The 144,179-nt window shown below is 40.8% G+C and overlaps 2 protein-coding genes across 7 annotated transcripts; one reads left to right on the top strand and one right to left on the bottom strand.

Moving 5' to 3' along the window:
• Positions 1-37,392: 37,392 nt before the first annotated feature.
• On the top strand, positions 37,393-43,469 carry LOC128019184 (mRNA-decapping enzyme 1A-like). 4 transcript variants are annotated; one of them, XM_052605276.1, is made up of 10 exons: positions 37,395-37,719; positions 38,025-38,065; positions 38,147-38,274; positions 39,167-39,233; positions 39,379-39,508; positions 40,309-40,395; positions 40,831-41,226; positions 41,774-41,828; positions 41,929-42,113; positions 42,194-43,469. In XM_052605276.1, exons 1-10 carry the CDS (start codon positions 37,585-37,587, stop codon positions 42,269-42,271), a joined length of 1,302 nt encoding a protein of 433 aa, XP_052461236.1. In that variant the 5' UTR covers positions 37,395-37,584; the 3' UTR covers positions 42,272-43,469. The 4 variants fall into 4 exon arrangements, with proteins under 4 accessions (XP_052461238.1, XP_052461236.1, XP_052461237.1 ...); XM_052605279.1 differs by lacking the exon at positions 37,395-37,719 and adding an exon at positions 37,800-37,925; XM_052605278.1 differs by lacking the exon at positions 40,309-40,395 and having other exon boundaries at positions 37,393-37,719.
• Positions 43,470-55,846: 12,377 nt separating this feature from the next.
• On the bottom strand, positions 55,847-86,575 carry LOC128019189 (guanine nucleotide-binding protein G(I)/G(S)/G(T) subunit beta-1). 3 transcript variants are annotated; one of them, XM_052605283.1, is made up of 11 exons: positions 86,204-86,575; positions 62,400-62,512; positions 61,775-61,813; positions 61,547-61,653; positions 59,781-59,844; positions 59,288-59,450; positions 59,131-59,197; positions 58,728-58,929; positions 58,429-58,645; positions 57,974-58,089; positions 55,847-57,618 (listed from the first exon to the last, which is right to left on the bottom strand). In XM_052605283.1, exons 2-10 carry the CDS (start codon positions 62,454-62,456, stop codon positions 57,983-57,985), a joined length of 1,023 nt encoding a protein of 340 aa, XP_052461243.1. In that variant the 5' UTR covers positions 62,457-62,512; positions 86,204-86,575; the 3' UTR covers positions 55,847-57,618; positions 57,974-57,982. The 3 variants fall into 3 exon arrangements, with proteins under 3 accessions (XP_052461243.1, XP_052461244.1, XP_052461245.1); XM_052605284.1 differs by lacking the exon at positions 86,204-86,575 and adding an exon at positions 64,616-64,737; XM_052605285.1 differs by lacking the exon at positions 86,204-86,575 and adding an exon at positions 64,136-64,287.
• Between the last annotated feature and the right edge of the window lie 57,604 nt (positions 86,576-144,179).

Here is a 144,179-nt window from a genome sequence, read left to right as displayed (position 1 = left end):
AGTTCTTGACCTCTTCTCTTCTCTGTCTACATGGCATCATTAGGTTCTGTCATTCAGAAACATGGCTTTTCATACCACTGCTGATGACACTCAAATCTACCTCTCATTCCATCCTGATGATCCGACGGTAGCTATTTGCATCTCAGCTTGTCTAACAGACATTTCTTGCTGGATGATGGACCATCACCTTCAACTCAACCTTGCCAAGACAGAACTGCTTGTGATTCCAGCAAACCCATCGTTTCATCACAATTTCACCATCAAGTTAGGCACATCAACCATAACTCCTTCAAAAACAGCTAGAAGCCTTGGAGTTATGATTGATGATCAGCTGACTTTCTCAGACCACATTGCTAAAACTGTCCGATCCTGCAGATTTGTTTTATTCAACATCAAGAAGATCAAGCCCTTTCTTTCGGAACATGCTGCACAACTCCTTGTTCAAGCTCTTGTTCTGTCCTGGCTGGACTATTGCAATGCCCTCTTGGCAGGTCTTCCAGCCAGTTCTATCAAACATTTACAATTAATCCAGAACGCAGCAGGAAGATTCATTTTTAATTAGCCAAAAAAAATACACGTCACACCTCTGTTTATCAATTTGCACTGGCTTCCAATAGCTGCTCGCATAAAATTCAAGGCATTGATGTTTGCCTACAATACTACCACTGGCTCTGCACACATTTACCTAAATTTGTTATTTCAGACTTATGTGCCCTCTAGAAGCTTGCATTTTGCAAGTGAACGTCGCTTGATTGTGCCATCCCAAAGATTCACAAAGTCACTTTTAAGGACTTTTAAATTAAATGTTCTCTCCTGGTGGAATGACTTCCCCAACTCAATCCGAGCAGCTGAGTCCTTAGCCATGTTCAGAAATTGGCTTAAAACCCGTCTCTTCCATCTTTTTTTGATCCCCTTACTTTAACACTCATTATTCTCATTCTATTCTTAAAAATAATAATAATAATAAAAATCGAACTACCTTTCTAATCTTTATGGAGTTAAGTGAGGTTAACTAAAGTTCGGGAGCAGGGCCACGCCTCAGACAAACACCTGACGTCCAAACCTCAATTTATACCGGGCCACCTCATACCGCTCTGCTAGTCTCGTTCTCTCGAAGTACTTGCCTGGTCTGAACGGCACGCTGTTTGATTCATCGTCACTGACGACACTCGACGATCACCTCTCATCATTCTGATCACAGTCTCTTTCAGAGCGTTCGCGTTCGATCATCCACATTCTGGGCCTCGAGCGCCCACTCACACACTCATCTCAGGCGGATCCTGAGCCCAACCTCCTTGCTCTCCATCAGCAAGATCCGCGGGCCGAATTCGCCATCTTCATTAGCGCGGTGAACGCCGAAACTGAATTCCCGCTCCCTTCGCGGCCGCTCTCTCACGCTTCCTCAGCGCTCTCATTGCACGTCTTCTAGAATCCAGAGCCGAGGACAACTGAACCACGGGTCGCCTTCAACACGCTCTTAAATCCAAGGTATCCAGTTCAATCGTGCAGATAACAGTTATTTCAACTATATTTAGTTCAATTAAACTTCTGTCATGACAAAACTTTGAGCCCCCCAGCACTTCCGGCAACTCTACTCTCCGTCACACGTGACGTCACGGGAATTCTCCTCCACAGCATCAAACTACATCGCCACCTAGCTGCAGGCAAGACGTAATTCCACCTACTCTCTTCTCTATGGTCACATTTCGTTCATAACTCATCTCACAAACATCCTTTCATCCCAACATCCATTCCTATATCATTTCTTTCAGCTGATTACAGCAATACGGCTCACAGCCCAAAGACATGCAGGCTGGTCAAATTGAACAGTCTAAATTGTTCCCCCCTTGACTCGTATGTATTAAAGCCTCATATGCTGGTATGGCTTAATAAGTAAATAGAATCTATCAGAAATACGGCTCCATGTTTTCTAATAATTTTCTACAGCTACTTCTAAATTCCAGATGCCCATTCACCGTCCCTCACGCCACCCAAAACTGAAGAAGTGACACGTCTTCTGTATTCTTTAGTCTTCGCTCATGCAGACCAGCTGGTCTCCCTTCAACTTCCAATTCTATTTAAATCTTCTTTTCATTCTCTACCTCCCAACCTCCCTCCCTCCCTGCATCTTGCAACATGCCCCACTCACAAACATCCTTTCATCCCAACATCATTTTTTCCACCTTAACTTCAGCTGTTTACAGGAATATGGCCCTGTGTTTCTAATTATCTAACTAATCTGACAAGCACTGTGTCATAATGTTGTTACTTCTGCCCAAATAGCATTATTAAATCTGCAGCTATCAACACCACCACCACCACAGCGGTACCTCAGGTGGATGACCTCACAACTAACAACAGCACCACCTCTACAGTGCCCAGCGGTTGAGCCTACAGCTATCTACGATCATACAGCTACAACAGCACTGCCATCAGTGCCTCAGGTGGAACGATCATACAGCTACAACAGCACCTCCACCAGCGCCTCAGGCGATATGATCATACAGCTAAAACAGCACCGCCATCAGTGCCTCAGGTGGAATGATCAATCAATCAATCACCTTTATTTATATAGTGCTTTAAACAAAATACATTGCGTCAAAGCACTGAACAACATTCATTTGGAAAACAGTGTCTCAATAATGCAAAATGATAGTTAAAGGCAGTTCATCATTGAATTCAGTGATGTCATCTCTGTTCAGTGGAAATAGTGTCTGTTTTTACTTGCAATCAAGTCAATGATATCGCTGTAGATGAAGTGACCCCAACTAAGCAAGCCAGAGGCGACAGCGGCAAGGAACCGAAACTCCATCGGTGACAGAATGGAGAAAAAAAACCTTGGGAGAAACCAGGCTCAGTTGGGGGGTCAGTTCTCCTCTGACCAGACGAAAACCAGTAGTTCAATTCCAGGCTGCAGCAAAGTCAGATTGTGCAGAAGAATCATCTGTTTCCTGTGGTCTTGTCCCGGTGGTCGTCTGAGACAAGGTCTTCACAGGGGATCTGTATCTGGGGCTCTAGTTGTCCTGGTCTCCGCTGTCTTTCAGGGCAGTAGAGGTCCTTTCTAGGTGCTGATCCACCATCTGGTCTGGATACGTACTGGATCCGGGTGACTGAAGTGACCCTCTGATCTGGACACAGACTGGATCTCGTGGCCACGGTGACCTCGGAACAAGAGAGAAACAGACAAATATTAGCGTAGATGCCATTCTTCTAATGATGTAGAAAGTACGGTGTTATGTGAAGTGTTTCCGGTTCCGGTTTACCTAATTAATGCAGCCTAAAAATCCTTTAACGGATTTGGATATTAAAAGCATATTAGTATGTTATGTGTATGCCAGGTTAAAGAGATGGGTCTTTAATCTAGATTTAAACTGCAAGAGTGTGTCTGCCTCCCGAACAATGTTAGGTAGGTTATTCCAGAGTTTAGGCGCCAAATAGGAAAAGGATCTGCCGCCCGCAGTTGATTTTGATATTCTAGGTATTATCAAATTGCTGAGTTTTGAGAACGTAGCGGACGTAGAGGAGTATAATGTAAAAGGAGCTCATTCAAATACTGAGGTGCTAAACCATTCAGGGCTTTATAAGTAATAAGCAATATTTTAAAATCTATACGATGTTTGATAGGGAGCCAGTGCAGTGTGGACAGGACCGGGCTAATATGGTCATACTTCCTGGTTCTAGTAAGAACTCTTGCTGCTGCATTTTGGACTAGCTGTAGTTTGTTTACCAAGCGTGCAGAACAACCACCCAATAAAGCATTACAATAGTCTAACCTTGAAGTCATAAATGCATGGATTAACATTTCTGCATTTGACATTGAGAGCATAGGCCGTAATTTAGATATATTTTTGAGATGGAAAAATGCAGTTTTACAAATGCTAGAAACGTGGCTTTCTAAGGAAAGATTGCGATCAAGTAGCACACCTAGGTTCCTAACTGATGACGAAGAATTGACAGAGCAACCATCAAGTCTTAGACAGTGTTCTAGGTTATTACAAGCAGAGTTTTTAGGCCCTATGATTAACACCTCTGTTTTTTCTGAATTTAGCAGTAAGAAATTACTCGTCATCCAATTTTTTATATCGACTATGCATTCCATTAGTTTTTCAAATTGGCGTGTTTCACCAGGCTGCGAGGAAATATAGAGCTGCGTATCATCAGCATAACAGTGAAAGCTAACACCATGTTTCCTGATGATATCTCCCAAGGGTAACATATAAAGCGTGAAGAGTAGCGGCCCTAGTACTGAGCCTTGAGGTACTCCATACTGCACTTGTGATCGATATGATACATCTTCATTCATTGCTACGAACTGATGGCGGTCGTATAAGTACGATTTAAACCATGCTAATGCACTTCCACTGATGCCAACAAAGTGTTCAAGCCTATGCAAAAGAATGTTGTGGTCAATTGTGTCAAACGCAGCACTAAGATCCAATAAAACTAATAGAGAGATACACCCACGATCAGATGATAAGAGCAGATCATTTGTAACTCTAAGGAGAACAGTCTCAGTACTATGATACGGTCTAAATCCTGACTGGAAATCCTCACATATACCATTATTCTCTAAGAAGGAATATAATTGTGAGGATACCACCTTTTCTAGTATCTTGGACAGAAAAGGGAGATTCGAGATTGGTCTATAATTAACAAGTTCTCTGGGGTCAAGTTGTGGCTTTTTTATGAGACGCTTAATAACAGCCAGTTTGAAGGTTTTGGGGACATATCCTAATGACAATGAGGAATTAATAATAGTCAGAAGAGGACCTATGACTTCTGGAAGCACCTCTTTTAAGAGCGTAGATGGTATAGGGTCTAACATACATGTTGTTGGTTTAGATGATTTAACAAGTTTATACAATTCTTCCTCTCCTATAGTAGAGAATGAGTGGAACTGTTCCCCAGGGGGTCTATTGTGCACTGTCTGATATGATACGGTAGCTGACGGCTGAATGGTTGAAATTTTATCTCTAATAGTATCGATTTTAGAAGTAAAGTAGCTCATAAAGTCATTACTGTTGTGGTGTTGGGAAATGTCAACACTTGTTGAGGCTTTATTTTTCGTTAATTTAGCCACTGTATTGAATAAATACCTGGGGTTATGTTTGTTTTCTTCTAAAAGAGAAGAAAAGTAATCAGATCTAGCAGTTTTTAATGCTTTTCTATAGGATATGCTACTTTCCCGCCAAGCAATACGAAATACCTCTAGTTTTGTTTTCCTCCAGCTGCGCTCCATTTTTCGGGCTGCTCTCTTTAGGGTGCGAGTATGCTCATTATACCATGGTGTCAAACTGTTTTCCTTAACCTTCCTTAAGCGTAAAGGAGCAACTGTATTTAAAGTGCTAGAAAAGAGAGAGTCCATAGTTTCTGTTACATCATCAAGTTGTTCTGAGGTTTTGGATATGCTAAGGAATTCGGATACATCAGGAAGATAACTTAAAAAGCAGTCTTTTGTTGTTGAAGTGATGGTTCTTCGATACTTGTAACAAGAAGTAGAATTTACAATTTTGGCTATATGAAGTTTACACAGAACTAAATAATGATCTGAGATATCATCACTTGGCTGAATAATTTCAACACTATCAACATCAATTCCATGTGACAGTATTAAATCTAGAGTATGATCATAGAGCTACAACAGCACCGCCACCAGTGCCTCAGGCGAAATGATCATACAGCTACAACAGCACCGCCATCAGTGCCTCAGGTGGAACTATCATACAGCTACAACAGCAGCGCCATCAGCGCCTAAGGTGGAACGATTATACAGCTACAACAGCACGACCAGCAGTGCCTCAGCGAAACGATCATACAGCTACAATAGCACCGCCATCAATGCCTCAGGTGGAACGATCATACAGCTACAACAGCACCGCCAGCAGCGCCTCAGGTGAAATGATCATTCAGCTACAACAGCACCGCCAGCAGCGCCTAAGGTGCAACAATTATACAGCTACAACAGCACCACCAGCAGCCCCTCAGGCGAAAGATCATACAGCTACAACAGCACCGCCATCAATGCCTCAGGTGGAACGCTCATACCGCTACAACAGCACCGCCAGCAGCGCCTCAGGTGAAACAATCATTCAGCTACAACAGCACCGCCAGCAGCGCCTCAGGTGGAATGATCATTCAGCTACAACAGCACCGCCAGCAGCGCCTCAGGTGAAACGATCATACAGCTACAACAGCACCGCAATCAGCGCCTCAGGTTGAACAATCATACAGCTATAACAGCACCGCCACCAGCGCCTCAGGTGGAATGATCATACAGCTACAACAGCACCACCAGCAGCGCCTCAGGTGAAACAATCATTCAGCTACGACAGCACCACCAGCAGCGCCTCAGGTGAAACGATCACTCAGCTATAACAGCACCGCCAGCAGCACCCTAGGAGGAACGATAATTCGGCTACAACAGCACCACCAGCAGTGCCTCAGGTGAAAGGATCATACAGCAACTACAGCTCTGCCAGCAGTGCCTTGGGTGAAACGATCATTCAGCTATAACAGCACTGCCACCAGCGCTTCAGGCGAAATGATCATACAGCTAAAACAGCACCGCCATCAGCACCTCAGGTGAAAAGATCATTCAGCTACAACAGCACCGCCAGCAGCACCTCAGGTGAAACGATCCTACAGCTACATCAGCACCGCCACCAGCGCCTCAGGCGAAACGATCGTTAAGCTACAACAGCACCGCCAGCAGTGCCTTAGGTGAAACAATCATACAGCTTCAACAGCAGCGCCTCACATAAAACGATCATTCCGCTACAGCAGCAACACCACCACAGCAGAGCCTCAGTTAACAACCGCTCCACATAGACCTCAGAGGAAGGGCCCGCAGCCAACTGCACCACCTCAGCAGCGCCTCAAGTGGACGAACATGCTCCTAACAACAGCATTGTTACCTTATTCAGCCTAAGATTAGTCAGTGAGAGCGCACAGTCCTAAGTGCATGTGTAAGACTGCTGACTGTTTCTATAGCAACCAGGAAGCTTCTAATAGCAACTCCAGTGGCGTGCAGTGTTTGGCTCTTTCATTCAGAAGGTGGGGCTTCCTGTGATTAAGCAACCTATTGAGCATTGCATGTTCTATACTGTTACTCACACAGACCAGCTGGTCTCCTTCAACCTCCAATTCTATTTCCAAACCTCTTTCCATTTCAACCACTCCCTGCATCTTGCAACACACCCCACTCACAAACATCCTTTCATCCCAACATCCCTTCTTCCACCCTTCCACTCTCCCTACCTTCCCTACCTCCTCCCCCCTCCTATCCTCTCATCCCAAAATCCTTTCTTCCACCCTTCCTCTCTCCCTAACTTCCCTATCTCCTTCCCCCTCCTATCCTCTCATCCCAACATCCCTTCTTCCACCCTTCCTCTCTCCCTACCTTCCCTCCCCCTCCCCCTCCCATACCCTCTCATCCTCAACCCCTCCCCCACTCAAGACATCCTTTCATCCCATCATCCACTGTCATGGCCGCCTCTCTTCTACAGGCGCCTCCACACCTGTGCATTTCGTGATGGAGCCACGTGAGAAACTCCTGCTCTCATAACCCTACGATACCAGCAGACTGACTTGCAAAGCACCTCCACACTCCTATCAAGAATCTGACATAGTCGACAGGCCACTAGCTAGAAGAGCTGTAAACGGATGCAATACCCGAAGTATACTTCAGCAGTTATTATGGTGGTTGCCTGGTTGATTCTGAACAGCCTCCATAATTCAGTCCTACAATTCATAGTCAAGAGCAGTCTAAACAGCATTATGAAATGTGTCCCATAGTCATAATATAATATCTTTGGGGGTTTGAATAGTCCGATTCTACTCATCTGCTCAGACGAAGCAGTAGAAATTGGAAACATAAACAAGGGACGATTATGTTTGGCAGTTATGCAATTTATGCATATGCCAACTTAATCTACTCAACAACAACTCCTCCTCTGAGCAACTCCTATACCACGACTCCTTAATCTTGTAAACCGACTCTCGTCTCGTTTCCAATTCCAGAAGTTAGACTTGGCTCCGGTATAAACATGCATCTCTCGCCGGTCATACCACTGACCAAACACCAAATAAGCTTCCCAAGAAGCCATTCTTAATCGCCTTGCTCCAAGCATGATCTTCACGATACCTCTCCGGTCGGAACTGTCTCAAAGCTTCCTTCCATCTTCAACTTAACATCTCACTCTCATTCCTTCCTCAGATCTCCACGTGCATTTAAACCTACTTGAGGGATCAACTATTCCTACGAATAACCACTGGCTGCGATTGCCCAGCTTCTCTCTTTCCAACACATTCATATTTAAAGGCTTTCGAAAAACAGAAACCCACGTTAACCATCTAACGCCTGAACTAATCAGCCTCTGCATCCTCTCCCTACGAACAGGCATACTGAGCTCACGTATCTCAAATCTTCCCAACTTTGGGGGTCCTCATTGTCTGGCCTAAATATACGTCTCCCTGAGCCATCAATTCAAGATGCCCTGATCAACCTGACCATCATCCCATTCCCTCGACCCCTTCATCCTCTTTCTACTCTTCCCCAGTTGCATAGCTGGTTTGTGGCATGGTCCTAGCTAGTGAAGATTATTATATTTTCTTTTCATTTATTATGCAATTGTGCGTGTGTGTGTGTGCAAGCTAGACCTAACACTAGCTTGCTCTATTCTTTTTTTTATTCTATCAGTTTTCTTTTTATTTATTATATTATTTAAAAGCCCATGCTACGTGTACTGTTAACCTAACTGAGACTTGTTATTGCTATTTTTGTTGTTTTTGATTGCTTCCACTGTCCTCATTTGTAAGTCGCTTTGGAAAAAAGCGTCAGATAAATGAATAAATGTAAATGTAACTCCGTAGATGAGGTATCTATGAGAAGTCCTTTTGGATGAGCTTAAAACCACAGTTTCTCAACCCAGACCCTATACATAAGGTTAGCAGAAGGAGGCCATGTTTCTGTCCAACCAAACAATACTCCTACTCTACTTCTTCCTGCCTTTTATCCAGAAAAAGGGTAGTCTGGAGAGCCCCCTAGAGCATGGTAGTGGTACTACTGCTCAAAAACCAAAGTAACTGCTCTAAAGTCCGCTACAAGGTTGAGGGCTGGTCAGAGAAAATATCCCCTTGTGTGGGCCAAATTATCTTTTGTTGAACTCTAGTTTGCTCACAGTTACCATTAATATTAACCATACAAACTACAATATAATTTACAAAATATATAGTATAGTAAATATAATATAGGAAAACTTTTTTATAAAGATGATGCTAGGTTATTTTAGGGGTGTGCAATATTGACACAAAATGTATTCTATACAAACCCATTTAAAAAAAAGTTGGAACACTGTGCAAATTGTGAATAAAAAAGTGGAAGTTTCAAATTTCATTTTTTTTTATTCAGAATACAACATAGATTACATATCAAATGTTTCAACTGAGAAAATGCATAATTTTAAGGGAAAAACTAGTTGATTTTAAATTTCATGGCATCAACACATCTCAAAAGAGTTGGGACAAGGCTTTACCACTGTGTGTCATCCCCTCTTCTTTTTATAACAGTCTGCAAACGTCTGGGGACTGAGGAGACAAGTTGCTCAAGTTTAGGAATAAGAATGTTGTCCTATTCTTGTCTAATACAGGCTTCTAGTTGCTCAACTGTCTTTCAACTGGTGTTTTTTGTTGCATCTTCCTCTTTATGGTGCACCAAATGTTTTCTATGGGTGAAAGATCTGGATTGCAGTCTGGCCATTTCAGTACCTGGATCCTTCTTCTACGCAGCCATGATGTTGTAATTGATGTGGTCTGGCATTGTCATGTTGGAAAATGCAAGGTCTTCCCTGAAAGAGACGACATCTGTATGGGAGCATATGTTGTTCTAGAACTATATACCTTTTTAGCATTGATGGTGCCTTTCCAAATGTGTAAGCTTCCCATGCCACACAAACTCATGCAACCCCATACCATCAGAGATGCAGGCTTCTGAACTGAGCGCTGATAACAACTTGGACAACGTCCTTTTTAGTCCGGATGGGATCCCAGTTTTCCAAAAAGAACTTCAAAATTAAATTCGTCTGACCACAAAACAGTTTTCCACTTTGCCACAGTCCATTTTAAATGAGCCTTGGCCCAGAGAAAACGTCTGCGCTTCTGGATCATGTTTAGATATGGCTTCTTTTTGACCTATAGAGTTTTAGCCAGCAACGGCGAATGGCACGGTGGATTGTGTTCACCGACAATGTTTTCTGGAAGTATTCCTGAGCCCATGTTGTGATTTCCATGACAGTATCATTCCTGTATTTGATGCAGTACCGTCTAAGAGCCGAAGATCCAGGCATCCAGTATGGAGATTGTTCCAGAGTCTCTGAATCTTTGGATGATATTATGCACTGTAGATGATGAACTTCAAACTCTGCAATTCTTCTCTGAGAAATTCCTTTCTGATACTGTGCCACTAATTTTTGCCGCAGCATTGGGGGAATTTGAGATCCTCTGCCCATCTTGACTTCTGATAGACACTACCACTCTGAGAGGTTCTTTTTATACCCAATCATGTTCCCAATTGACCTAATAAGTTGCAAATTGGTCCTCCAGCTATTCCTTATACTGTATGTACATGTTACTTTTCCGGGCCTCTTATTGCAACCTGTCCCAACTGTTTTGGAATGTGTAGCTCTCATGAAATCCAAAATGAGCCAATATTTGGCATGACATTTAAAAATGTCATGAATGGGGTACTGAATCATTGACTCAAATGATTTGTTCAAAAACAAAGATTCATTCAGTAACAAATTACTCTGTGCCGCTCGGAGACGCACAATTGGTCTTACTTTGGCTTTGTTAAAAACGTTTTCTTGCCAAAACAGAGAAAGACAGCATTGTGACTAATATAACACACTTAATACTAGCATAATCAATTATTATAATAATTATTATAGATAGACATCACTTAACTATCATGACAAAATAATAAAAAAGACATTTGTCATTTAAGTGTCATTTAAGTGTCATTTAATATTAGCCACGAGTTGTAATTAAATATACCTGTCAGCGTTGAGATTACAAAACCTTGTTAAATGTATTGCACCCTTAAACATTGTATTATGATAATAACTACCTGTATAATTTTATTTGGAGGTATATGGTTTTGTACATGATGATGTTACGTTTTACGTCACATTCTTCTAAGTTGAGAGAACAGTGAACTGATGTCATGTTAAAGTGAAGCTTGCTGAATAAAGCTGCTGAAGAGATAAGCACTGAACAACGTGTCATTTGTTTTTCCCTGCACGCGAGTGAAGGTGAATGAAGCACTAGGATGCTCAACAGGTTATGGGCCCATTCACAGAAACAAACGAGCGTGAGTAAATCAGATGCGACGTATTACGTGTTCTATAAAGCTAGTGATAAAGCTTAAACTGAAGAGACACATAAGAACAGTCGGTGAAAGTGGTGAACAGAGTGGTAGGAGTCATGGCAACTGTGGCAGGAGGAGCAAACAACAGACACAGTGGGAGTGGCGTCAGGCCTCGGAGAGGCTTTAATTAACAGAAAATAAAACAAAAAGAGGGAATAAAAGTGGCCAAAACAAACAGGGGATCTGGTGTCCTTGTCGTGCTATTGGGTTCGTGTGGGTCGGGCAGTGTTCATGGAGGAAGGGAGCAGGTAAGGGGTGGAGTCCGGGGGCCATACACGCAGCCCTCTTTGGTCCGGGGCACGAGGGGCGATGGCTTCATACTCCTGGCTGTGGCGCTTGCAGGGGATAAAAGGTCTGGCATCCTGGCTAGACAGCCGCATAAACGGCCGTGGTTTACGTCCGGACCGCGGGTCTAGCACCTCACGTCTATGGTGTTGTGAGAGTCACAAAGACACCAGTGTGCATGCATGGGGAAAAGACCAGTCTCCTGAGGAGAGGCGTGTTGGGCTTTTAAATAGCGGCGGTAAAGAGGCTACGTTTCCATCAGGTGTGCCCCAACACATGCCACCAGCCCTGGCTCCTCCAGCAACCCTCTTCTCTCACACACCCACTCCTGTCGGGAGCCTGGTGAAGGACGGCGATTTAGGACGGGGTGTCGATGATAATCAGGGAGGAGGCAGCTGACTCGTCACACAACACAATCTTTGTTTGATGGATCCAAAGATAAATATGATCTTTGGGAAACAAGACTGTTAAGCTATTTACACACTCTAAAGTTACAAGAGACTATTTTGACTTCCAGTTTGTGGGATGCCGGAGTAAGTCACAAACTGAGAGAACTCTGTTGAAATCCTATCCATATTCGATTATTACACATTTAATCATCACAACTGACCTGAGCAAGCCTGTGTGGAAGTGTACTACTATACATGGAGAAACCGACCAAAAAGCATAACCTACTTTCTGAGGGCCCATCTGAGGATAGCCAAGATTTTGGTACACAGGCTAACCAAATTAACAGCATGCTGCTAGCAATGCACCGCTAACCTTGGCAGATATGGAGAAACTTCTCAACTTGATGGAGGACCTCATTATTGTCAAACTATCTGCCCAACTCTATGCTGACCAAGCAAGACAAGGAGTGCATCCTGAAATTGGCCAGAGAGGCTGGGTGCCTCTCTTTTCGCGGTTCTGAGATACACATCTACCCCGACTACAGCGCAGAGGTTTCCAAGAAAAGAGCAGCGAACTACACAGTGAAGTCTCAGTTAAGAAACGCCAGATTCGCATATCAGATTTTTTTTCCAGCTAAACTTCAAGTCATGGACAAAAATGGGCAGAAACTGCTTTTTTCCTCCACTGAAGAAGTTTCAGCCTTTCTTCAAAACAACCATCCAGGTATTCCTCTCACTCCCTCTACTTCATGAGACAATTGATTTCAATGGCGTTAAAAATACTTTGAGAAGGAGGTAGCCATCCTGTTGCTGGTGAGCTTTTGTTACCGGCTCCAGAACTAGGGGAATCTGCGCCGGCACAAGCCAAATCACGCACTAAGCTGTGAATGATAAGGAGACGAACACGTTATTGCCATGCTCAAGTGCAGTTTTAATATAACTCAAAGATGATCACAGTTGAAAGATGGACATATCATACTTTGTCTACAAGCATCCCAAAATTCTCAATAAAATAGCATTCAACTGTCACTTTAACAATACTCATATGAATAAATTCAAGGCACTGCAATTAGTTCTCACATATTAATATTGGCGTAACTTCATGAACAAAATAACCCAATAAAGATGAAAATACCTCTGTATAATGTAGTATTGGTAATACTTTGAGATATTGAATACAGCATTTAATCAAAGAAAAACAACAACAATGATACCAATCACTCTGGTTGAAACAGTGTCACTTTCCCATATATTTATGAATAATTACATATATGCAATTAACTCAATTTCACTGTAACACCTTTAATAATCTTTATGGGAATAATCCATTAATATACAAATTATTACAGTTTTGAACCATAAAACTAGTGTTAACACATTAAACAATCCCCATCACATTTTGTTATTCAAATGAAATATCCCTCGTAATCAATATTATGCCTTCACATGCATTAACTAATAGAATAGCTGCAAAAATACATACTATTTTAATTAACATACACCGTAGATGAAAATGCATATAATCAGAATGATTGATAGACAAGTGTTTAGGAAACAATCCAATGTCTTACAGATTTCCACATACCTGAATCAAGACATTCTGTTTATGTCCCTTTGGTTAATCTTTGCTAATTTTGCTAACCACGAGTTAGCAGATAACATTTAACATTTTATCCAACCTAAATCTTGTCCTATTATCCTACTAACACATTCCCACATCATTTCCAAACATTTCTTCTTAGTTACAACGATGGATGATTAATACAAATCACTTTAAAAGAGTTATTACCCATACCTGTGAATGATAAGGAGACGAACACGTTATTGCCATGCTCAAGTGCAGTTTTAATATGACCCGGAACTCGAGCTGTCGGTCTCCTAATAACCCACTAAAGTGCCACACTGCCCTATACAGGTTTAGTGGTGAAATACATGAAATTTTAACTCTTAGTCCAATTCTTCTAAAAACAAAATAATAATAATAAAAAAATAAGTGGTGGGGTAACTTTTTTCTTTTTTTTTTTTTTTATCCATACAGCAGAATTATTTCCTCTACCCGTCACACTCTCCCCTACTTTAAAGAGATGTCTCCTGACATCCAGAATGACATTAACTATCTGACGGTAGAGCAAGAAGAATAGAAATCTGTCTGTATTCCATTCTGTTTTTTTAAGGTCAGTAGCTTACTATTCATGGTTATCGTCAAAACAGTCATTAGTCAAAATATCAAGTCAGTTTACGATGTCAAGGTCTTGTTCATTCTCATGCACAAGAGTTCTTCAATAAACCCAGGCCACTGGTTGAGAGTAATAACTCACTTCAGGAGTCACTGGTAAGATAGGCATTGGATAAATGGCACCACACATAGGGTTTGCTCCTAATCTCCAAGGCTGGTAAGAAGGTACTCCTGGCTGGTCATACATAAGAAGATTTCTGGGCTTGACTTGTCTTGTGGATCTCCTCACTTGTTGTTCTATATCCCTTGTTGGTGGTAGGCCAATTGTGGCTTCCGTTTCAGGCTGATCGAAGATTCCATCCTCCACAATGTCATCCTTGTGCAACTCCTGTCTTTCCACAACTGGTGATGGTCTAGCATGTGGAGTTACCGGTATTGTCTCCGATGTTGCCAGAGAGTCCACCTGTTCTGTTCGTCTGACATCCTCATACTCCGGAGTTCGACTTCGCGGATGATACTCAGGAGCTACCACTCTCAATCCACAATGAGACTCTGGTTCCGGTACGTGGTGTTTGACAGTCTTTCTCTCATACACAAACAAAGGTCTAAGATGGTAGGAACAGTCTTGCTCATCATCAGAAGTACTCAAATCTGATTCAGCTGTCTCTTGACGTTGCACGTGGCATTTTTTTCTAGGTGACTTCTTTCTAACACCTCCATCACTTTCCTCAGAACTGATTGGTAGGTCACTGATCGGGAGGAGAAGGTTGCGGTGCAACACCCGAAAGTTTCGGTCACCGGTTTCGGCTTAAATGCGATATACTGGACTATCCTTTATCCTCTCAATGACTCGATGGATCTGTTGTTCCCAGTACGGCTGGAGTTTGCCTGGACCCCCTCTCTCGGTCAAGTTTTTGACTAGCACACGATCACCTGGTTGTAACACAGCTCCTCTGACATGTTGGTCATAGTACCTTTTACCTTTCTCAGAGGATCTCTTACTGTTCTCTGCAGCTATACGATATGCTTCCTGCATCCGTGAAGCCCACATCTGTGCATACTGTTGCTGTGTCCGTACCTGCTGATCCAAATTAAGGTTGAAGATTAAGTCAACAGGCAACCGAGGATGTCTCCCAAAAACGAGGAAAAATGGCGAGTACCCCGTTGCCTCGTGTCTAGTGCAATTGTAGGCATGAACAAGATTAGGGAGGTGATCTTTCCACTCTGCCTTTTTCTCTTCTTGTAGTGTCCTTAACATCTGAAGAAGTGTCCTGATTAGACGTTCAACAGGGTTTCCCTGTGGGTGGTATGGAGTGGTACGAGAGTGAGATATCCCTGCCAGCTGCTGTAATCTCTGGAACAAAGTGTTCTCGAACTCCCGGCCTTGATCATGATGGAGCTTTTCGGGGTATCCAAAGTGTGGAATGAAATCAGAGAAGATCTTCTCAGCCGCCGTCTTACTAGACTTATTACGGGTTGGATAAGCTTGTGCAAAACGAGTAAAGTGGTCTACGAGCACAAGTATGTACTCGTATCCCCCCTTACTAGGTTCGAGGTGTAATTAATCAACAGAGAGCAACTCAAAAGGGGCGGTAGTAACAATGGACACCATTGGTGCTTTATCATGGACAGCAGGTCGCTTTTGCTTAATGCAAGGGCACTGGCGAATAACATAGTCCTCGATGTCACGTTGCATATAAGGCCAGTAGAACCGTTGTCCTGCAAGATGGATTACTTTATCAGCTCCAATGTGTCCCATGTCATCGTGGAGATGTTTCATCACCATGGGCGTCAGTGCTTTTGGAAGAACCAGTTGTTGGTTGGGCCCAGACTCTCTGTACAAGATTCCATTTTTCAACTTTAATCTGTTCCACTCATGTATTAGCCTTCGGGTTCCCACTGGCACTGAGCTCCATTCTTTGTCCTTTGGGCTCCCTCCACTCTTTTTCAATTTAACCACTTCACAGATGGCCTCATCCCTGTTCTGAGCTTCTTCGATATCCTCAGTAGTAAAAACAGGCATGTTTGCAGCAGGAATATTATTAGCCTCTACATGAATCTGGAGAGCCGCAGTCCGCGGTACATCCTCTTCCCTTTTAGTCTGACTTCCCTGCCAGATGGTAGACACCACCTCAGGCGGCACTATCTCAGTGTACTCTCTCAGATGGTCAGTGAGTCTCACTGGAAATCGGGACAGAGTGTCTGCGTCCACATTAGTCTTGCCTGGTCTGTACTTGATGGTGAAATAAAAGTCGGCCAATTCACCCACCCAGCGATGCCCTACAGCACTCAGCTTGGCAGTACTCAGGACGTAAGTAAGGGGGTTATTATCTGTATATAAGGTGAAAGTAGGGGCATAGTACAGATAATCCCGAAACTTATCACACACGGCCCACTTCAAAGCAAGGAACTCCAGCTTGCTAGAATGGAGGTGGTAATTCTTTTCAGCAGGCGTGAGTGTCCTTGAACTGTATGCAATAACCCGTAGTTTACCACACTGTTCCTGGTACAACACAGCCCCCAAGCCTTCATTAGAGGCATCAGTGTGCAGGACAAAGGGTAAGTCAAAATCGGGGTAAGCCAGGATGGGAGGACTGGTCAACATGTCTACCAGGTGAGACACTATCGCACTATGCTCTGAAGACCAACAGATAGGTGTCTTAGATGGAAGGTGGTCACCACGCTTTCCTTTTTTGGTAGATTTTACATGAGTGGGATCTAGGCAAGACTCATTGGGATGTTCTTGGAGCTTGAACAAGGTCGTGCTATCCGGGAGAAATCCTGGATAAAGGAGCGATAGTACCCCAAGAACCCCAGTAAAGATCGGACCTCCCCGACATTCTTTGGTTTCCTCTCCTTTAACTTCAGCACTGCTTCCAGATCCTTAGGATCCACTTGGACACCTTCACTGGTAACCAACCGTCCCAAATACCGCACTCGCCGTTTAAAGAGCTCACACTTGGTCGGTCGCAGTTTCACACCGCATTCCCTCAGGCGAGACAACACTCTTCTCAGGTCCTCGACCTGTTCATGGAAGGTCTTAGAGAAACAGAGCACGTCATCCAAATAAGGGGAGCAGCATTCATCCCTCAGACCAGCTAGTACACCCTCCATGCAGCGTTGAAATGCTGCTGGTGCATTGGTAAGGCCAAATGGGAGACGTACCCACTCATAGAACCCCCAAGGTGTGCTGAAAGCTGTCATATGTCGGCAACCTTCTTCAACAAAACCCTGATGATAAGCACTACCTTGGTCGAGAATGGAGAACCAGGAGTTGCCCCCCAAATTATCCAAAAGGTCTTGAATACGTGGCAGTGGGTGACGGTCAGGGATTGTTTTGCTGTTCAACCCCCGGAAGTCGACACAGAGGCGTAAACTCATGTCCTTCTTCCTCACACATACAACTGGAGAGGAATAAGCTGACGTTGATGTTTGAATCCACCCACGGTCAAGTAAGTTCTGTACATAATTTTTGACCTCCCAATACAAGGGGTTTTGGAATAGCATAATATGACTTTTGTACTGGCGTGTCATCCCTGAGGTTGATTCTCAGTTGTAGTCCAGGGATACACCCAATATCCACATCATCTTTGGCAAAAGCAGTAGACTGTTCATATAGCATTTCCCTGACAACTCTCTGTTCCTCCTCTGATAGATGTGATACATCAACTGGAGGGTGCCACCTATCCTTGGCCTCGTGCAACCCTTGTCTATCTAGCTCTTTGTTCTGATAGATCGGCAAGTCTTTGCTTAACTGGGCTGCAAAAGTCTGGACAGACTCACATGGCATGTGCTTGGGGTTCAGGACAGGCTTCACATCAGTGATCTCTTCAAGAGTACCCAGCACTGTTCTTTGAGTCAAGTAAATGTTGTGCCGGGTTGAGTTCTGTATGGGAATCTTAATGCAATATGATGACCCCCAGGGAATGTCTACCAGGGACGGAAACAGGTCTAAACCAACTGGACAGGTATTCTCAGTAAGAGGCTGAAATAGCATGGTGCACTTCCCTGGTACCCCTTTTACTCAACACCGAACCTCATGGACTTTGCCTGCGGGGATGGTAACCCCTCTCTTGCTGATCCGTACCACATGTGGTGTTGGCTCATCCATGGCTTTTATCTAGAGCTGTAGTCAAGTCCGGCTTTGTCGAGTCCAAGTCAAGTCCAAGTCCAGGACTAGTCGAGACCGAGTCAAGACCGAGTCCAAAGAGGTTCGAGTCCAAGTCAAGTCCAAGTCCAAAAGTTTCGAGTCCAAGTCCAAGACCGAGTCCAAATGAGTGAAAAAAGGGTCCTATTCAAGACCACATACTTAACTACTGATAATGTTTGTGATGCGAGAGAAAGCATATCTCCTATTCTAAGAAAATCATTTTACATTATTATTTGTAATGATCAAAAAGCATGTGCAAAGTAACAACTCTGTAGGACAGGGGTCTCCAAACTACATCCTGGATGGCCAATGTCCTGAAAAGTTTAGCTCCAACTGGCCTTAAAACACCTGGAAGATTAGTGTGTCTAGTAAGAGCTTGATTAGGTTCAAGTGTGTATAATTAGGGTTAAAGCTAACAGGGGCGTTAAACAAGATCCTGGGCCCTATGCATAGGCAGTCCTGATGGGCCCCCATGCCCCCCACCCATGAAAATATCCAGGTAAAATAAAATATATTTCAGATTCATACTTTTCAAGGTCCCTCTCTTCCTTTGGGGCCTTGCTAATGAGTACTGGTTTTACCCCCAGTCCGACCCTGGGAGCTAAACTTGGATAAACAAACAAAGTTTGGAACTGTAAGGTCAAATAATTTTTATGTACTTTATTTTTTGTTGACATTATATCTGTGGTCAAAAATGTATATGACTATGCCTAATTGGCACAGTGCACAGACACACGCAAAGCTCGGGATATGGCAAATGCGCGCAGCAAGGCTAGAATGGATACGTTTGGCTCTACTGGGCATGCGCACATAAATACAGCAATTTTTGTCATATACTGTGCTAGTGTTTGCATAGACTAGTCGAGCACTGTCGGAAACAATCGACTACTCCAGCATGTATTAACCATAATGAATACAAAGTGTTTGCAAGTACGACGTGAATTTTAGAATTACAATATTGCGTGGAGCTGTTACTATATGACCTTATCTATGTTGCATGTAAAAATAAAATAGGCCTATGTAATGTAATAATTAGGGTTGTGCCTGAAGCCGAATACCTTATTCGGAATGGCACGGATAATGGCTTAAAAAACGAATAACGGACAAGGAATAATTCTGCCTGAATACTCGGCTGAAGCTGACACAGTCTGGTGTTTGCTAGATAACAGGTGAGCCAGGGCATCAGCGCCAGAAGTGAATGAATGTAAACTTTATGAGTGAAAAGCGCGCAAATCAAACACCGCATTGTTGTCGCCTCTCTGTGCATCTCTCAGAAATCAGAGCGTTGCAAGAGTAATTTTACCTATAATAATACATCATAGCTACACGTTATATTATTTGTATATATTTAAAAGGCAAATATTGAAAGCTTAGGCTACCATGATACGAATGAATGGAATAAGCACAGCGCGCTCACCAATCAAACAGCCGCGCTGCGCGTCTCAGTCTCTCAAAAACCAAATCAGTTCTCTCTCAAAAGTAGGCTAATAATCAACACAGATATGGATACATTGTCTACTTGTCCTACATGTTTGCATCTTTATGTTTTGCTGGTTTGCGCGGCACACACACATCTGTTTAGTGAAGTCGACTATACATTATAGACTCGCTCAAAGTGTTCTGCGTAATGAGAATGTGTGCATTGAATGGATTCAGTCGTGTTCAAATGATCACTATGACACGTTTGTCATGACATCTCTCTGCTTGCATGATAAATATTATTTTAGAAATTAATAATTAATTCAGTTTAACACGACATACTTGTTCAGTGATAACTACGAAAAAATATATAAAAAGTCATAACAGTCTTATCAAGTAACTGTAGGCTACGATGTTGTATCCGAATGCAGATAGGAAAAATTTTGTGATTGTTACAGATACAAATACTGGCTGTTACATGAAAATGTAAATATGTAATGTCATATATAAAGTTTTTAAAATTTACATATTTAATTGTTGCATAAGGCTATACATTAATACGCGTTTATTGATAAAAAAAAAAGGCTATCTAGGTGTAGACGTAAATAAAACACAATCTAACAGGTAGAAAATTAAATTAGAAACATCTAAACTTTTCAGGTCGCAGTAAGTGCACCACTGGTCATGCACATCCTTTCCCGGAACAATACTGAAAGCTAAGGCAAGATGGAGAAACATGATCATAGTTGTACAAGGATAGCCATTTTTTAAATGAATCTATTAGCAGAGCTACTGCAAGTGATTTTAAGTGCTGGAATTCCATTTATTCTTTGCTGAAACTTCTGCGTCATCATAGAGAGCGGGTCATGGTTGCCCAGCAACAGCAGACGCCACTGGAGCGCGAGCGCAGATTACAGAGTGCTTTGGAAATAAGGAGAGCGGCGCGCCTAGCGTTTTCCACACAGTTTCAGTCGCGACATTATGCAAATGTGGTTTTGTTTTGAAGGAGACATTTTTTATTTTATTTTTTTGCTGGACTCGGTCGAGACCAACTAGAAGACTTGGCGAGTCCAATGGCCAAGTCCGAGACAAGTCCGAGTGCAAATTCAACGAGTCCGAGACAAGTCCGAGACGACAGAAAAATGTCTCGAGTCCGGACTCGAGTCCAAGACCGGACTCGAGTACTACAGCCCTACTTTTATCTGAAGGAGAGAAACCAAAGCCTCCACTGTGTTCTCTGGAATACTTAAAGAATCCGTGAGGATAGCAATCACATCCACAGTGTCATCATGTTCTTTGATGATTTCTGATAAGACGTTGCTTCCTAGCAAGGGACAGTGACAGCTTTGACTGACTAAAAGGGGAACTCTGATTGTCACAGACCCATGGTGCTTGCTAGAAATCTGTAGATCAACCTCTGCCCATCCCTCGAGAGGTATTTCAGAACCATTGGCTGCAGAGGTTTCAAGGGACTGACTGTTAAGGAGTGACTGAAGTGACTGAATTTTGACATGAGGTGATACACTATCTATCCAGGTTTTGCTGACCATAGTCACCTGGGCTCCTGAATCTAATAGCATTTCTATTGGCATACCATTGATGTTACAGGAAACAGTACAGCGTTTTCCAATAAGCTGTGCCATACGTTTCTTTGGGTTCAATTGAGAGGATGTGGCTGACATTTTAAAGGTATCTGTGGGCTTAACACGGTTCACGGTCGCTGGCTGCCCTTCTCCAGCGACCTCTTCCAGTTTTCCGACGTTCGTCGCTGCAAGCATCCGATGGCTCGATGGCCTGCCTGACCACAGACAAAGCAATGGGGACAGTTCATTGTCTCTTTCTTTATGCAGTCGGGGCATCTACCCTTTTTCTCAACTGTCAGGGATTGTGGGTGCTCTCTAATAGCTTGATGATTAGCTTCCAACTCAGCATCAATTCTGGACTGTTTTGTCGTATCTGTCAGGGTATTAATGTCAGATTGGGCTACACTCACAGTCACTGACCTAGACTTGGCTACAGCACCCAGGCGCTTTAATCTTCCTTCTTCCTCCATTGTTGACTTTGTAAGCTGTTCTAACAACGAGTCATCACTAACCTGTGTGTTAGCCAGGAAAGGTTTGATGTCTTGCCTTACATGACTGTTCTTGTCATTTAACCCTTGATACAAGGTGTGCAGAAAAGTACCCTGAACCAATCGCTTATCATAGTTAAACTCTGCACCTGGTTGCTGTGACTCGAAAATAACTCTTTGTTTTAGCCCTATAAGTCTATAGAGAAACTGATGTGGACTCTCTTTGTCGTGTTGTTTAGCATTACTGAGCTCGTGGAAGAGCTCAGCTACACCTTTGTCTCTCACATGAGCTCGGAGAAGTCTCTTTAACCCATTAACTGTTAAACCATCGTGGTTAGTGAGCATTTATCTGAATGTACCTGGTTTAGTTATTTTGAACACTGCTCTAATGGTCTCAACCTCACTAAACCCTTCTTGTAGAGCAGTATCAATCTGCTTACAGAGACCACTGAAAGAAATGTCTGACCCGGTATCAGATATTTGACCCCCATGAAATTTACATTCCCGACGTGGAAACAAAGCCGTGACATCAGACAGTCTCATTACCTGATCAGCAACAGTTGAAGATAGGCTTGTCTGACCCTGGTGGGTGTCACAAGTACCAGCGACACTCAGGTGACCTGGTATCCCCGCCGCAGTGGGTGTGTAAATGTCTCTGTCCGTGTGTGATGTGGGACTGTGCAGTTCACCGAGTGACTGAGGGGCAAGAAAGTCTGTGGACGATAGTTGTGTGCGTGTGCCCCTGTCCAATGAATATGTAGTTGCGTCCTTTGCTGAAGCAGGGAGGTGTGTGTGTGTACAAGTAGGTGTACTGTCCATGTGAACAGTAGAAACATACGCCTCACCAGACCCGGAGTCGGCTGATGTCAGTTCTTGTAACAGATCCTGGAGGGAGAGATGTTGAGCCATACCTTCATCTTCCATTGTTTTCAGCCTTTCACTCCTAGTGTAGTCGATGATAAAGTCGTGGAGCTCTGGTTCACTGAAGCCTTCTGTACTCTAGCTGCCATCTTCAATCGCCTTGGCAACCGACTGTAGTTGACTGGTACTCAACACTAGAAGCTTTTTATGAATCTGGAAAATCAACATCCGTCTTGGGGTTACAGGAGCCATCCTGACGTTTCACCGTTGACGGTCGCTCTCTGGATGATGCTGGGCGCAGCAGCCTCCCTTGAAGCTTGACCACCAACCTCTACAGTGACAGCTCTCCCCACTAGACGATACTGGATCCCGGACGAGCCCCCAATTGTTACCGGCTCCAGAACTAGGGGAATCTGCGCCGGCACAAGCCAAATCACGCACTAAGCTGTGAATGATAAGGAGACGAACACGTTATTGCCATGCTCAAGTGCAGTTTTAATATAACTCAAAGATGATCACAGTTGAAAGATGGACATATACTTTGTCTACAAGCATCCCAAAATTCTCAATAAAATAGCATTCAACTGTCACTTTAACAATACTCATATGAATAAATTCAAGGCACTGCAATTAGTTCTCACATATTAATATTGGCATAACTTCATTAACAAAATAACCCAATAAAGATGAAAATACCTCTGTGTAATGTAGTATTGGTAATACTTTGAGATGTTGAATACAGCATTTAATCAAAGAAAAACAACAACAATGATACCAATCACTCTGGTTGAAACAGTGTCACTTTCCCATATATTTATGAATAATTACATATATGCAATTAACTCAATTTCACTGTAACAACTTTAATAATCTTAAATGCATTAATATACAAATTATTACAGTTTTGAACCATAAAACTAGTGTTAACACATTAAACAATCCCCATCACATTTTGTTATTCAAATGAAATATACCTCGTAATCAATATTATGCCTTCACATGCATTAACTAATAGAATAGCTGCAAAAATACATACTATTTTTAATTAACATACACCGTAGATGAAAATGCATATAATCAGAATGATTGATAGACAAGTGTTTAGGAAACAATCCAATGTCTTACAATGTCTTCCACATACCTGAATCAAGAAATTCTGTTTATGTCCCTTTGGTTAATCTTTGCTAATTTTGCTAGCCACGAGTTAGCAGATAACATTTAACATTTTATCCAACCTAAATCTTGTCCTATTATCCTACTAACACATTCCCACATCATTTCCAAACATTTCTTCTTAGTTACAACGATGGATGATTAATACAAATCACTTTAAAAGAGTTATTACCCATACCTGTGAATGATAAGGAGACGAACACGTTATTGCCATGCTCAAGTGCAGTTTTAATATGACCCGGAACTCGAGCTGTCGGTCTCCTAATAACCCACTAAAGCGCCACACTGCCCTCTACAGGTTTAGTGGTGAAATACATGAAATTTTAACTCTTAGTCCAATTCTTCTAAAAACAAAATATTAATAATAAAAAAATAAGTGGTGGGGTAACTTTTTTTTTTTTTTTTTTACCCATACAGCAGAATTATTTCCTCTACCCGTCACACTTTGCGTTTAATCGCTTGGCTGCGATGTTTAAGTCTGTTGACGTCCATATATTCTCCGGCTGGAAAGTGCTGCAAACTTTGTAAGACCTATTAGCTTTCTCTTGCTGTTTCTATGTTGTTGTTTTTTTCATGTAACACAGCGGTTGTCTTTATAGTGTACGATTTATTTAATTGTTATTTACTTTTAATAATTATTATTATTATCTGTATTTTATTTATTTATTTATTTATTTATTTATTTATTTATTTATTTATTTATTTATTTTTCTTCAAATGTAGACATCTGCTTTTTGCTTATATTAGTCGAATAAACGTCTAATTTGAAAAAAAAAAACAATTTACAATGCAGCTTTCAGTTCAATGTTTTACCATGGACCTCCGTTGGTCTTTTGTTTTTAATTTCACATTGTAACCCACTATCATAAAAGCGCTTCTTTCTACATACACTATAATTTACTTTCATACACTCTTGCATGCACACATACATACACAATCACAAGTACAAATGTACATTTTTACACACATTTTGACTACACACAGCATAACTATAGCGTACAATTGTTCAATTGGTTTTTACCTGACACACAGTACCTCTGTACAGCTACATGTTAAAAGCTTTAATAATCTAATCATATTGTTCCTTTGTAAAACAGAGTTCAAGTGTAAGTTTGATGTTCTCTAAGCCAGCAGCTCTGGGTTCTGTTAAAGATCCTTCGCCCCTTACAGATATCCTTTTTTCTCTCTCTCTCACTCTCTCATTTCAGTCCTCACCCACACCGCTACTCACTATACCCCATAACCCTCTAAAGCATGTCATCTTAAACTAGTTACAAAGTCGGCCCATTCATTTTGTCTCTTAACACCAAGGGTATGAATACGCAGAACCTGATTTTACCAAGTGAGACATGTTCCTGGGACAACATCGTTGTTGACCCTGGAACAACATTGTCATTAACCAATCAGATTTGAAGAACCAGTTTATAGATTTTGTGAAGTTTATGCTTAAAATCAGTGTTTGGTGCTTGTACATCAGTGTCATTCATCTATCATATCCTCTGATTTTAGGGATTACTCATGGTTAAGGTTAGGTTTAGGTGTAGGGATATGGTTAAGAATATATTTTTGGAGTAAAATGTTGTTCCAGGGTCAACAAAATATGTTGACCTAGGAACACATCGAACTTGGCAAAATCAGGACGTGCTATGAATACCTGGGTGAAAAGACAAAAAAACAATGTTATCTACAACAATTAAACCCAGACATAGCCTTTTTGCAGGAAACCCACCATGTCAATTATCTTTAAAAAGGCTGGGTTGGTGAGGTGTTTCACTCCCTACTCCCTACTACAGCAATTCTCGTACATAAGGACTTTCCCTTTGAAGCTGAGGAAGTGATTTCTGATAAAATAGGAGATTTGTCATTATAGCAGGCCAGTTATTCACTAATCTTGTCATTTTGATCAGTGTCTATGCTCCTAACTATGATGATCACAACTTTTTTAACAAACTATTCTCAGCCATTCCAGGTGATAACAATTATAAGTTAATAATAGGTGGTGACTTTAACTATGTACTCAGCACCGTGTAGACAGATCATCTAACAAGCCCCAACCCCTCTCCAAATCTGCAAAAGTTGTCAATGATTTTATAGCTCGTAATGTTTCGGACATTTGGCATTTAAAAAAAAAAAAAAAAATATATATATATATATATATATATATATATATATATATATATATATTCTTCTTGGATGTCCATCACACTAACACTCGCATTGACTATTTTCTTTTAGACAATAGACTGCTGGGTCATGTTAGTTCATGCACATATCACAGTATTACGATCTCATATCACGGTGCGGTCTCATTTTACAAAGCTCTACCCAACTGCCATAGACTCTCGCGCAATTGGAGGCTTAATCCCCCTCCTCCTTGCTGACGAACAATTTGTAAATTACATCTCTTCTCAAATATCTGGTGTTCGGATTGCAAAAACTTGTCACAAACCTGCTCTCCAGAGTTGGAGTCTCTCACTGTGATATGTAAGCCCTTCTACTTGCCTCGGGAGTTTTCTTCTGTTGTCCTGGTGGTTATTTATATTCCCCCGGACGCCTCTACTCCGGCTGCTGTGCAGCAACTAATAGATTATATCACGGAAGTTGAAAACAACAATCCCGACGCGGCCATGTTTGTGTTGGGTGATTTTAACCATGTCTCCTTGAGGAAAGCGCTCCCCAGATATAAACCCCAAATCCAGATCGCTACCAGAAAGGAAACACTGGATCAATGCTATTCTCCTATTTCTGAGGCATATCATGCTGTAGCCAGGGCCCCTTTGAGTGAGAGTCCGACCACAACACTATTTTTCTCATACCAAAATATCGCCAGAAACTTAAAGTGTCGAAACCAGGATATTATGGTCTTTACTGATACACACATCCTATATTCAGTTTTGTCAGAGTGTTTGTATTCCTACAAGAGCTGTTCATGTCTTTAATAACAGTAAGCCCTGGTTTAATAATGTAGTGAGAATGCTATGTAAGAAAAAAAACTGTCTGCTTTTAAGAGTGGTGATATGGTACAATACAAATTACTGAAATATGCTAAGCTAAGCTTGAAAATAAACTATATGCAAATGGCATCAAAGGTGTCTGGCGTGGGCTGCAGGACATTACTGACTATAAGATCAAACACCATGCTCCAGTCAGTGACCCCTCTCTTCCATGGAGGCTTAATGACTTCTACTGTCGTTTTGATAGCGGAAATCATCTGCCCAAAAAGTTTAGAGTAAGCCAAGTTGCCATGACCTAATTTTATAGGTCAACTATTGAAAGCGTGCTCACTTTTGTCCATGCTTGTCTGGTTCGGTCACACAACCGCTCAGGACAAAACTAGGATGGAAAGAGTAGTACGCAGAGCATAAAAAATTATAGGCTGTAGTCTCCCTTCACTTTCTTCACTTTTCTCCACCAGAATAATCAGAAAGGCTAAAAACATCATAGGGGACCACTCTCACCCTGCTCATCATCTCTTTAATCTCCGTCCATCAGGAAGAAGATATAGGAGTATCAAGACTTCTACATCACGTTTCAGAGACAGCACTTACCCTCTGGCTATCAGACATCTGAACCTGCACTGACTGCTAGCAGCACTTTATTAACGGTATGCACTGTGCACTTTCTCTGCTGAGGGGTATTGTCTTTTTCTCTGCAGGGTGTTGGTCTAATGTCTTACTGGTTGCTGGGTATTGTTGGTGAACATTGTCTGTTTTTTGTCTTGATGTTTGTCTTTTGGGTTATTTACGTCTGAGAGTTGTACCAATCAATCAATCAATCAATCAATCACCTTTATTTATATAGTGCTTTAAACAAAATACATTGCGCCAAAGCACTGAACAACATTCATTTGGAAAACAGTGTCTCAATAATGCAAAATGATAGTTAAAGGCAGTTCATCATTGAATTCATTGATGTCATCTCTGTTCAGTTGAAATAGTGTCTGTTTTAATTTGCAATCAAGTCAACGATATCGCTGTAGATGAAGTCTACCAAGACAAATTCCTATCAACTTGTTGACATGGCAATACATTTATTGAATTGAATTGAATTAAACATTTTCATTGAAACCATCACCTCCCCAGAAATCTCACAGTCAACCTTTTGGGAGACTCTCTAGGCCTATCTTCGAGGCCAAATAACTAAATACTCGTCTAGGACAAAAAGTGCAAGATTTAAGGACATCTTGCAAGCCATTGCAGAGATTGATAACCATTACTCCTCCTCTCTGTCTCCAACACTTTTCAAAGAGATACTGCGATTACAGACAGAGTACGACTTGCTCTCCACAGATAAGGCCATTTATTTACTCAAAGCACAGTCTAGAGTTTATGATTCAGGTGATAAGGCTGGCAGGTTACTTGCCCAACAAGCTCATCAAGCCCAATCATCTCACCTTATACCTAAGATTTATAGTCAATCAGGGGAGATTGTGACAGACTATTTGGAAATTAATGACACCTTCAAACAATACTATAGTAAGTGATATAGCTCTGAACATGATGGTAGCTTATCTCAGCTCAACCACTTCTTTGATAAACTTCACTTTCCTTCTGTTCCAGTTGGACACGATTCATTACTGGGAGGAGCAATATCTAAATCAGAGATTCTAAAAGCTTTCAATTTCTTGAAAGGCAACAAGACACCTGGTCCAGATGGGTATTCCTCCGAATTTAATAAAAATAAAAAAAAATTGCACCCACGCTATGCCCTCTGATCCAAGCCATGTTCAATGAATCCCTGTCATCCAGACAGCTCCCACAAACCTTACGACAAGCCGCAATCACGCTTCTACCAAAAGATGGAAGAAATCCATTTCAGTGCTCCTCCTATTGCCCAATCTCCCTGCTGAATGTGGATTATAAAATTGTATCCAAGGTCCTGGTAGCTAGATTGGAGACAGTTATCCAACAAATTATCACAGCAGACCAAACAGGGTTTATCCTAAATAGGCACTCTAGCTCAAATTTTAGTAGACTTTTTAATATGGCTTATTCCCCTCCATCCTGCTCCCTGGAAATGGTTATATCTCTCGACGCTGAAAAAGCATTCGACCGAGTTGAATGGCAATACTTGTTCACAACCTTAAACATTTTTTTCGGTTTTGGAGATACCTTAATCTCCTGGATAAAGCTCCTTTACTCTCATCCAACAGCCACAGTAATTACTAATGGACAGCAATCATAGTTTTCCTCTCTTGGCAGAGGCACACATCAAGGCTGCAGTCTGTCTCCACTGCTTTTTGCCATTGAACCTCTGGCCATTGCTCTTTGACAATCTGGGGATTTCCAGGGCACAGAGCATTGGGGCTCTACTGTACACACAAATTATCCCTATATGCAGACGACATTCTTTTGTATGTTTTAGACCCTCTAAATTCTGTTCCCTCCATTCTCAATATCCTAAATAATTTCGGAAACCTCTCTGGCCATAAAATCAATTTTGGAAAAAGCGAGATGTTCCCTCTCAATCAGGCAGCCACTTCAATCCCTGCATCACATTTTCCATTTAGAATTGTCAATAAGGGCTTTAAATATCTTGTGGTAGAGATTACTCCTTGCTTTTTAGATTTTGTTTGAAAAATGTAAAAAAAGTGTATTTTCACAAAAAAAGAGTCTTACATAGGGTGACCACTAGTCCCGCGTAGCGTGTGCGCGCACAGCGTTTGAAGCCCAATTCATGCGTCCCACGCATAATCAATGCTTGCTCAAAAAAAGTTGGTCACTCATCTATATCTGGAGTCATCAACCTGTCAATCGCGATCGAAAAGTCGATCTTGGAAGCATTTTAAGGCGATCGCAAAGATTTTTCAAAATCTTAGAAAAAAAGGTGCGAGCCTCCGTTGCGAGTTGGGAGGTTGCAAGCCTCCACTGACTGCACGCGCACCTCCCGAAACAGACGAGACATTTATACTTGACGCAACTGTTTTAGACTGAAAACCAGACCATACAACTGATTTAGACGCAGGTGCCGGTGTGATGAGATATACTAATATCCGTCTGCTCGGGCATGATTGTTTTAGGCCTGTAATTGATTGATTTTCGAGGTAATAGGGATGGCACGGTTCGCTGAAAAAAAACCCAAACTGTTTCTGTTGATGCATGCGCATTCTGTCTCCCAAACATTAAAAAAACATGAAAAAAAAAAAAAACCTGGACAAATCATTCACTCTTGTTCAACGCGAATGCTGTATATGAGCAGTAATTTATTCTTAAAGTGAATAAATTGTAATGGAAAATAAATAAAATTAAAGTAAATCGTAAGTGGAAGTGCATTTGTCGATTCTGTCATAAGCATACAGTAAATCAGCAGTTACACATGTTCAGGGGAATATGGCATTATTAAAGCTGCAGTAGGGAACTTTTGACACTCTAGCGGTTAATAAACAGAACTGCTTGCGTCTTGCGGAAGAACATTGTAGCCGGAGCTACTTCTCTCTGTTTATGTCTATGAAGAATCACAAAGGTACTGGGTTACTCCGCCGCGGTACCCCCGAAGCAATCTAAAATAGTCCGAATATAAACACTTATTATAGGTGCACCCTAGTGATTCAGGACAAGCTAAAAACACGGTTTGGAAAACGGATTCATGGTGTACTCGCTTATTATGTTCAATTTTCTACATTTTGAACACAAACAAAGTTACGGACCGCAGCTCTGATTGGTTGATTTCTTACCGGGAGCGATGTATTTCTGCAAATGGCAATAGGACACTGGGAGGAGCCAGAGGAGCTTGATTTTTACACAGATTATCTGTCTCATATTCTACTGTCAGGATATAATGACAGGTTTAATAAATATGTAAAAAATATTTTTTAACAAAAGTTCCCTACAGCACCTTTAATATACCATGTAAGGTGGTATGTGCTAGAAATGGGTAAACCACTACCAGTGAGTCTGCCCATGGGGTGGGGGCACCACCGCGCAAGGCAGTGTCCCACATTGTCCCTCAGAAACACACCCCTTGTCCCCCCTTGGGCTTATTAGCAGGTGGTCACCCTAGTCTTACAGTTCATACCCTAAAATGGTTCAACAGTGCAGCAATCCATGCGTAATAGTCCCAAGTGTCCACCTGAGTATGTACAATCCAGAAAATGTGTTATTCCAAAGTCCAAGTGGAAAATAGGCCGGGTTGGTAAGTAAATCCACAATATGTTCCTACATAACACAAGCAATAAACTAATAGCAACCTGCTTCCTGGGTGAGCTGCCAGGCTTTCTTCTAAGGCCAAACTGTTCCTTTATATGGAGAGGCTACTTCCTGCTACTGGTCATGTGATCGCTCACATGGCAGGAGAGTCTCAGTTTTTAAAGACACACACGTTTAAAAGGAGTTAAAATGTAGAAGGAAACATGTAATACCAATTAAAACTCTGATACACCAATATACTGCTTTATACAGAGTGGTAAAACTTGTCCCTAATGTGGCACTGTCACATAGACTCCTCCCACAGCCTACAGCGTGTGAGGGAAAGAAATTTGCCACACTTATGGCCCATTTTGTAGGTTACCCCTCCCGTATGCAAAAAAAGAAAAAAAGAAAATTGTCTTGGAAATAAATTATGTTGAACCAGGCCTTCCCACCAAGGCACACGGTAAATGGAGGAGGCATAGGAGACACTGAAGAGAGGATGGATGGTCACCAGGTGGCTTCCATAACCCTCAAGAGAGTCTTTACCCTCCCATAAGGTTTTTCGGAGGTTTGAGGATGGAAGCGATGTAATAGCAGAGGCACCAGTGCTCCAGGAATGACGGGTAGCATCTGTATCCAGATCAGAGGGTCACTGCAGTCACCCAGATCCAGTACGTATCCAGACCAGATGGTGGATCAACACCTAGAAAGGACCTCTACTGCCCTGAAAGACAGCGGAGACCAGGACAACTAGAGCCCCAGATACAGATCCCCTGTAAAGACCTTGTCTCAGAGGACCACCAGGACAAGACCACAGGAAACAGATGATTCTTCTGCACAATCTGACTTTGCTGCAGTCTGGAATTGAACTACTGGTTTCGTCTGGTCAGAGGAGAACTGACCCCAACTGAGCCTGGTTTCTCCCAAGGTTTTTTTCTCCATTCTGTCACCGATGAAGTTTCGGTTCCTTGCCGCTGTCGCCTCTGGCTTGCTTAGTTGGGGTCACTTCATCTACAGCGATATCATTGACTTGATTGCAAATAAATGCACAGACACTATTTAACTGAACAGAGATGACATCACTGAATTCAATGATGAACTGCCTTTAACTATCATTTTACATTAGTTGTCACATTGGTTGATATTTTTTTTATTATTAATGAGTGCAAATTGTTTGCCCCTCTTGTCTTCAGAAAGATAAGGAAATGGAATTCATGAACCATACTTAATATCCCGACACAATCATGCCTAACTCGCATGGTCCTTTATTAAAGCAGCAATTAACTTGCATTTTAACCAAATAAAAAGGTACTTATCTTTCATATTCCTTTAAATAATGTTTTCTTCAGTTAAAATAAATTAACAATTCACAGTTGATCAGTTAAATGCCCATTTTCGCCAATAAATCAAGTTATGCACGCTGTATGGAACACCGTTAACCCCTATCATCGTTTCTCAAAAACTATTGGTCCTAAGGACTTCCATCAAAGTGTAGACTGTATAATAGGTTTTCCCCCAGAGAATGAGCACACAAACATGCTTGTCTGTCTTTCAACAACGGAGAAGTGGTCTCTGACATGCGGTGAATAGTGAAAGTGTACGGAACATGGTTAGTCTTCGGTTGCATCCGAAAACTGGAAAATGCTGCTTTCGGAGGACGCATTACAAGGTAGGAAGGCATCAAGGAACATCCAAATTCAATGTTAGCTTCAGTTCCTGTCTGCTGAGATGCCTTTGTCTTGCCGGTTTTTGAAGGCAGCATAGATGTATGCTTCATTGCCTTCGATATCCAGTTGCAGTTGGTGGTCAGTTTGTGTGTAAATGTAAATTTTCTTTTCAACATTTTCCACTTTTGATGTAATTTCTAGCGAGTAATTAATATTGCAGTAATGAAATATCTACTTATCACCAAAGCTCTCTATATTTTGCTGTAAGGCAGAGTGGTGTAAAGTGAGGAAAATTGTACATTTGCTCCCCTCTAAGCAAGCTAAAATTATATATTAGTAAAATTTACACATTCACCATTAATTCAGAATATATCATGGTAATGGAAATTATCAGAATGTAGTCAGGATGAAAGGCAGGGAAAATATGATTGTTTTTTAAAAAGTGGTCTTGTGTCTCACTTTACCCCAGCTTAGGGGTAAACTGAAATAGAACAGAAAAATCAAGGGGGTAAAGTGAACCAGCTGGGGGTAAACTGATCAACTTTCTTTTTCCACTCTGACACACCATAACTCATTGTAATCCTAGAATCCTTGAAAACCACACATTCCTGAACTGATGTCGGACTAGTAACAGAATCAAGGGGATTGGTCAATTAAGCAGACTCTGAACAAAATCAAATAGAACATTTGCTTATATAATTCAAAAAATTCAAATGACAGATAGAACCAGTTAGATTAGAACACAGTCTGGGGTCAGAACACAGGACCCTTAGAGCCAGCTAGTGTCTGGGGGCCAGAGCAAAGGACAATCAGACCCAGCTAGAAAATCAGCCTACTGTCATACTTTACAATAAGGACAGTCCTGAAGGTTACAGGGAAAGATGAGGAGTTGCTCTCTCCGTGTGGTTCCTCCAGGCTTTTAAGATTCAATTCAAGTTAATTTGTATAACGCTTTTTATGATAAACCATTGCAAAGCAACTTTACAGAAAATTAAGTTTCTACAATATTTAGTTGTAGCTTATCAGTGGTAACTGTCATGTTGTTATGTGCATATGAAAGGAATTTTCAAAAAAAATTAATACAAGACGTAGTCAACCAGACGATGAACACTATTAACAGCAATTATAATGTGATTGCATAGTAAGTAGCAATATTTGTTAGTTCTGTTTGTTGATTCAGGGTTAGCATCATCTGAGGTTACTGGAACAATTTACTTTGACACAACAGTTAAGTTGACATAAAGAAAATTTAGTTTTACATGCTAAAAAAATATATTTTTGTGAAAAAAAAAAATAAAATAAAAAAAAAAAAAAAATATATATATATATGCTTACCACAGCAGCATGAGGTCCTCTCCTTCAGGACCGTTTGTTGGCTCGAAAATCCAAGGCCAGCCCATTTTCCACTGCAGCAGAGCTCCACAAAACCTGGTCACGTGAAGTCCCTGTGTCAACCAGAAAGGTTTGTCGGATTCTGTCTCGGAATGGCCTCCATGGTCGAATCAGTGCCCAGAAGCCAGCACTAAACAAAAGACAATTGAAAAACCATGTGGCATTTGCCAAGTCCCACAGCCTGCTAAAAGGATGGAAGCTGGAAAAGTGGCAGAAGGTGGATTTTTCAGATGAATCTTCTGTTGAATTACACCACAGTCGCCGCAAATATTGCACGAGATCTACACGAGACCGCATGGATCCTAGATTCACCCAGAAAACAGTGAAGTTTGGTGGCGGAAAAATCATGGTCTGGGGTTATATCCAGCATGGGGTTGTGCAAGAGATCTGCAGGGTGGAAGGCAACATCAACAGTCTAAAATACCAAGAAATCTTAGCTACCTCTTATATTCCCAACCATAAAAGAGGCCAAATTCTGCAGCAGGATGGTGCTCCATCGCATACTTCCATCTCCACATCAGTTCCTCAAGGTGAAGAAGATCAAGATGCTCCAGGATTGGCCAGCCCAGTCACCAGACATGAACTTCATTGAGCATATGTGGGGTAGGATGAAAGAGGAAGCATGGAAGACGAAACCAAAGAATATTGATGAACTTTGGGAGGCATGCAAGACTACATGGATGCAGTCCTTCAAGCTCATTGAAGTCCTACAAGATATTAAATTTGGATCTCACAGCAGCACTACTTCATTTGCTGACATAATTTTGTATTTGCAGTAAATTTGTTCAATTTCTCTATAGGCGACAAAACTTTTGTCTTGCCAAAATTTGACCTTTCTGTCTTGATTAAATGATAAATCTTTTTTCAGTGAAACTAATTTATTTCAGTGCATTAAACATAATTTTGGAGGCTTTTAGCTTATCATATGAGCTATTTCTAACACCAGTTGATTAATTAAAAGTCAGGTTAATAGCAGGTGTTTCTACAAAATAGATAAGTGACAAGACTTTTGTCAGGGACTGTGTTGAATGATTCTTAATTCTTAATGACACTTAATTTCCCACTTTAACTTTAAATGATCTTTTAGTAAAAAAAAAACTGTTGTATATAATTAAACACCCTTCCTTGTATCCTTATTTTTGTACTTGATTAATAATCCTTATTTCCACACTGTATCATAAGCTTTTTCACTGTCGAAGTATACTGTTATCACACTCTTTTAGGACAAATGCCTTTACTATATCATTACTAAATTTTATTAATGCATCCATTATTGACCTTCCCTTTCTAAAACCACACTGATATTGACTTATCATATTATGTTCTAGATGAAATGATAATCTATATACTATAATTTTTTCTCCACCAAGATTGGATGCTAAAGCTATTTACCATTTATTTGCTTGTATTGTCTTATTCTAACATCTATTCTGCAATATACTGGATAATGTTCACTTCCCATAGGGTTTTCTATTATATTCCATTCACATCTATTTTCCAGTGAGGCAGACACTAGTGTCAGATCTAGGTTTGACATCTTTCCAGTTTTTTATATCTATTCTTGTGCCATTTCCATCATTCAAACATATTAATGTGTGGTCTTCCAGAAATTCTTCTACTATTTCACCATTTGTGTCAGTGTTTTCACTACCCCATAATGTGTTGTGCAAGTTAAAATCTCCACACCATATTTCTGATCCATTAAATAAATTGATGTCCTCCAAAATATCCATCAATATAGATTTTACATATTGCAAATTGTTAGACTTCCTTCTTCCCTATATATTTCCACAGCAATACATTCCAGTTCTTTTGGCATACGTTTGTTCTCTATAAGCTAAATTCTGCTTAATAACACCACCTCCTCTACCATGTTCCCTATCTTATTTAAGAACATTATATCGTTTAATTAAAAAATCATATTTTGGTTGCAACCATGTTTCCTGTAGACATATTATATATGTTTATTAATTTCATCACTTACGTACTTCTTCAATTCTTGTCCATTAGCATAAATACTCCTGATGTTTCATTGTAAAATGCTTATTATAATTTATCCACTCAGAGATGCTTCTTCATTTCTTGACTGCATTAGTAGTTTATGAATGCTTTCCTCCGATACATCCTTAATGTTTATAAATTCTGCTGCTGACTCTACTATAGTCTTTAATCTGTCAGAACATTTCTTTTGGTTACTAGTAATATTGATTATCTTCACCATAAATGGCAGGAATTTTTCCTTTTCCACTAACATTATCTTGTCTGACATTAAACATTCATGTGAACATTTTGTTGATTCTTTGATGTTCTCTTTTACTGGATCTGTATATAGTTTTCTTGGTATTTCGTCTGCTATGTTACTTTGTTCTTTATCTCTCCTTTTTTTGCACTCTTTCACAGCGTCTGTGTACGTGGTTTTATTATCTATCTTATATCTCTGAATTTACTTTCACAGCCTCTGTAGTTACAGCATTTCCTAGTCATTGCATTACATTGTTTATATTCATGCTCTTCCTCGCATCTCTGTTTTCCTCTGCAGACTGCTGCTACATGTCCTATCTTTTGACATCTGTAGCATCTGACAGGAGGCGGATTATATTCTCTTACTTGACAACTCATCATGCCCAGTATAACCCGATTGGGAATTGTATAACGGAAATGTATCATTACACTGTAACTGTCCTGTTTTTTGTTGTCTCTATTTGATACTAGCCATTTGACATCTTGTACGATTCCACCTTTTAAGTTTGCTTTAATTTCTTGATTTGTTACTGACGTTGGAACCTCTGAGATTATGCCTCTGTTTCTGTGTTGAATTCTAGCATAGTGTAATAACTGATGCCAAAAACCAAGTGATTAACTATATCCATTTCCAAGCTAAGAAAAAAAAAAGGCACAGATTAGGTCGACACTTATAAAGAAGAAGAGACTTTATAAAGAGACTTAAAAAGAGTGTGACTTATAGTTCGGAAAATACGGTATATCTTCCTCGTCTTCTTCTGCCCACTCTTTTACCATCCGAACTATTATCCATGTTTGTTTGTTTGTTTGTTTGTTTGTTTGTTTAAAGTAATAGTTCCAATTTATATTTTATTTGAATCTTTCTTAATTATAGAAGTTCGACTTGCTGTTTTCGTAAATGCCGCCTTTCCACCTCCGACATGGGAGGGACTTGAAAAAATAATGGTCACATGACCGCAAGTGTGTCTCGTTGCCTAGATACAGGGGGTGTCTCACACATTACCCCGTTCTCCACTAGATCATTAAACCATTACTCTGCTTCAGAAGCATGTGTCCAAAATCAGTTTCATGAGGTGCCTAGGTTACTGGGCCTGAGTGAGAACGATTGCTCAACGGAACCATGAGCGAACACTGGCCGAGGCACGAGCATAAGAAAACGGCAACGGGAAGTGTTCGTCCTGGAATGTGTTCCGTGTAGGCACAGCCAAAAGATGGAGTGTGTGAATAAAGCGGGTCAGCTCATGAGTCTGGCGGCTCTACAGCAGCATGACCCCTACATAGTGAAGCTGCTGGACGTCGCCGGACAGGTCGCGCTCTACACCTTCAACTCCAAAGTGAACGAATGGGTGAGACTTCAGAACGCGACGCCACACGAGCGCGCGCACGTTAGCTCCGTTTCTCCTTTCTTGTGTTTACCATCATATCACTTCACCAGCAACATACGGGGAATTATGAGAGCGTGTGTATTAACAGTCGAGATCAGCATGATTAAAGGCGACCTCGTCATCCGATGATAAACTAATAAACTAATCTGAGATACCAGCTTTTATCTGTCAGTAAAATCACTATATAACTCAAAGTTATCATTTAGTGATCTGAACAGTTTTATATGAACTCTTGTTTGAAAACTAACACCTCCCTCTCACTTCAGGAGAAGACTGAGATTGAGGGCACATTATTTGTTTATGCCAGGTGAGTCATGACTGACTGAAACTGTCCTTATATTATTAATAACACACTGATCTGTGATGTGATGATGACTGTTTTCTGCAGGTCAGCATCTCCTCATCACGGCTTCACAATCATGAACCGTCTCAGTACAGAGAACCTAGTGGAGCCGATCAATAAAGAGCTGGACCTCCAGCTGCAGGACCCTTTCCTCCTCTACAGGAATAACAGCTGTGAGTAAAGACACTGATGGACTGCCTTCTGTTGTCATCACTGACTCTTATACAGTGTGCTGTATCATATTCCATACGCATATTAATCTGAACTATACCGAAAGATCTGTTAAGTGTTTTAGTATAATTGTAAAGGCATTGTAAAGGCTTTTTGTGGTCACATTTTTACATATTTTAATCAAATAAATACAAGAGTAGCTTTCACATCAGTGGTATTTTAAGATGAACACTTGCTGGACTGAAGCAACGTAGATTTATTCATTTTTTAGAAATATCATGAAGATTAAATCCTCTATCATCTGTTCATCTCTCTCATTGTATTGCACTGCCTCATATGTTTTAAAACTATAGAGTTTTGATCATAAAACTAAGCTTTTAATAAAATAAACTAAACATCATATTGCATGTTTATGCTCACTTTGACCCTCTGAATAAACTAACGAAAGCGCTCCGTTTCCTCAATATTTCATACTATTTGAGTCAGAAAAGCCTGATGTATCAAACATGACACTAAACAAAGAGCACACGTTGTACTCTTATTTTAGCTGTGTTTTATATTTTGTCTAAAGGTTCAGTAAACTGTTCGTCAAGCTTTATAGGGCTGAAATGTTTCTTAATAACTTACTATAAATGAAACCGTATTTCTGAATATGGTAACAGCATGTCACTGTCAGTCTGGTTGGATGTGAAATAATGGAGATATAGTAGATGCAACTTAATCTGCATAAGCACATAAAGCGATATATAGCGGATTCAAGCTGCTTGATTGTGTGTGTCTTTCCGGTTTCTGGTTGTTTATCCGTCTGATATCTTGCTGTACGTCTCTGTAACTGTGCACGTGTTGACAGCCGCTCTGTACCTGTGTGTGACGGTGTGTGTCTCTGTGTGTCAGTGGGCATCTACAGTATCTGGTTCTACGACCAGGCCGACTGCCAGAGGATCGCACAGCTCATGCTGCAGTGAGTACCTGACATTAACACTCCGCTGCCGTCTGGTGACTGCTTGAATGGAACAGTTGATTCTTCTGTGTGCGTGTGTGTGTGTGTGTGTGTGTGTGTGTGTGTGTGTGTGTGTGTGTGTGTGTGTGTGTGTGTGTGTGTGTAGGATAGTCAAGCAGGAGGCGTCGCGAGCGTCTCCCCACACAGGTCCGAGCGGCAGGACCAATGGCTGTGTTCAGAGCAGACCCACAGATATCCTGGAGCTGCTCAGCAAGGCTAAAGACGAGTATCAAAGAGTAAGACCCCCTCACGTCTCATTCCCTGCTGTTTCTGTTCTGCACCTGGACCTGGTTATCCACTTTAAGCTCCATCATCACGGGCTTCATCAACATGTTCCCACTACACACAAGTAGCTTCAACAACACATTCAATCACAATATCAGTATTGGTGATACAACGCTAACTTCAGAATGTTGCTATTGTTTTTCACAAATACATGCATTTGGTATTATTACATATTTAGTCTCATGGGAATGTGTATTTAATCACTGAGTTTAAGTTTGGATGCACATGTAAATTTACAAGCATCATTTTTATACAAAAATATGTAAATATTCTGACCATGCAACTGAGTTTAGAATACAACCCTTGATTATGTTTTATAAATATAACTCCTGTTATTATCAAATAAAAAAAACAGCATAAATATATCAAATAATTAAATCAAAGATGCTTGTTTGTGTGTTTAAACCGCACAGTAAATCTCTTATTTACACTGTGTTAAAATTTGAGTATAGACTACTCTAATAATATTTAATCCTAACAGGAATAATAAAGATAGAAGTATCAGTAAGTTTCATAAATTTTGGTAATCCTTCTGCAGGCTTATATTTCAAATCAGATGTTGAATTTTAACTTAGAAATGTTTGAGTAATAATAATTAACCAAAGAGTTCATGTTTAATGCTTTGTCCTTATTGTAATTTTTTATTTTTTTAAAGAGGTGCAAGTGGAAATTCAGTGTGATGAGATACTGTGTGTGTGTGTGTGTGTGTGTGTGTGTGTGTGTGTGTGTGTGTGTGTGTGTCTTGGGTCAGTCGGTTGAGAGAGATGTTCAGGTGAGCTCTGAATCTGCGCCGTCACACGAGAAGAGAGAGGACTTCACAGCAGCTCAACACGAGAAGGTGCCGCCAAACACACTTCTACAAGATGTGGAAAAACTGTTTTTGCTCTTCTATTATATAGATTTTGTGTTAATTTAAAAAGGACGAAATGCCAAGGTACAGTAATATTAAAATGTGATCTGGTTTAAAGCAGTGTGCATTGTCTCCCTAGCTGAGTTTACATCATTGATTCTGTTGATTTTGCTTCTCCTGCTGTGAAGCTGCTTTGACACCATCTGTGTTGTATGAATCGCTGTAGAAAGGTGACTTGTCTGCTCCAGTTAGTGTATCCTGAAGGACCCTATATGTTAGTCAGCCAATGAAAGAACTGTAAGGATATAAGGCTTAATCTTTGAAAATACACATTTAGTATCTTTCCTACCATCAGAAAGGGAGCTCTGTGATGTCACTGTGTGTATTATTTTTCATGCATCTGTTTGTGTTCCCTCTCTACAGTCAGGTCGCTCAGTAGTGAAGCAGATCACAGTGGAAGAGCTGTTTGGCAGCTCTTTACCCAAAGAAGCGTCCCAGTCCACAAGCTCCTCTGTGGGAGAGAGCATGTGTGCACCTGTGTCTCACTCGGTGGAGCCTCTCCTCGCCCCTCGGCTGTCCACTGACCCAGGCCCGGCGCTGGTCTCTCTGTTTCAGGGTGGCACCCGAGACCCAAGACCAGCTGCTTCAGATACGGAGGAGACTGGGATCGGTCGTGGTTCGGCTGGTCCTCTTCCTCCCACAGAGGGTCATGGGATGCCTGGGTTCATGCCCGGCCCGCTGGTCACCCCACAGAGCTTCAGAGAATCTGCCTGTAAAGTTTCAGGGCCTTTTATAGGAAAAGCTGAATTTTCGGCACAGGTGAATACACCAAGGAATATTTTCATGTTTTTTTTTTTTTTTAATGCATGTGCAGAAATGATTGTTAAAATGACACACTGTTTCCTGCAGTACATCTCTACTCTTTATGCAGCTCAAAATATGTTCTGATTCATACAGATGTACTTGACTACGTCAGACTTCGTACTTCTGCACAATTTCAGTTCGCTTCTGCACTCAGTCTGAGATTGAGAACTATCTCCCAGTTTTCCTCTGGCTCCAGCCGGCCAATCAACGAACAGGGGGCGGGCCGAGAGCCGAATGTAAGATCATAGTTTAGATTAGGGAAATCGAAATTGGACACGGAGACACGGGATGCTATTCGCTCTGTTGTGGAGAATATTCCCGCAAGCTGCCAACTGAAGCGCCCCCCCCCCCCACGAGAAAGAAAACGCTTGTCAATTATGCCCTTCCAGACTCCAGATAGTTTTTTTTTTACTATGTTTTGTTAATTTTGACATACGTTAGTGAAAAACACAGAAAACATTTAACACACAGCTCAGAAGTGTATCTTGTCTCTCTTTGCCAGAGTAAAGAGGCGCATGCGTTTACACAGTCCTCGACTCTGGTCAAACCCATTCCAGGAAGTGCACTTCTGAGAGCATCTCCAGCTTTGATGTATTGACTGCTGCACGTACACTGACATGGCCATTATGACTGATCTCTCTCTCTGTCATGTGAAGGCGGGGCCAGCTGTTCAGGGGGAGGAGTCTTCACTGTTACTGTCTCCTAGTGTGTTCCAGCATTCAGTGATCAACACAGCCGAGCCACTGAAGATCTCGGCCCCCCCGATGCCTCCCACAGCAGACCTGCCCTCTTCTCTGTACAGTCGCAGCCAGCTTAAAGATACACTCATACATCTCATAAAGGTACAGACTTGCACCTGCATTTTCACAAACCTACACTGAATCATTTTTGTCTTCAATTGTATGCCTATATTTTTTTGCAGAATGACGCCCATTTCCTCAGTGCAATCCATGAGGCTTACATACAGAGCCTCTCTAAAGGCCTCAACAATGTCAAGTAACAGTCACAAACTAAAAGCGTGATGCTACATCCACGTTCTTTGACACTACTGGACGACCCGCTGATGTCACTGCTCTCTTGCTGAGCTTTCCCTCTTGAATCCTAATTTATGTCCCTCTGCCAATCTAATTTTTTCAGTCATTTTCTCTCTATGACTCCCAGCACAATTATATACAATTATTTTAAGGGACTTGTGCAATATGAAGCATTGTCTCTTTGGAGAATTGCTTTTCATTTATGGTCCTGCCTTAGATGTATGGATAGTGGTATTTTACTGTTAAATCAGTATTGTGTGCTGCATTGGGATTCTTTGAGATCCCAGCAAAGATGGATTTTTTGAGTAGGATGTGCACTTTTTTTTTTTCCTCTTTGCTTACAAACTTGGTTGTTTAATTTGGCCATATTATTATGAAGGTTAGTAGAGTTAAAACAAAAGTTTTCTCTATACATGTGCAGGCAGTAGACTCTATGAGCATCAGCATACAGTTATGCTGCCATTTATTGCTTTTTAAAATTGCAGACAGATTAAATTATGAAAGTTTATTTAAAGTGAGACGCATCAAATACACCTTTCAGTGTTCCTGAATTAAAGTGTCTTGCATATCAGCTAGCTTGAGACGTCATTCTGATAGCTGACCTCTGTATCAACAGCAGATGTGTAGTCCGTAGACAAGAAGATCATTTAACTTAACCCACATTTAAATGCAATTAAGTTGCATTTAATTTCATCATTGAAAGTTTTTTTTTTTTTTTTGTGGTGTTTGTTTTACCAGAATCTTATTTTTTTTTAAAGTTTACACAGCTTTTATGTACTTAATGATTGTTTACACATATAGTTTTAATCTCATATAACTTTTTTTTGTAACAGTTTGCTTTTATCATGGAGAATTGTAAAACCTCCCCAGAATTAAAGTTGTCATTCAGCGCTGTGGCAGCTGCAAGGCTGCGTACTCCTATCACGCAAAACTAACTTCTCTCAAATGCATCAGGATTCTCTATTACAACGATTTGTCTTGAGTTCATGTGCAAATAGGTTGCCATGATTTTGATCGTTGTTTACATTGTATTATGGTGAAACTTCCACAACCAGATCTGCTTATACATTTTAGTGCTCTAAAAATCATGTAACATTTTTTTGTCGCCGGAATTCTGATTCTATAAAGTAATAAAATATTTGTGAAGACAGAATAAAAACCAAACAGAGTTTTGTCTTTGCTTTAATTTTCTGCAGAAAGGAAGCAAAGAGATGAACAAACAGGTTCACAGTAGTTTATAAAGACAACCGTTATATTTCAAGGTGACCGAAATCCCTTGGGGCCTCAGCCTTCGCCTTCATCACGCCATGTCATATCTGATACATATTGCTAACGTTCATAAAAACATATAAAGACACACCTGGTGAATTCACACTAGCTGAGTGACCGCTTAAGAGTTAGACCAGGGGTTCCAAAGGACCACAACAGTATAACAACAATAATATTATTTTATAGTAATTTACTTACATTTTAACATTAATATTAACTAATTAGTTGGGTAGGCAACATGCTGGAGTACAAAACCCTATGTTGGAGTTGCATTTTTAATTCCACTTTATAATTTTTTTCTTATTTATTGGTAAAATATGAATGAATCCTTAAAAAATTATTTGATTTCTGGAAATCATCTTGCCGCGACTCCTGGTGGTTTCGCGATCCCCTGGGGTTCCAGACACCGACTTTGGGAACCCCTGCTCTAGACTACACAATACCTTGATCATTGAATACTTATTGATTACTGTTTAATGATTACGTTCAAAAGATTTAAATGTCAAAAAGAGGTATTTGAGTGAGATCAATTTAATGCAAATTAAACCTTTCCATAAACGTTTCAATCCATTTTCCAGATTGCAACATTTTTCGAGTTTCTGTGATTTACTAATGTTGAGAGCTGTGTAGTGTTTGTGATATACTGATGTAATTAAAAGCATTCCGTTACCAGATAAAACAATAATATCATAGTTTCAGTGCTGTCACTTTGAGGGCTTATGGTAGTCACCCCTCAAATATACAGGTGCTTCTCAATAAATTAAAATATTGAGGAAAAGTTCATTTATTTCAGTAATTCAACTCAAATTGTGTATTAAATCCAATGAGCACAGAACGAAGTATTTAAAGTATTTGTTTCTTTTAAGATGATTTTGGCTCACATTTAACAAAATCCCCCAATTCGCTATCTCAACAAATATGGTGACATGCCAATCAGCTAATCAACTCAAAACACTTTTTTTTCAAGGTTTCCTGAGCCTTCAAAATGATTTCTCAGTTTGGTTCACTAGGCTACACAATCATGGGGCAGACTGCTGATCTGACAGTTGTCCAGAAGACAATCAGTAACATCCTTCACAATGAGGGTAAGACACAAACATTCATTGACAAAGAAGCTGGCTGTTCACAGAGTGCTGTATCCAAGCATGTTAACAGAAAGTTGAGTGGGAGGAAAAAGTGTGGAGAAAAAGATACACAACCAACCGAGAGAACCACAGCCTTATGAGGATTGTCAAGCAAAATCGATTCAAGAATTTGAGTGAACTTCACAAGGAATGGACTGAGGCTGGGGTCAAGGCATCAAGAGCACCACACACAGACGTGTCAAGAGATTTACTGAACCATAGACGACGTCAGAGGCATCTTACCTGGGCTAAGGAGAAGAACAGGACTGTTGCCCAGTGGTCCAAAATCCTCTTTTCAGAAGAGAACAAGTTTTGTATTTCATTTGGAAACCAAGGTCCTGGAGTCTGGAGGACTCATATGCCAAGTTCCTTGAAGTCCAGTGTTAAGTTTCCAGAGTCTGTGATGATTTGGGGTGCAATGTCATCTGCTGGTGTTGGTCCATTGTGTTTTTTGAAAACCAAAGCCACTACACCCGTTTACCAAGAAATCTTGGAGCACTACATGCTTCCTTCTGCTGACTAGCTTTTTGTAGATGCGGATTTTCCAGCAGGATTTGACACCTGCCCACACTGCCAAAAGCTGTTGGTTAAATGACCACCTCAGCAGTCCCACAAACTGATCACAAATTGAGGCAGTAATTAAAGCAAAAGGAGTCCCTACCAAGTATTGAGTACATGAACAGTAAATGAACATATTTTCCAGAAGGCCAAAAATTCACTAAAAAAGTTTTTATTGGTCTTATGTATTCTAATTTATTAAGGTTTTTGTTATGTGAGCACAAATCATCACAATTAAAGGTACAGTTTGTAAGATATTTGCAGTAAAATATCCAAAAACCACTAGGCTAGTGTTATATATTTTGTCTATGATTACTAACAATATCTGTAATGTTTTCAACTACTTGTAAATTATGAGAAAAAATTCCCATTCTAAACAGTGACACGGGGAAGTGCAGTCACCTGTCAATGACGTTAGTTACCCTTTGTGACCTCCTTTACTGATGTAGAAACCACATGACAACAGTCTCCTGGACAAATGCGGAAGTAGTGTCTAGCGTCCAGCAAACCACTAGCTTGCTTCAAGCAGTTCCATATTTACTTCTTGCACTTTATGGTGGACAAACCAAGAAGAGTTTGGGAAAAGAGGAGAGAAAGCGTGAGGATCAATATCGGTATTGCATTTTCTAGGTGGAGATAGCTTCGCGACAAACTTCAACTAGAATGAGATGCCGATCTCGCTTGTGTTTTAGTCGACAGGTGAGTTGTTTTGATTCGTATCTTTACAGAAATTGTATGCTATTATAAAGACCAACAAGATTAGTATTATGGGGTATACACGCCAAAGGTGGGGCAGCGCATCTGATCCATAGTCTGATCACGTCTTTGCATTTACTTTGTATGTAATCTACTCAAATCTTTGAACTCACGTTTGCTATGTATGTCCATTTATTGTGTTTGAATGTACACGAGTGTATGTATTTGTTGAATAAGTGGTAATCATTTTCATATCATCTGACTAAACAGTAATCAATTAATTAGATAATTTACTGTCAAACTATATTTGCTGTATTGTTGGGTAGAAGAAAACAAATCCCATCATTCCACGCTACTTCTTAGCGTCATCAAACCACGCTATTGTTATCGTTTTGGTAGTGTGCCCTCTATTGGCAGGTCCTACAACCTGTACATTTAAAAGAACAAAATACTTTTTTTGAGAGCACCTGTACTCACTGGCTCCAAAACCAATCTCTACCGGCCAGACTCTGGCTCCAAACCAATCTCTACCACCTAGACTCTGGCTACAAATGAATCTCTACCGCCAAGGCTCTGGCTCCAAATGAATCTCTACCGCCAAGACTCTGGCTCCAAACGAATCTCTACTGCCTAGACTCTGGCTCCAAACGAATCTCTACCACCCAGACTCTGGCTCCAAACCAATCTCTACTGCCCAGACTCTGGCTCCAAACCAACCTCTACCGCCCAGACTCTGGCTCCAAACGAATCTCTACTGCCCAGACTCTGGCTCCAAACCAACCTCTACCGCCCAGACTCTGGCTCCAAACCAACCTCTACCGCGCAAATCTCTACCGCCCAGACTCTGGCTCCAAATGAATCTCTACCGCCCAGACTCTGGCTCCAAACCAATCTCTACCGCTCAGACTCTGGCTCCAAACCAACATCTACCGCCCCGGACTCTGGCTCCAAACCAACATCCCAAACCAATTTCTACCGCCCAGACTCTGGCTCCAAACCAACATCTACCGCCCCGGACTCTGGCTCCAAACCAACCTCTACCGCCCAGACTCTGGCTCCAAACCAACCTCTACCGCCCAGACTCTGGCTCCAAACCAATCTCTACCGCCCAGACTCTGGCTCCAAACCAATCTCTACCGCTCAGACTCTGGCTCCAAACCAATCTCTACCGCCCAGACTCTGGCTCCAAACCAATCTCTACCGCTCAGACTCTGGCTCCAAACCAATCTCTACCGCCCAGACTCTGGCTCCAAACCAATCTCTACCGCTCAGACTCTGGCTCCAAACCAATCTCTACCGCCCAGACTCTGGCTCCAAACCAACCTCTACCGCCCAGACTCTGGCTCCAAACCAATCTCTACCGCTCAGACTCTGGCTCCAAACCAATCTCTACCACCCAGACTCTGGCTCCAAACCAATCTCTACCACGCAGAATCTGGCTCCAAACCAACCTCTACCGCCCAAACTCTGGCTCCAAACGAATCTCTACCGCCCAGACTCTGGCTCCAAACCAACCTCTACCGCCCAGACTCTGGCTCCAAACGAATCTCTACCACCCAGACTCTGACTCCAAACCAACCCCTACCGCCCAGACTCTGGCTCCAAACCAACCTCTACCACCCAGACTCTGACTCCAAACCAACCCCTACCGCCCAGACTCTGGCTCCAAACCAACCTCTACCGCCCAGACTCTGGCTCCAAACCAACCTCTACAGCGCAGATCTCTACCACCCAGACTCTGGCTCCAAACCAATCTCTACCACGCAGAATCTGGCTCCAAACCAATCTCTACCGCTCAGACTCTGGCTCCAAACCAATCTCTACCACCCAGACTCTGGCTCCAAACCAATCTCTACCACCCAGACTCTGGCTCCAAACCAATCTCTACCACGCAGAATCTGGCTCCAAACCAACCTCTACCGCCCAAACTCTGGCTCCAAACGAATCTCTACCGCCCAGACTCTGGCTCCAAACCAACCTCTACCGCCCAGACTCTGGCTCCAAACGAATCTCTACCACCCAGACTCTGACTCCAAACCAACCCCTACCGCCCAGACTCTGGCTCCAAACCAACCTCTACCACCCAGACTCTGACTCCAAACCAACCCCTACCGCCCAGACTGTGGCTCCAAACCAACCTCTACCGCCCAGACTCTGGCTCCAAACCAACCTCTACAGCGCAGATCTCTACCACCCAGACTCTGGCTCCAAACCAATCTCTACCACGCAGAATCTGGCTCCAAACCAACCTCTACCGCCCAAACTCTGGCTCCAAACGAATCTCTACCGCCCAGACTCTGGCTCCAAACCAACCTCTACCGCCCAGACTCTGGCTCCAAACGAATCTCTACCACCCAGACTCTGACTCCAAACCAACCCCTACCGCCCAGACTCTGGCTCCAAACCAACCTCTACCACCCAGACTCTGACTCCAAACCAACCCCTACCGCCCAGACTCTGGCTCCAAACCAACCTCTACCGCCCAGACTCTGGCTCCAAACCAACCTCTACAGTGCAGATCTCTACCACCCAGACTCTGGCTCCAAACCAATCTCTACCACGCAGAATCTGGCTCCAAACCAACCTCTACCGCCCAAACTCTGGCTCCAAACGAATCTCTACCGCCCAGACTCTGGCTCCAAACCAACCTCTACCGCCCAGACTCTGGCTCCAAACGAATCTCTACCACCCAGACTCTGACTCCAAACCAACCCCTACCGCCCAGACTCTGGCTCCAAACCAACCTCTACCACCCAGACTCTGACTCCAAACCAACCCCTACCGCCCAGACTCTGGCTCCAAACCAACCTCTACCGCCCAGACTCTGGCTCCAAACCAACCTCTACAGCGCAGATCTCTACCGCCCAAACTCTGGCTCCAAACCAACCTCTACCACCCAGACTCTGACTCCAAACCAACCCCTACCGCCCAGACTCTGGCTCCAAACCAATCTCTACCGCCCAGACTCTGGCTCCAAACCAATCTCTACCGCTCAGACTCTGGCTCCAAACCAATCTCTACCACGCAGAATCTGGCTCCAAACCAACCTCTACCGCCCAGACTCTGGCTCCAAACGAATCTCTACCACCCAGACTCTGACTCCAAACCAACCCCTACCGCCCAGACTCTGGCTCCAAACCAACCTCTACCACCCAGACTCTGACTCCAAACCAACCCCTACCACCCAGACTCTGGCTCCAAACCAACCTCTACCGCCCAGACTCTGGCTCCAAACCAACCTCTACAGCGCAGATCTCTACCACCCAGACTCTGGCTCCAAACGAATCTCTACCGCCCAGACTCTGGCTCCAAACCAACCTCTACCGCCCAGACTCTGGCTCCAAACGAATCTCTACCACCCAGACTCTGACTCCAAACCAACCCCTACCGCCCAGACTCCGGCTCCAAACCAACCTCTACCACCCAGACTCTGACTCCAAACCAACCCCTACCACCCAGACTCTGGCTCCAAACCAACCTCTACCGCCCAGACTCTGGCTCCAAACCAACCTCTACAGCGCAGATCTCTACCGCCCAGACTCTGACTCCAAACCAACCCCTACCACCCAGACTCTGGCTCCAAACCAACCTCTACCGCCCAGACTCTGGCTCCAAACCAACCTCTACAGCGCAGATCTCTACCGCCCAGACTCTGACTCCAAACCAACCCCTACCGCCCAGACTCTGGCTCCAAACCAATCTCTACCGCCCAGACTCTGGCTCCAAACCAATCTCTACCGCTCAGACTCTGGCTCCAAACCAATCTCTACCGCTCAGACTCTGGCTCCAAACCAATCTCTACCGCCCAGACTCTGGCTCCAAACCAATCTCTACTGCTCAGACTCTGGCTCCAAACCAATCTCTACCGCCCAGACTCTGGCTCCAAACCAATCTCTACCGCTCAGACTCTGGCTCCAAACCAATCTCTACCGCCCAGACTCTGGCTCCAAACCAACCTCTACCGCCCAGACTCTGGCTCCAAACCAATCTCTACCGCTCAGACTCTGGCTCCAAACCAATCTCTACCACCCAGACTCTGGCTCCAAACCAATCTCTACCACGCAGAATCTGGCTCCAAACCAACCTCTACCGCCCAAACTCTGGCTCCAAACGAATCTCTACCGCCCAGACTCTGGCTAGAAACCAACCTCTACCGCCCAGACTCTGGCTCCAAACGAATCTCTACCACCCAGACTCTGACTCCAAACCAACCCCTACCGCCCAGACTCTGGCTCCAAACCAACCTCTACCACCCAGACTCTGACTCCAAACCAACCCCTACCGCCCAGACTCTGGCTCCAAACCAACCTCTACCGCCCAGACTCTGGCTCCAAACCAACCTCTACAGCGCAGATCTCTACCGCCCAAACTCTGGCTCCAAACAAATCTCTACTGCCCAGACTCTGGCTCCAAACCAACCTCTACCGCCCAGACTCTGGCTCCAAACGAATCTCTACCGCCCAGACTCTGGCTCCAAACGAATCTCTACCGCCCAGACTCTGGCTCCAAACCAACATCTACCGCCCAGACTCTGGCTCCAAACGAATCTCTAAAGCCCAGACTCTGGCTCCAAACCAATCTCTACCACCCAGACTCTGGCTCCAAACGAATCTCTACCACGCAGAATCTGGCTCCAAACCAACCTCTACCGCCCAAACTCTGGCTCCAAACGAATCTCTACCGCCCAGACTCTGGCTAGAAACCAACCTCTACCGCCCAGACTCTGGCTCCAAACGAATCTCTACCACCCAGACTCTGACTCCAAACCAACCCCTACCGCCCAGACTCTGGCTCCAAACCAACCTCTACCACCCAGACTCTGACTCCAAACCAACCCCTACCGCCCAGACTCTGGCTCCAAACCAACCTCTACCGCCCAGACTCTGGCTCCAAACCAACCTCTACAGCGCAGATCTCTACCGCCCAAACTCTGGCTCCAAACAAATCTCTACTGCCCAGACTCTGGCTCCAAACCAACCTCTACCGCCCAGACTCTGGCTCCAAACGAATCTCTACCGCCCAGACTCTGGCTCCAAACGAATCTCTACCGCCCAGACTCTGGCTCCAAACCAACATCTACCGCCCAGACTCTGGCTCCAAACGAATCTCTAAAGCCCAGACTCTGGCTCCAAACCAATCTCTACCACCCAGACTCTGGCTCCAAACGAATCTCTACCACGCAGAATCTGGCTCCAAACCAACCTCTACCGCCCAAACTCTGGCTCCAAACGAATCTCTACCGCCCAGACTCTGGCTAGAAACCAACCTCTACCGCCCAGACTCTGGCTCCAAACGAATCTCTACCACCCAGACTCTGACTCCAAACCAACCCCTACCGCCCAGACTCTGGCTCCAAACCAACCTCTACCACCCAGACTCTGACTCCAAACCAACCCCTACCGCCCAGACTCTGGCTCCAAACCAACCTCTACCGCCCAGACTCTGGCTCCAAACCAACCTCTACAGCGCAGATCTCTACCACCCAAACTCTGGCTCCAAACGAATCTCTACTGCTCAGACTCTGGCTCCAAACCAACCTCTACCGCCCAGACTCTGGCTCCAAACGAATCTCTACCGCCCAGACTCTGGCTCCAAACGAATCTCTACTGCCCAGACTCTGGCTCCAAACCAACCTCTACCGCCCAGACTCTGGCTCCAAACGAATCTCTACCGCCCAGACTCTGGCTCCAAACCAACCTCTACCGCCCAGACTCTGGCTCCAAACCAATCTCTACAGCGCAGACTCTGGCTCCAAACCAATCTCTACAGTGCAGACTCTGGCTCCAAACCAATCTCTATCGCCCAGACTCTGACTCCAAACCAATTTCTATCACCCAGACTCTGGCTACAATGAATCTATACTGAAGACACGCCCTCTCTCAAGCGCTGACGCCAATGCCCTGTGAATCTAGTGTTATACCGGGTTGATTATTGTGATGGCGCTCCACGCACTAAACAGATGGTGGCGGAAATGTACCTAATCTGGTTTGCAGACGCCATATAAAAATTAGAAGGAGAATAAAAAAAGCATCTGTTGAAAGAGTTGTGACGATTGCAAAAAATGTTTTCGGCTGTTTACCCAACAAAACACTTTTCAGTATCCCACGGCTGCCCTGGATACGGTCCCGCTGGCTTCAGTTTTTGCATTTTGAAGAGGAAGGGTTAACGGTAAACTCACGGCTGTGTTCGAGGCACTTCACGCCCGACAGTTTCCAGAATTTAACCCAACACGAAATGGGGTTCACCAAAGTATTGTACCTGAAGAATACCGCTGTTCCGTCGGTGTACATGGTTGGTGCATCACAGAGTATGAAGGTGAGTATGGCTAGATGCTTATTTTAATAATGCATACCACACGTGTTTTAGCCTTTACTGATGGGACATCTGTGGCGTCTGTTCGACAGCCTCTGACACGGGACGTGGGCTGCCAGTATACCGCTCAGACTCCAAAAAAGAGCATCTCGGTTCAAGCCTCATTTCCAATCCCTAAACCAAAGCGACGCAGTAAAGGTGACATCTAGGTCGTTGATAGCTTAGGTTTAGCGCACATTACACATTTTGTTTTACATTTACTAGTGTGAGTAATATTATGATTGCCTAATCAGATGTTGTATATAATTTTTGTAAGCAACTTCCTTGATCAGAATCAACAATGTATTTTTGTTAGTAAGCAGTGAATCTCTATTCCTCTCCACATGGCAGACTGTTGTCTCGCTGCTGAAGCTGCTTCTGGAGAAGGCCTTCTTCAAGCCTGGACCGTTCCAGGAACATCTAAGTGAAGGTCCCAGGCCACCTGTGTGATGATAATTAGTAGTTGTGTTGCGGAGCTAATATCTGTATCTGTAACAATCACAGAATTACTTGTGTCTGTATTCTGATAAAACCGGAAGTATGTGGGACTTGAACCGGAGGTTTGTACAGTTACTTGTGAAGACCATTATGTCTATGGTTTTTCAGCCTTCTTCTTAGTTATTATTGAACAAATTCCCCATGTGTAATAATTATTTTTAATGCTTATAAAATTTACACTGAACCAAAATTATAAACGCAACATTTTTGTTTTTGCCTCATTTTTCATGAGCTGAACTCAAAGAGCTAAGATTTTTTCTATGTAGACAAATGGCCTATTTCTCAAATATTGTTCACAAATCTGTCTAAATCTGTGCAAGAAAACAACAAGATGCAAGAATTTCAGGAAAGACTCCAGCACTGCTTGTGATAAGGAGATTTTAATTATTTTAACAATACCGAGACTATATCCTCAGGGTATTTAAAAGGCACATCTCCATATTGGTTTGCGCATTCACAAATTAGAAACAGCTCACAACACACACACACACACACACACACACTAAAACCAATAAAGAAAAATATATGCCCAGAGCACCTCCCAGTGGCCACCGTGTAAAATGAATAAAAACAAGACCAAACAGACCATTTTGAAGGCTGAGGAAACATTTGCAGGTGTTTTGAGCTGATAAGATGATTGGCATTTCACCATATTCTAATTTGTTGAGATAAATGGTTGATAAATGGTTTGTTAAATATTAGACAAAATCATCACAATTATAAGAACCAAAGACTTAAACTACTTCAGTCTGTGTGCACTGAATTTATTTAATACACGAATTTCACAATTTGAGTTTAATTGAATTACTGAAATTAACTTTCCCACGACATTATAATTGACTGAGAAGCACCTTTGTATGTGTATGTTCTTCCAGGGAGTCCTGAGCAAGATGAATAAACAAAGTTTAACATAAATGTAAAAAAGTAAAACATTCAACACACGAGAAACTTATATACGAACAAGCAAAACCGTAATCATTAAAAACTAATTATTTAAAACAGCAACAAGGTTCATTCATTGCACACTTTAATATATATATATATATATATATATATATTTTTTTTGTGTGTGTGTGTGTGTGTGTGTATTCAAAGAAGGAATCGGGAGAAAAGCTCATTACCACTTAAACTGTTGGCCCAGTTTGACAGATTTATATTGGGGTATATACGGTATTATCACATCACTGAAATTTAGTTCGGTCATAATACAGTATAACAGGTTTAATAACTTCTGTCTTATAACAAAAATAAATAAGCGAGTTAAATGAATAAAACAATCTCCTTATTTCATGCATTTTCACTATTTTTCTGTAACTGACTACAAGCTGAAAAAAAAATCTAAATAAAAATTTGATTAAATCTTTTAATATTGATAAAGAAGGTAACATGGTAACATCGACAAAAATGGTAAATGTGGTCTTGTAATAATTGCACACAAAAAAAAAAAAAAGAAACATAATTAAGCGGTCAATTATATGTATTCATAAAGTCAAAAGGTAGTGGTCTAAGTTTAAATGTTAGAATAAATACATTTTAAGACATTTTGCCATACCAAAAGTGGACGTTTCTGCAGAATGACCCCTCTGCAAACCAAACTGTAACTTTAATGAAAGGGTTTTTTTTTTCTTTCTTCACTAATACAAATATTTTATCATTAGCTATAGCTCCACACTGGAGAGCGCTTTATGACAGAAAATATAGTTGTAATTCTAGCTGAAAGCAACGCTGGGTCATGTTTAATGCTGTAAAGCTGTAAATATTAACATAATCATCCAAACGCCGTTCACTCATGAGCTGCAACAATTAAACGTGTGTGAAATCATACTAGTGTGACAGAATAACAACTACACCTACATGATATGAGCTAGAATGAACACTGAACAGTCACACTACAGTAATAAAACACGTGACTGTGTACAGAGCTGAACAATTAATTCGCTTCAGTCCTAAACAAGCAAATATTAAATCACAACAAAGCGTAATACTAGAAGCCGAGTCAAATTTATGTATGTTATGAATTCCATCAGAAATTTAAATTTAAATTTAATTAAAAAAATTTAATTCTCGCCAATCATCATAAGTGACCGGTTTGTGAGGGCAATGCCCGGATGACGGAGGTCTCTCTCAGCTGCTCCAGCTCCTGACGGAAGCTCTCGTGCTCCGCCTCCAGCCACTGCTTCTGCTCCAGCACAAAAACTCGTATCCCATGATTCACTACGGTTAGACGGCGTGGATACAGGACGTCATATATGTATCATACGTCTCTATTGTTATTATTATTTTCTCAGTTCAGATGGGCTTCATTGACATTCATTTTTCGAAAACGTTTGTTCCCAAATCAAAATATTTTTCAAAATCTTTGAATCGTATAATGAACATGAACTGGTATTAAGATTGATATAATTATTTTTGTATCGTTTGTATAGATCATGTCCAACTATTTCGTTCACTTCTCTCTTTCTCGTAGGAGTCGGTGTCCATCAAACTCTTTCTATGAGGTTTTTGTTCAACTGTTGTAATATATTATTTTATCAAATATACACAATCTTAAATCTACCCCAGAGTCATCCTTGTGTCTTCCCCCTGTATTTAAAAATGTGGTTAATCTAGTAATTGAAAAGACTATACCATGATTCCTTGGCTTGTTTATTTTACTTGACGAGTTATTATATTATGATACTTAGACTCAATACTTACTCAACACTGCTAGGAACCAGGTTTAATTGCAATAAAGAAAGTAGTATTTGGGCGAAATAAACCTTTAAAACCTCTTAAGGCTAGGGTCCTGGAGATGCGTTCCTGGGACTGTGGTTCTCCGACACGGGAGGTGGCGCTGTCACAAAAAACTAGGGTCCCAGAAATGCGGTCCTACAAGTGCGGTCCTGCAAGTCTCCGGTAATGCAGACAGATAATATTGCTAAGAGTAGCCTACATTTAAAGTTTGGTTCTAGCACCACCTACAGACAAAGCTGTGCATGACTTTCTGAATCCATCTCTTTTCAGGCATGCATCATCACTCATTAAAAAGAGAGAGAAACAACAAAATCATCTCAAACTGCTTTTATTACATCTTAAATAACAGTACATTTTAATATAGTTTCTATCTTGCATCCAGCTTTCTGTTGTACACTGACTTTAAAATTAAATACAAAAGATGGAGAAGGGTGGAGTGGGAACGCAGAGCTGTAAGTTATTCAAGGAGAGAAGAAGAGAGGGAAGAAGAGAAGCTCATTTAGTTCATTTTTTCTTAGTTTTTTCTTGCCAGCTCCAGGCCTAACGCACAACGAACAGCACGTTTAGTCGTTTGTACAGAATGTTGCAGAGAAATAACAGAATGGAAGAAATGCCACTACAGCTAAAAGAGTGCTTTTCTTGATACATGTCAAGAGAACAGAAGAAGTTCTGCCATTCAGATGCTGCCTCGTTTTTTTATTTATTTTTTATTAAAGAACAAAAACCTGTTTATTACAAAATGTCTCTAGCACTGTCTTAATATCTGAAATTTTCCTTTTGCTACAGAAAGAGAGAGATTTCTTTGTTCTAGTTATTTGAGTGTGTGTGTTTGTACAGGGTCAGTGTGTGTGTGTGTGTGTGTGTGTGTGTGGGACAGAACAACTCACCATTCGTTGTTGTGGTCAACATGTTTGCTTCTCTTAAGTGCATAGCTTTGAAGGTTAAACTAAACTGTTTATGCACAGAGTAGCATAAGAAAAAATTAAAATAAATACTGTGATGATCTATTAAACAGGTTATTAAAAAGAAAAAAGAAAGGAAAGAAAGAAAAACATCATGGACTTGGGTCCATATGCACCTCTTTTAAGCATTTCTACAGCATGCGATTCTACGAGTTTCCCACTCGGGGCGACAACCAAAAGAAGATTTTCTGAATATATTTTTTTTAACTTAAAAAGTTTTCCATATCATTATTTTCAAACATTGATTTATACCACGTCATCCACAGAGTAGTAACTGTTTTCCGAGCACAGAACGGGCACCTCTGTTGAAACCCAAAAAACCCTCCTTCAACATCCTCCACATCACAGAGAAGAAACATATCAAATCAAATCTTTCAAATGATTGGTTAATCGTCACTCAATTACATTTCCCAAAAAAAAGCATGAGGAGAAGTATGGTTAAACTGAGATGTTTGGTCTCTGAAGATCAAGCATTCGTCATGAACAGCACGTGCTGGGTTAGTAATGTATTGGCAAAACTATAACTTGTGCAAACAAACATTTGCAACTAGACAGAAAAACAAACAAATATTAATAAATCAACTTTCCTGGGACTAAATATACAGGCCTGATAGCAGCTAGTGGAGCCCTGACCGAATCCTTTACGGTTTACTGAAGCGCTGGGACGAACGTCCTGCTTGTTTCTAATTCTTAACTATTAATTTGATCCCAAAATATTTCAAAACTAGGAGATAAAAGCAGGCCTGTGATCCTGGCTGGGGGAGAGGTCCAAGAAAGGCCCTAGTTTCTTTTAGAAAAACCTCCTGTTTTCACAGTAAAGTTAGCAGAATGACAGAAGCAGTGGAATGAGGGTCTCGTGTTCTCGGTACAGTATCAGGAAATGGTCCCAGAAGGATGCACAAATGTCAACCTCTATCCACTTACCAACTACAATCTAGCCGAGTGTAACAGTTGTGCTCTTATTTGTTTGTTTGTTGTTTCCAAAGAAGACGTGTTTGCTCTTTTGTCGTGTATAGATCTTGGGGTCAGTTCTGTTGTGTTTGAGAAGGAGAGAGGGGGATAAAATCAAACATTTTCATTTTGGAATGGTCTTCCTGTCAACCTCAAGAGTCCGGATGCGATCTGGGAAGAGAGAAAGGGGAAAAAGAAAAGGTGAAAACATGTCAGTGACCCCAGAGTGCCTTTCATGATCTGTTTTTAACAGCAGGTGGCAGCAGAGATCAGCCGGTCAGTCTTCTCAGTCTTCTTCTCTTGATCTGCATCCAGGAGGACTGACTACGCTACAGCGCCACTCTGGTCAAACCGCGTTACTGCAGGCTCTTACATTAGCTCCTACAGTAATGTCGTCTAATCGCTTCAGCTCTAATGTACAGTGCTTCATTTGGGACGCAGCTCGTCTCAGAAGCCCTGAATATCAGCCGATGTCAGGAATGGTGGAACAAATCAATGCACTGCTGTTAAATGAGTATCAGTTTACCTTACAGCTTTAATTCCAGATCTTCAGGAAACTATCCCAGGAGCCTGTAGCCACAGCCATCCCGTCGTCAGTCACACCCAAGCAGCTGACGCGGTTATCGTGACCCGCCAAGACCCCTGCAGACACACAAACACACACACAACAGCCTTAGCTACAGGTAAACACCTACAGGAACGAAGTTCAGTAAACACACAAATATCTGTGTGCTTATACATTTAACACCACACTGAAATAAACACATTAATTACAATCAGCACAACAAAATGTAGAGCTAAAATAACTGGAAGTGCATGACACCATGCCTCTGATGTTAAATATAAGGTGGATGGGACTAGTAACAACCCTGACCAAATCTAGACTGATTAGTTTGATCACACCAAAGCACTGGCTACATCTTGATCAGGTTTAAGATGAGGTCCCCATGCACCCACATCCCTGTCCTCTTTCTCACTGACCTGCGCGGTCGGCTTTCAGAGCGTCCCACACGTTGCAGTTGAAGTCGTCGTAGCCGGCGAGCAGCAGGCGTCCGCTCTTGGAGAAGGCCACGGAGGTGATGCCACAGATGATGTTATCGTGAGAGTAGACCATCAGCTCCTGATCGGCGCGCAGGTCAAACAGCCTGCAGGTGGCGTCGTCCGAGCCCGTGGCGAACGCGTTTCCATTGGGGAAGAACTGAGACCAGAGAGCGAGGTTACCAACTCATACAAGCACGTGTGTGTGTGTGTGTGTGTGTGTGTGTGCGGGAGCCGCTTACACCGATGGCGTTGATGTCGGACTCGTGGCCGGTGAAGGTTTGCCTGCACATGCCTTCTCTGACGTCCCACAGCTTGGCCGAGGCGTCACAGGCGCCCGACACGAACAGACGAGTGTCCGGGGCCAGAGACAGGGACATGACATCACCGGTGTGACCTGCGAACGTGGTGGTCTGCTGCCCGGTCTCGATATCCCACAGAGCACTGGAACAAACACAAACAGAGTAATGTCAACTGTGTGAACTTAGAGTGAAAGGAGCCACTGTATTATAACCACAGTACTGCTTCATTTAAAAACGACACACAAACTTTCACACAAAAAGAGTTTAAACCTAGCGGTTGTGTGTGTGTGTGTGTGTGTGTGTTATCAGCGAGTGGTCCGCTCCGAGGCTGTACTAAACTCACCAGCTGGTGTCTCCGGAGCTGGTGACGATCTGGTTATCGTCCAGGAAGCGGCAGCAGGACAGATAACCTGAGTGAAGACAGCAGGAAGAAGAGCGTAACTCACTCCAGGTTCACTTCTGTACAGACACAAACGCTGAAGTGTGGCGCAAGCGCTCACCTGTGTGTCCGGCCAGCTCACGGCTGACGCGCACGTTCCCCTCGCGGGTCTTCAGGTTGTAGATGGAGCAGATGTTATCCAGGCCTCCACAGGCCACATAGTTTCCAGACGGGGCATAGGCGCAGGTCATGACCCACGAGGAGCGCAGCGGGATAGCGTGCACCTACACATCAACATTCATCAATGACACATGTGCTACTGATGCTGAATCTGTATTAACCTGAAGCGTATACCGCTGACAGAGCAAAAGATTTCGAAGAGTATAAAAACAGGTTTGCTGGCTCTACTTGTATCATTGCACAATAGTCAGATAATGAGATCAGATTTCACGTGTTATACAGCTGTCATCAATGCAATGCAACACCTGCCCTTAACTACATACTAAATGTAAAACCTGATCGTACGGTGTTTCTGCTCTAAACTGAGTGATTGACAGCTGCAGTGATCATACAGGAGCTAGCAGTACCTAACTGTATGTGGCTTCCATGTTTACCTTGTTTGTAGTATAGCTGTCCCAGATAATTAGTTTTCCATCCTGGGAAGCACTAACAAGAAGCCTGAAGACACAGAGAGAGGGGGGAAATACAGAGACTGAGAACAATGAGAGCAAATTTCAACTCATTCTGACTACATATCTGAGATTAAAGGAGCAAATAAAACAGAAAACAGTTCACATGATATCCTTAAACGAAGAAACGCGTCTCACTCAAGGACAAGCGTGTGCAGTGAATGAACTGAACTGATCGTTGTGTAATTATAAACGCTCGTGGTAGTTACAGCTTCACACAAAGTTACGGGAGACAGAAATAGCAGCAGCCGCTCATCTATGGAGACAGAATGAAGATCACAGGCACTCAAACACACTTGGGTTTCATTAAACCACCTTTACATTTTGACAATGCCACGAATCTATCGCAGTCTGTATTTCATTAAAATTGATTTAAAGGGTTAGTTCACCCAAAAATTAAAATTAGGCTGCGTTATACTCACCCCAAGGCATCCTAGGTGTATATGACGGTCTTCTTTCAGACGAATCCAGTCGGAGTTATATTAAAAATTGTCTCGGTTTATTGTCACTCAGCAGGTGTTACAAGCATCAGTCCAAAAGAAGTGAAATAAAAAGCACCCATCCATTAAAAAAAAAGAAAACAAGTGTTTCACACGGCTCCGGTGGGTGAACATAGGCCTCCTGTAGCGAATCGATGCGTTTTTCTAAGAAAAATAACCATAATCCAAATGTTATAATCTTGTTTTTATGGAAGGGCACTTTTTATTTAACTTCTCTTGGACTGATGCATGTAACACCTGCTGAGTGACCGTAAACAGAGACTATTTTTAATATAACTTCGACTGCATTTGTCTGAATGAAGACCGTCATATACACCTAGGATGCCTTGGGGTGAGTAAAACTAACCCTAAACTAACCCTGAACTAACTCTTTAAACTGTTGTGATTCATTGGAGTAAAAATAACACTTGAGTGGTGCTCAACTACTTCTGTTCAGGACCCTGCCGCACCACGGCGCTCTCATAGACGTCCATGGCTTTAACTTCTTCCTGTAAACTAGGGGTCTGATTTACTGCTTCAGACACCTGTGACACATCGGAGAGACGACACGCCGCTATCGTTCGTCTTATTAAAGGATGTGAAGGAGGAGAGGCTACAGTGACTTCTGTGAGGAAACAGATGATGACTTGATGTGACCGCTTGTCCTGATGGATATCAATTAAAACCATTAAGAGCTTTTGCACACTTTGAAGACAATTAAGCAGGGATTTGTCCTGGCTGGGATTTCTAAATGTCCAGGTTTTGTCTTGGTTTCTTACTGTTTTTGAACTTGCTAAAGGTAAGGACTGTAAAGTAGTATCAGTCACAGTATATTGACCAATCGTGGCCAAAAGCCAGACAATTTAAGGTGATCTAGAAACCCCAGCCAGGGCATGTCCAACTCTCACTACTGTAGTACGATATCCAAAGAAAATACAGTTCTTCAAGTTCAGGGTAGCATATTTCCTATTGAAAACAGAAAACAGTTGGCACACCAAAAGTACTAAACTGAACGTAATTGTCTGTTTTTGGAGCCTAGGTGTGTCGACTTCATGGAAAACGTTTTCTTCAGATCTTGGTGTAAATGTTATCCAGGCATGTTTCTGTGTGATTGCAGACTCCGAGACAAGCCTGTAAAGTGATGTTTGCTGAGCACGTGGCTGAAGACCCTCTCTGAGCAGCGCTAATAACACAGCTGTACTGCTTTATCACCTGGAGTCAGTGCCCCAGTGCATGGCGTAGATCTTGGCCAAGTGTCCCCTCAGTGTCCGTCTGGTGCGCATCTGGATCCGCCCCACAGGCTCAATATTGGCTGTGATCTGCCACAAACACACCAGAACAGAATCTAGTTAAAACACACCAATCAAGACTCCATCTGAATACAACATGATGTGAGACCTCTTCATTTGTGACGGAGGTCTGATGTTCAGCGAGTCCTACCTGAGAGAGGGTGGCATCCGCACATGCTTTCCGTGCATCCTGGAGAAGAAAAACACAGATGAAGCCACAAATACAAAACCTCTGTCTCGGAGGACAGAAATGCACAAGAAGTGTCATAACCAGGCTCTGTAGTCTCTGTAGTCTCTGTAGCCAATGAGCTTTCCCTGTGGCTGAGGCTATGCAGCATCACATGACTGAAATAGTTCAGTGCTCTGTCACAGGATGAGAACTAGCGCAGGCTTGGTTATGACACTGCACATCAATGTTAGTGAGATCGAAGCAGTAATGACTGAATGTGCAGGACTGCGCTGATAACATCACATGTGGCCATTCTTTAGGTGGCTCTCAACTCATGTGTTGCGTGTCTGTTCTGACAGCAGAGAGAAACCTAATCACATCCAAATAACCATGTAATCGTGTGTGGTCTGGATACAAAGCAGAAAGCCTCAAACTTTTGTTAACCTCCTCAAACGGAGGCAAGGCTTCCTCAAACAGCAGAGTGTGGTAATAACAACACCAAGGCCATGGGTTCGATTCCCCATGAATGGCTTTACTGTGTGTGTCAGCATCTGGTATCAGTGAATGTGAGGGAAGTGTGTGTGATGTTGTGTGTGACATGACTGACTCGGATCTGGTTTTTCAGCTGCTCAGCCTCCTGGCGTAACTGGTCCAGCTCACTCATTTTCTTCTGCTAGGTGATGGGCTTCACTCGGTCCGCTCACTGGCGCTCGCACTGATCTGAAACACACAAATATCACTCTGTTGGATGCATGTTAACTAAACAAAACCACAAATGCACATGGTGTAGGATTTAAACAGACACATCCTCCTGGAGATCATTAAACACATTTCACTGCTTCTGCTGGACCGCTGGACAAACCAGAACACATCCATGACCGGAGTCCGGTGCACACCAATACAGTGCTTCCCACTGGTCACTAACACAACACACAGATCTCCCAGCACTGCTCTGTGTGTGTGTGTGTGTGTGTGTGTGTGTGTGTGTGTGTGTGTGTGTGTGTGACATCAGACTGTGCTATAGTTAGAGCGCCGTTATCACTGGACACAGCGAGAAAAGACATTTCCAACACTAATGAAGGGATGCGAGCACGTCTCTCTCGCCGCCGGTGTTCTTTTCATCCTGTGAAGTCGTTGCTTAGCAACAGTGTAGTGCAGCATCAGCATCACTGCACGCCTCCCGCAGCAGAAAACACTGGGAGGAATCCAACCCCCTTAAATAATGAACTCATGAGCACAGGTAAACTACTCCGACATGAGAAATGTGTTCAGACCTGGACACACCAGTGGAGACCAGGGAAAGAACAACAGTTTGACATGTGCTGAATTATCCTGCCTCAGTTTTACTTGAGGAGTTGGGTTCATACGTTACGTGCTGCCACATACAAGCAAGCTGAACACATCTGTATTAGTGCAGGAGGAGACACACAAGCTACTAGATTCACTTTTGCTTTAAAGTTGAGTATCCGTGACGTTTAAAATAAAAGTTGATAGTGAATGCCCCTATAATGTTTGTTTTATATTAACGGCTTAGCTTTAATCCTAATAATGCATGTGCTACGTGAGCCGAGTACTCGCGCTCTCTCGTACCATCGAGTGCCTTCAGTAAGTTTGGCTCAATGTCGTGTACAGTGATGAACGCAAGACAAACACATTACATGTTACAAAACCTATTTTAGCTACATTAAATCTGGGATTTACGGTTTAAATTCAAGACTGTCTCCTGGGGGTTTATTCGACTCTAATCTTTCATTTAAATGTTCATGAAATTCGTTGTTGCACACACCCCTAGTGTGAACAGTGCTCTGACAGAAACCCATCTCTCTCTTGATAAACCACTCTCTGTTAACGGCTAGTAAACGGTGTTCACTCGATGTGACGTTTCAGAAAGCTGCTCTCTGTAAAAACCCTGCAGTAAGCTGTATTCACATACAGACTCAGTGTGAATATCATAAATTGAATGTGATTTTTATCAACACATTACGGTCACTAAAGAAAGTTTAAGACTGGTTTTAGGATCTGTACTCAACTCTGACTTCTCTGTATGAGCATCAAGACAGAAATGATGTACTAGTGTCTCATTTAAACAAATGTTTATCTCTCCGATATGATCAGATATATATTTCAGTTATTCAAATATTTTAGTTAAAACTACAGGCCGGTAAATATTGCGGTTTACTTCTTATATACGTAGTCACACGGCTGCGTTTAAAAATACATTTAATTGGTAGAAAAATTCTTAATTGGATTACTTTTTTCTCTTCAAAATAAACATTAAACCTAATCAGCAACATTGCCTTGCCCTACCCATTTAAACCATTAAAAGCCATGATAGAAACATACCGTCCCCTTCCTGGACTTCACCGAAGCGTACGGGTCAAGAGTTGGTTGGGTGACCAGCGAGGGCTGAGGAAAGTGTGAGTGGACACAGACGTGGACCGCGTCCCGTTCTCAATGTCACTCCTGTAATCCAGGGACACAGTTGATTCAGCGCATCCCTACAAATCCGGTTAACACCAAATCTGCTGATCAACTCTCCTGCTGACCCAAATCCACTGCCCACACTTTCACTCGCATCGCAATGACCAAGAACAAGACATCTGACCAACTTTACTAACTAGTGTGAATCTCTGCACGGACACACTCCAACAGAGAGACTACAGCAGTAATATCTCATCTTATTCAGCACAGCCAGCTCAAATCACCACGTAATGTCCATCTGAGACGAAAAGCCATTACGAGTCCTAAAACTGTTCATGATTGAGGTCACAGTTCCTGTCCAGAGCTCAGGTGTGCGCTCTTCTTTCTAGAGGGAAGTCTTACCTGGATTCTGTGATGCCGGACACAGCTCCTGTGTCTCCAACAGCTGAGGTCCTTCTGAACGGGTCTACACCGGACGAACACCTCACCAGAAGCACAGCGGCTGATTGGCTGGCTCCACGCTTAAGCCGCACATAATCCAGCTGATAAAGTGTCATGTTAATATTGCTAATACAGGGTCAATACACGGCTTTACCTTCACCTCAACAACACGGCTCTCTCCAAAACCATCAAAATAAACTCCATGGCAAACCCAATCTGTCTGCGCTAAAACAAATCATTCTACAATCAATATGACATAACCAGCAAAGCGTGAGCACAACTCTGTGTGAATATTTGGATTAATATAAAAAGTTCAACAACTGAGACATAAATCAAACAATTTTTAGAGACATGAGCATTTCTGAAATCATCCATGTTTCTGAACAAAACATCGCAGTAAATGATTCAATCAACCACTCATAAAGACACTGAACGGCTTCATTACATTTGAACAAACATGTTGAATCAATGACTCCATGCCTCGCTCATTAAGACATCCAGTTAATGCCACAGTTTCATATTTAAAATATAATCTAAGTCACGTTATATTATTCAGAATTCTATGTTTTAAATCATTAATCTCTCTGTTATTATCAATGTAACTGCCGTTAATGAGCTGCATTAAACAGTCTGTGTAAACGCACCAAAAGCTTCGATTACTGAGTGAAAATATCAAGAAACATGTCACTTCAACAGCTGTATTCACAACATCTTCGACATTGTGCTGACCTCCACACCGATTTGTTTATTAATGTCGTTATGAGTGAGATGGAGACGTGTTAGATAAAGGTGCAGTATTTTGTGTGAGATCACAGAATAAAGTCTGCAGCGAATGCATTGAAATATTTAGTAGGGCCTCAAAAACAGCAGATCAGCCTGAAGACCACATGAAATGACCTGACAACTCTTCTCCTGTTGATACAGGACGTTTGTGCCGATTTTATGGAAGGATTTATATCGCTCACAATACACAGAATTTGAAAGCAGCAGATGAAATTCATACTGTTGATGTTCATAATGCAGGCATACACAGGCCTTGTCCACTTTTAGCAGTGTAAGAAACGAAAGAAGTCTCCTCAGAACTTGATAAAGCAGAGTGATCTGGAAGTGACTTGAGCGTGTGCAGGGAGCAGCTAAATCTGTGCTGTACAGAAGGTGAGCAGGGCATCTGCGCTTATTACATGCTGCCCTGTTTCTGCTGGGGTTTAATAATTTAGGACCCCCTCCCTCCAGACCAGCTGCCCCACAGACACAAGCACGAGCTGCAGGCTGTTAACTCCTTCCTGCCTGAACCGGAGCGCTCTACACTAGCAGATCAAATCTGGTCATGATCTCTGACACAGCTAGCAGTCATACATCGCATCAGAGCTGAACCTGATCACCGGATCTGTTGATGTTGTGTGTTTGAGTTCCCATCAGGCCTGAAAGTGTTTGTGATGGGAGTGACGGCATGATCTAGGGAAGGGGTTTTCCACAAGGAAGTTAAAAGCAGTGTGATCACACCCGACTCTTCATGCTTTCTGAATGGAAATGTTGATTTCCTCTCTGCTTCAGGTCACTTTAAACTTCGAACCGAACATGAGCTATGACTTCGAGGCTTCACAAATCACCAAGCAAATTCACATCACAAACTCTACCATAGATCCAGTCAAGGCTCTGTACTGGGACCGTTTCAGATGCTTCAGTGATCCAAAACAATTACACAAATAAGTGAACAGTGTGAGTGACCTGAGTGAAGCTCATGAACACTGCATTTTTATTTATTTAATAGTCAAAAACAGCAGTTTTGAACAAAATGTGTAATTGCAATATAAATGCCTTGATGTAATTTCTGAGCAGAGTATGATCTGAATGGCACTTCAGACGCAGTTTCTATGTCACCTGTGAAGTGCAAAGATGGATACTGATGTGTCTTATTACTCTACATTTTAGTATCATTTTAAATAAGTGTAACATTTATACATTTAAAATTAAGAATTTCACATTAAAGAAGAATAAATGAGAAAATTGCCCTCATCATAATAAATACATTTAAGAGGGCAAGTATTGCACATAATGGGAAAGTTAATGTCTGTGAAGTAGGGGTGTGCACAAATAGTCGAATATTCGATTTGTAATTATTATTTGAATAATAAAAACACTTTGAATTTCACTGTTTTGCTTTGCTGGCTGTAAATACAGAGAATCCAGTTATATTATTGTTTTTTCATCATTAACATGATGTAAGACAATATAAACATGACAAACATCGGCCGTCTCGAGTGGATTGTAGTAATGTAACTGACATGGGTCTCCTTTATTTTTCCATTTCTTCTGCTTGAGTTGAGCTTGAATGCTTTTCTTTATTTTGTTTTATATATTTTTATTTACACACAATTTCAACAAAAACAACACAAAAGCTTGATATAATGTAATTTTGCTGTAGAACATTGTTGTGTATAATGCATATTATATATATATTTGGGCTCAAATATTTGGGCTCATAAAAAAAAAAAATAAAAAAAAAAAAAAAAATATATATATATATATATATATATATATATATATATATATATATATATATATATATATATATATATATATATATATATATATATATATATATATAAATAAATGGCGACCCCTAATCCCCAACCTCTATTTTCCCTCCGGTGTTCCTCCGGAGTCTGAATGATTGAGCTGCTGTCAGAGCTGCTAGTGAACACATCCGATCACAGAGACTCTAGTGTGCACGGCAGGAGAAAGCACGTCGACTGTAACATGCATCTACTCAGAGCAAGCACCGTGACGCAATGCAACAAAAATAGATATGTGCTCCAATTATAAACAGAGCTGCCTACTCTCCAAGCGTTTCGCTCGCACAGCAGAACGGGTGGGCAACTTTCCCAAGTCTTTTCAGCAATTCAAAAGATTTATTTTCTTATAGAAGTCATACTGCCTTGACATTGAGAAGTAGACCACTTGCAGCAAATTCACTTCAAACGATGTACGCTCCATGTAGATCTGGGACAGTGTTAACATCAAATGTTCCTAAACCACTGCATACAAATAGCACAAGATTGAAAGACTGAAATGGTTGTAATAAGCTAGACATAATACAATTAGTCAAAGTCAAAGTCTGCTTTATTGTCAATTCTTCCACATGTACAGCACATAGATACAGAGAACTGAAATTGTGTTACTCTCAGACCCTTTGTGCATACAGATGAATACAGATTTTATATATATATATATAATACAACTACACAAATATACAAATAAAAACATGTAAAAAAAAAAAAAAAGAGATAAATAAAGTAGCATAAGGCACATGTCAGATAGTGTGCTAACCAGTGAAAAACAAGGTGCACATGATGGGGGCGGGGCTCTGGCTCTTCTCAGTTTGCAGAGGCAGTAGAGACGCTGTTGTGATTTCTTGGCCAGTGCCAGGCGGCTCATCTTTGTTGCTAATGAGACCCACCACAGTCGTGTCATCTGCAAACTTAATGAAGAGGTTGGGGTTGTGTGACGGTGTGCAGTCATGGGTCAGCAGAGTGAAGAGGAGGGGGCTCAACACACATCCTTGATGAAAATGTCTGTGAAGACATCAGTGAGTTCTGCTGCACAGTCTCTCAGTACACGCCCAGGGATGTTGTCTGCTGTGGAGTCTTCTGTGCAGTGGTGCTGTTGTGGTTCTCAAAGTGAGTGAAGAAGATGTTCAGCTCGTTCAGCAGAGAGATGTTGTTGTCACAGGTCCGTGGTGGGGGCTTGTAGTCCGTAATGGTCTGTATCCCCTGCCACAGGCTCCTAGTGTCTCTGCTGTCGCTGAATTGATGGGCTATCCTCCTGGAGTGCTGTCTCTTAGCCTCTCTGATGCCGCGGGACAGGTTGGCCCTGGCTGTTCTCAGGCCCACCTCATCTCCAGCTCTGAAGGCAGCGTACAGCGTCTTCAGGAGTCTGTAAACCTCCCTGTCACTCACGGCTTCTGGTTGGCCCGGACAGTGATGGTTTTTGTGACCGTTACATCATCAATACACTTGTTGATGTAGACAGTAACAGTCTCTGAGTACTCCTGGAGGTCAGTGGTGTTATTGAATGTGGCAGCCTGCTTAAACATGTCCCAGTCAGTTGTGTTGAAGCAGTCCTGAAGAACCTCTGATGATCCTTCTGGCCACACTTTAATCTGTTTGTGAACTGGTTTATGAATTATGTTCCTCCTACCAGTTAAAATGTAGGCTAGTTGTTTTGTTGTTGTTGCTTTAGAATATAATGTTAATATTTTAACCCATTTTTTCCACATAATGTATATCACAGCCTAAACAGATACACTCACTATGTTTTCATAGCTTTGAAATGACACTTTTTTTTATCCAATTAATGACAGAAAAGCACTGACTGAAGACGGCAGATGGATATTTGTAGGCCGGTGCATCGATTGCTCAGATATGGCACAGCAGTGGCGTCACATGACACTCAGCTGAGAGCGTGTTACAAACAGGAAATGGAGGGTGGGGTGAGCTGCAGAACAAGAACAAAGATACACACACATTCAGATGCCCAAACACACGGCAGATTACGGTTGTATGATCACCTCTCGGTTTTATTAATTTGAGTAAAACTGGGGAACACAACGCTGAAAACAGTCAAACTGTCCCAAAGGAATTTGTGCAATAATTAACTAACTTTATTTAAAGAATAATTAAATTTTCCCCACATCAGTCTACACTCCTTAAAGTCTCAATATTTTAAGTGTCTTTTCTACATAGTAACTATTGCTGCACGATTAACCGAAATTAAATCGCAAAGGCGATAAATGGGGATTAGGCAGAATCTGTGATTGTCATGCGTATCTTCCAGTGTATATGTATATATATATATATATATATATATATATATATATATATATATACTAGAAGTGGGCATAGATAAATTTTTTTAATCTAGATTAATCTCACTGCGATCTTGAAATTAATCTAGATTAAAATGGCTCATTCGAATTCTGCCGACGGCATTCAGAATATGTGTGTTACCCAAATAAAATTGACAAACAGTAAGTGTTTGAGAAAGGGTTTATCAAGCTAGGTGGTGCATTAGAAATGTACATCTCCTGTTTCCAAAATGCATCACAAACTGCTTGAAAAAGCTGTAAACTAATTCCACATTGCACAAGCGGGGACCCGGTGAAGGTGGTACCAGTGGGGCCTGTTTGAAATTGTCTAATTTGTATGTTCGTTTATTTTTATTTATTTGTGCTATTTACACAATGTTTAAGGTTTTTTCAAGTTTGTAAGTGTCAAGGTACAGAAACTAAATAATTAAATGTAAAAAAGCACTGCATAGTCTTCAATGTAAAAATGAAATATACAATCAAACCTACATTTATTCAGACACCTTCATTTCTCACATTATTACAGTTTTGCTATACATATCAAAAAATATATCTGGTGTCTAAATAATTTTTGGTTTGACTGTTAAAACTACAAAGTAGTCAAGAGCAGTGAGTGATTTTCATTTTCATTTTCTTGGATTAACATTACAGTAGCCAGTGGCTAAATTAGGCGCGGCCCCTTTAAGAGACGATGAACGCATCCAATATAATACACATCCCATTTATTTCCTAAACTGTTTACTTTCACTTTAGAAATAACTGACAGTCTTTTCGAGCATAATTTCCAAGGTGGATATTTTGACATATTTCGTATGTATTTGTCGGCACTAGAGAAAAAATGTTAAAATTCGATGTTAAAGTGTTTTGATCAAAACACTTGAAAACGCTTATTTTTATCGTCTCGAGACGCCTTTCTCTGAGTGAGCCCTGAACACCAGAACACTGCGAGCTCTTTCACATCTTGTTGTTTGTTTCAAACTGCGATTTGTATTTGTTCGCTCCGGTGCAGGAGGGACTTTGAGGAAAACTTCGCAGAAGAGAGCTCGGTTCAGTGTCGCTGTCCGTTAGGCTGGCCTCAGTCAGTCCGTTATATAAAATATCAAGGTGAAAGTCATCATAGCTCGCTTAGTATAGACCCAGCTCCCAACCCAACTTTGAGAATAGATTAACTGCGATATTTTTTTTAAACGCCCGATAAGAGTCTCGCGTTAAGGCAGCACGTTAACGGCGATAACGGCCCACCACTAATATATAAGATAAGATAATCCTACTTTCTAAAAAAAATCATCTCGTCTCAGTTATAAATTTGACAGGTAAATGATAAAGAATGATAGCCCCTTTTGTATTGCATTGCATATCAGGAATGACGGATTGATAAAAAGACATGCTACTTGTGAATATTTTCTAATGTTTGAAAAAGAAGTCACCTGCTCACTGTGGCTGCATTTATTGTTCAAAAATACAGTTAAACTGGAAAATATTATTACAATTTAAAATAACTCTTTTTCTCTTTGAATATCTGTTAAGATGTAATTTATTTCTCCGATCAAAGCTGATTCGCTGCTTAAAGTGTCCAGTTTTCTTTCTTTTTTTAGACAATCATATGCATAATTCAAGAGGGTTCTCAAAAATGGTCAAAAAATTATTTTATTTTATTTTATTAACAATTTTAAGTCAAATTGTGCTCTGTTGGTATAATGTATACTAGAATGTCAAAAATGTTCAACGTTAAAAATATTTTAAAATTGTAGTTTTGTAATTGATTTTTTTTTCTTTTTTTTAAGGCAAGATAAAACAGTAAAAAGCTAATTTTGGCTATAAAACTTACGCAATAGTTAAGAAATTTGCCAAAATACATGTTCGGTCTTTGGCCCTCTGCTAAGTGTTTAGTTTTGAACAAGTATATTCAGTTTGGTGCATCCATAGTTTGGGTCATTATTTATTGGTTAGCAGCCCTAAACACACCACCATTAAAAGTGTGCCTCACTAAAAAGGCTAAACTAAGCTGTGCTTGAACAAAGGTTCAGATAAGATGATTTGTGCTCTCCGAGTGCCGGCACTGAAGCCAAACACACACAGGTCTGTCTGTAGCCTGAAGAGATGAAGAGTATGAAGCGTCCGGCAATGAGTAGGCCTGAGTGCTTTGTGTGTGTGTGGGTGTGTGTTTGGGTTTATTGACAGCATACGCCTGCAGCCATTTGCTAAGCACAAAGCATGCAATATTTAACAGCACTCTACCCGGAGGACGGAAACGATGAAGATGCTCGAAGACTTGTCTTAAAAGCCTGATTCTTTGACTCCATTCTGCCCTTTCAAACAAACACAGGCATCATCACTTGTCCTCCATCCTCTGAACGCCGCTGCTCTACAATACATCTTACAAGCTAACGCTACACACAAGATACCAAATACACAATCACATCAAACATCAACAAACCGTCTTCACTACAAATCTCCAGTCAAAATTTGTTTTTGTTTTGTTTTTCCCATTCATTTTCTATGTGGATGCGCAAAAAAATACAAACATAAAAATCCAAAAAAATCAAATTAAATCCAATTAAAGCTATTTATAGAAAAGTTCTGTATTTATATGTATTTTATAGGGGAAGTCGTGGCCTAATGGGGTTGGACTCCCAATCGAAGGGTTGTGGGTTCTAGTCTCGGGCCGGCAGGAATTGTGGGTGGAGGGAGTGCATGTACAGTTCTCTCTCCACCTTCAATACCACGACTTAGGTGTCCTAGAGCAAGGCATCGAACCCCCAACTGCTCCCCGGGCGCCGCAGCATAAATGATGAACACTGCTCCGGGTGTGTGCTCACAGTGTGTGTGTGTGTGTTCACTGCTCTGTGTGTGTGCATTTCGGATGGGTTAAATGCAGAGCACAAATTCTGAGTATGGGTCACCATACTTGGCTGAATGTCACTTCACTTCACTTCATATATATATATATATATATATATATATATATATATATATATATATATATATATATATATATATATATTAAATCACAGAAAAATAAGATATTGCAATAGTAGTATTTTCCCTACAGTCTACAAAAGCATAGGGATGGTCATTTTTCAGAAATACTGTATTCAAGTATTTGGGCTCATTAAAAAACTAATATTTGAATATTTGTTAAATCGTTTAAATAAACAATTTCTGAAAAAGCGTATGATTAGGCATTATACACAAAATTGTTACTTTATATCTCGAGGTTTTCTTTTAGTTGAAATCATGTGTAAGAAGAGAGAGAGAGAGAGAGAGAGAGAGAGATCAAACTGAAAAAGAAAGCAGTCTGCAGTGTGTGTGTAGTCCATGTGTGATACAGAAGCAGGGCTGTTTACCACAAACACAACATTTATCCATTATTTTGATTTTAAATCCAAACATTGATACTTCACATGCTTTTTCAACGTTGTGATTCTTTTACACAAAACATTAATAAAATCTTTCATCAATTATTTACTGTTTTTTTACTTTTGCATTTACTTCTAGATGTATATATTATGTTGCTAAAGCAAAACATCTAAACTACTTTTCTTACATAATCACAAACATTCAGAATTAAAACTTACCATTGACAGAAACGTCACTCAGTACTGTCCTTTTTTTTTATTTAAATCTATTACAAGCAATCCTGCGTTTCATAAAAAAAAAAAAAAATGTAAAAAAAAAAACATTTAAATTATTGCCTTGTTTATCTTACAGTATATGCATTTATTAAATTAAATTAATGCATTTAGCAGACGCTTTAATCCAAAGCGACTTCCAGTGCATTCAGGCTATCAATTTTTACCTATCATGTGTTCCCGGGGAATCGAACCCACAACCTTGCGCTTGATAGCAATGTGAATTGATTTATGGTGTAATTACTAAACTTTTGTGTCGATGCATGTTCATATTTACCGCAAACAATGCGCAGTTACTGTAATTCAGTGTGTGCAGCACAGACTCTCTCCGCTCCTAAACATGTGTGCAGTGTGAACGCTTTAATCCTTTAACATGAGGATGGAAAAAATAGGCGCCGCAAACAGAGTAATGTGAACCTGGTATTATTATTAGGGCTGTCACTTTTCATTAGAAAATTGATCGCACAATCGATCAGACCAACCAAAAAAAAGTTTCAAAAACGAATATAGGGAATCGATTTTAACCAAATATGTACACCATTAATTTTAAAAGAATTAAATTATAGATGTAACAAAACTCACAAACAAGCAGAAGAAAATAGAGAATTCAAAAAGTGCAGTAGGCGTTGTGAAAGATAAACAGAAAATACCAGCAATTTTACGCGCCTATAGTTTCACGGTTTCAATCGCTGCATCTAGTGTTTTCAAATAAAATGGAGGACAACGGCATGATGAGTTATGATAAGGATCCACCATTGCCAGCTGACAGCGAGCTGCTTTTGTGGTGAAAGATTGGCAATGGAATTTTTGAAATGGATTGAATCATTATTTAAAATAAATGTGGAGATTTTTGAATGGCAGAAATCATAAATGCAGCCGGGTTGAAGCCTGCTGTGATGTTTTTCATTTATTTTGTGGCAGCAGTCCACTCTGCATATATTTTTTCGACAATGTTGCACTCCTGTTGCTGTTTGTTATTCTGCACGAAACTAGGCAATAAATGAGAAATATTGCTGACTTGTGCGTTTAAATGCTCACTTTTACGTCTGTCTGTTATTTGGCATTGAAAATGAAAACGTCATTTTTTTTGACAATGAACACTCATGTCTTAAATCGAAAAAGATTTTTTTCACAAAAGTGGCAGCCCTAATTATTATGTGTACGCTGCAAGTGTGCACGAGCGCAGGGTCTCCAGAAAAGCGTGCTGAATGGTTTAAATGCAAAAATTAAAAAAATGCAATTAGTAAACATTAGTGTTGATGCAACACTGCCTTGACAGTGCAAGAGAGGATTCCTGTATCAACTGTGCAGCACGCAGCTCACTTATAACACAGACGCGATGTGATTTGAAGCCATTTGCATTTTGAGAGAATTATGTCTCACAGAGAAACTTTATCAGTTATTTAATGAAGAAATATTAATTGTACCTCACCTAAAGTATTATAATTATTTCACCACGCCAGACAGAGCCAAACCTCTCACGGCAGGCGCTTCATCAGCTTGAGATCGGTTTATGAGATCAATCATCCCAAAGCGACTATCAGACGATTGTGATCGGTAGCCAATCGACCGGACGACACATGTCCAGTAGAGAGTTTCCTGCGCTGTCAATAGCACATCTATTTATACGCAGCTGTTGAAGAGACGTGCACCGACACACACAGACATGATCCCAGAGCAGAGCCACACTGAACCTGCTACATAAAACAATGCAATCCACCTAAATACTTATTTATAGCCAATACTGAGTGCACACTAAAAAAACTGACACAAACTTTGGTGTATGTGTAGTGTTTCACTGATTTGAGTGATGGGTAGGCTATATCAAATCTGTGTGACTACACACTTGTCCCTTTCTCGTTTAGTTTCGAGCAGAGGAGCATGTAGAGGCTAAGCTTTATTAAGTGCTTGGACGTTTGTGATGCATGTTCGAGCTGGACTTGAAGGGAAGTGCACTTGTATTAGTATGTAGGTCACATGACGTACTGAAAGAGATTCTGGTGAATTCACTTGTGGTTGAGCAGAATGATATGGGAAGAATCGTTCTGCCAGCATGTCCATTAACAGGCCATTAAAGACCACTAACACAAGTCTGGTCTATTTTAAGCCATCACAGTACCCACAATAGAGTTAGACAACACAAAATGCTATGCTGAAATGGCACTAAAGAGTAGTCACAGAGGCTACGTTCACACGGCAGGCGAATGTGGCCAAAGTTAGATTTGTTTTGCTCACGTGTGACTCAGATCAGTTTTTCTCATGACATTGTGAACAGCACAAACCACAGGGAATCTAATATTTTCATTTCCAATTTGTGCCACTTCCATGTGTGCTACCAACTACGAAACGGGTCAGACGTTCTGCAATGAAGTGTGAACGGTCATATCTGAATTCATGTGACTTTTCATCACTCCAGATCAACATCCGTCTCGATCCGTGCTCATGGGAGTCACTTCAGGATTTAACATACCTAGGGATGTAACGATTCACCCCAGTCACGATTCAATTTCCAGTTCAACGATTCGATTCACAATTTAAGATTTAAGACAGATTATAAATTAAATGTGTCCTTTTATTATTGTTTGGAGAAAATGCTGCACGTTTATTTGTGAAATTGAAATAACACTTTAATAATATCCTAATAGCACTTCTATATCATTGCTTTTTTGTTGTTTTTGATTGCTTCTATTGTCCTCATGTGTAAGTCTCTTTGGATAAAAGCATCTGCTAAATAACAAACTAAACTGATATTTTCGTCTCAGTACTTTAGTTCTGTACAGTTGGTTCTGGAACTAAAGCGTTGAGAGATGCTTTGGTAGCACAGCTGGTTATTTAAAGGGATAGTTCACCCAAAAATGAATATTTTATGTTTATCTGCTGACCCCCAGGGCATCCAAGATCTTGGTGACTTTGCATCTTCAGAAGAACACAAACAGATTTTTAGCTCAAACCGTTGCCGTCTATCAGTCTTATAATGTAAGTGAGTTTGCAATCACGGCTAAAACACAATAAAACAAAACCAAATTAAACCCTGTGGCTCGTGACGATACATTGATGTGTAGACACAAAATAATCGGTCTGTGGGAGAAACTGAACAGTATTTATATCATTGTTTATAACCTCGGAGCTAAAGGAGGTGTTCTTAATCTCAATGCTGTCCTGTCACAGAGGTTATGGGAAACAGCTGTAATTCTGCTTCTCCACAAGCGCCACCTGCTGCCAGAGAGTGGATTTACATTCAGCCGTGTGCAGCTTCTGTCCGACCCAACACAGACCCAATTTGCCAGCCCTGCTATAATTCTGACTGGTTGATGAAAAACAAGCTTATGTGAAACAATTCAAATACGTTATCTAGAATTATGGAGCACTTAAAATACATATAATCATTTATTAAGCAATTCTTATTTTGACATATCTTTATTTAAAGGCTGAAATGTGAGGTTTACCTCTTTATTAAACTTTTTTTTTTTTTACATTTACATTAAATATCTCAATCTTGAATGCTATTAAACTGTTGTCAGTCAAGTCATCATTTAAAATCAGTACATCATTGTTTAATTCTGAAGTTTAAGTTTAATTCTGAAACTTGGAGTGATTTGTGTGTCAGTACTTTATCATCTCCAGCACATTTTAACAAAACCGTGATAATACTGATAACCGTGATCATTTTGTTTAGGGGTGCTCCGATCACGATCGACCGATCGTTTTGCGCATCTCGTCAGTAAAGCCGGTTTTCTAATCAGCGGTTAATTCCATCAGGTGCTTGATTTCACATAGAGTAGCTGTTACTACACAGAGCCGTTGTTAACTGAGAAGATGCGCCAAAAAACGCTGAAAATTAACGTGATTTGCGCATCTTCTCTATTAACAACGGCTCTGTGTAGTAACAGCTGCTCTATGTGAAATCACGCACCTGATGGAATTAACGGCTCATTAGAAAACCGGCTTTACTGACGAGATGCGCAAAACGATCGGCCGATCGTGATCGGAGCACCCCTAATTTTGGTCACTATAATCGTGATAAGAAATGCGCCCACTCATACCAGTGTGTGTAAATATGAAGCTGCAAAATGACTTGAATATGAATCCTGCGTGTCTCTGTGTTAATGAATGGCAGAGATGTGTGGTTTTGTTTACTACTCGTACTGAAGCGCGTGTGGTGCTTGCCGTAATTTTAGTGTCTGCCATCTCACTAAATAAGGTGAACATAAAAACATGAACAACATCTCCAGAACTGCTCTGAGAGTCACTTCGTGAGCATTTGATCGTTTGATTTGAGTAAAATTAGCCTCATATCATAAACACACAGAAACATTAAAGTATTCATGGCAAACCGTCAAAACAAAAGTCTGGTTTAACTCGAAGGCATTGCGACAGAAAGAGATTACTATTGTTCAGTAGAATGTATGTAATAGACTGCTATCGGCTTCATGTGGTGTCAGAATAATCAGAGAAATACGCAAGTCGTAAAGCTCTGGCAATACAAATCTTTGTAGTAACGTTAGTGTCCATGTTGTTTTCACATTTCGACTTAAAAGCACAACTCGGGTAATGAGAGCATCTGATGAGCGCGTGAATGCAGCAATTTACTTGCTCTGAGGGCAGCAGGTAGTCTACCGTTTGCTAGCTACATTAGACGTGCATAAATTAAATTCCTAAAGCTAAACTCCATGGTAAATACTTGAAATGAGAAGTTTCTAAACCTGCTGTCCAACAAACGAGAACATTATGACATGTTTTACTCCACAACATCAGTCAAATAACATCCTTTTGTGATCTGATGTGGCTTCATGTCACAGAATGAGGCAGAACAGTTATTTTATACTGTAATAAAGGCTATGTAGATAAGCAATGGAATATAAATATACTTAATTGTGAAAATACCCGGATGTCTCGAAGAACACAGATAAACCCTATTGTGGCAGTCCAGTGTTTGTCTTAATCATTTAAACATTTCTTACAGCTGGATGTCTTTGTTTATATTAGGAGCGTACTGAGCTCTATTACTTCTCTGATGCACCGGTGGAGTTTCTGCTCGAGAGCGCCCTCTGGCTACCAGGAAGAATCAAACATATTACATGCATTTATAGTGCTCAATAACGGCCAATCCATCCTATTTTGGGTAAAAAATAAAATTAAAATAATACTTAATACATAAATTTGAAGTAGACATGATAATCCATGTTTTTATTTTCAGTTTTTTTTAATAAATAATAATAATAAAAAGTTATTTACAGTCATCCACCATTGTTTTGTAGCTCTTTTTTCCTCGAAGTAGGGGTCAGGCTCCGTCAAGGCATGGTACCATTTTAAAAGTATCGACTTGGCACCAGTATCGTAAAAATCGTAAATGACACCCAACCCTACTGCACATCAAACATCTTTATCAAGCTTCATTAAAAGGAACTCCTCCATACAGAAACTGTATAAACTCTGAAGACAGACCTCTCGTGAGCTCAGTGTGATTTCAAACGCATTGTTAAATAAGGTTTTATTGCTAAATTCCTAGTTAAGATCTAAGCAGTACCTGTTAAAGTTATCATCGTACCTTGAAAATTCAAACCAGAGTTAAAGATCTGACATAATTAAGACTTTCCGCACTATCAAACTACTTCAGTTTATTTGTATAGCTATCTGAATATTTGGAAATCTACATCAAAAATGATTTCATACTTAATGACTGAACTTCATGTCATATTGTACAGATTCATTAACACGGTGTGCAGTGTATACACATCAAACAGAGTTTAGCAGGACGAGCACGCACTCACTGACCTGCAGTCCACTGTCTTATAAGAGAATGCCTTTTGCTTTAAATTAAAGTTTGTAATGTTGTGAATTATCTGAAGCGGGTTTAGATTGGTTCAGTCATCAAGACTTTCCAATGGAAACAACGAATGGAGGAAAAACCGTCAAGAACCAAAGCGTGTTCACCGATGCTCTCTACAGTGAACAATCACATGAGACAATGGCAAATCATGACAGCTGCTCAGCTTTGCATCAGGTTCGGGCACATTTCTCCTACCGTTCTGTTAACACCAGCAATGTCCACAGAAAGCAAAGCTTTATTCCCAATGCAAATAATGCATTTTCACATGCAAAAGTGTATTAGCATAGTACTGGCGGTACTGTCCTTCTGTGGTCCACTTTGCTTATTCAAAACAGCAGCTGAATGTCAGATAACAGACCTGTATTCAAACGAGCTGCGAGGAAATGAGCATGATGGCACGGACCAGCGCTGGGCTGCGTGAGCACCGCTCCTCACCAGACATTGCACCACTGCTACTGAGCAAAGACAACTTCCAGTAAATCAGGAGAGGAGGTTGGTTCAGGAAGCGCTCGGATTCAGCAAGTTCAGACTGAACTCTCAGAACGATCCCCGTTCATGAATCAGACAACACTGCCCGCACTGTACGCTTGAACGCAAGGACAGCCCTGCTGAAATATGTGCTTTCATCACACTATGAGGTTTGTTTCTCACCACATTCAATTCAGACAGCCAACTCACATTCACAACTTCACATGTCATGGGATTTCTTTTGTGTTGACCGACTGAGCAGAGGCAGGGCGGGAAACACTTCGCCCTTATTCATGGTCCGCTTCAAAATAGTTTTGCATTCCTTAATCTGAAAATAGTACTTTAACTCCACACTGTTAGTGTTGCCTGGAAAAGGAGAGTTAAATAAGGACCGAATGAAGCAGGACGGAGCTGCTCAACAAAACTGAACCAGGTGTGTGTGAGGAGGTTCAGGAGCGCACTGGGACACCGTGGACTGTGATGATCACCTGTTCACTGTTAATGTACACTGATCATTATGTTCGGCAAAAAACACCCGCTTCTGTGCAAGGCATTGAACACTGTTGCTATAAATGGCAGGCTGACATTCGAGGCTGCAGTCAATGAAATAGCAAACACATCTTACTGATTAGTGTCAAGATGAGTGGAAATTCATACACAATCCACCAGCACCTATCACTGTATAACACTGCACCCAGTGAAATTACTATTGCTTTCACGGGATCACACAGGTGTATAATTGTGTGATCAATATATTCACATGACGTTCACAACCAGTCAGTGTGTAAACAACACATCGTGTGCCACTTCAGGAGTCAGTAGCATCTGTCCTGTGCTCATCCAGAACTATACGAGATCAACAGTGTGCATGAGCGCACGCACACACACACACACACAGACACACACACACACACAGACACACACACACACACACACACACAGACACACACACACACACACACACAGACACACACACACGCACAGACACACGCACACACACAGACACACACACACACACACACAGACACAGACACAGACACACACACAGACACAGACACAGACACAGACACACACACACACACACACACACACAGACACAGACACAGACACAGACACACACAAGTCCCTAATCATTTTAGAAAACACTTTTGTTAAAGTACATTAGGCTACATGTCGTTTTAAAGAAGCAGCTCGTCTGAAAATAATTTTCTTCTTGTCAAAAACATGTGTATCGTTAATCTACATTTAAACTTCATTGTACTAAGTTAACTCACATATCATTTGAGTTTACTGTAAAAGTGTAACTTATAAAACAGTACTGTTGGTAGGTTTTCATTGCTAATATTTCATTTAACCATTAAAACAGAAAGCAGAAATTAAAAATAGCCGTTTGCGCATTAGCTCCGCCCACTACCGGAGAAACCGTCGTATCTTCTGCTTGTTCTAGGAGTAAACTTTAGTCGCATATTGTGATTTACTCGCAGTGTAGAAGGTTGCAACTGAATGCCTTGAAAACATACAGCGCTTAATTTAATAGATCACCTGTCATACGACAAAACAGTCAGTCTCTTACTGTCATTTCTTTATCCTGTAAAAGCGTCTGATATTATTATATTCAGACAATTACACGCGGCTGTCCCATCACAGTTCCTACTCATGTTGTCATGTTGACTTCTAAACACAAATAGAAATGTTAAACAACAGATATATTGGTTTAACGCCGGTGCTCTTTCAGTAAAGATTTCAACTTAACGCAGACTGTCAGGACGGGACGGGGTTTGCATGAATTTGTGATATTTACAGATATGATATGACCATTAACTAAGGGTTTTGTACACGGAGGACGCACACACGTATCTGTCAAACCGCCGGACATGCATCAGCTTGAAGCTTAAAATAAAGATAGATCATGTTTTGGGCAGATTGGATCACGTACTTTTCCTGCAGGAGCTTATTCTGTTTCCTCCAATATTTGTAAATGCATTATTCAGTTCTGTAATTTAATGTGAGCGGATGCACTGAGGGCAGACTCGACCTACCGATACTGAGGATCGTCATCAATGATTTTCATTACCGATAATAATTGATTTTATCGATTAGTTGTTGCATCCCTATTACAAATGCAAAAATATTAAATCTACTCCATAAACCACTTTCACGTGAGTGTTTCTGGTGTCCTGTATTCACATGCGTATGAAAGGATGCCAGCAGACTAATCCTGAACACCCTAATCAGGTGACCCAGGCTGTGTTTGACGGGTTACCCCTGATTCAGATGAACAGGAGATGGCTGGTTTGATTTCGCTCTCATCAGAAGGCAAACACGAGCCAATGCGCTACGACCTCGTCATTCATACAGATTATGTAACGCAACTACAAATACTGACACATCAAACAAACAGATGCCATGAGGGCCGAAGTTACAGTATACAACAGCATGCGGGGGCATGAACTTTGCTGAAGGATTATCACAGATCAGCTGTGGAGACAGCTGGATCAAACAGACACGAGTCAAATCAGCACTATCACTGACCAAACCCATAATCCTGAAAGCCTCCATCTACAAATGGGAACAATTTAATCCTATTCAGAGCAGCGGCTCAAAACATGAAGAGGGATAAAATGAGATCAGGAAATAAACGCATTACAACAAAAGCAACAAATATTCACAGGCTTCACGTACTTTCTGCATCTTTACGTGTTTTGTATTGCTGCCAATTTAAACCCTTCAGATTTTGGCAAACAACGTGATGAACAACAGAGGTTTACGGTTAAAATTAAAACATGGAAGAAAAATTGTGTGATTATTCCAGTTTTAATAATAATTTTACTATTAGTAGTAGTTCTATCTTTGCAGTAATAAATTTGTCACAGTTTCTTCAAGTTAAACCGAACTTTTATTTTGAATGGTTGCTGTACAGACCTTTAAAGGGTGCGTTCACACTTCTAGTTCGGTTCTCTTGGTTCATTTGGTACGGACCAAAACAGAAATCGATACATTTGGTCCTGATCTCCTGAGCGTTCACACTGGCATTTTTGACAGCGAACCTAAAGATACCGAAACTAAAGCGTAGTGATACGTTCACAACCTGATTGGTTGGGCTGAATGACGTATATTTAGCGCACTTATTGAACACCCCAAACAAAAACTGTTTTCGACTTCTAGCAGTGCTGCGCAGACCGATCGGTGTTTGACATCACAGTACCTATTCATCGATTAGTCTGCTCAGCGTTGGTCCAGGGTTCGGATGCCAGATTCACACTTACTCACGAACCGCACAAACAGAGCAAACCACCAGAGTTTGTTTTAATCGAACCAAAAGTAACAAGCGTGAAGACACCTTAAGTTTCTGTTTGTATATATGATATGATATGATAGTTTTTCTCTGTAAAAGGCTCATGAAGTGACTTTCAGAGCAGTTTTCCAGATTACGTGCATGTGTTCATGTACCGTATATTGAGGGGACAGAGGCTGAAAACACTGTGAGCGTGACGTGTGCTTCACTATGTGTGTATTAAACTAAACTGTGCATCTGCACCATTCATTCACACAGAGACATGCATGCAGAACATGCAAGATTCATATTTAAGTCATATTTTTGTGGCTTTATATTTACAGACACTAGTCCATATCACATTTTGGTTTAAACGTATTTACCTACTTTCCTACTTTTTAATCTTTGCAGTTTATCAGAAAGTCCATGTTATATAGTAAATTCCATTTTTCGGACTGAATTTCACGACTCTGTCCATGTTTTCCACATTGCGGACACGATAGGGCCGTGCGCTGGATAATGAACTGCACACTTACACTGTTCAGAAAGCAACAATGTGTGAACCTTGCGAAGCCGGAGTTCAGGAGTATGTTTTGAGTAGAGCTGTAATCGGACCTTAAAAGTTAGGCCCGACAGGTTTCGGCCCGAGCCCAACAAGTACATTTTGATTGACAGCTTTTTTTAAAGCCCGAACACGTTTGCAGCCCGACATTATTCAAATGTGCACACACACAAAGTTGGAATAACGAAATAAAATAAGTCCTCTGTGACAACGTAACATCTCAGCATTCTAGACATAGGCTCATTTAACCCTTAAATAGACCAACAACCTTTAAAAAAGATGAGTATTTGGCAATAACGAAATTAAGATAAAGGCTCCGCCGGATTTAAATCGCACTAGCAGATTTAATAAAAGAATAATGCCAACATTAGCGTAAATACTCTGTCCACATTATACATTTAAGACTCAATGAATATTTAGTTATCATTTGAAAAACCTTTAGTCACAGAGATTAGGCTAGGTCTACATGTTTTTGTGGAGGAAAATGATTGAATCCACTGTAGATGTCTTCTTTTGAGCCTAAAAGCAGCTTGTGCACTTTATATTCTTGGTTTCTGCTACACACGAGCGTAAATGAGCAGGCGGGATTCTTCTCTACAGTTCCTGTACAGTGTCACATATCTGACACACTTCCTGTGGACCAGCGATATGAATCATGCTCACGGGGAGAATTTAATATGGTTTGAAAATGAGGAATAAAAAGGTTTTGTTTGCTCTCTTTCATGAGGTCAGTGTCGTGTGAATGTGTGCAGGGCTTTTATTTCATTCTGATGCTGTGTTACATAAGATTACATGCCCACCTTACAGCAGCCTGGATCCCTCGAAACACGACGGATGTGCAGACTCAAATTAAATCTGCACATGTCTGACATCTTTCTTTTTTGCAGAATTGACGCGAACTGTAAAATAGATTAAACAGAGCTGAGATCCCTGAACTCGTACTGCTAGCTAAAAAACATCTAACTAGCCACAGCATTTCATAAGCACTTAAGGGAAGAGTCAGAGCCCAAATTGTGTGAGTAAAGTGCGAATGAAAAAGACTAAAGATATTTTAGACGTATAACTGATATTCCAGCTCTCATGTGACATCCTGGGTGTGTTTCCCGTTCAGTGACGTCACGACTGTTTGACGAAACAATACGTTACAAATCTGTTATTCAACCACGATGATTAGTGATGTTACACAGTTAGTAGAGTAATAACTTATTTTAATTTATCCATTAAAGATTTAATTAATTTTTGCTATAAATTACGGATTCAGATTTCAAGATTCAGTCATCGGCTCTTTCTTATGTGAATATCTGGCATGAAATCTCTGTCCGTTTTCCACAAGCGATTTCGTCAATCTAATAAAAGGCAGACGTGGCACTTACAGAAAACACAAATAGAGCAGATTTGTGAACAAGCCTGAGTTTGACAACTGATTCAATCAGGAAACCTACGAGTTTCTTGACAGATTTGTTAAAGAGAAGCAGCTAATAGGAGAAAACATTCGTTTGTGAAACACACCATGGGGTCCAAGGTGATTTTTTGTTTTTGTGCACAAGCAGCAAAGAAATGCATCAGAAATGTTTAGTCTCTTTATCATATTTATAATACAGGCATGAAAGATGCTGATGTTAGATTAATATACTAATTTTAGTTTCCACAGCCTTATTTCCATGACAGTGGGAACGCTTTTATATTGCGTGTTCAGTATTAAGAGTGTAAAGACCGATTCATTGGAGGATGCAGCTCCAAACTGAATATAATGTGAACGAGATGATGACATATGCCATGTTTCCAGCAGTATATCAGAGCATGTGTGTGTGTGTGTGTGTGTGTGTGTGTGTGTGTGTGTGTGTGCGGTGTGGCTGTGTCTTCATCAGTCGCCATCTTGTTGCTGCAGCAGCTGTAGGCCGTGAACACACACACACACACAGTACATGAACACACTGCTGACACACACACGAGCGCGTTCTTGTTTCAGCACATCATGAGCAGATTTAAACACAATCACACCAATATGAGTGTATTCTGTGATGAAACACACTGGAGCTGCTCTTCCTCATTCACATTTCCTCCACGAACGGAACCGTAAATCACTCACACACACGCACGCACACACACACACACACACACACACACACACACACACATTAAACAGATCGAGAAAATCCCATTAACTGGTGTTTAAGGTCGTTAAAAGCACAGGCTCACAGTTCAAAACAGCCAAAGACACACGAACGGTTTAACACACACACATCACCGGGAGAATCACATCCGCCCGTCACACAACACCCGAATCCGGGTGTGTTTCAGCGCCTCATCGAGGCTTTACTGGGCAGAAAGAAGGTATTTAAATACAAACAGTGCGCCTCGATGATGAAGTTGAGGAGGTAACGTTAGTTTGGCTTTATCCTCCATCTTCGCTGTCCATCATCATCATCATGAGCAGTCAGATATGCACCAATGCAGGCTCCAAACACGGCAAACCAGGATTTATATTCGACAACAAGGCCAAACATTACTTAGTGCCAAATGAGGATGTTTTAGCAGTTTCGTGGCAAAATGCGGCTTTCTGTAGCCGTTACTGGACACTGCTAACTCACCGATGACAGAAATCACCGCGTTTAGCATCGATCATCGTGAATATATTAAACCAGGAGCACTGCTAGTCAGCTAACAGCAGTTCTCCTCCACATGACCGTGATTTGAGGAAGTTAACACACACTAAACCACTTATGTGGCCTAGTAATGATTCAATTTTGGTATTTGCTGCACATAATGTAAAAACGATCATAATGACAGACGCGAGCGCACAGTTATATGTGTTTGTGAGGGGTCCAGCAGCGGCCCCCACCCCACCGGACCCCAGAACAGCCGAACGAGGCCAATCAGGGAACATTAGAGAGGAAGCAGCAGATAAACACTGACCTGTGTTCTGTCGGGACAGTTCGGTGTGTATCTATCATTGACTGTACACCGCGAGGAGAGATCCACAGCTGCCCGACCTGCAGACAGTCCGTCAGTCAGCGGAGAGCGGCACTCCCCGAACCCGCAGCCGCGACAGCTGCAACCGCGCTGATTCTGATCCAAATGACGCGAGCTTCACGCAGATGCCCTGTGGTGAACGTGGTCAGCACAACGCTCGGTCCAGATTCGGCCTTTCTTGTACGTCCCACACTCGTCGTTCTCCGGCGCTGGACTGGTTCTTCTGTGTTCTCGCTGTCAGGCGCTCGCTCCGGCCATCAGACAGCAGAGATGGGCGCGGTGACCCTGCTCTCACGACTGGGAAACCCCACGCTGCGCCTGCGTCACCACGCAACCGACTCCACGCTTTCGGCGCGAAATCTTGTTTCGCCTAATTTTAGGAAAATCAGTCTGTGGTTAAAAAAACCCTTTATTTTATTTCATAATTCTACAAAGTAATTTAATGTTCAAAACTAATCTTTTTAAGATAGTGTTTGTTTCTTAATATTTTATTTTATTGTGTTTTTTTTATTCATTATTTGTACTATATTTGTTGTGGCGCTTTGTCTAAGAAAAGCGCATTATAAATACAATTCATTATTATTATTATTATTATTATTATTATTATTATTATTATTATTATTATCATTAAAGAGTAGTGGAAAATTTGAGATATTATCATCGTATTTACAGACATTTTTTGGTGTAGCCTGAAGTCTATCATCTACCAGATCTAAGAGGACTTAATTTTAAGCTGAAAACTATGGGAAGACCACAGGTTTTATCAGTGACAGGGGCGTATAAACAATAATACAGCTAAAATTGTACTTGTAAGGATATGTAGACACAGAGGAATGGCTTACTACTATGAGACCAGTGCAGCAGGCAGACTGTACCAAATTAAACAACTTAAAGGGGTCATATGACGTGTTTTCAGTTGTCTCTTTCTCTTCAGAGTGTTACAAGCTCTTGGTGCATAAATATATGTAAAGTTGCAAAGACTAAAGTCTCAAATCCAAAGAGATATTCTTTATAAAAGTAGTCAACCACGCACCCCTTAAATGGCTCATTCTAACACACCCCACATGTCTACGTCACAATGTGGGAAGATTTGCATAACGCCGGCCAAATTTTCACGCAAAGAAACAAATCGTAAATTTGATTCTCACTGTATTGTTGCTACTGCAATGTCGTAGAGACGCTGTGTGTTTCGTTGTGAAAGTGAAACTATTTAATTTGTTTGGTCTTCCAAAAGAGGACGCAACTACACTGAAAAAAATTGATTCGTTGTCTGAACAACCATTACTTATAAAAGTAAATATATTAAACACAAAAAACGTAGTATTTATAACTTTTAATGTCTACTTAACATATATAGTTCATGTAACGCAAAAATATAAGTTACAAAGTGAACTTAAGTGTATGCATAAATAAAATGAAAGAAAATAAGTCACGTCAACTACTAGAACAATTACATTAAAATTAGGTAAATCTAGCTTAAAATTTTAAGTATTTGTCTGTGAGCCACTTGATATGCTGTTTCCTGCCAAGGAGCCATTTTGTGAAGCACATGTGAAGACGGTGAGAAGGGGTAAGCTAACTTTTTTTGAAAACTAAGTATGATATTAGATTTTGGCAGTTTGCCATCAATGAACCCCTGTTTGTGTGTGTGTGTGTGTGTGTGTTAGTGGATGAAACGCAACATGATGTAGATGCTGAAAAGAGGTAAGCTTACTTAATTTGTATCTTTAATGTATAATGTTACTCGTTTATTGCGTTTTTGATCAAAAAATTAATATTTCAAACTGAATTTCTGAATCGCTTAGAATAATGCTTCAGTAATTAGAAACGTGTTATGACTACTTATGAAAACATCGAGTTTGTACGTGTAAACCCATTCCAGGATAATAATAATAAAAAAAGTACGGACACAATGTTCTAATGTTCTCTATAAGTTTCTGTCCTGGGAGCAGGTTAATTTTGAGGTTTGGTATATGCTACATCTCATTATGTATGCATGATAATTAAGTAGTAATGGTGATCTCGATTCAAACACATGCAAACTTATTTCTAAATGAAAACAATTTCTCTGTCTAGTAAACCAGAGCTTTGTTTTGTTTTTGTTTAGTTTTTTAATGATACTCATGGGAATAAGGAGGAACTGGAACTGCTCACACTTCCTCTGAGTTATCCTAAAGATGTACAATGTTTGTCTGCAACTATTTGATTACATTCTTGTTTTATTCTTAGGATGTTTGTCGTGTTCCAAAAGTAAATGTTAGAAAGATTGTTACAAAGGGTGAAAAAAGTGACCTATTGTGAAGATTGCAATCTATGTCTTAAAAACAAAACAAAAAAGAAAGAAAAGGTTTTTATTTTTATTTTATTTTTTTTTATTTTTTTTATTTTGTACAAAAGTAAATGTTTGAAAAATGTTAATCCTTTAAGAAGTGTTGCAAACAAATTAAATTCCTTTTGTATATTTGTCAAATTTTGTTGTACATTCATTGTGTGTGGTTTTAGGCTTCACCGTTGCTTTGCAGCCCGTCAAAAAATTAAACTGAAATGCTTTATTTTGTGTTATTTGCTTGTTTAATTTATTTAAGATATTAAATGTACTGTAAGCAGACCAACAGCTGAAGATCTAAAATTTGTTCAAATCTTAAGTGGGTTCAACTAAATTTTTAAATATTAATAAGCTTAAATGTTAAGTAAACACAGCTTGCAATTACTTAGTAGATGCTATCTTATTACTTTTTTTTTAAGTAAAGGCTGTTGGTTCAACACAATTGACTAAATGTTTTAAATATAAATGAGCTTAAATGTTAAGTTAACACAACCTGAAATTACTTGGTAGATTATATAATGTTGAATATTTTAAGTAAGAAATGTTGAGTGAACTCAAATATTTAAGTTCATATAACAAAGATTATCTTGTTTATTTTAAGTAAAATTGTTCCAAGTTTGGTTTACTTAAAAAGTGTGTTGAAAAATGGTGCATATATATTTTAAGTAAATCCAACACATCATTTTTACCAGTGTAGAAATCAGTAGTTAAGTTGTATTTACAACACTGTTCCAGAACAGATCAACCCAAATATTCAGATGTGTGCAGTTTTTCTGCGGAGGACAAGGACTGTTTCCTTGGAGAGTAGCCTACAATGTCGGTGTCTGTTTCTATAAAGTGGGGCAATAACAACTTTGGTTTTATTGGTTTTGTCTTTGCGCTCCCATGAGACATCATCACAGTATGGTAAGGGGCATAACAATTCCATCACACGCCTAATGCATTTAGCCAATTACAACGCACTGGATAGCTGGCCAATCAGAGTACACCTCGCTTTTCAGAACGATGAGCTTTGTAAAAATCAACGCGTTTCAGAAAGGCTGGGCGTAGAGGAGCAACAATAATGTACATGATGTTGAAAATAATGTGTTTTTCATGTCAGCTCTACACACTCAAAGCGATGCGCAGCTCAAATGAGTAGTGTGGTTTTATTATGCTTTATGTATCGTTTACCATTTGATGTTTGTTATATGCAACAAAAATGACAGCGCTTGTTATGGGTTGAATAATGCAATGGTCGCGACAGTGCAACTGCACACAGAATTTAGTCGCACATGCAGAAAGAACGGCCGGTCGCAGTCTGGACCGCTGTAATGTTTCTACTGTATCTCTGTCAGTCACACTGATATTTAGTTAAAATGAGTGAATTGACTGAGTGCTTGTCTGTCATTGTCTTTAATCAGTTCTGCAAATGACTGTATGGCATGCCATGTTCTGTAATATGTTTTCACAAGCTATGACCACGCCACAAACACGCTAAGAAAGGGCTGAGGCTGATTAGTTCAGGCGTTAGATGGTTAATGCAGGTTCTTGCTTTCGTAAGCCTTTAGAAGTACGAATGTGTGAAAATGAGAGAAGCTGGGCATTCGTAGCCAGTGGTTATTCGTAGAAATAGTTGATCCCTAACAAATAGGTTTAAATGCCCATGGGGATCTGAGGATGGAATGAGCGTAAGATGTTAAGTTGTAGATGGATGGCTGGTCAGTTGATAGGAAAGGAAGCTTAGAGACAGTTCCGGCCAGAGAGGTATCCTGGAGATCAAGCTTGGAGACAGGCAAATAAGAGTGGCTTCTTGGGAAGCCTATTTAGTGTTTGGTCTGTGGTATGACTGGCAAGAGATGCATGTTTATTCCGGAGCCAAGTCTAACTTCTGAAATGGGAAACGAGACGAAGAGTCGGTTTATGAGATTAAGGAGTCGTGGTATAGGAGTTGCTCGGAGGAGGAATTGTTGTTGAGTAGATTAAGTGGCCTATGCATGAATTGCATAACTGCCAAACATAATCATCCCTTGTTTATGGTTTCAATTTCCATTGCATAGTCTGAGCGGATGAGCAGATTTGGACTATTCAAACCCCAAGGATGGCTGTTATGACTATGGGATACATTGCATAATGCTGTGGCATATGCTCTTGACTGTGGATTGTAGGAACTAAATTCTATTTAGGGGTTTGCATCTGTATAAAGTTGGATGCAACTGGGATGAGAGATGTAGATTAGTGTGGATATCCTCACTATGGAGGTGCAGATGGAGGTGCAACTATCTGAAGTCTTCGAGGAAGTGAAGAACGTAAGGAGACTGTGGTTGTTAGTAAGAATCATTTGTAGCTTCGGGAGAGAGACCAACATCCTAGGGATGCTTCTTCAAATGAATGAGGCTCACAATAAATTAACGGCACCTCCGGATTCATGATGGATAGGCAAGTCTTGGCATTTAGTGGTAACGACTTTGGTCGGCCAGCTCTGTGGCTTGCTAAGTGAATGAGTATTCTGTGGTTGTGATATGGTTAATGGTTGGAATGAGAGTGTCATGGAGAAAAGATAAGTTGATTTAATTCAGTCTCTTCTGCTAGTGATCTGTCGACCATGTCAGGTTCTTGATAGGACTGCGGAAGTGCTTTGCAAGTCAGTCTGCTGGTGTTGTAGGGTTATGAGAGAAGGAGTTTCTCGCTAGCTCCGTCACAGAATGCGCAGATGTGAAGGCGCCTCTAGACGAGAGGCAGTCCTGACAGTGGCTGAAGGAAGGGTGGAAGAAAGGATGATGGGATGAAAGGATGACTTTGAGTGGGGGGTTGAGGATGAGAGGATATAGGAGGGGGGAGGAGGTAGCGGAAGGTATGGAGAGAGGAAAGGTGGAAGAAGGGATTTTGGGATGAGAGGATATAGGAGGTGCGGAGTTAGGGGGAGGTAGGGAGAGAGGAAGGGTGGAAGAAGGTATGTTGGGATGAAAGGATGTCTTTGAGTGGGGTGTGTTGCAAGATGCAGGGAGGGAGGGAGGGAGGGAGGGAGGGGGAAAATGGAAAGAGGTTTTGGAGGTGGAAGGGGACCGGCTGGTCTGTGTAAGCAAACACTATAGAACATGCAATGCTCAATAGGTCGCTTAAATCGCAGGAAGCCCAACCTTCTTAATGGAAGAGCCGAACAGCAAGTCAACGCGTCACTGCAGCTGCCATTAGAATCTTCCCGGTTGCTATATAAACAGTCAGCAGTCTTAGACATGCACTTAGGACTGCACATTCACACTGACTAATCTAGCCTGAAGAAGATAATGGTGCTGTTGTTAGCTGCAGGCTCATCCACCTGAGGAGCTGCCGTGGTGGTGCTGTTGTAGCTGTATGATCATTCACCTGAGGAGCTGCCGTGGTGGTGCTGTTTTAGCTGTATGATCATTCAACTGAGGCGCTGCCGTGGTGGTGCTGTTGTAGCTGTATGATCATTCACCTGAGGAGCTGCCGTGGTGGTGCTGTTTTAGCTGTATGATCATTCAACTGAGGCGCTGCCGTGGTGGTGCTGTTGTAGCTGTATGATCATTCAACTGAGGCGCTGCCGTGGTGGTGCTGTTTTAGCTGTATGATCATTCAACTGAGGAGCTGCCGTGGTGGTGCTGTCGTAGCTGTATGATCATTCACCTGAGGCGCTGCCGTGGTGGTGCTGTTGTAGCTGTAAGATGATTGTAAAACCAAGATGGTTGCGCGTCCACACGCAGCGGCTTCTCTCTGTCCCGACAGAACGGTGTTTTCGTGTTTTTTTGTCTTGTGAGTCACAGTGTTTCTGTACATCGTCGTCGCGTCTACCTGTCTGTAAGCGCAAATACAGTTGCAAGTTTCTGCTTGATGTCGGCAGAACCGCATTTTTACAGTTAAACTCTGCGCACGCGGAACAGCTGCGGGATCTCGGTCTGCTACGGAGGCCTTCACCATCACCGACCCCCACTACTGCATCTCGCCCACAGCAAGGCACCACAAGCGGTGTATGCACCACATCAAGTCTGCCCTCCCCCCCTCCTTGGACCCCTTCCAGTTTGCATATTGGTCCAACCGGTCGACCGATGATGCCATCGCCACTACCCTCCACTCAGCACTCACTCATCTGGACAAAAATGACTCATATGTCAGAATGCTGTTCATAGACTTCAGTTCAGCATTCAACACAATCATCCCTCAACATCTCATATACAAACTGATTCAGCTGGGGCTCAACACTTCGCTGTGCAACTGGCTGTTGGACTTTCTGACTGGAAGACCTCAGGCAGTACAAGGATGTGTGCTGAGCCCCCTCCTCTTCACTTTGCTGACCCATGACTGCACACCATCACACAACTCCAACCTCTTCATTAAGTTTGCAGATGACACGACTGTGGTGGGTCTCATTAGCAACAAAGATGAGACAAACTACAGGAGTGAGGTGAGCCGCCTGGCCAAGTGGTGCAGTGACAAAAATCTCTCTCTGAATGTGGAGAAGACAAAGGAGATTGTTGTAGACTTCAGGAGAGCACATACTCAGCACGTTCCTCTGACCATCACAGTGTGACTGTGGAGAGAGTGAGCAGCACCAAGTTCCTGGGTGTGCACATCACAGAGGACCTCTTCTGGACTGAAAACACAGCAGGACTGGCCAAGAAATCACAACAGCGTCTCTACTTCCTCCGCAAACTGAGGAGAGCCAGAGCCCCACCCCCATCATGTACACCTTCTACAGAGGCACCATCGAGAGCATCCTGACGAGCTGCATCACTGTGTGGTATGGCGCCTGCAACGCGTCCTGCCGAAAGACTCTGCAACATATAGTGAGAGCAGCTGAGAAGATCATTGGTGTCTCTCTACCCTCCCTCCAGGACATTTATGGAACCCGTCTCACTCGCAAAGCCCTCTGCAGCACAAGTGATTCCACTCACCCATCACACAGCTTCTTCAGTCTGCTGCCATCAGGGAGGAGACTGCGGAGTCTCCAGGCCAGGACCAGCAGACTGAAGGACAGCTTCATCCACCAGGCTGTCAGGAAGCTGAACTCCCTCCCGAACTTGCTCCCCCTCCCCTCTTCTGCCCCAGGCACCACTGAACTATGCAATTTCGATTCTCTGTTTGTATGTACTGTACATGTGGAAATTGAAAATAAAGCAGACTTGACTTAACTTGACATGATCGTTCACCTGAGGCGCTGCCGTGGTGGTGCTGTTGTAGCTGTATGATCTTTCACCTGATGCGCTGCTGTGGTGGTGCTATTGTAGCTGTATGATCTTTCACCTGATGCGCTGCCGTGGTGGTGCTGTTGAAGCTGTATGATTGTTCACCTGAGTGCCATCCAGACCAGGCGAGTCCATCTGTCCTTCAAGAGAACGAGACTAACAGTGTGGTGTGATGAGGTTTTTAGTAGTCAGGTGATTGTTTGGGGCGTGCCCAACTTTAGTTAATACCAATTAACTCCATTTATAAAATGTTATTTAAATGAAAATAGTAATATGAACGTTTTATAAAGTATGCGTTATAACAGCTATAGGAAACAGCTGTAGTGTGATGACCGGTGAACACAGGAAAAACTTTACAGTAAGTTTCTTCCTTGTGACTTTTTGATAATGTTATTTATAACAAAGAACTGCACAGATTATAACTTCTATCGATAAACACATCCCTTGTGTCTGTTTCTGTTTGAGTCCGCTCGCAGTCTGTAGATTAAAGAGTGTGCTGAAAGACGGAGGAGACGAGGTCTGCCGCTGATTTCATATGAAATTTAAGATGCACTGACTCTGAGGTGATCACGAATTTGTGTACAGTTAATGGCTATAGCTTCTTAAAATGGCCTAGTGACGCCCATGATTCTTACATCCATTTCAGAGAACCAGGACAAATATTTAAATCGATCACTCAGGCATTCACGAGGCACATGACCGAGACGAAGAGCTCTGAGCGAAACACTCCTTTAGTACACAACTTTATCAGGGGAAGATGACACACACCTGGAATAAAATTGCAAACAGTCTGGGAGCAGGAACAGGAAAAAAACAAGGCAAACTAGATCTAAAAGGCAAACAGGACACGTAGGAAACTAACCAAAACACACAGAAAAGTCCTTGGTGTGACATAACGCCCCCCTTCAGAAGAATGTCAGTTTCAGAGGACCTCCGTAGGCCTAACTTGGAAACTGTGGCCCTCCTGGGGCTTGACCTGGGGACTGGAGCCCTCCTAGGGAACTGAAGAACTTTTTGGGCTGGACATGGGACGTGGAGCCCTTTCTGGGCTAAAATCGGGGATATGAGCCCTCCCTGGGCTAAGCTCAGGCACTGGAGCCCTCTCTGGGCTAGATTTGGGGCTGGAACCGACACAGGAGCGAGCTCCAGGGCTGGGATGAAGGTGCGCCCCATGCCAGAACAGAGTGTTGATTGTAGTGTAATCAATCTAAAGCCATCGCAGAAGCGAGCCCCTAGAATTCCCTGGTATACTCAACAAAGGGGAAATCTCTAACTGCTAGGGCAATGAAGCATGCCATGATCTCCATAATCACAGGGGGGAAAACTGAAAACTTGGAAAAACTGAAAATAAACCCTGCTCACTTTTAGTCCTGGTCCAGTATTCTGTCACGTGGTGTCTATTGCGCTGGAGCAAGGAGACGTGGGAGAATACAGATTTATAACAGACTTAACTCATAATCAAAGAAAACTATGGATTTGGGGATAGACAATCAATACCAGACGAAGAGCTCTGAATAAAACACTCCTTAAGTACAGAACTTAATCAGGGGAAGATGAGACACACTTGGAATCAAACTGGAAACAATCAGGGAGCAAGAACAGGAAGACCAAATATGGGAATAGAAAAACACAAGGGAAACTAGATCTAAAGGCACACGGGAAACATAGGAAACTAAACAAAACATCGAAAAGTCCATGTCATGACAGCTTGAACGCACCATTAGCCAGGGTAGATATGTTAAAAGTTTTGTGACTTTAGTAACTATAGTACTGTTAGTATCTATTATAGTGTCTTGTGTTTCTAAGCGCAAAAACATGTTTTGTGTGATCAAAATAGCACCGTTCTTAATTTGTTACTTGCTACACTGAGAGTTTGTATTTGTCTTATCTTAAATAATAAAATAATGACCTGAGTGCAGGGTAAAATGTTGCTTTGCTCCAACAAATTGTTAAACTCCTACCATCTGGGTCTTAAACCTGTACTGCAGACATATCAGACTTGTTCTCTGAAACATAGATGGAATATTTCCTTGAGACTCATCTAATACTGAATGTCAGTATGACATGTTCCAATTTCACAGCACATAAGAGTAATGATGTTGCTCAGCCAATAGGCGCTGTCCATTTGGAGAGAGGCATGCAGTCAGCATTTATGCCAGATTTGAGCAGATTACACTAAATCAGATTACTGCATCCCCAACCCTGCTATAAAAAGCAAGGTTATTAAAAGCTTAACTGCATATAATGTCCTTCTCTTTTATGAAATGTATCACATCAAACAGTATTTTACTTCATTTTAAAGTACTAATTTTGATCATTTTTAAATGCCGAATCATCCTACCACTCAAAGACTTACGTATAGAAAAGCATGCGTTAGAAAAATGTAAGTAACTTGCTGTGCCTCTCTATGTTGGAATAGATTAAATAACTTTGAAATAAAAGGCATGATACGTTATTCTTAATGTTCTGTGACATGGATTTTTAAATGATGATATATTTGAGTATTAATGAAAATACTGTAGTACTAAACTTACAATTAATTGTCTTTACTACTACAAACCCACAATGTTGTTTTAATGGATAAATACCATTGGAGATCCATAACTGGAATCCAGTTTCAAGAAATGAACATATTAAAGTGACCCTGCAATGCAACACTTAATGATCTCAGGATCTGTAGCAGTAATTCTCCACTTATAAAAAATACAGCAAATAAATCAACAAACACAACTTTACTGCTCAAAATGATTAGGTGTACTTTAATCAAAGAAAATGTCAAAATGATGATAGTATATATCTTTGTCAGGGTGATTGTGGTAACTGAACTGGCTTGTAAAAGTAAGGCAGGTAATAGTGCCACAGCTCTGCCATCAGCTCTCACGGGATGTTTTAAGTAGCTGCAAAACACATGCAGCAGAGAACATATCCAGGACAACAAATTCACAATAGGATTGAAATCCACTGTGGGCAATTTTGCACCTGCAGCACCTGATTCTGACTCAGTTAGTTAATTTACCATGTGGTAGACATTAGGAAAGTTGCATGGCCCTCTATGAATAGGGTCAAATGCTTTATATTTTGCTTATCATACTTTTTCTTGTTACACTCTAGAGCACATAAAGAATTGTGCTGGTTCAATTGTTGTCTATTCTAATTTGATGCAGGTTATTAATTCAACAAAGATGATGAGCTGACTCCACATTCAGCTTGTCCTTGTAAAATCTTGATCCTCATTTCAGAACACCTAAGCCTCATTACACACAGAAGAGCCTGCAAAACACAGTCTACAACATCCAGTGTGTTGATTTGGCTTACACTTATATATCTCACTTCCCTGCTGGCAATGTAGGTTCAATCTGTATTAGTCAAAAACAATACCCGTTGTTTTTAATCAGTTGAACTCCTAAAATGTACATATATTGAGCATATGGCTCTTTCCCATATTCAATCTCTGTACGTCCTGGTTTAGTGACTAGTATACGTTGGTAGTAATTGTGGGAGAGCTCCAGAAAAGAGGGATCTGTTGAGGCCTCTGTCTCCTTGGTACAGTCTGAGTTAGGGATGTGAAGGCCCAATAGACCCGGTGGGTAATTGATCAGGGAGGGTGTATTGTGCTCCTAGTCTCTATGTAACAGCACTACCCAGTGTGCCTCTGACTCTCCATGGAGTAACATCTCAGTCAAGCTGCCGGTGATAATTAGCTGTGGGCTTGAGACTGCCTCCCTTAACCCCTCCCACAGATGTTTCAGTGGTCCCTTGTCTGCTTGCCTTTTCATTTGTTCCCTTTATTTAAGTGTTTTTTTTTTTGTGACAGGCCTCACATGTAGTTTTGCTAGACTCAAGCTAGGGGGATTCGGTCTGAGTGCTGTTGAGAGTACATGTAGTAAACGAAAACAAGTGCTGTGTTAGCTGCTTATGAGACACTGTGTATGATGCAACTAACACGATGAGAGATCTGTGTCATTCACCTCGTCTCGCTGAGGAAGCAGAGCATGCTTGCAATGTGATCTCTTTTAGCACACCTACAAATTCATATGTAAATCTGTAACACCCAAAGATTTTCAAAAGTAATTTCACCTCTGTGCAAAACTTTCCACTAAGAAATATTTGTTCGAAATGTGTTTATAAATTGTTTAATCAAAAAATACTTTGCCCCACAGCTATCCCTCACGAGAATTGTCTACCACAATAGCAATCTGCTTTTAAAAACAACAGATGTTTTAATATGTGGTGATAGTTTGCATTACTTTCAGGAAAAAGTAGTTAAATAGTGATGTGTGTCACTTTTGAAAGGCTAAATAAATAGCTAATATACAACAGTTTAACAGCACATACATGTGAATAAACAAGTAACAACTGTGGCGCTATATATCCAGCACCCGGGGGTTCAGTGTCTTGTTATTGAGGATGGAAGAGAGCACTGTTCATTCACTCACTCACCTACAACTCCTGCCACCACCGAGACTCAAACCTGCGACCTTCGGGTTACAAGTCCATCTCTCTGACCATTAGGCCACAGATGATGCTAGCAGTGATGCTGCTGCAGGGAAACTATCAGAGAATCATTCATGTATTATGAGAGAGAAAGAGAAATGACAAATAGCACAAATATATCCTTGTGCCTAGTGAGCTTCAGAACAGAAAACGCTGGAGCGTTTCAAATAGCCATTATATTTATAAATAGACCAAATATTTGAGGTTTAAACGGTTACATTCTCAGCTGAAAAACTCTTATGATGGGAGATGTTCTTTCACCATCCAGAGAATCCACAAATCATGTTCACGGATGTAATGAAATATTTTTTCATTACCTGTACCTTCCAAAGTTATTCAAACAGGGAATAAATTATACGGGGAAAGCAAGCAAAGAACATTTACATTTTCAAGGAACAGTATGACTTCAGTCTAGCATGAGTTTAAGCGAAACTCCCCTTATAATCAGTAAAGCTGTCTACACTGTTTGGTGGATGAATCTCCTATTTATATCATACGTACATCTGCACTTTGTTGTTTAAGCTCAGAGAATTCGTGACAGAGCAAAATCCAGTCAGCGAGCGCACACTGAACAAAACTCTGGTGTTTCAGTAATGACTCATCTGAAGGCCTCTGATTGGCCATTGCATTCATAAGCTCAACAGACTCAAGTGTGATTGGTTATAATGCACAACACTAAAAATCATGGTCAACACTGAGCAGATCTAAATTTAATGCTGCAGTCAACGGTTTTCATTTAATTGTCATTTTATTTGCGACAGCCATAATGGATTTAGTTTAACTGTTCAGCAGCATTTTTGTCCATGTGTGTTGATATAGTTTCTAAAAGTGGAAACTGATGTGAAACTGCTTTTAGGAATTATTTAATTACAAAAATCTTACATATTGTGCCTTGGGATTGGTACTAAAGTCTGCAGAACACTGGTCCTCCAGGACTGGAGCAAAAATCTTATTTTATAAAGTGTACATTTTTTTGCAGATACTAATTTCTTTATTTTTGCTCTGATTTATCTGCACTTAAGCACTACACGCTATCTTACAACTAAGACAGTTATTTTTCTTTGGTTTTTGAACCCAAATTCTCTTTTCTGATATTCAAATCGATGTACCAAGTTCAAATGAGATTTGTAAGGAGAAGCTCTACAGTGAAAACTGGATTATTCACAGTCATCATATGAGTTTTTGTCCTTAGGCTTCGTCACTTTAAACTGTTATTGTATGAAAAAGACTTGCACATTCTTCAATATATATATATATATATATATATATATATATATATATATATATTTTTTTTTTTTTTTTTTTTTTTTGCATTCCAGCATATGGCTAACTAATGACAATATTAAATCCTTTATAATAGAAATGAGAATTATGTATGCTACTGGTTACAGCATTTTAATAGATTATGTCTGCTTATCTGCTGTTTTTTAATATATATCATTTTCGGCTTTAACAACAACAACAAAAAATTATCCTTAAATGTGTTGTATGTCATTGGTATTTACTTCTTGAACATTGAACATTACATAAAAAAAACACTGAAATGAGAAATGACACACTTCTTATACAGAGCATAAAAAAACACAAACTTATACAAAATCAAAGGTCAGCAGAGCATACTCTTGCACCACTGCGTTCGGCTGGAAGACAAAACACACACACACGCACACGCACACATACACACACACACACACACACACACGCACACGCACACATACACAGACACACACACACACAAGCACGCATACACACACACACACTTCAGAGTGATAAGGTGAGGTGAACTATACCAGGACTTTTGCAACGCACAATGGATTTCCTTCCAGTTCTGTGAATAAGACATTATATTACCAGATGTCTTTGAACTAATTAATCAAGCAAAACAATATCAGTCTTGTTCACAGTATTAACAAACTGAACAGTTCTTCACAAAGTAATGTAAAGAGAAAAAACAGGATAAGATTAAAAACTGATTAAACAACTGCCCAGTAGGTGGTGATATGCAAATATAAATGATAGACACGTTGAGGCCATTACACATTGCCTCCTTTTACTGATTAATTGGTCAGAAACAGGCAGCCTGACCCGAAGGTTTAAGTGGCTCCACTTCAGGTCAATGTTCCCGTGTGGGTGCTGGCTCAGAGTGGTCAAGGTAGGCCATGCCAGGAGATAGATGGTCAGATATAGTCCACAATCTTCAACTGCCGACACAGCTGTATATCCCTGCTCCATAACCTTCACCACAGTGGTCAAGTCACACCAGCTGGCTTAGTCAAATGTTTTCCCAAACTCTTAAGGAGCACTTGGAAGTGTTACCACTAGTCAAGAAATGCTTGTCTAACTTAGACTCTGTTTCTGGCAGGGCCAGATTAGGGCAATCTTGCGAGACTACATCAAGTAGCTCAGTATAAGGCATCAGCTCCCCATAACTACGGACGCAGCATCGAGTGAACCTATGAAAGAGATTGACACTACGGCGTTGTTTGACTGTAAAGGCCCAACAGAATCTGGAGAATCTGGAGAGTCAATTTTCATAAATTTAAAAAGGGTTAAATTGAGCCGAGAGACTGCACTCTAGTTAAACAGCTAAAAGCATAATCAAATTTTACCATTGACAAAAAAAACAAAAAAACAACAACAAACAAGCATTTCCTTGTCTGTGTGGGCCTGTTTAAGAAAGCTTTGTGATATTCCATGGCCCAAATACAAATACGACCATTTTTGAATGATTTGTTAATTTTGAACGAATCTTTAATGTGACTGGGGAAGAACGAGTCATCTCGGGGAGTGATTCGTTCAGTTGTGCATGTGCAAAATTCTATAGGTTCTGTACTGGAATTAGTCTAGTATTTCTCCTGTTTCAGTCAATGCAGTCTGAGACGGAAAGAAAATTGATTTGTTCATCTCATGAGTCTTTCGGGTTTGAGTCGTTCCTTTATCACATGACAGACTCATAAGTGTTACCAATGTAGTCTGAGCAAGAATGAGAATTGATTAGTTAATTTTATTTATTTATTATTATTAATGCAAAGGTACCAAAGATAAAAGTACAGAGAATGTCAATAATTACATACAAAGAAGTGGCATTACATGCAAAGCACCATTTCCGAACGGATGTAAAAATTAAAATAAATAATACCAAATGAAAGCTTTAACAAAATAAATTAAATTCAGCTTTGACATTTTTGGAAGATTAAATAGTTTGGATATACTGTTGAACCTCTTAAGAAAAAAAAAAAAAGTCATAATAGGTTAATAATAAAATATCATTTAATTTTGTCTTTTTGAATATTAAAGAAGCCAAACAGTACATTCTTAAAAAGCAGAGAGTTAACCGATGGAAAACATTAGAAAATTAATTTCCAAAATAGCTGTGTATAAAGACAATCCCAAAAGATATGTATATCAGTTTCATTATGACATTCTGACATTCTCATGGACTACATTACCCAGCAGCCCTGTACCTCGGACTAATCATCACAAGGCGTCCCTTATACCATGGCCTATATAAACTGAAGCCAAGCACTCAGTGTGAAGTCTTTTTTAGCCCTTCTTGCAATTCTGAGTGTTTATCCTGTGTAATCCTGCCTGTTATCACTACGAGTTCTTAATAAACATTGCACATGGATCCGAATGTCTCTGACTCCTCGTTACAGAAGACTTCGCCAACTCAGGATCCAGCGATGTTCTTCCAGTTATCCTCCGAAGTGTCTGCTCAGGCCTCCGTGCTGGCCACCCATCAACAACAGCTACAGAGACATAACTCTCTCACAGAGGAGCTAGTAAATACAAACTCTCTGTGTCACTGCCCCAACAGTGAGTGCTACACCTGCATCGGCATCACCCACCGCGCTCACTACTACCGTTGCATCTCACACATCTCATGGCGTCTGTCTCTCACTTCCAGAAAAGTATAACGGTTCCCCAAGCAAGTGCAAGGGATTTCTAATACAATGCTATTTCTACACCAACCAGCAACCCCTCACTAATTCAACAGATGAGAGTCAGATGGCGTTCGTCTGCTCACTGCTGACTGGAAAAGCGTTGGAATGGTCTACATCGATGTGGCAAAGTAATCGCATGTCTTTCCCCACTTACGACTGTTTCATTCGCCAGTTCTGGGATGTGTTCGAACATTCAGCCAGTGGAAAGGATGCAGGAGAGGAGTTAATTGTGCTTCGTCAGGGTCACAGCACCGCCGCCGAATATACCTTGGCTTTTCAAACCCTTGCTGCTCAGATGGGCTGGGATGACAAACCGCTATGGCTCTTCTACTGTAAAGGACTCAACCATGATTTACATTCAGAGCTAGCATGCAGAGAGGAAGGGAAGACTCTGGATCAATTCATGGACCTTGCTATTCGTCTGGATAATCTGGTATGCTCATAAGGCACTCGTCGGTATTCACCAGCCCAGTCAGCTGCTCAAAGACTCCCCGAGCCAGAGCCCATGCAAATCGGCGCTACATAACTATCCTCTGTGATGCATGAGAAACGCATTCAACAACGTCTGTGTCTGTACTGCAGGCAATATAAGAGATTCCTGTCCCATTTGGTCCTCTCGCCAGAATTCCACTGCGGTGAGTGCCAGTCTTCATTCTTTTGGGGTACCAGTGGTCATTAACATGGAGGGGAGGAGATTTGAGACCAATGCCATGATAGACTCTGGGGCTGCGGGAAGTTTCATTGACATCTCTTTCGTTGAAACTCATGGCTTCCCACTCGTTTAATGTGAATCCCAGGTGGCAGTGGCAGTGCTAGATGTCCGTTGGGTTCAGGAAAAATTAAATACATCACACCAGACATCCACCTTCAAATTGGAACTCTTCACAACAAGACAATTCGACTGTTTGCCATAGAATCACCTTGGAATCCCGTCATTCTAGGACTACCCTGGCTTGAGAAACGCAACCCACGCATATCATGGTCAACCCAAGAAGTCATTCAGTGGTCCCTGCCCTGTTAGGATCATTGTCTCAACACACGTCAGCCATCCAATCATCCTCAGGAGGAGGAGCTCAAACTTTGACACGTCAGGCCCGCCACCCAAATATCAGGACTTGGTTGAAGCCTTCAGCAAGGCCAAAGCTTCCAAGACGCGTTGAATGTGCCATCGACCTCATCCCAGGCTCTACTCCTCCCAAAGGCAGCATCTTTCCTCTCTCTCAACCCGAGTCAGCCGCTATGAAGAAGTATATAGAGGAGGAGCTGGCCAAGGGCTTCATTGTTCCATCCAAGTCACCAGCATCTCCTTCATCAAAAAGAAGGATGGAGGTCTCCGGCCTTAACTGACTATCGAGCACTCAACAAAATCAGTATAAAGTTCTGTTATCCACTGCCTCTGGTTCCTTCAGCTCTGGAGCAGCTTCGCAACGCCAGGTACTTCACTGAACTAGATTCTATGCAATGCCTACAACCTGATTCACATTCACGAGGGGTACTAGTGGAAGACGGCCTTCTCGACAACATCCAGGCACTTTGAGTACCGGGTTATGCCGTTCGGGCTCTCCTACAGTCCTTCTTTTTTCCAGGCCCTCATAAACAACGTCTTCCGGGATATGCTTAACCAGTGTGTCATCATCTACATCAACGACATCCTAAAATACTCAGAATCCCTGGAAATTAATGTCAAACAGGTCAGAGTGGTCCTTCAGAGACTCATTCAGCACTAACTCTACGCCAAGCTACAGAAATGTGAGTTTCATCAAACAAAAATTTCCTTCCTTGGTTACATCTTCAGTGCAGAGGGGGTAGCCATGGATGAGAAGAAGGTAGAGGTAGATTGGCCTAAACCATCCACAATCAAGGAGCTCCAACATCTCCTACGTTATCACTACGCGTTCTTAATAAACATTGCACATGGATCCGAATGTCTCTGACTCCTTGTTACACATTAGAGTCACCACTAAAATAACAGCTTGTATCCATGTCTGAATTAAACCTTTTTAACCTTGTTAGTTGTTATATATTCCAAAGACAGAGTCCATACTTTTTCCAATCAATATGATCAACCACATTCCTCCAAAAAGACACCACATATGGAGGTATTACAAGCCCCTTTTGAAAAAGCGGTCTAATCTTATAGTTACGTGATGAAGGATGTGACAAAAAGCATAGTTTTCCTACTGAGATTTCAAATGGGTCTAAAGATAAAGATAAAGTGCTGGATGATCTAATGAGTCCCTTAAAAGCATAACATCTCCCTTAGGAATAGCGTCCATGACAATGGACAAATCTTTGTGAATTACTGGACAATTACATGTACATACAAATTCTTCGTAACTTAAAATAAGACCTTCTGAGTAACTGGGAAACAACCAAAATGTTTTCTCAAACCAAGATTTTCTCTTATGTAAAATGTCTTGATTCTTGAGGGGTGATTAAAATTAATGACCAAGTAAGAAATGCCTGTTTATGAAATTTAGATAAATTGTAATGGATTCTAGCAATATTATAATTACAGATCAATAGGAAAAGGAGACAACCTTATTTGGAAAAGTAGTAATTGGGGATAAAGTTCCAGACTGAGTGTAATCCAATTAATTGTGAAAGTGTTGTTCAAAGAAAAGAAATCAAGGAAATTAAACCCACCGTAATCATATGTGTTCATTAAATACAGACTTCTTAATATAATGGATTTAGTTTTTCTAAACAAAATGAAACATGATTTTATCAACTGATTTACAGATGTTGTTGTCCACATCTAGAGAGAGTGCAGAGTATGTAGGGCTTAGCACGCAGTATTCTGCTTCTCAAGCTCAAGACTCTCTGCAATCAAGCATTGAATTTTCTACGAGCTTTAATTAGAACCGGGTCAAAATTAGTTCATCTATCGAGTCATCCGTTTTTTTGAGTCGTTCATTCATCATGTGACAGACCCATAAGCTTTAACCTATGCAGTCTGAGCTGGAACGAGACTAAAAAATAATAAATTAATAATAACTTTGTTAATAATAACCATTATGACAAAAATTCACACATTTATAAACTGTAAGAAGTAAAAAGCTACAATTTGAGACCAGAAATGAAGTAACTGTAAGAGTCAATAATTCTAAAAATGATGATAATAATAATAATGACTATGCACCCTTTTGTAAGGAAGCTTAAATTAAATTTGGTAGAAAGTAAATTAATTTCTCATAAACGTGACAAAAGAACGAACGATAGGTTAAAGCCTTTTATACAGTATTTTTATTATTATTATTATTATTAAACAATACAAATATTAAAACATTAAGGCAGTACACTTAAAATCATGAAGACAAAAAAATTAATAAATAAAAAATAGATTTGTCAAAGCTCATGGGTCTGTCCAGGGCCGTAGCTGGGGTCAGCGGGGGCGCGGTGCAGGTTGTACCAGTGGGCCCTGTTCAAAAGTGTTTAATTTGTATGTTAGTTTGTATGAATATATCGTTACAAGAGCAAGAAGAGGCAAATTTTGGTGTTCAAGCACTTTAAGACCTGTCTGTCTGTGTGTTCCCTCAAACTGCGATTTGTATTTGTTTGTTTAGGTGAAGGAGAGCTCGGTTCGGTGTTGCTGTCTGTGAGACGCAGCTCTCTGTATGCGCAGCGAACACAGTGCAGTTCAGTTGAGTTTTTCCACGTCTTGTCAAGTCAAGTCAATTCACCTTTATTTATATAGCGCTTAAAACAAAATACATTGCGTCAAAGCAAATGAACAACATTCATTTGGAAAACAGTGTCTCAATAATGCAGAATGACAGTTAAAGGCAGTTCATCATTGAATTCAGTGATGTCATCTCTGTTCAGTTTAAATAGTGTCTGTGCATTTATTTGCAATCAAGTCAACAATATCGCTGTAGATGAAGTGACCCCAACTAAGCAAGCCAGAGGCGACAGCGGCAAGGAACCGAAACTCCATCAGTGACAGAATGGAGAAAAAAACCTTGGGAGAAACCAGGCTCAGTTGGGGGGTCAGTTCTCCTCTGACCAGACGAAACCAGTAGTTCAATTCCAGACTGCAGCAAAGTCAGATTGTGCAGAAGAATCATCTGTTTCCTGTGGTCTTGTCCTGGTGCTCCTCTGAGACAAGGTCTTTACAGGGGATCTGTATCTGGGGCTCTAGTTGTCCTGGTCTCCGCTGTCTTTCAGGGATGTAGAGGTCCTTTCTAGGTGCTGATCCACCATCTGGTCTGGATACGTACTGGATCCGGGTGACTGCAGTGACCCTCTGATCTGGATACAGACTGGATCTGGTGACGGTGTCATGGTGACCTCGGAACAAGAGAGAAACAGACAAATATTAGCGTAGATGCCATTCTTCTAATGATGTAGAAAGTACGGTGTTATGTGAAGTGTTTCCGGTTCCAGTTTACCTAATTAATGCAGCCTAAAAATCCTTTAACGGATTTGGATATTAAACGCATATTAGTATGTTATGTGTATACCAGGTTAAAGAGATGGGTCTTCAATCTAGATTTAAACTGCAAGAGTGTGTCTGCCTCCCGAACAATGTTAGGTAGGTTATTCCAGAGTTTAGGCGCAAAATAGGAAAAGGATCTGCCGCCCGCAGTTGATTTTGATATTCTAGGTATTATCAAATTGCCTGAGTTTTGAGAACGTAGCGGACGTAGAGGAGTATAATGTAAAAGGAGCTCATTCAAATACTGAGGTGCTAAACCATTCAGGGCTTTATAAGTAATGAGCAATATTTTAAAATCTATACGAGAGACTGACAAACCCCCCCAAGTCAGATTCCCAGTGATATGCTCTCAGACAACAAATGCAATGAGTTTGCTTCCTTCTTTTCTGAGAGGATCATCAATATCAGGAAGGCGATTAGCACATCCTCAAGTGATGCAGAGGTCAGACAGATTCAGCCACAATATCAAAAATATATTGATGTCTATTTTTGAAGAAATTTTTTCAAAAGTGTGTTTAACTGCTTAGAAGCAGATCTTTTAGAAGTCGTGAACACCTCACTTCTTTCTGGGACATTTCCAAACTTCTTAAAAACTGCAGTTGTTAAGCCCCTCCTGAAAAAGAGCAATCTTGGTAACACCAATTTGAGCAATTTTAGACCAATATCTAATTTTCCTTTTATAGGCAAAATTATAGAAAAGGTAGTTTTTAATCAGCTGAACGAATACTTAAACTCAAATGGATACCTGGACAATTTTCATTCTGGTTTTCAACCGCATCACAGCACAGAGACAGCACTCATTAAGATAATAAATTATATTCGCTTAAATCAGATGTTTTGTTTCCAGTCAAGACTTGGAGAAACTTGTTCATGCCTTTATCACCAGCAGGGTGGACTATTGTAATGGGCTCTTCCCAAAAAGACCATTAGACAGCTGCAGCTCATCCAGAACACTGCTGCCAGGATTCTGACTAGAACCAGAAAATCTGAGCATATCACACCAGTCCTCAGGTCCTTACACTGGCTTCCAGTTACATTTAGGATTTAAATCTAGACTCAAAACCCATCTATTTAGCTGTGCATTTATTTTAATGAGCACTGTGCAATGTCCGAACTGATTGCACTATATTTTCACTGTTTTTTTTTTTTTTTTTTATGTAAAATCATTTTCTAACAGTTTTTTAATTCTTTTTAGTTAAGCACATTTTTTAATCATTTTAAAATTTTAAAATTGCTTTTTTTTTCTTCGTGATTATTTTACTTTCTTCCATGTAAAACACTTTGAATTACCATTGTGTATGAAATGTGCTATATAAATAAACTTGCCTTGCCTTGCCTTAAGACAGATTCATTCAGTTCTTTCATATATAAATTCACAACCAAATTCATATATACAATACATATCTTGCAAATCTATAAACTACTGTATATTTTTCAGTACTGTTTTATGTTCACCAAGGCTGCATTTATTTCTGCATTTCAGTGGTCATCACTCGCTCATCTGGTGTCACATAATTCTTCAGAAAACATAATATGCTGATTTGATGCTCCAGTATTCTTGTTATAATTACAGCTGAAATGGTTGTGCTGCTTTATGAAGTGTGTCTTTATTCAGGATTCTTTGATGAATAGAGTTTAAAGAACAGCATTTATTTGAAATAGAAACCTTTTGTAAAACTACAAATATGTCTTCACTGTAATTTTTGATCACCTTAAAGTATCCTTGCTGAATAAAGTATCAATTTCTTTAAAGGCAAAACAATATCTTTACTGGCCCCAAACATTTGAACTGTAGTGTACAGCAATATGTCCAATTACAGCAAGTCAATCCTGGAGCAAGACTAGCTGATACAAGAGACACAAGACTTGATCATTCATTTATTAGCATATGATTGTGTTTAGTGTCTCTTACAGTACATACAGTCCCAGAGTTTGCTCAAGGCCACAATAGTGACTAGATATTTTCCAGGCTTAATCCTTTAATCACCTCTCTACCAGTAATAGAGCCTTCAGGGAGAATACAACGAGGAACCAATTACTATAAACAACTGCACAGAATCACAAGTCAGCAGAATTATACTAAGATGATAGTGACCTCTAGTGTTGAACTGCAGCATGAATTAGACAGAAGCTGTGTTTGAAATGCCATGCTATCACACTACTATCACTATCAGTATGCATACTGTGTATAGTATGCAAACTTTCTGTATGCATGGAATACCTGAATGACCTACTATATTTACCAGAATCTGTTAAATATAACTCCAGTATACTGAAATCAGTAAAGAAGCTGTGTTTGGAATGCCATACTACCATACAACTCTTACTATATTGCAGAATGAATAGAATGTGAATATTTTGTATGCATGGAATTCCCAGATTTCATACTAAATTGATGTACACATCTAAAGACACTGCATGGGATACTGTTTCCCACAACGCAATGTGCAATGTGACATTTCATCTTTAAATGCGTGAGTGAACTGGAGGTGGGGAATAGTAATTATAAATGTAACACTTTTATATGTACATATAGCATGTACATATTACTGTAAAGTACAAACTATTGCTGTGTATCTAAAAACAATATAGTTAGGACAATCTTACACATGTTTGAGAATCGAGATATTTCCTGATATATTAAGCATGTTTGGAATTGTTTTAGAATAAAAAGGAAAAATAGATAAATAAAACATAAGCCTATATAAGTTATACAGTGCTTTCGTAGCATGACTTATAGCTAACCCCCCCCCCCCCCCTAAAATGTGCCCCCTCAAAAATCATGACTGCATGATGCCCCTGATCGAGGGGTCTGGTCTTTTTATGTTATTTGACTAAACTATTATTATATTACAGTATTTTATTTATTTTTTTTTACACGTAGAGTGCCTTGAAAATAATTATCACAACACTGATAACGCTTATTCAGACTTTCCCATTCTCTAAATTATCATTATGAAAATGAAAACAATTCAAAAATTAATTAAAATATTATTATATTTTAAATGTGACACACATTTTTTTTTTCTACAATAGCAACAGTGTTTACAACAGCAAGACCGCTTTAGCCTGTAAACTCAATAATATCTCTCTGGAAATAAATGTAGAAATATCAGTGTCATATAAAATGAATAATATACCAGACCTGAATAACAATTGTAGCCTGCCATCTGTTAACATTGCAAAGGTGTTCAATTTTAGACAACAACAACTACAACAGTAATAATGATATTAATCTCTATATTCCAGTGTATCGATTCTTTAATGTTTTGTATCAATATTTAAGGTGGAATTATTGATTAGGTGCAAGAATAGTAGTGATGGTTAAAATAATAGATTAATGCTGAAATAGTAAATTGTGCCTGGACAGAGAGTGGAAAGTAATAGATCAGATGAGAAGATGGAGATAGAGGAAGAAAAAGAAGGAAATGTAGAGGCACAAGTGACAGAAAGAGAGCAGGTAACAGCAAGCCAGGAGACAGAGGCTGGTGAGAAAGAGGAAAATGTAGAGGCACAAGTGTTTTCTATAGTTTTTACTATAACCGCTGTTCTTAATTATTCTGTAGAACAGAGAAGAAAAAGCCATCAGGTTGGGACAATTTAAGACATTTCAGTTTCTAATCCCAGAGTTATTATTAGGTGGAAATAAAATATTTTTTTTACTTTTAAACTTAAAATTTTCTTTTCTAATCTGTTTCTTTTTCAAAACTGCATCACAGCATTTTCTGCCGTATCAATACATTATCATCCATATTGAAATGCGAATCAGCAAGGAATGCATCACAATATATTGCGGTATTGATCATTTGAACAGCACTATTTAAAGTCTTCTTCCATGTGCCCCTTTTATACTTTGAGCACCTGCCCCTCCAAAGGTCTCTGGATGGCCCTGAACTGGACTGTTACCCAGTAGTCCAATTCAGGGCCATGCAGAGACCTTTGGAGGGGCAGGTGTAAAATAATTATAAGTAAATAAACATCAAAATCACTTCGCTGAAAATGAAACACGTCTTCTTCAACAGCTTGTTGAAGATATCCTCTGGCAATTAAAAAATGAGCTGGCGGCGTGACGAATCGTCCCGGTAGGATGAGGTCATCGTCGTCAGGTGAAAGGTCGTCATGTGGGTCATTTTATTGACAGCTAAATTATTATTCAGAAATGTTACTAATATTTAGATTGGGCATGGGCAGGCATTCACAAAAGGGTATGTTATGACAAAAAACATAACATTTAAGTATTTTTTTTTTTTTAATTTTGCTTTGACAAAAGGGCACTTTGGGCACCAAGGGGCGAAGGGGCAGCTGCTCAAGCATTTTTTGAATACAGCTCCAGAACTCTTGTTGAGTTTGGAATGTTGGCCACTAGATGGGGCCATCAGTTAAAGACTTGTGTTCTTATCTTTAGGTATAATTATCTTAACTGTGTCAGACACACACACAGGCTCTTGATGCAGGCACACATTTACTTTCCATGAAGGTACCATGATGTTTAAATCTATCTCTAGTGACCAGGGTAAACCAACTTGCTATGTGGCTTTTTTCAAACATTAACCTATTCAAATATAGGAAATGGGGAGAAACTATTCTCGACTTCTGCAAATGAGCTCCAGTCTAGCCATAAAATTAATGTATATATGTTTTTGAAACTTGTTCAGTCCAATATACTTGTTTCACGTGTTGAAAATCATCACGTTTATGTATATTTCTTGTAATCTTACCCACATGGAAAAAACCTATATAAACATATATGTTTCAATATAGGTTTTGATATAGGTTTTTAATATATGTGACATATATAAAATTGGCCGTTTTCCTATATTATATGTACATATATGCACACACATATATATATATGTACACACACACACATATATATATATATATATATATATATATATATATATATATGTGTACATATATGCACACATATATTTACACATGTGTACATATATGTACACATATATATGTGCATACATATACATATATAGGTACATATATGCACCTATATGTTCACCTATAAAAGTAAAATTAAAATCCATAGCTGCTAGGCAACATAAATAAAAGTCCAAAATTTAGAAATGTACATTATGTATTTACAAGAACAATCAAATAGTACAAGAACTCTTCTCAGCTCCATTAGCTATATAGAAGACATATCTTGTATGTATAGGGCTTATATGTTGATGTGAAGAAGCAATACAGGAGACTTATATTTCCCGTATATACACATATATGCAACACAATTTTGCCTATATGTGGCATATATATGCATATATGCAGTATATACGCATATATGCAGCATATATGTGCATATATATGTTATCATATATGTGCATATACACTGCATATAGGTTTCATATACTGTATGCGCATATATCCACTTATAGGTTCTTTCCATTTGGGTATCTAACTTTATATAAATAGTTACAGGCAATGTAGTTAGCAACATTTTTTGAAAAAAAAAAAAAAAGTTGAGAGACAGTTGACAGTTTACCAGATTTCTAAAATGAAGAAAACAAGCTGTTGGAAACCATATTTTGGTCCATATTGACATGATAGCATCACTCAGTTGCTGTATATTTGTCGGCTGTACATCCATGATGTGAATCTCCTGTTCCACCACATCCCAAAGCTGCTCTATTTGATTAAGATTTGGTGACTGTGGAGGCCATTTGAGTCATTGTACTCATTGTTATGTTCATTACACCACCACCGTCAAGTCAAGTCAAGTCAATTCACCTTTATTTATATAGCGCTTTAAACAAAATACATTGCATCAATGCAACTGAACAACATTCATTAGGAAAACAGTGTGTCTATAATGCAAAATGACGGATAAAGGCATTTCATCATTGAATTCAGTGATGTCATCTCTGTTCAGTTAAATAGTGTCTGTGCATTTATTTGCAATCAAGTCAATGATATCGCTGTAGATGAAGTGACCCCAACTAAGCAAGCCAGAGGTGACAGTGGCAAGAAACCGAAACTCCATCGGTGACAGAATGGAGAAAAAACCTTGGGAGAAACCAGGCTCAGTTGGGGGTCAGTTCTCCTCTGACCAGACGAAACCAGTAGTTCAATTCCAGGCTGCAGCAAAGTCAGATTTAGCACAAAGTGCTACCCAGTAGATCAGCAGTTTTTGAAATACTCAGACCAGCATGTCTGGCACCAACAACCATTAAACGTTCAAAGTCACTTAAATCCTCTTTCTCCCCCATTCTGATGATTGGTTTGAACTTCAGCATCTCATCTTTACCACATCTAGATGCCTAAATGCAATTGAACAGCTAATAAAGTGGCCTGTGTGTGTGTGATATATACATATATATATATATATATATATATATATATATATATATATATATACAGGGGCGGATCTACCGGGGTGGCATAGGGTGGCAAATGCCAACCTAAAAGAAAGTCTTTCCTATCGATCTATCTATCTATCTATCTATCTATCTATCTATCTATCTATCTATCTATCTATCTATCTATCTATCTATCTATCTATCTATCTATCTATCTATCTATCTATCAAGAAATGAAGCTATAATGAAAGCACAGTGCTAGCATGGTTGTGATGTTGACTTTGAGATGATAAATATCAGGTTGAAGAACGTAATTTTGTCTACATGATAAGTTACCCACTTTTAAAAAGCGTGAGGATATGTAACAACTTTGTGTCAGAACTGTCACACTTTCATTCATAAATTCACCCCATCTGTGTTTGCGAAGTGACAGGGATTGAATCACGGAATTCAGTCACAAATGGAACTTGCTGTATAAAGCAGAATATCACGGAATTTGGCCATATTTAATAAATAAATCAAAAGAAGGGCTGTATGTTTAATCAAATCTCGATATGGACTAGTGTCTGTGAATATAAAAGGTGTTGTTCTACACGTCTCTGGAAATGAGCGCTCAATGTGTGCTTACTACACATTAGTACTACTACTACAAACACACACACACACACACACACACACACACACACACTGAAGCATGCACAGTGTTTCCAGCTTTTCACTATATTGACACATGATGTAGATGTGCACACCAGCATGCTATGAGAGGATTTCACAATTTAATTTGATAAAACTATCGTCATTTATTCGTATCGTATACACAGACTGAAACTGCAATGTCTTTACAACAACCTGTCAAAATAAAATTTCGGTGTAACTTGAAGAAATTTCAACAGAAATATAGTACTATTGCACAGTAGAGTATTCTATAATTCAAGTAGGCCTAATAGCTAATGATAATAATAGTTTATTTAAAAACACAGAAACTCTGTCTACAACACATCACAATAAAAGTTTGGCTTAACTCAAAGAAATTATGTAAGAAATTGTACAGTAAAATATACTTAAAAAAAGATATACTAAAACATTATTTTAAAGGAATATCACACAAGTTTTCATAGATGTTTTAATTTAAACTTGCCAAACCAATCAATTTTTGAAAAACGAAATTTTCAAAAAAAAAATTCTTAAAGTACTTTTGAATTTGTACCTGTAATTTTTATTTATTTATTATTATTATTGTCAGCTAATAAAACCTATGCTTCAGGGACCATATTCATATAACATCTAAGGCTAAATGTAGTCTTGACTGGTTGAGTTAGATGGTGATTAACACTAAACAGTAGAAAATCAGTCTCCCCAGCTGTAAATGTCATTTGCTGTTTAAGTCTTGTGTTTCTTATAATAAATTTACATTTCACAAGCTAGGACCACGCCACAAACAAACTAAGGAACTGGTGAAGAGTAGAAAGAGGACGAAGGGGTCGAGGGAATGGGATGATGGTCAGGTTGATCAGGGCGTCTTGAATTGATGGCTCAGAGAGACTCATATAAGTCTCTAGAGTATATTTAGGCCAGACAATGAGGACCCCCCGAGACAATCTGATAGAGATAAAATGTGGGAGAAGGTTGACTAAATGGATGAGAAGGGAGGGAAGAGTGGGTTCGAGAGAACGAGACTAGCTGTGTGGTGTGACGTGGCCCGGTATATATGGAGGTTCTTAGAAGTCAGGTGATTGTTTTGGCGTGCCCCAGCCCTGAACTTTAGTTAATACCAATTAACTCCATTTCACAAGCTAGGACCATGCCACAAACAAACTAAGGAACTGGGGAAGAGTTGAAAGAGGACGAAGGGGTCAAGGGAATCGGATGAAGGGGTCGAGGGAATGGGATGATGGTAAGGTTGATCAGGGCGTCTTGAATTGAGGGCTCAGAGAGACTCAGGGTGGGGGTACCGTCTCTAGCGTATATTTAGGCCAGACAATGAGGACCCCCAAAGATGGGAAGAGCTGAGTCAAGTGTGAGCTTGGAATGCCTGATCATACAGAGAGGACACAGAGGCTGATTAGTTCAGGCATTAAATTGTTAACCCAGGTTCTTGTAATCTTAAGCCTTTAGAAGTATGAATGTGAGAGAATGAGAGAAGGTGGGCAATCGCAGCCAGTGGTTATTCGAAGGAATAGATGATCCCCCAAGAAGGTTTAAATGCACGTGGGGATCTGAAGAAGGAATGACTGTAAGATGTTAAGTTGTAGATGGAAAACAAAGGAAGCTTTGAGACAGTTCCAGGGTTTCAATTTCTACTGCATAGTCTGAGCGGATGAGCAGATTCGGACTATTCAAACCCCCAAGGATGGCTGTTATGAGTATGGGATAAATTTCATAATGCTGTGGCAACTGCTCTTGACTGTGGAATGTACGAACTGAATTCTGGATGCTGTTCAGAATCGACCCGGCAGCCACCATATTTACTGCCGAAGTCTATTTAGGGTGTTTCATCCATATACAGTTAGATGTAGCCAGATGATAGATGTAGATTAGTGTGGATATCCTCATCATGGAGGTGCCACTATCTGAAGTCTTCGAGGAGGTGAAGAACGTAAGGAGACTGTGGTTGTTAGTAAGAATCTTTTGTAGCTTCGGGAGAGAGACCAACATCCTAGGCTGCTTCTGCAAATGAATGAGGCTCATGATGAATTAACAGCACCATCACAGAAGCCTCACCGGATTCATGATGGATAGGCAAGTCTTGGCATTTAGTGGTAACGGCTTTGGTCGGCCAGTTCTGTGGCTTGCTAAGTGAATGAGTATTCTGTGGTTGTGATATAGTTAATGGTTGGAATGAGAGTGTCATGGAGAAAAGATAAGCTGATTTAATTCAGTCTCTTCTGCTAGTGATCTATCGACCATGTCAGGTTCTTGATAGGACTGCGGAAGTGCTTTGCAAGTCAGTCTGCTGGTGTTGTAGGGTTATGAGAGAAGGAGTTTCTCGCATGGCTCTGTCACGGAATGCGCAGATGTGAAGGCACCTGTAGACGAGAGGCAGTCCTGACAGTGGCTGAAGGAAGGGTGGAAGAAAGGATGATGGGATGAAAGGATGACTTTGAGTGGGGGTGGGGGGTTGAGGATGAGAGGATATAGCTGGGGGAGGAGGTAGGAGAAGGTAGGGAGAGAGGAAGTGTGGAAGAAGGGATGTTGGGATGAGAGGATATAGGAGGGGGGAGGAGGTAGGGAAGGTAGGGTGAGAGGAAGGGTGAAAGAAGGGATATTAGGATGAAAGGATGTTTTATGAGTGGGGTGTGTTGCAACACATAGGGAGGGAGGGAGGGGGATAACGGAAAGAGGTTTGGGAATGGAATTGGAGGTTGAAGGAGACCGGCTGGTTTGTGTGAACATACATTATAGAACATGCAATGCTCAATAGGTCGCTTAATCGCAGGAAGCCCCACCTTCTGAATGAAAGAACTGAACAGTAAGTCACCGCATCACTGCGGCTGCCATTAGAATCTTTCCGGTTGCTATTGAAACAGTCAGCAGTTCACTGCGCGTTCACACTGACTGATCTAGCCTGAATGTTAACTGTATGATCGTTCACCTGAAGCGCTGTTGGGCTGCTGTTGTTGCCGAATGATTGTTTTGCCTGAGGTGCCGGTGGCGGTGCTGTTGTGGCTATATGATCCATTCGCCTGAAGCGCTGGTGGTGGTGCTTTTGTAGCTGTATGATCGTTTCGCTGAGGTGCCGGTGGCGGTGCTGTTGTAGCTGTATGATCGTTTCACTGGTGGCGGTGCTGTTGTATCTGTTCAGGTGTCCTTGGCTCTGGATTCTAGAAGACGTGCAATGAGAGCGTTGAGGAAGCGTGAGAGAGCAGCCACGACGGGAGCGAGAATTCAGTTTCTGCATCCACCACGCAAATGATGAGGGCACACTCAACCCGCGGATCTCACTGACGGAGATCAAGGAGGCCGGGAACGGCTCATAATCCGCCTGAGATTAGTCTGTGAGTAGACGCTCATGGCCCAGAATGTGCATGATCGAACGCGACCGCTCGCGACTGTGATCGGATTGATGAGAGGTGATCGTCGAGTGTCGTCAGTGACATTGAATCAAACTGCACGCCGTTCAGACCAGGCAAGTACACCTGTCCTTCGAGAGAACGAGACTAGCAGTGCGGTGTGACATGGCCCGGTATATATGGAGCTTCTTAGAAGTCAGGTGATTGTTTGGGCGTGCCCCAGCCCCGAACTTTAGTTAATACCAATTAACTCCATGTTGATAACACTTAATCTTTCATAATGCTCCCAATTACATGTTGATGCATACTGTATTCTTTAGTGAATGTTGATGACCTTCTGGGGTAATGCTCTGGGACAGGTGAGAATGAGGATGGGGGGATCACAGTATACTCACTACAAAAAACTAGACTACACCACTATATAGCCTTTAATGTAAGTTAGGTCTGACATTTGTTCTGTGTAATGTAGGCTCCAAAAGAAAATTTAGATTCAACATTTGTCAAGAAAAACATTGTAAAGTTATTTTGAATCTTACAGAAATTAAGAGGAAAGGTAGTATATGTAGTTTTTTCTCACCAAAGAGAATGGTGAGAGAAATAGAAAATGAACACCTGAGCAAGGTAGATGGAGAAGATGAGATGGAAGGAGAAAGAAAAGAGGGGGAAGGAGGGAGAGAAGACAAAGAAGAGGTGGAGAGAAAAGGGCAACCGAAACGTGACACAGATAGAATACAAGGCCAAGGCAACCAGGGACAGGAGGAGATGGGAGAACACCATAGCTGTGAAGATATGGAGGGAGAGCATCAGCAAGTTGAGGACGGGAGAAAGCGAGAGACAAGATAATGCTGCTGCCTAAGTGATAAGATTATATTCTTCCTTGAGAAGCATGGGCTGGACTACAAGAAAATTATTGTAGGTCAAGGCTACGATGGTGCAGCAGTGATGCGCACATGCAGGTGTTCAAGCAAAAATAAAAGAAGTAGCCAAACGTGCCTTTTATGTTCACTGTAGTGCACACTGCTTTAACTTAGTTATAGAAGATTCTGTAAAAAGTGTCTCGGATGCAGGAAACTTTTTCTCATTATTGGAATGACTGTATGTGTTCATGTCTGGGTCTTATGGACAAAACAAATGGCTGGAAGTGCAGCGGGAGATGTTTGATGGTGCACAGAGGGAACTCCAACAGCTAAGGAATGCACGTTGGGCCTGTAGACACATAGCATGTCACAATGTTATGGACAGGTTGCCTGCAATAGTACAGGTGCTTGAAGAGATCGGATCTGAGAACCATCCACAGAGAGCTGTAGAAGCAAGAGGGATATTGGCTCAAATTGATCTGAATTTTTCTGGATCTCTTGTTCTGTTCAGAAAGGTCCTGAGTGACTCCAAGTTTTTATCAGACATGCTCCAGTCGAAAGCAGTGGACTATGCTAAGGCTGTTGAACTTATTGAAGCACAAAGAGACACTGGTCCATTACCGTTGTCAAGCCTCTTTTGAGGAAATGTGGAGTGAAACACTTGATTTATGTCTACGAAGTAACATTGATACAACTCAGGGAAAACCAAAGAGGCCAAGATAGAACCGCAAGATTTTCTAACACAAATTGTAACATTATACAGGCACTAAATGTCACAGTGTCTGGGTTGTTGTTCCCCGGGGTTCCACTAGATGTCCTCCTTCTCACGGTGTCTGTCCCAGAGCACTTCCTGTATCCTTATATGGTCACCTTCCTCCTTGTTACGTAATTGATTGTTTCCCCCACCTGTCTCCTGTTTCCCCATTATCCTTCTGTGTATAAATACCCAGTCTGTCTTAGTCTGTGTTACGGAGTCCTTGTTTAAATGTTACCGTTATTCATTCCCGTCATCCTTGTCTTGCCTTGCGTTAGTGTCTTGTTTATGTCTGGTTTGATCTGGTTTGATCCCTTAAGGACCACTTCAATGGCGGCCTGGATGATCCAGTGCCTCAGGCAGAGATGGAGCAGTTGGAGACGCTGGAGTTCTGGGAATTCGTGCGCTACCTGCAGTTTCGGTGTCGGTGGGATGCCCCAGCCACTCCTGTCTCTTCCGGCAGGGTGGTCGTCAGCCCAGCACCACTGCCCAGGATGGCCGTCAGCCCAGCGCCACAGTACAAGATGGCCGCCAACCCAGCGCCAATGCCCAAATTGGCCACCGGTCCAGCGCCAGAGTACAAGATGGCCGTCAGTCCAGCGCCACAACACAAAATGGCCGCCAGCCCAGCGCCACAGCACGAGATGGCCGCCAGCCCAGCGCCACAGCATGAGATGGCCGCCAGCCCAGCGCCACAGCACAAGATGGCCGCCAGCCCAGCGCCACAGCACAAGATGGCCGCCAGCCCAGCGCCACAGCACGAGATGGCCGCCAGCCCAGCGCCACAGCACAAGATGGCAGACTCAAAGCCTGAGTCTCCAGATAAGGTGCACAATGCTGTCCCGGAGGTAGAGGCGGTGCACGATGCTGTCCCGGAGGCAGAGGCGGTGGCCAATGCTTTTCCGGAGGCCGAGGCAGTGCCCGTTGCTGTTCCAGAGGCCGAGGCGGTGCCCGATCCTGTTCTGGAGGCCGAGGCGGTGCCCGAGGCAGTTCCCAATGCAGTTACCGAGGTGGTGCCCGACGCTGTTCCAGAGGCCGAGCTGGTGCCCGAGGTAGAGGCAGCGCCCATTGCTGTTCCAGAGGCCGAGGCGGTGCCCGAGGCCGTTCCCGAGGCAGTTACCGAGGTGGTGCCTGAGGCTGTTCCGGAGGTCGAGGTGGTGCCTGAGGCTGTTCCAGAGGCCGAGGTGGCACCTGATGCCGAGGCGGTGCCCGAGGCTGTTCCAGAGGCCGAGGCGGCGCCCGATCCAGTTCTGGAGGCCGAGGCGGTGCCTGATGTCGAGGCAGAGCCCATTGCTGTTCCAGAGGCCGAGGCGGTGCCCGAGGCCATTCCCGAGGCAGTTACCAAGGCGGTGCCCGAGGCTGTTCCAGAGGCCGAGGCGGCGCCCGATCCAGTTCTGGAGGCCGAGACGGTGCCTGATGCCAAGGCGGCGCCCGATCCAGTTCTGGAGGCCGGGGCGGTGCCCGAGGCTGTTCCCAATGCAGTTACCGAGGCGGTGCCCGACGCTGTTCCAGAGGCCGAGGTGGTGCCCGAGGTCGAGGCAGCGCCCATTGCTGTTCCAGAGGCCGAGGTGGCACCCGAGGCCGAGGCGGTGCCCGAGGCTGTTCCGGAGGTCGAGGTGGCACCCGATGCCGAGGCGGTGCCCGAGGCTGTTCCGGAGGTCGAGGCGGTGCCCGAGGCTGTTCCAGAGGCCGAGGCGGCGCCCAATCCAGTTCTGGAGGCCGAGGCGGTGCCTGATGCCAAGGCGGTGCCCGAGGCTGTTCCAGAGCCAGGGCCAGTCACCGAGGACCCTCCAGAGCCAGGGCCAGTCACCGAGGACCTTCCAGAGCCAGGGCTAGTCACCAATTACCCTCCAGAGCCAAGTCAAGTCACTGGGTGGTCTGCTGCTCCGTTCTGGGGGACTCCGATGTTGACCACGTGGACGTGGTGGTCTTCTGCTCCGCCCTGGAGGGCTCTGACTTTGACCACAAGGCTGTGGTGGTCTTCTGCTCCGCCCTGGAGGGCTTTGACTTTGACCACAAGGCTGTGGTGGTCTTCTGCTCCGCCCTGGAGGGCTCTGACTTTGACCACAAGGCTGTGGTGGTCTTCCTCTCCGCCCGGGAGGCCTTTGACTTTGACCACAAGGCTGTGGTGGTCTTCCGCTCCGTCCTGGTGGGCGCCTCAACAGGTCCTTCAGGGATTTCTGTCTGTTCCCCTCAGTTTGTCTGGCCCTCCGTCCCTCCCCCTGTACCTCCTCCGGTCCTCCTCCCTCCTGGTCTCCCTGTTTTATGTTTTCATTTCTGGTGTTTGTCCCCCATGTGTTCCTTTTCTGTCTCCTGTTTCCCCATTATCCTTCTGTGTATAAATACCCAGTCTGTCTTAGTCTGTGTTACGGAGTCCTTGTTTAAATGTTACCGTTATTCATTCCCGTCATCCTTGTCTTGCCTTGCGTTAGTGTCTTGTTTATGTCTGCTTTGATCTGCTGGTTTTGACCCTGCCTGGACTGTTTACTCTATTGGATTACCCCTTTAATAAACGACGTACCTGCAAATTGGTTCCTTCTCCTGTGTTTCCCGTAACACTAACGTGACACTAAATCCGTCAAGTCCAACTTTTCTGTTATTGGCTGTTCTGTTATAGGCTGTTCTGTTATTGTCGGCAGCTTATGATTCAAATATTGATGATCTCAAAAACATTGCCATTGTCATTGCATTTGGAAAGAAAAGATGAGGTTTTGAAGGTGAATGCATACCATGACTCTAGGGGTCAAACAACTAAAAATCAATTCAGGAATCTTGGTGTGATTCTGGAGACAGATCTTAGTTTCAGTAGTCATGTCAAAGCAGTAACTAAATCAGCATACTATCATTTAAAAAACTTTGCAAGAATTAGATGTTTTGTTTCCAGTCAAGACTTGGAGAAACTTGTTCATGCCTTTATCACCAGCAGCGTAGACTATTGTAATGGGCTCTTCCCAAAAAGACCATTAGACAGCTGCAGCTCATCCAGAACACTGCTGCCAGGATTCTGACTAGAACCAGAAAATCTGAGCATTTCACACCAGACCTCAGGTCCTTACACTGGCTTCCAGTTACATTTAGTATTGATTTTAAAGTACTTTTACTCGTGTATATGAGTCACTAAATGACCTAGGACAGAAATATATTGCAGATATGCTCACTGAATATAAACCTAACAGAGCACTCGGATCATTAGGATCGAGTCAGTTAGACATACCAAGGGTTCACACAAAACAAGGGGAGTCCTCCTTTAGTTACTATGCTGCCCGCAGCTGGAATCAGCTTCCAGAAGAGATCAGATGTGCTAAAACACTAGTCACATTTAAATCTAGACTCAAAACGCATCTTTTTAGCTGTGCATTTATTTAATCAGCACTGTGCAATGTCCGAACTGATTGCACTATATTTTCACAGTTTTTTTTTTTATGTAGTCATTTTTTAAATTCTGTTTTTAAATTCATTTTAAGTTTGCTTGTTGAAAATTGCTTGTTTTATTTTTGTTATTATTGAAATAATCTTCATGATTTTTTTACTTTCTTTTATGTAAAGCACTTTGAATTACCATTGTGTACAAAATGTGCTATATAAATAAACTTGCCTTGCCTTGCCTATGTGCAATGACAATAAAGTTTAATCTAATTTAATAAATCAACACTATAGCTAGATTCCAAGGACCTACACATGAAGATCAGGACATTTTTCAAAAGTTTTCCCTGTCCGCAAAATAGGCTTCAAAAGCTTAAGAAAACATTGGCTCATTGCTCAACATTGTTCTGCCATTGCTGTATTACTTTGGGAAAAGACTTGGAGAGTCTTAAGAAAGCAGTAAGAGGATCACCCAATGTTGCCACTGCAAATGGAAATGCTAGGAGTACTCTGAGCACCTGAAGCACACGGTTTTATATATATATATATATATATATATATATATATATATATATATATATATATATAACCGCGCCAGACACCATTCACTTTTTTTTTTTTTTTTTTTTTATGATCGAGAGGAAACTTGTGGTGGCTGACGCAGGTTACCCTGAGCAGTATTTCTTTTAAAGCTTCTGCTAATATACCAGTTTTTACTTAACAGCAAACCAAAGATTTTAGAGCGCTTACACTCTAAGAGGGCAGAATAGTGAATCGTATGGATATAGTAGATTAGAGCTCAAATATAGGCCCTAGCCCCCCCCCCCCCCCCCCACACACACACACACACACATGAAGCTTATACTACTGTTTCATAGTTTAATAGTTCAGTTTTCTATGTAATGGAAAAGTGATTATATTTTACTTTTGCTCATAAAGGTAAGAGTAATAAATCATTCTAAACTTTATATGGGCTAGTTTTATTTGTGTGCACTCACAATATCAACAAAACATTGTGCTTTTATAAAATAAAGAAAGAAAACACTTTCTGCCGTCTGGTGCTTGTACAGGAGTGCTTCACAATGATGAACCTCAACTCAGTGAATTGCCTCACAGACCTCATAAAAAAAAAACAAAAAAAATTCCATCACCATAATTAATGGATATCTAAAATAAGGAAAAGCATGAAACAGGCCCCATTATAATTTGCATCTTATTTTATATTTCCGTACAATTAAAAACAAAACACAAATTATAATGGCATATATAGGCTATATGTAAAACTTTGTCCTATAATTCTATAGCTGCTTTTACAGATTTTTTTTTATGTTGCTCTGTTCTGAATACCTTAACATGTAAAGGATTTTCTGCAACACAATTTTGTAAGATATGTGAATTATTTATTAGCCTCTTTTTTGTTTTCATGTCATGAATTCGTTGTATTCACATTTGTAAAATTGCCAACAAATTATTTGTTGTTGGCTAACCCGATCTCATGAAAGTACGTATAGCACGATATTCTGCTTCTATTTGGCGTAATATTTCCATGCAGGCATTGACTTTGACATGCAAAAGAAATTCATAATTAATGGCATGGCTAATTCAGTCGACAGAAATACGGGACACACTCAGGCCTATGATAACTGCTGAAATGTTTGCGCGGCAAATCGGAGTTCAGTCTAAGCGCTCAAGGTACACAAAGTGCAGACAGCCGTACACCTGCAGGAGCCACGGACGCGGCCAGTTGTCGTGGTAATAAACACTGTAAACAGCAACCGTTCTTGTGTCAGCACTCCATGAGCAACTCCAATATGAAAAGCATTTTACGGGGCCCCCTGGCTTTAGGGGGCCCAAGGTGGTTGCCTACCTTTGTCTAATGGGTAAGTCCGTCCCTGCTCACACTCTAATCCTTAAATAGATTGACAGGGAAGCTGGTGGCTGCCTAGCAACATTTAAAGTGAGACTTAAAATCTTTAAATATGTGAACCTCTTGGATAGCACCATCCTGCTCAACCTAGAAAGGGACATATATCCTAAGGACATGGATGTTCCATACTCACCATTATTGCAGGAGCTTTGGCAGAGGTGGTGAGGAGGCAAGACCAGTCACAGAGGGTTGTATTGAGCTAGGACCTTGTAGATATGTTTATCACAAATGTGTTAGTTTGGGTTTCATTTTTTTATATAAAACTCATTACATAACTGCTTGGATTTAAGTAATCTGATTGATTGCCACATTTGAGCTCATTTCTCATAAAATCTGCATGTTGATTTGCATGCATCAGGATTATAATTAGTTACAGATATGATTAATTTTATTTGAGGCATTTGATAGTGAGGTGAGGCTGCTGGGGAGGCAAGAAGTATCTGGTTATGTGCCAGCAATCTGATCAGTGCACAGGTTTGGGATCAGTAAGAGTCCTGGCGTGAATGAAGAATCTGACTGAGGAAGAGGATAAGAGGATGAGCTGAGATTCTGCTTTCTGCTTTTGCATGCTGAGATAGAGGGATGATAACCAGTGTCCAGTTCTGAGGATTATGGGAGTTTTTATAAACAAAGTAAAGGGCAAAAGTGGTCCAAGATAATACCAGTAATGCATTCAATTGAGCATGTTGTTTTGCATGCATACAGTAGCTAACAGCATTTTCACTTAGTAGCTGATAAAATGGGAAAAAATATCCTGCACTAAAAGATGGACCTGAGGGTATTACAGAAACATCCCAACTCAGAACTCTATCCTACAGTATGTTTATTAACCATGGTAATTTCAACTTTTTCAAATCTTAATTTAAGAATAATTGTTGAGGTTGTTGAACTTTCTGTAATGCAGAGCCATATCTAGAGACCAGAATATCAAAGGCTCAATGTACACCTGGCACGTGATTTTGACCACGGGATCACATATTGTAAAATATTGTGAATTATGATGAAAATAATCAAATATATAAATATTTTAAAAAGACAGCAAACACTGAGGTCTTGCAGTTTGGTCACCCAATTTAATTAAGTCAAGTCAAGTCAAGTAACCTTTATTTATATTGCTCTTTAAACAAAATACATTGCGTCAAAGCAACTGAACAACATTCATTAGCAAAACAGTGTGTCAATAATGCAAAATGATAGTTAAAGGCAGTTCATCATTGAATTCAGTGATGTCATCTCTGTTCAGTTTAAGTAGTGTCTGTGCATTTATTTGCAATCAAGTCAATGATATCGCTGTAGATGAAGTTACCCCAACTAAGCAAGCCAGAGGCGACAGCGGCAAGGAACCGAAACTCCATCGGTGACAGAATGGAGAAAACAACCTTGGGAAAAACCAGGCTCAGTTGGGGGGCCAGTTCTCCTCTTACCAGACGAAACCAGTAGTTCAATTCCAGGCTGCAGCAAAGTCAGATTGTGCAGAAGAATCATCTGTTTCCTGTGGTCTTGTCCTGGTGCTCCTCTGAGACAAGGTCTTTACAGGGGATCTGTATCTGGAGCTCTAGTTGTCCTGGTCTCCGCTGTCTTTCAGGGATGTAGAGGTCCTTTCTAGGTGCTGATCCACCATCTGGTCTGGATTCGTACTGGATCCGGGTGACTGCAGTGACCCTCTGATCTGGACACAGACTGGATCTGGTGGCTACGGTGACCTCGGAATAAGAGAGAAACAGACTAATATTAGCGTAGATGCCATTCTTCTAATGATGTAGCAAGTACATAGAATGTTATGGGAAGTGTTCCCGGTTCCGGTTCACCTAATTAATGCAGCCTAAAAATCCTTTAACGGATTTGGATATTAAAAGCATATTAGTATGTTATGTGTAAGCGAGGTTAAAGAGATAGGCGAATAGGCGGCAAATAGGAAGAGGATCTGCCGCCCGCAGTTGATTTTGATATTATAGGTATTATCAAATTGCCTGAGTTTTGAGAACGTAGCAGACGTAGAGGATTATAATGTAAAAGGAGCTCATTCAGGTGCTAAACCATTCAGGGCTTTATAAGTAATAAGCAATATTTTAAAATCTCTACGATGTTTGATAGGGAGCCAGTGCAGTGTGGACAGGACCGGGCTAATATGGTCATACTTCCTGGTTCTAGTAAGAACTCTTGCTGCTGCATTTTGGACTAGCTGTAGTTTGTTTACCAAGCGTGCAGAACAAACACCCAATAAAGCATTACAATAATCTAACCTTGAGGTCATAAATGCATGGATTAACATTTACTGCATTTGACATTGAGAGCATAGGCCATCATTTAGATATAATTTTGAGATGGAAAAATGCAGTTTTACAAATGCTAGAAATGTGGCTTTATAAGGAAAGATTGCGATCAAATAGCACACCTAGGTTCCTAACTGATGAGTAGCCATCAAGTCTAAGACAGTGTTCTAGGTTATTACATGCAGAGTTTTTAGATCTGCTACGAAATGATGGTATGAAATGTTTATACAATTCTTCCTCTCCTATAGTAGAGAATGAGTGGAACTGTTCCTCAGGGGGTCTATAGTGCACTTTCTGATGCGATACTGTAGCTGACAGCTAAATGGTTGCAATTTTATCTCTAATAGTATAGATTTTAGAAGTAAAGTAGTTCATAAAGTCATTACTGCTGTGGGTTGGGAAATGACAACACTTGTTGAGGCTTTATTTTTCGTTAATTTAGCCACTGTATTGAATAAATACCTGGGGTTATGTTTGTTTTCTTCTAAAAGAGAAGAAAAGTAATCGAATCTAGCAGTTTTTAATGATTTTCTGTAGGATAGGTTACTTTCCCGCCAAGCAATACGAAATACCTCTAGTTTTGTTTTCCTCCAGCTGCACTCCATTTTTCAGGCTGCTCTCTTTAGGGTGTAGGTATGCTCATTATACTATGGTGTCAAACTGTTTTCCTTAACCTTCCTTAAGTGTAAAGGAGCAACTGTATTTAAAATGCTAGAAAAGAGAGAGTCCATAGTTTCTTTTACATCATCAAGTTGTTCTGAGATTTTGGATAGGCTAAGAAAGTTGGATACATCAGGAAGATAACTTAAAGGTGCCATCTGTAATGTATGGCAAAAAAAATCAAGTCATACCCTACATTCCATACCAGATGGGGGCAGTATGCCTCAATAAAGTGAATTGGTCTACTCTAGAGTAACAAACAAGAAACGGCATAGTCTCTATGCTCCGCCCCTACTTTCACAACAACACTACAGCCATAGCCGAAGCCTAACTGTGCGTTCACACCGCCGGCGTCTAGAGCTTCAAAAATCGCTCTTGCCGCTCTGCTCACGACGCTGCAGAAAGATTTGTGAGCGCTCGGATGCTCTAACGTAGATCGAATGCTTATTTTGTATTTAAAGCGGCCGCAAAGCAAACAAGCTTGTTGATCTCGTGCAGACTAACCACAAGGAGTTATAACCTCAATAAATATTGTTGTGGACGAAATATTATGATCCTTTACTTAAAATTAACAATCTCAGACACCTTGGTCCACGTATCACTTTAAAAAAAAAATTTTATGTCCCTGTAGGCAAACAGGGACACATCATAGATTAATACAATAATCAACCTGTCCTTTATTCTGCTTGAGAACTAATGTGCCAACTCTCAAGCATTCACCGTGAGACACACGCAATTGACTCTTTTCACACGCTTTCACGCCACACATAAATTTTTTCATGCACAGAAAAACCACGAAACAAAGAGGACACGGAGACCAACAGACTAGACAGAGCAGGTTAGTTATGATATGAACTGAGGACTGGTGTGATATGCTCAGATTTTCTGGTTCTAGTCAGAATCCTGGCAGCAGTGTTCTGGATGAGCTGCAGCTGTCTAATGGTCTTTTTGGGAAGGCCGGTGAGGAGCCCATTACAATAGTCCACCCTGCTGGTGATGAAGGCATGAACAAGTTTCATTATTTGAAACATATATGTAATATGTATGTACACAGTGGCCTAAATTTCATCTAACAATTTCTCAAGAGCAATTTTTGAAGTGGACACAAATAATACAGCTACAATTATACTTATGTATACACAGAGGAATGGTTTACTACTATTAGTGCAGCAGGGAGCTGTTGTGGTCGCGTCGTGACAACGCTCGTGTTCATTGTAGACATTAATATCCATCACAGTGTTGCCAATTCCACAGGCTCAAGCGATTTTTACCGAGGGACTAGGGCTGAGCGATATATCTAATGATATGATCATGCACATTTAGTCGAAGGTGCGATAATGAACGTGGTATTGAATAGCTTGTCAATGATCTATGGCTCTGTCTATTAAATGCCGCTCCATTTGAAAGCAGGTGATGGCAATTTAGTGCTAATCACGGAACCAGATTTACTGACTAAATGTGCATGATCATATCATTAGATATATCACCCAGCCCTATGGTGGACCCCCCTTAAAACTCGATAGTTTGGGCTAGTTTTGAGTAACAATTGGGTGGGTTTTGTTATGAAAACCTCGCAACCCTTTCCCTCAAGCAGGTACATTGTTATTGCTAACATAGCGAACTCATCAATTGGCATCACCCGTATTAAAGAGAAAATAATCACTTCATCCAATGTTTAAGTCATTAAAATAGCACTGACAGCCTTACTTACTGGAGTTCCACAACATGGAGTTAAATGGGGGGTGAAAAGCTATTTCATGCTTACTGAGTTTTTTACACTGTTAAAGAGTTTGATTCCCATGCTAAACATGGACAAATTTCAAAAATTAAGTTGTACGTTTGAAGGAGTATTTTTGTTCCCAAAATATTCCTTCCGGTTTGTCACAAGTTTCGGAAAGTATGGCTCTGTGTGACGTTAGATGGAGCGGAATTTCCTTATATGGGTCCTGAGGCACGTCTGCCGGAAGAGCGCGCTCCCGTATAGCAGAGCACTGAGAGCACAACAGACTTCACTGATCAGAGCGAGAGCGAAATGTCACAAAAGAAGTGTGTTTTTGGTTGCCAAGGCAAGACAACCCTGCACAGATTACCAAAAGAGAAACAGCATTAAGGGACCAGTGGATGGAGTTTATTTTTACAGAGCATCAACGGAGTTGTGCAAGTGTTTGTGTTTGTTCCCTGCATTTCGAAGATGCTTGTTTTACAAACAAGGCCCAGTTTGACGACGGATTTGCACATCGTTTATTTCAAACTGCACTTTCCACATTTACAGCTTAAAAAAAAAAAAAAAAAAAAAAAAGACGACATAAAGTGGAACTTAGTCATTTTCCAAAACCGCTAAGCAAATATATACAGTTTTAGTACATACCACATAGAGACGCCTTTGCTGATGCTGCTCTTGTTAAATTTCAGCCTCTGGATCTGTGTCACAGCTTCCAAACGCTCTCAACGCCTACTGGCGCTCGTGATTCTTTAGCTCCGCCCACACGGCACACCTCCAGCCGGTCGTGTTTTTCCGGGAAAAATCGGTACAGACTATCTTTCTCTTATGTATATAATAAAAATAAAGACCTTTTGGAGTTATGAAGGATGCCGTACTACTCTATAGGTACTCAAGATTAACATGATATTGAGTGAAAACGAGCATTTCACCCCCCCTTTAAGTGAGGTTAACTAAAGTTCGGGAGCAGGGCCACGCCTCAAACAATCATCTGACTTCCAAACCTCCATATATAACGGGGCACCTCATACCGCTCTGCTAGTCTCGTTCTCTCGAACCCACCCTTCCCTCCCTTTATCATCCATTCAGCCAACCTTATCCCACATTATATTTCTATCAGGTTGTATCAGGGGCCCTCATTGTCTGGCCTAAATATACGCTAGAGACGGTACCCCCACCCTGAGTCTCCCTGAGCCATCAATTCAAGATGCCCTGATCAACCTGACCATCATCTTCCCTCGACCCCTTCATCCTCTTTCTACTCTTCCCCAGTTGCATAGCTGGTTTGTGGCGTGGTCCTAGCTAGTGAATATTGACTTTGTTCTCTATCACTGGACTTGTGTGTGTGTTCAGGTGAAATAAAAGAGTACAGCAGCCATTTGGACCAAAGCACTGTGAGGCAAGGGAGGGGGAGACTCAAAATGTTTCTAAACTTAAAACATTTTTTGCCCCATTTTGGTTGTTTTACTACTAACACAATTATTTAAAGTACATAACATTGATATTTAAAATGCACTGGGTGGTTTTTAATCATATTTTAGTTGGGGACAACCATCAGATGGGAAGTCCTATCCCCCCCGACCCAACCATGCCTAGCTACCGCATAACAATTTGACTCACAAAGCTTAAGTTAAAAACGATGGTCCTCAGACCGCAATCACAAGATCCTCTGAGCACGCCCGTTGAGAGCGGAGCGCTTAACAGCGGCAAAAGCACAATCAGCCCCTTGAGAGTCGACTGCATGAGCTCCATTCCCCATTAATGCTCCTCATTATAATATCAGGCATAATATGCTTGTGTAACTGATGCTTGTGCAACTGGTGAGCTCATCAACGCCCTCCATATCAATCTCCTCTGAGAAAGACAGGCAGAGCGTCGCGCCCTCTCCCCGCGGGGGAAGTATCACAGCGCAGTCTTCCGAAACCCTGAGAGCGGGCGTGAGATCTGATAGTTGAGGAAGAGGATAGGGACTCGTCCGTCTACATTCCTTCCACCGGATCTGAAAGTGAAATCAGCGAGCACAGCCGCGCTCCGCCTCAGCAAAAGCAGGGCCCCGGCACCGCGAGAAATGCCAGTGAGGGCTTCCTCCTCAAAGAGATCCTTCTGAGAGTGAAGCAAATCAGTAACAAAAGCTTGCATCGCGGGCAGTCAACTCCCTTGCAAGATGATTCTACATGCTTTACTCTCAAGCAGACAACACACAAACTGTGTGTGTCCCTACCCCAATATCTTGTTCTTTATAAAAATAAAAATAAGTTGTTGTTCAATGAAATGTAGTGTGAGCTAACATGCTAACATTCAGAAACATCCACCTACACACAAACACACACATGTTTGTTTTTGTGAAAAGTGGGGACATCCCATAGGTGTAATGGTTTTTATTCTGTAGAAACTGTATATTCTATGGCCCTTCACCAACCCTACACCTACACCTAACCCTCACAGGAAACTTTGTGCATTTTTACTTTCTCAAAAAAACTCATTCTGTATGATTTATAAGTGTTTTGAAAAATGGGGACATGGGTTATGTCCTCATAAGTCACCCTCTCCTTGTAATACCTGTGTCATACCCATGTCATTATACAGAGTTGTGTCCTGATATGACACAAAAACAAAAGCACACACACACACACAGGATTTCAGTTTTTTTTTTTTTTTTTTTTGGGGACATTTAATTGGTGATGATTTTTTAACTATACAAACTGTTTTTTTTTCTATCCCCGTACCCTAAACCCATCTCTAACGCTAAACTTTCTGCTATTTTTGATTCTGCTATTTAATGTCAAACATTCTATATTATTTATAAGCAGAGCTGGGTAATAACTGATTACATGTAATCTGTTTTACATAATCAGAAAAAAAAAATTACATACTTGTAAAATACTCATAATCAGACTACAGTAACTTTTTATGGATTATATTATTCCATATTATTTACTCAATGGCAATAAATTATATATAATTTATTGATTCTCCATAATTTATCTTTTTCATGTTTTAAATCGTACATTCTAAAAAATAATAATAATAATAATAAAAATAAAAAAACAGAAAAAAGAGAGCCCAGTTTTGTGGACCTTCACACATAGACTAGTCATTAGTCAGGTGGCTACACAGCATTTCACCACTGGATTAACAAAAATCATTTCAGGTTTGAGAAATGTAACATTGCATCAACTGATGAACACATTCATTTTTCATTCATTATCATTTAGTAGGTTATTTAACCATGCGCTATAGATTTGAAAAGCTTTTGTCTTTCAAAATTAAACAGAACAAAATTATTAATAATACGTTATCTCAGGAGTTGCTGTACGGAGCAATATGAGGGTGAATAAATTCATTTTTGGCTGAGTTGTTCCTTTTTCAGCCATAGGCTTTAAAGAACTGCTTCCTCTGAGTTAATGGAATCAGTTGGAGTGGCACTCTTGAATTGGCTTGGCACAGGATTGTGGAACAGCTTTGCAGGACGCCACACAACCCATCTGTCGATGGAACAAACACTCCTAACAGGATCTGATTGGATCTTGCTTGTGAATACATACGGACACATCCTCTGCTCTAAAAAGCTATTATTAGCTGCATTCCCTTATATTAGTCCAGTAAAACTGAAAGTACCGCTTTCCAATTTTTACTTTAGTTAAAGTGCAAAAATACTTGATTTTAAATGCATGTACATATGAACTATATAAAGTAAAGGTCTTTTTTTTTTTTTTTTTAATACACTTTTATATATTCGATCCTACAAGTCAAAATGTATTAGGGAGGGAGAGGCGCTAAAATCTGATTTATGGTAGGACCTCTCTATGACTGCCACATTGCAGAAAGGTTTTCTACATTTTAATTTAATCTTTGTCGGACAAACAGCCTAGGACAAGGATGAAGAAACCAGTACCAGATCTTGAAAGGAAACGACTTCGTATTGGTCTACATGCTGTTTCATAGAAACTAACTGCCCTACACCCATCTTTAAAATCATTCTAAAGGTTTAGGCCAGTTATTATTTCTCCATCATGGTTTGGAGAAGGAGTGGACCACGCTGTTTGTGCCACCTCTGATGTCAAAAGCCAGTCACAGCAGTGGGATGAAAAAAAAAAGAAGTGTAATCTCCTCATTATTGGAAAGTGATAAATGTACCCATCCATTAGCCATTTCTTGTTCTTAGTCTTCAGCCTGTGAGGAAAGAGACATTAACAGACATTTTGAGCCTTCACCTGGTGAGATAAAAACACATGTTGCATGTCCTGAGTCTCCATGCAAGAGAGGATGCAAGACAATACTGACGCATCTGCAACAAGGTTAACCATGTATTAAGGTTCTTCACTTTATTCGTTTCAGAAAAACTGTTCTTTTCATCTACAGTATATTTCTTTATCCATTCATTTTATTAATTTAGTAGTTTTTGCTTTGTTAATAAAATGTATATAATTTTTTTGTTATTATTATTATTTACTTAAAGGGGTCAGATGCTTTTTTAAACATCATTATTTTGTATATTTAGAGTAACAGAATATGCTGACATGCTTTAATCTAAAAAAAAACACATTATTTTAAAAATGCTTTACATTATTGAATGTCCTCTATGCCTCAGCTCTCTCAAACGCATCACTTTCTACAAAGTCCCTCCTTCTGACAAGCAGAGCCTGCAACTGAAGCACACACACTCACACACAAACACACATGGTGCGCAAATTAACACCTCTTCCATAATCGCAAGCTTCATCTTTCAAAATAAAAGTAAACACAGTTAACATTGTCCTTAGTTTTACCATCATTTCTAGCACGAAAGTGGAACAGAATGGTGTGACAGTCATGAAGTCAAACAGTGATGAAGCTCATACGTGTTTGCAGACACACACACACACACACACACACACACACACAATGCACAACAAAGCTCCACATTTGAACATTCAATAGCAAATACTTAAACTAATAACAAAACGTACTTAAAGTAGTTGATTCAGAAGTGCCAGATTGTCATCTAGGTTCACGAAACGCTCGTCCATAAAATGCTTTGCTGTTCTGTTGTAAGTAAGATTCCTAAAAGCATCTACTTTCTGAAGGCCAAATAAAGTGCTTTTGCTCTCATCTAGATACACACACAATCTCCCTGACATGACTGCTTCAACACTACTGAAACCACACCCTCTTTCTTTGCTTGAACATTTGGGTGACGTTACCCATATATTTCCACATAGTGACGTAGACGTGGGGTGTGCGAGAACCATCCGTTTTAGGGAGGTGTGGTTGACTCTTAACTTTGATAAAGAATATCTCTTTGGCTTTGAGACTTTAGTCTTTGCCACTTTACAGATCTTCTTTATGCACCAAGAGCTTGTAACACTCTAAAGAGAACGGAAACATTTTAATTGCATCTTATGACCCCTAATAGTCTATGTATGACCCCTAATACCAATAGTCTATGATTCTTTTTTACTGTTAAGGTGTCCTAAGCTGGTGGCCCAAGGTAAAAGAAGGATGGAGTCATCTAAGACCCGTTTACACTAGCGTTTTAGTTTTAAAACGCATTACTTTAGCAACAAATCATTTATGGTTTACAGTACCCCAGCGTTTTTTCATGTTCGAAAACGGAGACTTTTGAAAACTCTGCTGACCCCGTTTTAGTTTGAAAACTCCGGGCTCTATGGACTTTTTATTTAAATCAAGATTTTGTGTATTTGAATGCATTATGGATTGTAAATATGAATGTTTGCCTTCACTAATTAATTTTAATGGTAATAAAGTACAAATATTTCATATGGTCTCACAGTTAATATAAGTGCACAGAACTTCATTTATAATAATTATTAAAGAATTTTAGTTTAGCATGCCAAAAAAAAAAAAAAAAGTGTATGAGGAAAAAGGTGAATATTTGTAATAAAATTGTATCACTGTAAACTACACACACACACATATTTGTCTCTGTAGACATACTAACTTATAAACATAAGTGAGAGCTTTGTTGTGTCAAATCAGCAGCACTGGAGAAACACAGCTGTCAGTGTGTCTGATTCAAATGAACTCTGTCACAGCACATACAGACAGAGAGAGAGAGACAAAAAGAGCATATGCTTTCTAACAGCTTTCAAAAAGAATTGCTATCAGACAAATATCCACATTAAGAGAACAAGAAACATAAAGTAACTGTAATTTTACAGACAGTGTTATGCAATGTCTGTGTCTCACAAGCTTAATTTTTAGTCCTAAAACTAATTTGCATAGATGCTTGGGAAACTGTATGAGTCGGTGTGTGTGCGTGTATCTCTCAGCGGGGGAGTGTTAACAGCTGCAGCGACTTAATGTAACAAAACAATTATGAAAAATACTTCTACAGCATTTATTAATTTTGGTTGATTTCAACATTTATATTTATAACTTAAATTAATCATTAAAGAAAAAAATATAACTTATTTTTACTTTATGTAAGCAATTGTGCTAACTAATGTTAACAAATAAAAATGGGAGTGACTTGAGAGAAATGAAACTAGCACAGCTATATAGAAAAAAATAAAGTATCAATAGACATTAGAGTCATTATACGTTATTATTGTACACATCTCTGCAGTACTTGATTTTGATTGGTTAGGCGTGGTTTTGAACTGTAAATAAATAAATAAATAAAGTTGCCTATACTATTTTCATATATCTTGAATCACTTGCACCATTTTTTATTATGTGACTGTAAAATTAGCTTATCATTGAATTCAGTGATGTCATCATCTAGCTCAGTTAAGTTTTAATAGTATTTGTGAAATCTAGTCAACGATATCGCTGTAAATGAAGTGTCCCAAACTAAGCAAGCCAGAGGCGACAGAGGCGAGGAGCCAAAACTCCATTGGTGACAGAATGGAGAAAAAAACCTTGGGAGAAACCAGGCTCAGTTGGGGTCAGTTCTCCTCTGGCTCCTCTTCTGGATAGATTGATAGACTAAATTCAATTTTTACTAGGCTAATGCTAGACAAATGGTGAACATAAATCAGTCTCATGAAATAATATAGAATAATAGAGATAATGTACAGTCATCCAGACATTATCACAAATTATTAAAGGTATAGTTCCGTTCCTTGATTATGATTATGGCTGAGCCACATTCAAAGCTGTTGTAAATTACTCTAGAAACACACACCCGTGACCTCAATTCATCAGTATAACTGCGCCACTGCATCAGTGTGTTGCTTGGCAATCAGTTCTACTGCATTGAAAAAAATATTTTATAATGTCATATTTTGCAGTAAATTTTAACTTAATGGGTGGTCTAAGTGAGTACTAATCATTTTATAAAAGCAATAAGCCCTGTTTTATAAAAGCACTGGGGCTTAAACTACAGCTAACATTCAGCGAGATTCTGGATCTAAAACAACCTTTCATAATTATTAATTGGCAAAAATTAGAGGCTGACTGCACATAATCCCTTATTACAGAAAGCTGTGCAACAATAGCCCATAATAACGGCCCACAAAAGGCTCCAGTGAGAATGAGCCATGTGAACAGCATTACATAAGGAGTCAAGACAGAGAGAGAGAGAGAAAGACAGAGATGAGTGCGGACACTGTTAATGCTGTTCTTATCTGCATTTTAATGTTTTTGAGAGAAAATTAATGCGATTTCACTTCCTCCACTGCAGCACGCCAGGCCCACAAGATGTTCTATTAACTTCTGTTATATTCTGGCTTCATCTGACCTCAAATCAGACAAGATATCAGTATGCGGTTCTGTCAGATGGGAATTGTGGGCGAAGAAAAGGGCACCACACACACGCTTCTCAGCCTCGCTCTCAGGAGCCCATACAGCACTGCAGCACACAGCATTACAGTCCAGGTTTAAAAATATCTCAGCAGCCTCATTCAAATTCATCTCCAACCAAATGTCCACATGCTTCTCTCAGGAGCTTTATTTGATGGTTCAATGTTGTGAGATGTTCCTTTGATAAGTTACATTTTTCAAGGAAGCGAACCATTTTTCACAACCATTATGTTTTGTGTTATTTTTTGTTATTTTTTTTTTTTTTTTTTACTTTCTCTGAATAAATCCCTAAATCAAACAAACATCATTTCATGGTGCATGAAGCATTTTGTGGTAATCAAAACTTTTAAATTAAACAGTATTGGTTTTTAAATAGATTTTACATGCTAATTTGGTGCAAAAAATCTGTTAAAATAATTAAGGAATACAATGCATTCTGTCCCAGCACAGACCTGTACATCATCTTACACTGCCACAATTACTTGCCAATCGACCTAATAAGTTGCAAATCGGTCCTCCAGCTGCTCCTTATACTGTGTGTACATTTAACTTTTCTGGCCTCTTATTGCTACCTGTGCCAACTTTTTTGGAATCTGTAGCTCTCATGAAATCCAAAATGAGCCAATATTTGGGTCGTATCTTATGATATAGTTTAGCAATATCACACAAGCAAGAGTAATGTTTTTTTCCCCAATATATGCACAATTGGACAACAATTGTATATAACAGTTCAATAAACAGATCAATCATATTCTCAATCAGTCAGAAAAACAGACTGAAAGTGGAGACATAAACAGAGAGAATAAACATATATAGTATGAGAAGCAGCTGAACACTGTGTATTGCACTTAATCAAATCCACATCAGTAGGATTGTAAAATATGCAGTATCTCCACTATCTATATGGATCTAGTATAGGTGACCCATTTTACCTAATGTTAGGCACTGCCTGCAGCAACAACCTTCGAGAACAACAGATATAATGAATCCTGGGAATTCTTTAAATAAGTCAGAATATGCACAGCTACATTGAGAGCTTCAGATCATTCAACTCTTGCTAGCAAATTTGACGAGGTCCTACTCACATTTAGTGAAGCAGCTTTAGAGCATTTGATCAGTGAAATAAATGCTCAAGCACTTACCAATGAGTAATAGAGCAGATCAGAATATGTGAGCATGATGGAGCTTGGAGTGGAGCGGCATGGATTGGATTTTTTGAAAGTCGGAGCGTCGTGATTTTTCACTTTCTCCGAGATCGCTCCACTATTGCTCCATCAAGAGCACAATTAATTCCAACAGCCCATAATATAACTGCATTTTATCAAGAATGCATATATTAAACATCATTTGCAAGCCTGACAGATATGTGGATCTCTCAAATCAGAAAGAAGCTGAAGGTTATAATTACAGCTATGGACAAGTGCGGGAGGTTATCTCTCAGACATGTTTGTTTAAAGCATGTGGATACTCGATATTGACTCAATAAACAGTTTATTGTACAGGCAGTTAATCTCTGCTCTAAACTAATGTGCTGCTACATGCACACGCGCACACAACACACAAGCTTGCACATAACGTACAGATCGTGTGCAAAAAACAAACATTCAGGAGTGCCGAAGATTATTGTCAATGCTGTCCTGTTATTTATTAGCTTAACATTTTCTCTCTGTTTCTGAAGTAGCCCTCAGCTGCGCTATATTGTAGAGACTATGGAATTATTAATTTAATGGAGTTTTTACTATGTCCTATGGACTAGTAATTTAATATAGATCTTGGCTAATTGTAATCTTCCAGTAAACAATGTTAAAAATATTCTTCTGGTATAGTGTAATTATTTTTCGTTTAATATAAGTTCTGAACAAAACGTTGTGATATTTCAAAACAATTTAGCCACAACTTTCATCATGGAGTGAAGGCAGAGCGGGGTTTCTTATCAGTGGAGCCAGGGCCGGCCCAGGCTCTGTTGGTGCATCTCTGTTGGTGCCCTAGGCGAGATATTTACGGTGGCCGAGAGCGCTCAACACACTGCAACTTAAGAAAACACATGCAAATTGAAAAAACAGCAGCAAATGAAGAAAACATCTTCATCAGTTTGACAACACAAGTGTTGCAAATCATCACATTCACAACACAGGCATATAACGAAACATGCTGCAAATCCTCACAACACATGCAAATTAAGAAACACTGCAAATCCTCACAACACATGCATATAACGAAACGCTGCAAATCCTCACAACACATGCATATAACGAAACATGCTGCAAATCCTCACAACACATGCATATAACGAAACGCGCTGCAAATCATCACAACACAGGCATATAACGAAACATGCAAATCTTCACAACACATGCAAATTAAGAAACACTGCAAATCTTCACAACACATGCATATAACGAAACGCTGCAAATCCTCACAACACATGCATATAACGAAACATGCTGCAAATCCTCACAACACATGCAAATTAAGAAACACTGCAAATCCTCACAACACATGCATATAACGAAACGCACTGCAAATCCTCACAACACATGCATATAACGAAACACTGCAAATCTTCACAACACATGCATATAACGAAACGCTGCAAATCCTCACAACACATGCATATAACGAAACGCTGCAAATCCTCACAACACATGCATATAACGAAACATGCTGCAAATCCTCACAACACATGCATATAACGAAACGCACTGCAAATCCTCACAACACATGCATATAACGAAACGCACTGCAAATCCTCACAACACATGCATACAGTATTGTTCAAAATAATAGCAGTACAATGTGACTAACCAGAATAATCAAGGTTTTTCGTATATTTTTTTATTGCTACGTGGCAAACAAGTTACCAGTAGGTTCAGTAGATTCTCAGAAAACAAATGAGACCCAGCATTCATGATATGCACGCTCTTAAGGCTGTGCGATTGGGCAATTAGTTGAATTAGTTGAAAGGGGTGTGTTCAAAAAAATAGCAGTGTGGCATTCAATCACTGAGGTCATCAATTTTGTGAAGAAACAGGTGTGAATCAGGTGGCCCCTATTTAAGGATGAAGCCAACACTTGTTGAACATGCATTTGAAAGCTGAGGAAAATGGGTCGTTCAAGACATTGTTCAGAAGAACAGCGTACTTTGATTAAAAAGTTGATTAGAGAGGGGAAAACCTATAAAGAGGTGCAAAAAATGATAGGCTGTTCAGCTAAAATGATCTCCAATGATCTCTAAAATGGAGAGCAAAACCAGAGAGACGTGGAAGAAAACGGAAGACAACCATGAAAATGGATAGAAGAATAACCAGAATGGCAAAGGCTCAGCAAATTATCACCTCCAGGATGATCAAAGACAGTCTGGAGTTACCTGTAAGTACTGTGACAGTTAGAAGACGTCTGTGTGAAGCTAATCTATTTTCAAGAATCCCCCGCAAAGTCCCTCTGTTAAAAAAAAGGCATGTGCAGAAGAGGTTACAATTTGCCAAAGAACACATCAACTGGCCTAAAGAGAAATGGAGGAACATTTTGTGGACTGATGAGAGTAAAATTGTTCTTTTTGGGTCCAAGGGCCACAGGCAGTTTGTGAGACGACCCCCAAACTCTGAATTCAAGCCACAGTACACAGTGAAGACAGTGAAGCATGGAGGTGCAAGCATCATGATATGGGCATGTTTCTCCTACTATGGTGTTGGGCCTATTTATCGCATACCAGGGATCATGGATCAGTTTGCATATGTTAAAATACTTGAAGAGGTCATGTTGCCCTATGCTGAAGAGGACATGCCCTTGAAATGGTTGTTTCAACAAGACAATGACCCAAAACACACTAGTAAACGGGCAAAGTCTTGGTTCCAAACCAACAAAATTAATGTTATGGAGTGGCCAGCCCAATCTCCAGACCTTAATCCAATTGAGAACTTGTGGGGTGATATCAAAAATGCTGTTTCTGAAGCAAAACCAAGAAATGTGAATGAATTGTGGAATGTTGTTAAAGAATCATGGAGTGGAATAACAGCTGAGAGGTGCCACAATTTGGTTGACTCCATGCCACACAGATGTCAAGCAGTTTTAAAAAACTGTGGTCATACAACTAAATATTAGTTTAGTGATTCACAGGATTGCTAAATCCCAGAAAAAAAAAATGTTTGTACAAAATAGTTTTGAGTTTGTACAGTCAAAGGTAGACACTGCTATTTTTTTGAACACACCCCTTTCAACTAATTGCCCAATTGCACAGCCTTAAGAGCGTGCATATCATGAATGCTGGGTCTTGTTTGTTTTCTGACAATCTACTGAACCTACTGGTAACTTGTTTGCCACGTAGCAATAAAAAATATACTAAAAACGTTGATTATTCTGGTTAGTCACATTGTACTGCTATTATTTTGAACAATACTGTATAACGAAACATGCTGCAAATCTTCACAACACATGCAAATTAAGAAACACTGCAAATCTTCACAACACATGCATATAACGAAATGCTGCAAATCCTCACAACACATGCATATAACAAAACATGCTGCAAATCCTCACAACACATGCATATAACGAAACGCACTGCAAATCCTCACAACACATGCATATAACGAAACATGCTGCAAATCCTCACAACACATGCATATAACGAAACATGCTGCAAATCTTCACAACACATGCAAATTAAGAAACACTGCAAATCTTCACAACACATGCATATAACGAAACATGCTGCAAATCCTCACAACACATGCATATAACGAAACGCACTGCAAATCCTCACAACACATGCATATAACGAAATGCGCAGCAAATCCTCACAACACATGCATATAACGAAACGCTGCAAATCCTCACAACACATGCATATAACGAAACGCTGCAAATCCTCACAACACATGTATAACGAAACGCTGCAAATCCTCACAACACATGCATATAACGAAATGCGCAGCAAATCCTCACAACACATGCATATAACGAAACGCTGCAAATCCTCACAACACATGCATATAACAAAACGCACTGCAAATCCTCACAACACATGCATATAACGAAACGCGCTGCAAATCCTCACAACACATGCATATAACGAAACTTGCTGCAAATCCTCACAACACATGCATATAACGAAACGCTGCAAATCCTCACAACACATGTATAACGAAACGCTGCAAATCCTCACAACACATGCATATAACGAAACGCTGCAAATCCTCACAACACATGCATGTAACGAAACGCTGCAAATCCTCACAACACATGCATATAACGAAACGCTGCAAATCCTCACAACACATGCATATAACGAAACGCGCTGCAAATCCTCACAACACATGCATATAACGAAATGCGCTGCAAATCCTCACAACACATGCATATAACGAAACGCTGCAAATCCTCACAACACATGCATATAACGAAACGCTGCAAATCCTCACAACACATGCATATAACGAAACGCTGCAAATCCTCACAACACATGCATATAACGAAACGCGCTGCAAATCCTCACAACACATGCATATAACGAAACGCTGCAAATCCTCACAACACATGCATATAAACGAAACGCGCTGCAAATCCTCACAACACATGCATATAACGAAATGCTGCAAATCCTCACAACACATGTATAACGAAACGCTGCAAATCCTCACAACACATGCATATAATGAAACGCACTGCAAATCCTCACAACACATGCATATAACGAAACGCTGCAAATCCTCACAACACATGTATAACGAAACGCTGCAAATCCTCACAACACATGCATATAACGAAACATGCTGCAAATCCTCACAACACATGCATATAACGAAACGCTGCAAATCCTCACAACACATGCATATAACGAAACGCTGCAAATCCTCACAACACATGCATATAACGAAACGCTGCAAATCCTCACAACACATGCATATAACGAAACGCTGCAAATCCTCACAACACATGCACATAACGAAACGCTGCAAATCCTCACAACACATGCATATAACGAAACGCTGCAAATCCTCACAACACATGCATATAACGAAACGCGCTGCAAATCCTCACAACACATGCACATTAAGAAACAATTAATGAAGCATTGCAAATTTATTTTCATTAACATTAAAATTGTATTTAGCTGAGGATATTAAAGTTAGCCATCTTAAGTAACGTTCTACATTTAATCATGTAATTATTCAGCTTATTTAGGCTAATAATATCCAAAAGATAAAGGAATCATGCAATCAGGGTGTTTAAAATAAAAATTAAAAATAAAACTCACCTTTCAGTTCACCAACAACTCCTCTGACCAGTAGCCACTGCAAGATCAGCAAATCCCAGCCAGGTCTGACACTATTTGGGGTCTCCTTGAAACATTTCCATTGTGGTCAGTGCTATTTGCAACGCGTTTGTTAATTTGCATGTGCTGTGAGGATTTGCAACACTTGTGTTGTCAAACTGATGAAGATATATTATTAAAAAAAAGTTGTAAATAAATTGTGATAACCAAACATTGGAAGACATGAGTGTATTGAAAAGGCCAGTACAAAAAACAAAGTGGGCTGATCTAGGACATGAAACTCCAGGGCTAAAAATGGGCAGTCCGGCCCAGTTTCTGCACAAGGCGGGAAGTGACATGAAGAAGAAAAAAAAATCTATATACAGTAGAGGTAAAATGTGTATTAGCCCGAGATGATTACGTAGTATTTAGAAACAGCTTTTTTTTAAAACATCTTAACTGACACCGTGGAATGTTATTGCTTGAGTTAACTGCTTATTTAAGTTTTACTTTATTTTCTTTTATAAATTTAAGCTTCTGTAATGTTGTTCTAATTTCAGTTACATTACTCTTTGCTTTTCACCAAAAAGTGTCTAAATGTCTTAAAAAAAATAAAAAATAAAAACATGACTAGGACTATAATTTAGCATTCATAAAATTAAATATGCTAATTAAGTTTAAGTAATTTTCCACTGTATGCACAAAATTGAAATGAAGGGTATGGGTATGCTAATTAGATTAGCTAACTAGCTAGCTAGCTGGCTAACATCTACAAATAAATTACAAAATGTTGCATTTATTTTGTTGCCTTTGTTGTTTGTTAGACTACTTTCCTTAGTTGTAATATGTACTTGTCACGAGTAGCTCATGGTCTCTTTAATACACTATTTTCATAAAATACTCACGCTTCAACATCTCCATTTATTTATTAGACAATGACCTGTGAACACAGCCTTAGTTACAGAGAACCAAAGTTAAAGAAGGTAACAAGATGTATTTAATGCTATGCCAGTGGTACTCAGCTTTTGTTTTTCCTCAAGACCTGGTTATCAATTTCCAGGTTATTACTGATACAAAAGACTGGCCAAAGTAAAAGGCAAAATCACATTTCCAATAATTTTAGAGCACCACTTTTCAAATCTTAAAATATGAGCGTCCTACATATGTAATTGGTTCTTTATTTAGATTTTCCTGATCATTATAAGTGTCAGGTTTATTAAAAAGTACATTCCCTGGGAACCATACTAATTTAACTACTTCCAGATTTGTGTCTTGCTGTACTGTTTGAGGTAAATTAATTAAACAAATATACTGTTTTCAAAGTATTGATTCAAAAGATAGATTTATGCCTATATAGTGTAATATAGTATTAGAGGCTTGTATTACTATACTATTTGTTGAATATTTCTGCTAATAATCCCAGACACATACTTAATTTTTGTAAATGAGAATTTTTTTCATGTTAGTTCTATCACTCATATTGGTAGTGATTAAATAGTATGCACAAACTCTAGGTGATTTCCATATTAATTAGGCCTTGGACTGCGTTGAAGAGGTCCTCAGCATACAGCCCGAAGGGGCGGTTGTCTTGTGGGCAGGGATGTGGCCCATCGGCAGGGGTCTGGATCCTCAGTCGTGCCCTAAGTCCTAACTTCTGCCCTGG

The sequence above is a fragment of the Carassius gibelio genome, chromosome A8 (assembly GCF_023724105.1).
Source record: "Carassius gibelio isolate Cgi1373 ecotype wild population from Czech Republic chromosome A8, carGib1.2-hapl.c, whole genome shotgun sequence".
Lineage (NCBI taxonomy): Eukaryota > Metazoa > Chordata > Actinopteri > Cypriniformes > Cyprinidae > Carassius > Carassius gibelio.
Note: the sequence above shows the minus strand (reverse complement) of the source record. Positions and strands in the feature narration are given on the sequence as shown.

Excerpts from the sequence above, each read along its gene's own strand:
- LOC128019189 (XM_052605283.1), bottom strand. The coding sequence starts at position 62,456 with ATGAGTGAGCTGGACCAGTTACGCCAGGAGGCTGAGCAGCTGAAAAAC. Across the intron at positions 59,451-59,780 it reads ACAGCTATACTACAAACAAG|GTGCACGCTATCCCGCTGCG; the intron begins GTAAACATGGAA and ends GTTGATGTGTAG. Across the intron at positions 58,090-58,428 it reads TCTGAAAGCCGACCGCGCAG|GGGTCTTGGCGGGTCACGAT; the intron begins GTCAGTGAGAAA and ends GTGTGTCTGCAG.
- LOC128019184 (XM_052605276.1), top strand. The coding sequence starts at position 37,585 with ATGGAGTGTGTGAATAAAGCGGGTCAGCTCATGAGTCTGGCGGCTCTA. Across the intron at positions 39,234-39,378 it reads ATCGCACAGCTCATGCTGCA|GATAGTCAAGCAGGAGGCGT; the intron begins GTGAGTACCTGA and ends GTGTGTGTGTAG. Across the intron at positions 42,114-42,193 it reads CACTCATACATCTCATAAAG|AATGACGCCCATTTCCTCAG; the intron begins GTACAGACTTGC and ends ATTTTTTTGCAG.